A 111,589-nucleotide genomic window follows, 5' to 3' on the forward strand; every position below is an offset into this window, starting at 1 on the left:
TGTGCTTTGGAGGTTGGCCTTTGGTTGGTGTCAGGGGACTTGGCTGTCAGTGTTCCAAGTGGCTCACTGTGCCTGGGTTGTGTGTGCAAACTGTGTAGTTTACGTTGAATGTCTGATTTCCTTCTGAGAATCTGGAATTTTGGTACGTGCTAGGCAGAGGGTGTCTACGTGATTGGTTGCCAGTAAAAGCCTTGGGCACTGAGTCTCTACTGGGCCCCCTTGGACAAAAACATCACACACTTGTTGCTGCGTTTTTGTTTCTGGGGGAAAAGTGAGCTCTGTGATCCTCAAGGGAAGGAGTGACCATAAGGAAACCTGTGCATGGTTCCTCCAGTCTCTGCCTGTGACTTTTCCCCTTATGATCCCCCATTGCTGTAACTAAGCTTAGCCATGAGTACAACTCTCCACTGAGTCCTATAAGTCCTAGTGAATTTCCAAAGGTGGGGTGGTCTTGGGGACTCCCGACTCACAGGTAAAAAGAAACACAATTGATGTCGTATATTGATTTTGTATCCAGCAACCTTGCTAAATTCTTTCATTAATTCTGATATTTTATCAGGAGCTTCTTTTGGATCTTCTAGGCACATAATCACATCTGTGACTAATGACGGTTTTGTTTCATTCTTTTTCATTCTTATATCTTTTATTTCTTTGTCTTGCTTTACTACACTGCCTATGTCCTCAGAACAGTGCTGAATGCAGTGGGAGGGGGCACCCCTGTCTGGTTCCTGACTTCAAAGGAAAAGCTTTCAATATTTCACCATTAAATTTGAATTTGCTCTAGATTTTTTAAATTGTGGTAAAATATGCATAACATCCGTTTTACCCTTTTAGCCACTTTTAAGGGTACAATTCAGTGGTATTAAGTACATTCACATTGTTATTCAACCATCACCACCATGCATCTCCAGAACTTTTTCATTATCCCAGACAGAAACTTTGTGCCCGTTAACCAGTAACTCTCCATTCTCCCCTCCCCCGGCTCCTAGCAACCACCATTCTACTTTCTGTCTCTATGAATTTGACTACTGCCGATACCTCATGTAAATGGAATCATACAACATTTGTCTTTTTTGTGTCTGGCTTCTTTCACTTAGGAAAATGTTTTCAAGGTTCATCCATGTTGTAGCATGTGTCAGAATTTCCTTTCCACGTTTTGTTTTTCCATTTATCAGTTGATGGATTCGGGAGTTAGCTCCACCTTTTGGCTTTTATGGATAATGCTGTGATAAACATTCATGTACAACTTCTGGTGTGAAGATATGTTTTTATTTCTGTTGGGTAGATACCTAGGCATAGAATTGCCGGGTCACATGGTAACATCTTGAGGAACTACTAGGGGTTTTCCACAGAGCCCGCACCATTTTACATCCCATCAGCAATGCACAAGGCTTCCAATTTCTCAACATCCTCAACAGGGCTTGGCGCTGTCTGCCTTTTTGGTTACAGCTATCCTAGCGGATGTGAAGTGGCATCTCATTGTGGTTTTTTGTTTTTTGTTTTTTTATTGTGGTCATAAGAGTTTATAACATCGTGAAATTTCAGTTGCACATTCTTATTTGTCAGTCACTATGTAAACGTGCCCCTTCACCCCTTTTGCCCACCCTCCAACCCCTTTCCCCTCTGGTAACCGCTAAGCTGTTTTTTTCATCCACATGTTTGTTTATCTTCCACATATGAGTGGAGTCATACAGAGATTGTCTTTCTCTATCTGGCTTGTTTCACTTAGCATAATACCCTCAAGGTCCATCCATGTTGCTGCAAATGGGGTGATTTTGTCTTTTTTTATGGCTGAGTAGTATCCATTGTGTATATGTACACCATATATTCTTTATCCAGTCATCAGTCAGTGGGCACTTGTTCGCTTCCACATCTTGGCTATTGTGAATAATGCTGCAGTGAACATAGGGGTGCATAAATCTCTTAGAATTGTTGATTTCAAGTTCTTTGGATAAATATTTAGCAGTGGGATAGTGTTACCAAACCAGGTTCATTTTTGCCCACCTCCCAGAAAGCCAAACACCAAGATGACAAGATTGCAGCAGAGAGAGAGTTTAATCACAAGGCAGCCACGTGAGGAAGCGAGAGCATGAGCCTCAAATTTGCTTCCCTGAAAACAGGGACTCAGGGATATTTATGGGATGGGGACAAGGTGGTCTGAAATGAGGAGAGAGGTGATTGGAGGTGAGGTAATTGATGATTTGCGCAAGCGTAGTCAGACTTCATGCCTCCTCATAGGACCCAAGTTCACAAAATGGCGGCATTAGCGTGATCTGAGGGTGGAGTTTTTAGCCTCTCGACATCAAAAGATCACCTATCGGACATCTGTGTGGGCCCAGTTGATGAGTTGGTGGTCTCAACCAGCCTGAAGTGGACAAGGAGTTCTAATTCCTGAAAAACAGCTCACACACCCATTACCACGGTGACCCAGGCTCTGGGGAGATGTTATCTGTAGGAGCCTAATGGGAGTCAGATAGGGCGTTGCCTAAACAGCACTGTTAACAATGAGTGTGTTATACAGCTGAAAGCTGTAATCAGTAATTGCAAAAAGGAAAAAAACCTTTGTTCCTAGCTAGTTAATCACCAATGGCTAACTCTCTGCTGGTTTCAACAGCTAGGTCATAAGGTATTTTTATTTTTAATTTTTTTGATAAATCTCCATACTGTTTTCCATAGTGGCTGCACCAGTTTACACTCCTACCGGCAGTGTATGAGGGTTCCCTTCTCTCCACTTCCTCTCCAACACTTGTTATTTTTTGTCTTGTTAATTATAGCCATTCTGACTGGTGTAAGGTGATATCTCATTGTAGTTTTGATTTGCATTTCCCTAATGACTAATGACATTGAGCATCTTTTCATGTGTTTATTGGCCATTTGTCTTTGGAGAAATGCCTGTTCAGATCCTTTGTCCTTTTTTTTTTTTTTTTTTTTTTGGCTGAGGAAGACTAGCCTTGAGCTAACATGTGTGTCAAACTTCCTATTTTATAAGTGGGTCACTGCCATACCAAGGCTGATGAGTGGTGTACTTCTGCACCTGGGATCCAAACCCATGAATCTGGGCCGCTGAAGCACAGTGTGCCAAATTTAGCCACTAGGCCACAGGGCCAGCCCCCTTTGTCTGTTTTCTAATTGGGTTGTTTGTCTTTTTTATTATTGAGTTCTAAGTATTCTTTATATATTCTGGATTACAAACCATTTATCAGATATGTGATTTGTGAGGATTTTCTCCCATTCCATGGTCAACAGCCCTCTTTTGAGGGCGCTCTCTCTCCTTCAGGATCAGACTACTTTAGTTGTAGTTATTCATTTAATGATTCATTAAATCTTTATCAAGTGCCAGTGATGTGCTAGGCACTGCCCTTGATGTTGGAGACTCAGCCCCGAACAAAACAAGGGTCCCTGCCCTCCAAGAGCGTAATCATGTTCCAGCTGGGAAACGGACAAAGAACAAGTGAACAAAGATGTATAGATAATGTCAGGCAGAGTAGGTGCCACACAATGCCAGCTTCATAAGCATGTGACCTGTGTAGTCACTCAGGGTTCCCCCTTGGTTTGATGCTCTGCTGTCTCCATCTTGAAATTCTTAATAATTTTTGAACAGGGAGCTCTGCATTCTCTTTTTGCTCTGGGACCCACAAATTGGTATGTAGCTGGTCCTGGGGCTATGAAGCCACAGAGCAGAGTAAGGAGATGGCTCAGGGCGGTGGGCTCTTCCTGCCGGGGCATCAGGGAAGGTCGCCCTAAGGAGGTGACATTTGAGCAAAGACCTGAACCAGGTGAGAGAGGGCACCCTGCAGATACTTGTGGGCAGAGCTTTCCTGGCAGAGAGAACGACAGGAAAGAACTTGAGTGGGCAGTTCAGCTTCCAGCAAGGAGGCCAACAGGACCGTAACAGAGTGAGTGATGGGAGAATAGTCAGCAAATGAGGTCAGGGGAATAATGGGGGGCCATTGTAAGGATGTCGGATTTTAATCTAGGTGTATATCAATTAACAAGAGCGGCTTAAGTTAACCATAAACATTTATCATCTCCCACAGATCCTGCGGGTCAGGAATTCAGGAGCGGCTTAGCTGGGCAGTCCTGGCTTGGGGTTGCTCTTGACTTGCAGTCAAGATGCAGATCGATCGGGGCATAGTCCTCTGAAGGCTTAGCGGAGACAGGATTGGTTCCAGGGTGGCTCAGTCATGTGACTGTCAAACTGTTGGCAGGAAGCTTCAGTTCCTCTCTGACTGCTTGCAGGAGGCCTCAGTTCCTTGCCACGTGGACTTCTCCATATGGTGGCTTTAATGACTTCATGACATGGTGCTGAATTCCCCCAGAGGAATGATCCCCAAGAGAGCAACGTGGAAGCCACAATGTCTTTGATAACCCAGCCTTGGACATGCCCTCATTTTTGCAATATCCTTTTGATTACACAGCTCAGCCCTCTTCAGTGTGGAAGAAGCTACCTAAGAGTGTGAATCTGGGGCCTGTCCCGTGGCCAAGTGGTTAGGTTCACGTGCTCTGCTTAGGCAGCCTGAGGTTTGCCAGTTCAGATCCTGGGCACGGACCTACACACTGCTCATCAAGCCATGCTGTGGCAGCATCCCACATAGAAAAATTACATAGAATGACTTACAACTAGGATATACAACTATGTACTGGGGCTTTGGGGAGAGAAAAAAAAAGAGGATGACTGGCAACAGACGTTAGCTCAGGGCCAATCTTCCTCACCCTCTCTCCCCCTACAAAAGAGTGTGAATCCCAAAAGGGGAGGTGGTCACTGTGGGTCATCTTGGAGGCTGGCTACTAAGGTGTGAATCCACCTCAGAATTTTGAGCATGATGATGATGATGATAAAGACGATATAGATGATAGATAGAGATATATATGTGTGCATATGCATAGGTATATAGAGAGACATAAAGGTATACGTATATAAATTACCACATAATATGTAACACATATCTTATTACATTATTATATACATTTTGTTATCACACAAGTAATCCATGAAAACAGAGAGACAACTTCCCCATAAGCATGTTTCTTCAAGCTTTATTGAGGTATGATTGACAAACAAAAATTGTATGTATTTAAGGTGTACAATGTGATGGTTTGAATATGTATACGTTGTGAAATGATTACCACAATCAAGCTAATTAACACATCCATCACCCCACATAGTAACCCTTTGTGTGTGTGTGTGTGTGTGTGTGTTTTGTGAGAACGCTTATGATCTACCATCTTAGCAAATTTCTTTCTTTTTTTTTTTTTTTGGAGGAAGGTTAGCCCTGAGCTAACTGCTGCCAATCCTCCTCTTTTTGCTGAGGAAGACTGGCCCTAAGCTAACACCATGCCCATCTTCCTCTACTTTTTTTTATATGTGGGACGCCTACCACAGCATGGCGTGCCATGCTGTGCCACGTTCACACCTGGGTCCGGACCGGCGAATGCCAGGCCACCGAAGCAGAACGTGCGAACTTAACTGCTGTGCCACCAGGCCGGCCCTTATTTCTAATTTTCTGAGGAAACTTCATGCTATTTTCCATAGTGGCTGCACAAATTTACATTCCCACCAACAGTGTACAGGGGTTCCCTTTTCTCCACATCCTCCCCTCATAATTTAATTTACATATACATGTAAATAGATAACCCTTTCCTCTCGAAATATGATCGTCCTGCACTTACTGTTTTATAGTAAGCTTTTCCGCTGAATCGGAAGCCATGCACCAGCCCAGAGTTACCAAGCCCACGATGTCCCTCCAGAGTGTGAAGGTGTGGTCTGAGGAAGCGCCTGCAAAGCCATCTTCTAAGGCATGCTTCTCAAACGTTCCGGAGCATTCCAGTCACCAGTCTAGGTGACGCTGGAGATTCCGCATTCCTATCAAGTGTCCATGCGATCCTGCTTGATGTCACTGGTCCACGGGCCACACTTTGGGTAGCAACGTCCTAAAATGACTGATTATTAAATACTCATCCAGGCTCTTTGGAGGCTAAGCTTTGGAATCTACATTTTCACTCCATTCCCGAGGTGATTCTTTATTTTTTTCTTTTTTTTTGTTAGTGGTAAAATACACATAATGTCAAATTGACCATTTTAACCATTTTAAAGTGTGCAATTCAATGACATGATGTACGTGCACGACGGTTTGCAGCCATCACTACTCTCTAGTTTCAGAACTTCATCCAAAAAAGGAAACCTCACATCCATTATCAGTCACCCCCCCATCCCTCCACCCCCCTGAGGCCCCTGGCAATCACCAAATCTGCTTTCTGTCTCTACAGATTTACCTATTCTGGACATTTCACAGAAATGGAATCATTCCATATGTGCCTTTTTTATGTCTGGCTCCTTTCACCGAGCATAATGTTTTCAAGGTTCATCCATGTTGCAGCATGTATCAATGCCTCATTCCTTTTCTGAGGTGTCTCTCATGCCATCTGAACATTGAGAACCAGCCAGATCCCATCTGGACAATGTCGTCCAGCAGTTGAGAGCACAAGCTCTGGAGTCTGACAACCAGTTACATCCCCTCTGTAAGCCTCGCTTTGCTCATCTGTAAAATGGGGGTAATAACAGCCCCTGCCTCACAGGGCTGTTTGCAAAGTGACTGGTGTGTGCTCAGAGCTCAGTATCTGTTAGGGATTGCGGTTATTCTGTCTGATGGATATGCTGTAATTGATCCAACCAATCTCCTATTGTTGGACAGTAAAGCTTTTCCTATTTTTCTGTTTTTTAAACAATGCGGAGACAAACATCTCTCTATATAAATATTTTAACACTTGTCCAGTTATTTCCTCAGAATAAAACCCTGGAACTGGAATTGGTGGGTCAAAAGTGTTTTTGTATTATGTAATATGAAAAAGAATAGATAATGAATATAGTGAACTCATGGTTTCCACCTCCGGGCTTAAAAAAAAATTACAAATAACATTGTTCTATGTAGCTTTCCTGGTTGCATCCCTTCCACCCCGTCTCCAGGGGTCACCACGGGGTTCCCCCTCCCTTTGTGATGCCCATGCACGTTTGTATATGTTTATAATATCTATCCACACACGACCCTTGTTTTATGTGTTTTAAAACTTCCTGCATTCATCTGCAAATAGCAACATGATGCTTTGGGGTTGTCTAGGTTGATATGTGGAGCGCTGGTTCATCTTCTTTCACTGATGCATGGTATTTCCCTGTATGAATATGCCACAATCCACTTATCCATTCATCATGTAATGGATATTTAAGCTGTTTCCAGTTTTTCACCGTTACAAACTCTACTGTTGCACATTTTTGTGCTTATCCTTTTGTTCACACTTGTGAGAGTTTCTCTAGGGTGTACACCCACAAGTAGAAGGGCTGTACTTTTAAGGTTCAGACATACTGATAGGACTTTTCAGAGAGCTAAGCTTTTTATGGAGTCCTTTTTACTTGCTGACTTCCCTTCTCTGAGTGAGGCTTTTTCTCTCCTTTGGAGCTGTGGCCATTCTTATTAGGGAATGGGGGGGGGGGGGCCGGGGCTGGGTTCCGAGGGTGTCTCAGAGCTGGAGGTAGCCCCAGTCGGGGAAGGAACAGTATGAACAGATGGTGGGAGGCTGGAAGTATGGATGGAGGACACCCAGGAGGGTGTTAAGCAGGACCCCTCAGAGACAGACAAGCGTGGTTCTTGTTTTTTAAATGCAGTCTGAGGCCCAGAGACGGCAAGCCACTTCCTCAATGTCATAGAGCGAGGCAGAAACCGTCAGCTTCATACATTCATTCATTCATTTAGAACATATTAACGATGCACCTACTCCGGGCCACACATTGTTCCAAGCGCACAGGATATATAGTCAGCAGAACAAAGACCGCCTGCTCCAAGTGCAGGGCTTATTATTCTGGGCGTAATGATGATGAATTGCTAATTATGTTTGCCTGTAGGATTAGGGGGATGATCCTAATTGGGGGTGCCCCATGGGAGCGCCCCATAAGTCAGGGCTTTCTCCAAAGCCCCCACTTCTCAGTCTCCCTCTTTCCAACCCGTTCGCCCACAGTGTTTTTGTAGGTACTCCCAAAATTAAACGAGGTACTCAGTGGAAGAGAAGGTCTAGGTGGGAGGGAGAGAGCCCTTTGTATCAGGGGAGGGTTGTTAATAAAGTTTGTCGCCTTGGCAACTCCAGGCCTTGCAGGGCAGGGGGCGACGAAGGTGCACGCGCAAGCACCCCCTCCCGTCCGTTCCTGCTTTCTCCCTCGGGCACCTGAAGATTTCACCAGAAAGAGAGTAGAGAGGTTGCGACTCTATGGTGACCGGCGTACACCTTAGCCAATGGAAGAATGAGCCATTCCAAGGCCAGCCAATCACATACGGGCTCTGGAGCCGGTGGAGCCCGCCCTCTTTCCCCTTGGACCTGAATAACCTGAACCAAACTCGAGGTTCGCCCGGAGCGACAGCGCTTTTGGCCAATGAGGGCGTTGACTTCGGACCGTGGGCGGGGCTACGTCTCCATGGCAGCGGAGGAATGACAGCGGTGGGAGCCATTGGCAGCAGTTGGCGGCACATGACGGCAGCGCGGGCGTGGCGGGGTTTTGTGGGGGCACAGACGGGGGGTGGACGGGGAGGGGCAGAATGGAGCTCGGCCAATAGGAGTGGCGCGAGCGCCAGAGCAACTGAGGAGTGGCGGCGGCCTTGGCCAATGGGAGGCCGGGGTGGCAGTGGCGGGGCTGGCCCGGCAGGGCAGACGGGAGGGGCGGCGACGGTGTCTGACGAGAGCCGGAGGAGGCAGTGGGAGGTGGTGGCGGCGGCGGCGCGGGCGCCTGAGGAGGAGGTGGAGGAGGAGGAGAAGCGGGTGAGGGGCGGCGCGGGGCCCGAACTCTGAGCCCCCTCTCGGCCCCCGCCCCGCGCCGCGTTGGCTCCCGGTCGCCCCCAGCCCCTACTGCCCCCCGCCCGGCCCCTCCTCGTGTCCAGGCACCCACGTCTCCCTGCCCTTCGCGAGCCTCAGGCTCTCTCGGCGCCCTGCCCCTTCCCTGCGCTTCTTCACCCGGGCCCCTCCCCGCTCCCCGGCCTTGCTCAGCTCGCCCTCTGACTCTCCACTGCCCTCCCTGGACCTCACAGCCCGCCCAGGCCCCTGTCCGTTCCCCCCACTTCCCTCCGGACCGCAGGCCCTTCCCCTGCACCCTCAATGCCCACCCAAGCCCCTGTCTGCTTCCCCTACTGCTCCCCAGACCCGTCCCCTGCACCCTTACTGCCCACCCAGGCCCCTGCTTCTCCCAGTCCCCTCCCGGGACCCTCACTGCCCCCCCAGGCCCCTGTCTGCTTCCCCCACTGCCTACCCTGGACCCAATCCCCTCCCGGGACCCTCACTGCCCACCCAGGCCCCTGTCTGCTGCCCCCACTGCCCTCCCTGGACCCTCACTGCCACCCAGTCCCTCCCTGGACCCCAGGCTCTCTCCTCGGGCCTTCCTCCCTGGGCTCCTCCCTGGATCCCCTGGACTTTTGCCCTCTCTGCTTTTCCAAGCCCTGTTTTGGATCCCTAGGCCCCCCTCTACCTTCTCAGGACCCTCTGTGGACCCCAGGTCTCCATGCAGCCTGCCTGGGCTCCCTCTCGGATCCCCAAGCCTTCCCGCAGCCCTCTGTGTCTCCCCCGCCAGCTCCCCGGCCCTTCTCCCTGCCCCAGGTCCCTCTGTGCGGTCTCTGTGTTGTGTTTTTACCCCTATGCCCCTCTGCAGCTTCCGCTCTGTCCCAGTGCCCTCCCGCAGTGCCCCCTCTTTATTTGTCCCCAGCCTTCCTGTCTTTTCTAGACCCCCTTTCTCAGCGGCTTCAGCTGCTGACCTGTCTTCAGCTCCCCCTTCCTTGCCGTCCCCCATCGACTCTCCCTGAGGCACCGCAGGCCCTAGGCTCTCAGCGTTAGGGATCCTGTTCTGTTGCGTTTTGCCAATCCCCTCCTCTCTCCTCTTTTCATGGATCTGTCCTGCCTCTCCATTCCGTTCGTTTTCTCTCCCCCGTCGCCCGCTTTGTCCTCAAGCCCCCTGTCGCCCGCCCGGAGTCCTTGGAGAGGGAGCAGGTGCTGGAAACCCTCCTCCGCTCTCCCTCCCCTCCCCCCGCCTCCAGGCTGCCTGGGGCTTCACCCAGAGCCTCCGGGACTCCCGACGGCTGCTGCGGGGGAGGTGGAGGCCGAGGCCCGGGAGACTGTGGGTGGGCGGAGGAACAGTCAGTCCCGGCGCGGCGGGAAGCCTTCGCTTTTCCCTAGACGAGGCCCAGAGGTGGGGCTGGGTCCCCCTGCCTCCCACCTCCTGCAGGGCTGAGCCTTTAGGGTTATCCCAGACTGCCGGTTAATCAGCCTTCCCGGGGCCAGTGGGGATGCGTGTGTGCGTGTGTGTGCGTGTACGCGTGTGCGTGCATGTGTGTAGTGTAGGGGTGTGAGGGGGTCCTGTGGGTGGGCGGTTTGAGGAGAGGGACATACTAGTGATGGTGACTGGATTTCTTTGCCCCCCCCACCCCCCCCCGTCAGAAGTACTTGTTTCGTTTCACCTTCACTGAGAGTCCATGAAGTCAGTGTTGCTGTTCTCCCCGATGTATAGATGAGGAGACGGAAGGGCACGCCAAAGTCCCGCTTGTCTTATAAGTGGCCCAGAGCAAGCACCTGCCCAGGGTTCCGCCCCTGCTTTGCACCCGCCACTCTGGGCCAGAGGCAGCATGGTCCGTGGGGCAGCATGGGGCCCGACAGAGTGACAGCCAGAGAACTGTGTGAGAACGACGACCTGGCCACCAGCCTCGTCCTGGACCCCTACCTCGGCTTCCGCACCCATAAGATGAATGTCAGGTGAGGCGGCCTGTGAGGAGGGCCGGGGATCCCTTTTCTCCCACCGCCGCCCCTTAGCCCCATGCTCCCCTCAGCTCCGAGTGGGGTGGGGGAGGGGCCCGGGAGCACCCAGAGGGAATAGGCCAAGGCCCTGGGACCCAGGCGTGCCCTCTCCCCCAGCCCCGTGCCCCCCCTGCGGCGACAGCACCACCTGCGCTCAGCGCTGGAGGCCTTCCTGAGGCAGCGGGACCTGGAGGCTGCGTACCGGGCCCTGACGCTGGGAGGCTGGATGGCCCACTACTTCCAGAGCCGGGGCCCACGGCAGGAGGCTGCCCTCAAGACCCACGTGAGGGCACCCTTCCTTCCCCGCCCTCGCCCGCGTGTTCTCCCGTTGCCTCGGCCTGTCCCGGGTCCTCTGCCCTGTCGGGGAGACTCTGGAGCCCTGGGCTCCGTGCCCCTCAGCGCAGCCCCCTGGGACTCCCTGACTTCCTAGCTGTTGGGACCATCCGAGGCGAGGCTCAGAGAATCCTGGGAGAGGAGAGTTGGGGGGCCCTCTGAGATGGAGTCCAACCTCTTCATTTGACAGATGAGGAGGCTGAGGCCCCAGAGGGGAAGTGAGTTCCCTGAAACCACACAGCGAGTCAGTGGCAGAGCAGGACTAGAACCCAGGAGAGAAAGGGCGGAGGACGACCCCACCCCACCTCCTCACCCCACCCACCCCTCACCTCCCCCAGATCTATCGCTACCTCCGCGCCTTCCTGCCTGAAAGCGGCTTTACCATCCTGCCCTGTACCCGCTATTCCATGGAGAAAAATGGAGCCAAGATCGTGTCTACCCGAGCTTGGTAAGAGGGCGGAACTCGCAGCCCAGGGCCCCATGCCTGGTGTGAGGCCCCCCTCGCCAGGGGCTGCTGGGAGAGGAGACCCCCATCTCTTCTGGAGGAGATGGGCGGGGTCACTGAGGGGACAGGGGAGAAACCTCTGGTGTCGTCCAGGCTGTGAAGATGCCAATGTTCAAGAGGTTTCCTGCAGAGAGGAAGGAGTCCAGGCCTGTCCCCAAAGACCCCCCTCGCCCACTGCAGCCCTGCTAGGGGATGAGGCCCCCATGTGACCATAGGGTTCCCAGGGCTGCCGGGAAGGACTGACCCTGTGCCCCTGACCCTGCAGTCTTGTCTTCATCCCGACCTGACCCCTGCGGTGAGCAGGCGCTGCTGGGTACGGGACAGGACAGTGAATGAGATGGACCTGCCAGCCCCTCAGTGTAGCGGGAAGGCAGGTGGTAGCCAGGTGAACACACAGGCGCTGACGACAGTGGCTCAGCACTTGAGGAGCTGGCTAGGGGATTTTGAGTGTTCTCGGGAGCCAGGCCTCAGTTAGGATCTGAAGGATGAGCTGGAGGGTCTGGTGAGGCGAGGGGGCAAGGACGGGGCTGCAGGAGGCCTGGGCAGGGGGGAGTTGGGGCTGGAGGAGCTGAGGGCTTGCTTCCGTGCGCTGGAGCAGGGAAGCCCACTGGCCAGGTGTAGAGGCACTGGTGGGTGGACTTGAGAGAGACTTCGGAGGTGGACTGCGGTGGCGGGTGCTGGCCCACAGAAGGCCCAGGTACCTTTGGGACCAGAGGCCCCATCCCCAGCTCAGGTGGTTGGAAAGGTGCTGCTTACAGACCCTCGGCCTGGCCCCTTGGCAGGAAGAAGAATGAGAAGCTGGAGCTGCTGGTGGGCTGCATCGCGGAGCTGCGGGAGGCCGACGAGGGGCTGCTGAGGGCCGGCGAGAACGACTTCAGCATCATGTACTCGACCCGCAAGCGCAGCGCCCAGCTGTGGCTCGGCCCTGCCGCCTTCATCAACCACGGTGGGGGCTGCGGCAGGATGGGGCTGTGGGAGGGGAGCCCCGCCCTCTCCCCCCACTCACCCAGTCTCTTCTCTTTCCTGCCCTGGCCGGCTCCAGACTGCAAACCCAACTGCAAGGTGAGACCTGGGGCCCCCCTGGGGTGGGCACATGGGAGATGAGGTGGCCTGGGGGAGGGGCCTTCTGGTCAGTGAATGGCCTGAAACTGTCCCGCGGCTCCACACCTGACAAAGCACTTTCTCACCCTGGCTGCCCCTTCGCTGAAGAGGGTGTTTTGGGTGTTTTTGCCTGCAGCCGTAGGGGGCGGGGTGGGGGGGGTTGTGGAGGAAGGGGCTTTGGCTTGAGTCACACTGGAACCCAGGTGGCCACCTGGTGGCGGTGTTCTTGCATCTCTGAACTTGAGCTGGGGGCTCGGCCAGTTCAAGTGGGGAGTGGTGATGGGGAGACAGAAAGGGTCCCTGGCCTCACAGCTGGGATAGCAGGAGGCAGAGGAGCTGAGTGACAGGAGCCTGCCTATTAATGCCACCTGGGGTCGGCCAGAGAGAGCCCTGGAGGGCGGGGACCAGATAGGAGGCTCTGGGGGCCGGGGCTTCCAGGCAGAGGGAGCGAGGTGGAGGAGGAGCCGGCAGGTGCACCGCTGGTTCTGTGTGGTGGAGCATGGAGCGCGTGAGAGCTGAGGGCCGGACGGGAGGTAGCCCCGGGAAGGCCTTGGGTGCTCTCTGTGGGAGCCCTGAGGCGTGACAAGGGGGTCCAGAGCTCAGACCCTGGAGTCAGTGCTGGGTTTGGGTCCACACCCCCAGCCCTGGTTTCTCGTCTCAGGAGGTGGTGAGAACTTGCCTCCTGTGCGGTTGTGAAGATGAGGTACGCAGTGCCACCGGCGTTTCTGTGACTCTGCAGAGCCCTTACGTGGGTTTCGGGGGGATCAGGTGCGGCCATGGTCTGGCCCGGCACGCAGACACTGGGTGGGTCAGAAGCCAGGCAGGGCTCCGGGAGAGGCTGTGACCGGGCGGGTGCCAGCCGTCTCAGGGCACCGGAGCCAGTCGTCTGGCGGTGCAGCACTGGGAGGCCGCGTAGGCCTGACGCCAGAACCAGGGGTGGAAGGAGGAGTAGGATTTTCCTAGGTGTTGTAGGAAAACAGGGGCATGGGAGGACATTCCAGACAGGGCACGTGGCGCTGGAGGGGCTGGAGGGCCAGGAGGCGGGACAGGCACCGGGACTCCCGCCTCCTGTGACTCCGCCTCGGGTGCCGTGAGGGAGCTCGCGTCTGCCCCACAGAAGGTCCCGCCAGGTGAATGACAGGGACTGGGGTTTTAGATGGCCCTGTTAGCTGGGGCGCAGGAGGCTGGCAGGAAGGGGCAGGACAGGAGGCAGGGCGGCCGCAAAGAGGCTGGTGTGAAACCTGGCGGCTAATGAGTGAGAGGTGAAGATGCGCTGGCTCCCAAAAGGGTCTTGGGGACGGAGAGGACAAAGATGCAAGATGCTGCGTACTAGAGAGGTGCTGGCCAGTTGGCCTGGGGTCTGGGGGCCAGGCAGTGAGGGCCACTCCCAAGGGTCTCTCAGGCTAGAGTGGGCAGCCAGCTGGGTGGGGTTCACACCCCTCCCAGACAGATGCGGCAGCAGGAGCAGGCAGGTGTGAGGGGCCCGTGGGGCCGTGATCCTGGGCTGGGACTGCTGAGTGGACAGGCGCCTCCAAGCAGGGGAGGTGGCCCAAGGGTAGAGGGAGTGAGGGGTGGGCTAATTAGGGTGTGTCAGAGGGGGTGGAACTTGGCTGCAAAAGCCAGAGCTAGAGTGCAGGAGGGAGCGGTCGCTGCGCCCTGCCAGGGTCGGGTTAGGTCATCGTCCTGCGGGGAGGGGTGGGAGCCAGCCAGTGGGCAGGTGTCAGGGGGTGCGTGCTGTGCAGACAGCAGGAGGCTGCCTCCAAATGGCGCTTCCTGGGGATGCCCAGCTAGGTGGGGTGGAGCCATGCAGCCCCCAGGATAGGGCGCTAAGCTGCCAAGACTCCAGTTTGTGCCCGCAGATGGGAATGCAGCCTGCGTGAAGGTGCTCCGGGACATCGAGCCAGGGGACGAGGTGACCTGCTTCTACGGTGACGGCTTCTTTGGTGAAAAGAATGAGCACTGTGAATGCTACACCTGCGAGAGGTGTGGGGTGGGAGAGGGAGGAGGGGTCTGGGGTCCCGGAACCGGAAATGCCTCCTTTGCCCAATTCCTTCGTTCCTCCTGTCTCCCTCCCACCCCCAGGAAAGGCGAAGGAGCTTTCCGACTGCGGCCCCGGGAGCCTGTGCCTCCGCGACCCCTGGACAAGTACGAGCTCCGGGAGACCAAGCGGCGGCTGCAGCAAGGCCTGGACAGCAGTGGCCGGCAGGGCCTGCTGGGCCCACGCGCCTGCGCCCACCTGTCTCTGCTGCGCCGGGACCCCTTCTGCGGTGAGCACAGGGCGGGGACCCCATCCTGTCAGCTGCTCCCCCATCCCCATCTCCTTCTCTGTGCTCCCACCCTCGAGCCCCCTCACGGGGCCTCCTTCTTGACCACCGCTCTCTTCATCGGTCCCCCACTAAAGAGGGCAGGGAAGGCCTGAGGACGAGCTGTCCCCCTTTCCAGAGGCCCTGCTGACGCCATCCCCTTGCTCCTCCACAGCCGCCTGTCAGCCCCTGCGCCCCCAGCCCTGCGGCTCCCGCCTGGACGCCGTGCCCCTCTGGCTCCAGTGGCTGCCTCAGCCACAGCTCCGAGTGCGCCCCCGGAGGCGCCGACGCCCCCAGCCCCGGCGGGCCCTGGCACCCCCTGTTCTCCGCGCTGCCCGTGTCTCCCTGCACCGGTGGGGAGGCTGCGGCCCCCGCTGTTGCCTCCGGGCGGAAGCCCTGGTGGCCCTGGGCCAAGGCCCCCGTGCCCGTTGGGCCCCCCAGCAGGACTGGCACTGGGCCCGGCGCTACGGGCTGCCTTATGTGGCGCGCGTGGACCTGAGCCGCATGGCCCCGGCCCCACCTGCCACTACTGTCCCCGCCCCTGTCAGGACCCCAGGCCCCAGCCCCGGCTCCGGCCCCATCCCCAAGCAAGCCCTTGCCTTCGCTCCCTTCTCCCCACCCAAGCGCCTGCGGCTGGTGGTCAGCCACGGCTCCATCAACCTGGATGTCAATGGTGACAGGCCATGATGGGCTGGACAGGGACGTCTGGGCTGGGAGAGGTGGGGGTTCCTCTTAGTCCCCCTGGCCCCGAGCTCCTGGGGACTCACCTCCAGAAGGAGTTGTTGGACCTCTAGGAGAGAGCTGACTCGTGACCCCAGCACAGCTCTGAACTGGGGGCAGGGTTGGTTTGGACACTTGCAGGGATCTGACCCCTGACCCTTGGTGACTGCTGACCCCTGAGCCGCCCCCACCTGGCAGGGAGCCCTGGCCATTGCTGCCCTCCCACCCCAGCCCCAGCCTCAGGACTGAAGGAGCCGTTCCCTTCCCCACCCACCTTCTCCTGCCCAGGGAGCAAAGCCATAAGGGGTGGGGGCCATCCCATGGCATCTCCCCAGAAGCCCCGGCCTTGGAGGAGGTGGACCTGGTGGGTGGCATTCCCTAGAGACTGCCCCACGAGGGGAGTGAATTTGCTGTCAGCTCTGCAACTGTCTGAGGTGGGGGCGCGGTGGGGGGTGTCCGGGGGCATGTCCTCCTGACACCCCTGTGGGTCTCAGGGAGGCCGGGTGCGACCTCATCTTTCTCATGGTGCTATCCCTGGTGCTACTGGGGTGTGGGGGCCCCTCCCCTTCCCACACCAGAGCTGGGTATGTTGGGGGATTGGAAGCACTTGAACTTTTTATTTTATTTTATTAAAACCTTGTTATAAGCAGCACCCTTGGGAGCTTTTCAGTTTGATTTATGTTTTGAGGGGATGTCAGTCAGGAGGCTGAGCCCCTCAACCTTGCTGGGGAGACCAGACCCAGGGGAGGCGGCCCAGGCTTTGGGCCCTAAGAGCTTTGGGAAGGTAAAGGGGCAACAGACAGGATGGCAGAGTGCAGAGGCAAGAGTCATGTCACCGAGCTTTCCAACCTGTCCTGTCGTGTGGCGGGGGATTCTCCCTGGTTTTCACATGACAGGTCCAGCAAGCAGAGTGACTTGCCCAAGGTCACACAGGGCTCCATGGCCCTTCTCTGAAGTCAGACGTCCCTCCTACAGCTCAGCCAGGAGGGGAGAGGTAGGCAGGACGGCTCCTGGAAGGCATGGGGGCTGCCCAAGCTGTGGCGGGTACCATTGGCTTTCTGGCACCAGTCTGGCAAGTCATCCTCATCTGTGTCGTGTCAGTTGGCCTGGTTCTGTGAGACCAGGATGATGAATCTTCTCTAATTTCTTCAGATCCAGTTCAGTGTCTTGATTTTGCCATCGCCTCTTAATTCTCACCTCAACCCACAAGCCCCCATTGTGCTAACCGCTAACAGTGAGTGCTTCCTGGTACCAGGTGCCTCGCCAAGCGTCTCGTGGACATTTTTTCTCATTCATGGAGGCCTCCAGGCCATTTCATGCTGTCAGGCCACAAACTTCTGAGGCTCCAGTGAGGGCTGCAGGCCCCAGTTTATCTCCTCCGTGTTGGCTGGCCTTGGAAAAGGTTACCCGGGGGCTTGGCGAGGCCCTGTGCAGGAGGGACCTGGGGCCCTGAGGAGAGGCAGTGAACAGGCAGGGAGCGGCAACAGGAGACCCAGTGGGCTCAGGGGATGGCCCAGGAACAGGTACTTCCACAGCCAGCCTGGGGATGGGCATGGGGACCGTTCAGAGCAGGTAAGGTTTTTTACTTTAGAATTTGTTTTGTTCACATTCAGCCTGTTTCGTTCCTTTCTGCAATGAGAAAATGTGTCTGTCTGCCCTGCAAATCCTACTGAACCCCGTTGGTCTCCTCTAATGTTAAAAATAAGGAGGGCAGGGGGCTGACCCCGTGGCCGAGTGGTTAAGTTCGTGTACTCCGCTTTGGTGGCCCAGGGTTTCACTGGTTCGGATCCTGGGCACGGACATGGCACCGCTCATCAGGCCACGCTGAGGAGGCATCCCACATGCCTCAACTAGAAGGACCCACAACTAAAATACACAACTATGTACTGGGGGGCTTTGGGGACAAGAAGAAAAGAAAAAGAAGATTGGCAACAGATGTTAGCTTAGGTGCTAATCTTTAAAAATAAGAAAAAACAAAAAAATAAGAAAAAGAAAATAAGAAAAAAAACCCCTGTCAGTGGGCTGTGAGAGGAGAATGAAGTGATGGTGACATGCGTGCACTAAAGAACTCGTCCCTCTAAATGAGCTGAGAGTCAGTTGCTGTCACCAGGGCTTCTAGACAAAGATGACAGCAGAGCGAGGATGCTTAGCCTGGATAGACCTGGGAGGTCCAAGAGTCTCCTGAAAGCCTGTTTTCAGTGGAGTAACTGCGCGTTCACATGACGTTCTGCAGGGAGAGGGTTTAGGGTCTTCGTCCAACTCTCAAAAGTGTCTGGAACTCAAAACACAAAGACTAGAACCCGGTGGGTATGGTCTCCTGCCCCCGGCCCCGCTCCCGTCCCGAGCCAGCCGGTTCTGCACTGTGGGAAGAGGAGCAGCCTCCCCGGCCTCCGCCCACCAGATTGTGGGCACCCCCTCGATTGTGACAAAAATGTCTCTGGGCATTGCCACATATCCCCCTGGGGGCCACAGCCAGCCCCCGGTTGAGACCACTGGGCCAGAGTGACAGGATGACAGGGAGGGAAGGCCTCCAGGACAATAATTACAGCAGGCACCAACTGCATGTGCATCCTGGCATTAATCTGCGTGACAATGCTACAAGGATTCCCCCGTTAGCAACAGCCCCTGAGGAGGTAGGTGTGGCTGCCCCAGGTCACCTGGCTGGTGCAGGGGTAGGGCCTACTCCTGGCTAGATGGAGCCCTAAGACGATAGGGAAGTACAAGGAGAAGGTGTTGGGTCCAGTGAGCTGGCAGGACCTGGGGCCAGCAGGTGGGGCTTGGCATCATGAGCTCACCTTGGTGGCTCAAGGAGAGGGGTGTGTCTGAGGGTCAGCAGGGCCTGAGAACCCCATACATGTGGGGCCAGAGCAAGGAAACAGGGAAGGTGGCTGGGAGGCGAAGGAAGGAGGGAGCTGAAAGAAAGAGGAAATCACTATAGCCCACGGGTCGGGGCCTGAGCCTCGGGAGCCCCTGCTCCCGCACCTTCCCCACAGCCGTCTCTGTTCCTCTGTGGTGGCTAGGCCAGCAGCAGAGCCAGGGCTGCCCTCCAGAACCTGGACCCCATTTCTCCCCTTGGGGCACTCTCTGACCCCTTTACACTGTGCACAGAGTCAACCAGGTGCTTCCAGGAGTTCCGGGTCCCTGTTGACAGGGTCGGTCATCCTGGGGCTGCTGATCCAGGAGGGCAGCTGGCCGTTGGTCACTCCCACTGTCCAGTGCGGTATTAGGCACCAGAATTGGGCCCTTACACTGATTCTGAATTTCTCAAATTGTTTATAGAGACCGAGACCCCACACACCCTGAGAACAGCCAGCCTGGATACTGTTCAGCTTGTAATTCCCAGCATCCTTGTCCCCACAGCCCAGTGAAGTGTAGGTATTATCACTGTGTTTTAGATGAAAGGACCACGGTGCAGAGGGCTGAGGGAGTTTGGGGCCGCAAGGTTGGTGAACTGCAGGGCCAGGACTCGAACCCGTTCTCAGAGCTCAGCTAGGCTCTGAGATCTTCAGGATGGGAAAGAGGCAGATGCCAGAGAGAGGAGGCTGGAGCTGCACCCACTGGGAACCAAGGGACAGCGAGCTGGTCTGCTGTGGCTTCCATGGGATGGTGAGGGGGAGGGGAGGAGAGGGAGAGCAGTGCCTCCAGGGTTCAGGGAGCAAAGGGCGAAGGGCAGTGGAGCAGTTTTGTGATTCTGACTGGGAAGCACCTGGAAGCACCTGAGCCTGTCTGTAGACGGGGAGGAAGGAGCTGGTTCTGAGGGAGGGCTGCAGAGGAAGGGGAAGAGGCTAAGAGACGCATTGAGGTGGAGGGGCTGGGGCTGGAGGAGCGCAAGGAGGGGAGGAAGGAGGGAGAGCAGGGATGCAGGTTGGGGGGAGGGGTGAGAACAAGTGGAGTAGCCTTAGTTTCCTGACCTGGGAGGCTGCTGCGGGATAGTGAGGCTGGCAGTGAGAATTTCAGGACACTGGCACGCCAAGCTGGCCAAGAAGCCAGACTTTGGGGCCAGGGAGTTTGCAGTGGTGTTGGTCCAGCCTGCTGGAGGTGAGGCAGGTCTGGCCCAGCCCCTGGCTCAGGCATCCCTAGGGCAGTTGTGGCCGCAAGGGAGGCCAGGAGTGTAAGAATGTTCTGGAAGTGGTCAAGGGATGTTGGCAGGAAGGATCGCGGCCCAAGAGGGAAAGAAGGTAGAAGACTGAGAGGCACTGCTGGCCAACAGGGCGAGGTGCACGCCAGGCACTGGCGCCCTGGTGAGGTCAAGGGGCTGGCTGCAGCAGCACAGGTATCGGGCCCTGTGCTCGGACGCTACCTGGCTGACCTCACCAAGTGCTGAGATAGCCGTCAGCCCCCTTCTGTGACTCAGAGAGCTGCCTTGCCCACATGCCACCACAACTTTCCTTCCTTCCTGCAGCAGAAGCACCTGTGCACAGACCAGGCTCCAGAGAGGCCCGTGAACCACCTTCCAGGTCTGTCTGGGTGAAAAAACACCCCGCGCCCTCACTCACCCCCCTGCCTCTCAGGTTGTGGTCTGAGAGAGGGAGCCGGGGAGCACGGTTTCGGGGTGCAGCCATCCCGGGAGATGGCACATCTGGGGTGTGCCCCTGGTGGGGTGATGACGGCAGCATGGAGGGGCTGGGTGGAGCAAGAGGGAGCTGGTCCTCCCCTGAGCTCACCCAGCAGCTCCCGTCATCCAGCCTCTCCTGATAACAGGACTCTGCGCCATGTCAATTTATAGCTGAGGAAACTGAGGTGCACGCAGGTCAAGGGCTTGTCCAGGGTCACCCAGCAAGTTGTCATGATTAGTAATAGCCACCTTTGAACCCCGGTGTTGAATGGGGCCACATGAGACCATTTCCGGCAGAGTTTGGGGATCTAGGCTGCCCCAGGAGACCGACAGCTTCAGGCAGAAACAGTGGAATGCACTCCTCCTCAGGCCAAGGTCTCATGCCCATCTGGGGCAGGACCAGGCTAGCCCCCTGGGGCTCTGCACTCTGTCAAGGTCACTCCTCTGCCTGGGGGGCCAGGAGATGTGGACGTGGCTGGAGAGGTGACTTTTCGAAGGGCGTGTGGAATCAGAAGGACTCTCAGCATTGTGGCCTCAGAGCCTGGCTGAGGGCAGGCCCAGCGCCCGGATAGAGGCAGGAGCAAAGAATAATTCCAGTGGGAGCTCTGAGCATCCTGGAGGAGCTCACAGTCAGGAAGGGGTTGGCCGGAGAAACTGAAGTGACGTGTCTGGGGAGGGGCTGGCCCCGTTTCATTAGAGAATGGAGGAGAAGGCTGCTTGTGGCTGTGGACAGAGTGCCTGTCGAAAGCACAGAGGCACAGAGGCGAGGAGAGCAGAAGACCCTATTGGGAGGGGGTCACAGGATGGAGACTGACGTACTGGGAGGAGAATGGAGTCAGGGGCAGGGGAGTGACAGAGAGTGGTGGAGAGCCAGGAAAGGGGACAGAGAGATGGGGTCAGCACCGGGTGTTATGATAAAGACCCCTCAGGACTTGGGATGGACTGGGTAGGAAGCCCAGGAGGAGGCTGAGGAGGTGGTCCAGGAGGGGAAGAGGATCCAAAGGGAGGAGGGAGGACTTAGGTGATAAGTAGGTGTGGCGTTGACAGCAGGAGCATCTTAGAGCCATGCTGGTGGGCAAGTGTTGGGACCTGGAGAGCCAAAAGGGACCCTGGGCTGGTGGCTGCTGCCTGCTGGAGGGGCTGGGGAGGGGCAGGAAGGGCGGGGCTTGCTCCGACCCTAGAGATCTGTCCTCCCTCCATCCCAGCCCTGATGGAGTACAGTCCTCCCCCACCCCTCCGTGTCCCCACGCCTCACTGGCAAGACATTAAGAAGAAACAACAGCAACAACAGATTTATTTGAGGCTTAGGGACTGGGTGGTGGGTAGCCGGGGCCGGGTCTCCGGAAGACGAGAGGATGGGGGGAGAGGGGTGTCCCTGGGGCTGAGCCCTCGGAAGAGCCGCGTTCAGCCCGTCAAATTTTGCCTGCGAAGGTCCCCGCCTTGATCTGCTCGGTCCAGCGCTGCACCTGGGGAGGGGGCGGGAGGAAGGGAGGAGGGGTCGGCTCGGCTCAGCTGCGCCCTCCACCCTCGCCCGGCCCGGCCAGCCCGCGCCCCCTCCTGCCCACTCACCCAGCTCATGGGGCACAGCGAGTGGAACACACGGAAGTAATACTCGCAGGGCTGCGTGCTCTTCCCGCGGCGGTTCATATTCTTGACGCAGCGGTGGTAATCTGCGGGGTGGGTGGGCGGGGTCGCGCCGCAAGCCCCGCCCCTCCAAATAAGGCCCCGCCCCTCCACTGTCGGTCCCGCCCCTCCCTACAAGGCCCCACGACTCGGCCCCGCCTACTCCTTAGAAAGCCACGCCCCTCCTTATAGCCCCGCCCCTCTCGACCGTGGCCCGCTCCGCCTCCCGGCCCAACGGTCTCCGCCCCCACGGCGGATCCAGGACCCTCTCCCTCCTCAGGTGGGGCGCGCCCCTTCCGACCTCCGCTCGTCTCCCCGCTGCTCCCCTTAACCGGGCCCTCCAGGCCTCACCCAGGAAGTTCTGGTAGCAGTTGCGGGTCTGGTTCTGGTTGGGGAAGCGCGGGTCGAAGGGCGGCGTTGACCATCTCCCCTTGGGGGGCTTCTGGGAATCAATATCCCACATCCACGGAAGCGGCAACTCCTGCGGGGACGAAGGGGGCTCCGTGGGCCGAGGGGGCGCCCCTCGCTCTGACCCGCACCCAGTTCTTGACCCCCACCCCAAACCCGGCCTCGTTCCCAGCCGTCCTGCCCGCACCAGGCTGGCGTCAGCGCGGCACCGGGTCGGCAGTGGGGGCGCCTCGCCCCTCGCTTCTGGGTCTGGGGGGGTCGCAGCTCACAAAGATCGCGACCCCCGTCCGGATTGGCTGGGGCCTCCGGAACCCCAGCCAATGGGAGCGCGGCGCTGCAGGGCACGCTCTGGGTCGCGGGGCGGGGTCGGTGTGGACCACCCCCACCCTCCTGCCTTCCCCCTCCTGCTCGACGCCCCTCCTCGGGGTTCGGTGCACACACGTACCCAGACGCGACTTTTGGCGAGTCTCAGACTCAGGCTTTTAATCTCTGCGAAGCTGGGCGACCCCCCGCCCCCCCAATATATAAATGTATAGCTAGCTCTAGTCTCTACCAGAGAGGGAGCATCCCCCCCTCCCGGCTTTCTCAGGTCCTGCTTCTTACGGCGGAGGCGCACAGCACCTGGCCTGTGGGGCAGAGGAAAGAGCGAGAGTGGCGTCCGGGCTGCTGGACTCCAGTGCCACGTCTCAGGCGGGCCTGCGGGGTCTCAGGGGCTACCTGCCACGCTGGGCTCCTCTGACGTTTTGGCGACCGAGGTTGAGTCCCCCGCATCCCGCTGTTCAAGGCGCTGAAAACTGCGTGCTGGAGAGAGAAAGCCAGAGAGGGCTTTGGGGTCCGGCAGGGAGAGAGTCGTGAGCGCTCAGGAACACAAACGTGCTGAATGAAGGAGCCGGCAAACCTGGCCTGGAATCCGGGGCCCCGCCTGCCTCCTCCAGTCCCCCTGGTGCCCCTCCTAGGTTTCTCTCCCTCCTGCCTCCTTATTGTCAAGCCTGGTTCTGGAGGCTTCACACCAACAACATCCAAGCGAACTCATATCTTTCCTCTTAAGCTCCTCTCTTGTGCCCACTTCCTACACCTGTTACCTCTGCATGTCCCTCCTCCCCTTCCAGCAAACTACATGGAAAGAGCTGGTTCACTCCTCTCCCATTCTCCTCTTTACATAGATGTGTGTGTATGTAGTGGGAAAATACACATCACACAAAATTTCCCCTTGCAACCATTCAAAGCATACAATTCAGCGGCATTAAGTACATTCATAACGTTGTGCAGCCACCACCTCTATCTAGTTCTAGTTTTCATCATCCCCGAAGGAAACTCCATACCCATTAAGCAGTCGCTCCCCACTCCCCCATGCCCCCCAACCCCTGGCAAGCACCAGTCTGCTTCCTGTCTCTTCAAATTTGCCTATTCTGGACATTTCATACAAACGGAATCATACTCCATGTGTCCTTCTGTGTCTGGCTCCTTTCACTGAGCATCAGGTTGTCAAGGATTACAGCACAGGGACTCCCTGCCTTCTGTGCTCCTTTCAGCCTGCCCGCCTCAGGTCTTTGTCCCCAGCGCATCACGCCCGTGCTGAGACATGCAGAGGTCCAGTCTCAGTCCTGTCTTCCTTCAGGTGACTGCAGCATTTGACATGGCTGCTCCTTCGCTTGGCTGCCTTCTTCACTTGGCATTCAGGATGCCCCCGTCTCTCGCTGTTCTGCCCTCTCTCTCTCTACCTATGGTTCCTCTTTTTCTAAACACCGTGGACTCTTGTCTCTGTCTACACTGGTTCGCTGGTGACCTCCTCCAGTCTCACAGCTTGTGGTAACTGTCCACATGCCGATGATTCCCCAGATCACTACAGACTCACGTAGCTGGCTGCCTGCCCTGCATCTTCACCAGACATCTCAGAATCAAGACGTCCAAACAGAATTCCTCATCTTCCTGCCGACACCTACCCCACTCACAGCCCCCCTGACTGCTCCCGATGGCTGCTGCATCTTCCCAGGGCCTAGGACCCCAAACCTCACATCACCCTTGATGCCACACCGACATGCCCAATCCATGAGCTGATCTGTTAGTTCAGTCATCACAGTATCTCCAGAACCCCACTGCTTCTCAACACCTCCGTCAGTGCCCTCTTGTCCAAGCCACCATATCCCACCATGCCTGGCTGTTTCAATGGCCTCCTCCTCATCTCCCGGACTCCGTTCTCCCCTGCCCCCGCTACCTTCTCTATGCTTCAGCCAGAGACAGCCCTTTCCAACATATGTCAGTTCCAGCCGTTCTGCTCAGGACCCTCCAGCTCACTCAGCATCAAAGCCAAAGTCCTGAAAATGACCTGCAAGGTCCCACGTGCTGGCCACCACCCCTGTGACTCCTCTTACTGCATTTCCCACTCCAGGGTCCCCAGGAGGTCACTCTTGATCCAGCACATCATGCACACTCCTACCTCAGGGCCTTTGAGGTGGCTGTTCCCTCTGCAGGGGACACATTTACCCCAGATGTCCACGTGGCTTCCTCCTTCTCTTTCAGGTCTTTACATAAATGACACCAGCTCACTGAGGCCCTCCTGGACCACCGAATCCAATATTGGAGGCTTCCTACTCCCAATCCGAATCCCCCTACCCTGCTGTTTTCCCACAGAACCGTCACCTTCTAACTAACATACGATACAAATAACTTGGCTTTTATTTGTTGGTGTTCCCAATGGTCTGCCCTGCTGATATTTTCTGTGGGATCATTCTTCACCATGGGGGACCGTCTTGAGCACTGTGGGATGTTGACCCGAATCCCTGGATTATGTTCCCCAGATGCCAGGAGCATGTACCCCCCAAATTGCTCCATGCTATCTCCCTAGTGCCTAGAACGATGCCCAGCACATAGTCGACACTCACAATATAATGACTGCATGAACAAAAGTGAAAAAAGATGGAATGATCCTCCCTACCTCGCAGATAAGAGAGTTGACTGTACACATTAGCTGTCACCCCAAATACCTGGGCGAAGGATTGAAGGCTTCCTGTTCCTCCTTTATCTTCTCCACCTTAGTGGCCGTGTCCCTCATATTCTCAAGTTCCAAGAGCGTGGGCAACAGAATCTCTGAGAACAACGCAGTCTTGGCCACTGGGCACTGGTACGGCATCCTTGTGGGCTCTTGAGATACTCCCTTGGGCTGTTGGGACACCCTGGCTTCCATCTTTGAGATGGGGCTCAGTGAGATGGGCGACTGGGGTATGTCCTCCCACCTTGATGAGGGTAGAGGGATGGGAGCCTGGGAGACAGGGTCCAACTTCCGGCTGAAAGAGGCATGCTTGGAGCGTGGGGGCACTTTGGAGGGCCCCCTTGGGTCCTGAGGCAGGTCCTGTGCCTGCGCCTCTGCCTGCACCTCCGTCCACGGCCTCGCGCTCTGCTTTGTCCCTGGAGGCGCGCTCCTCTTTGCCCCTGGAGGTGTGCTCCCCTTTGCCCAAGGACGTGTGTTCTCCTCCACCCACAGACGCGTGCTCCTTTTTGCCCAGGGGCCCAACTGGGGTGGCTCCTTGACTGCCACCGGTGTCCCCTCTGGCAAAGACACCTGGCTGTTGCTGAGGGCCGCTGTGTCCATCGTTGACATGGCAGACACCTGGGGGGTCGGCAGCCAGGAGGGCAGACCAACAGTAGCAGCCGGTGTCAAGGGAGCCTCCTTGGAGCTGGCCATGATCATCATCTTGGCAAGGGCGAGCCCCTCCACTGGGAAAGGCCTGCTGTGCTCCTCTGGGGCTCCCTCGATGGCCACCTCCTTGGTCTTGACCCACTTCTTCTGTTGCCCCACCTCCTTAGATTTGAGGCCTGGCATGTCCAGGAATATCTCCTCCTTCTTCCTGTGGACCTTGTCTTCCAACTTGCCCTTGCCTTTCAAGCCATCCAGGGTGATCTCCTGGGCTTTGCTGATCAGGACCTCCTCCGACTTCTTCTTGGTGGTGGTGAAGGGCAGTTCCATGGATATCTTCTGGGTCTTCAACTCTACCACGTTTGTCTCCTGGGTGCCCACCAACACCACTGGTTCCGGCTTCCCTTCATGCTTGCCTTTTGCAAGCACATCCCTTCCATCACTTCCCATGGGCATCATACCCAAATTGGCAGGGTCCAAAGGCATCTGGTATTGGGTAGGTGGGGTCCGAGCCTTCTGCGATGGAGTAGGTTGGAACAGAGATTTCCTATTTGGGACAGCGTGGGGCACAGCCTTCGGGGGAACAGAAAGTGCAGGTGGGGCCTTCCGAGATGGAGCAGGGATGACTGGGGCCTTCTGGGGAATAGCTGATAAAGGAGGGGCCTTCCAAGATGGAGCGGGTATGGCTGGTGCCTTCTGGGGAGCAGCAGGTGCAGCTGGAGCCTTCTGGGGAGCAGCAGGTACAGCTGGTGCCTTGTGAGGAGCAGCAGGTGCAGCTGGGGCCTTCTGGGGAGCAGCAGGTGCAGCTGGGGCCTTCTGGGGAGCAGCAGGTGCAGGTGGGGCCTTCTGGGGAGCAGCAGGTGCAGCTGGGGCCTTCTGGGGAGCAGCAGGTGCAGGTGGGGCCTTCTGGGGAGCAGCAGGTGCAGCTGGGGCCTTCTGGGGAGCAGCAGGTACAACTGGAGCCTTCTGGGGAGCAGCAGGTACAACTGGAGCCTTCTGGGGAGCAGCAGGTGCAGCTGGGCCCTTCTGGGGAGCAGCAGGTGCAGCTGGGCCCTTCTGGGGAGCAGCAGGTAAAGCTGGGGCCTTGCGGGGTGGGCCAGGTAGAGTTGAGATCTTTTGGAGTGGAGCATGTACTGCCGAAACCTTCTGGGACTGGTCAAGGATGAACGGAGCCTTCCAAGATGTGGCAGGGACCGATGGTGTCTTCTGGGAGGACGGAGGCCACAGCCTCTGCATGGTGCCTGGAGGCCTGGCCTTTTCATTGTGCCTGGGGAAGGAAGAGTAGGGAGCAGAGAGGTAGAAGGCAGGAGGGTAGACGGCTGGGCAAAGGGAGGAAGAGGACAAGGTGCTGGATTCAGGGTCCATCAGGGCATCGATGCCCTGCTTCCACAGGACATCCAAGTGGTCATAGGAACCCAGCAGGGAAATATCAGGGCTATCCGCTGAGATACAGTGCGAAGGGGTCTCAACTAAACCTCCCAGGACCATGGCCGCATCAGAAGCAGGCGAGCAGCCCTGTAGGTGGACAGAGGGGAAGGGAAGGAAGGTCAGGGCCAGGAGAGACTCCCAGACTGGACCCAGGATCCAGCCCCGCCTCCCTCAGACCCAGGGGTCCAGGCCTCCAGCGCCTCCTCCCTCATCCAAGAGTTGGGCCCCCCGGTATATAGCTGCCTTGGAAGAGGACTGCGTGTGGTTGACGGAGTCGGAAATGATGCTGAAGATGGTCCGGATGGTGATGCTGGGCTTCTCTGGGTGGGGAGAAAGCAGTCTTCCCTCAGGGGAAGGGCCAGAGCTTGGGGGTCCGTACAAGGAGGCAGAGAGAGGGGTGTGCTTACCAGAAACTTGAATTTCTGTGTGAGCTCTGTCACCACAGATAGCTGGTTGGGACCTGTAGGTGCAGTATGGTGGGATTTCAGCAGCATCAGCACCAGAGTCCCCATCTTTCTCCCGCCCTCCACTGCTGACAAGGCCCTGAGCCTACCTTTTTTCTGTGGATTTCTTTCTAGTGTCAGCATGCTCTAGCTGTGACCAGATGAGAGGCACGGAGTCACCCACAGCCTGAGACTTGAATTTGCGCTTGAGGGCCTGGCAGAGGGACAAGGGAAAGAGGGCCATCAGGAGGCACAACCCCCCTGCCCCTCCACCCCCACCCAGCTCAGCAGGCTGCTGGCTGCTCACCTTGGCCTTCTTCTGTCTCTGAGACGTCAGCGTCTTGTAAGGAAAGGCAGGCTCGACAATCGTGACTGGAAAGAGAGGGGAGACCTGAGTCAGGGGCCCCGATGGAGAGGTGGAGAAGAGACTTGTGGAGGGCTCAGCCAGGGGCAGGGGGTCGGGGAGCGTTGGTGGCTTAAGTGCCAGAAGCGCTGAGGAGAACCTGAGGTGCACAGAAGGATCTGATGGATGCCAGGGCCTGCTCACCTAAACGTTTGCTGTAGGGCTCGTCCTGTGGACAGGAGAGGAAGTCAGGAGGGGTGACCTCTTCCTGGTTTCTGCATCTCCATGATCTACCTAGCCTGGGAGTCCAGGCCCCCAACCCCTCCTCCCTCAGACCCCAGGGGTCCAGACCCCCAGCCCCTCCTCCCCCAGACCCAGGAGTCCAGGCCCCCAGCCCCTCCTCCTTTCAGACTCAGGGGTCCAGGCCCCCAGCCCCTCCTCCCTCAGACCCAGGGGTCCAGGCCCCCAGCCCAACTCCTGGGGACCCTGGACTTCAGGCTCTTGGTCCTGGCTCCCTCTGGAATCTAGAACCATAGCCACACCCTGGCTGTGGGGTCAGGGCCCCACCTGGAGGCGCCAGGTGGAGGCGGGAGGTGCAGCATGGGCCAGGTCCGTGGGGGGCACGTGCAGGGGCCTAGGGGCCCAGGTGGTGGCAGGCCCCCGGAGCAGGTGGATGAGGCGAATCCAGCGGTCAAACAGGAATCCCACCTCCTTGTCAGGGGCGTTCAGCTCCAGGTAGTAGTAGCGGCCTGTGACCAGGCGCAGCTTCAGGCGCCAGGCGGACAGGTCGTGGATGTAGATGTGCACCAGGTCCAGCGGGATCATCCTGGCGGGGGTGGGAGATGGAGCTGGTAGAGCAGGAGACGGGGGCGGGGCAGCTGGGGATGGGAGGATGTTGGCACCTGGTGAGGACGAGGTTGGAGCACTCTCTGCCCTCGGGGGGCTGAGCGATCAGCAGGAGGTCTGGCAACAGCAGGCCTGGCAGGGAGGCGGCCACACCCATGGTCAGGAGGTTGGCTCTGTGGTGCACGTACGCGGGGGCCCCTCGACTGGTCACCTGGGGGTCCAGGGAGAGAGGCTGGGACCACGCCTTTCTCCAAGACTCCTCCGGCACCCCCAGCCTGAGCCTCCCCCGCAAGTCCCCCAGCTGCCTTGTGTCCACCTGGGCTCCAATTCCCTAGCCCCGCAGCTCTGCCTCCTCCCCCCCACCCAGCCCGCCCCTCTCTGCCCCCAGGGCACAGGGAGCTGGGGACCTGGACAAAGTTACTCTCGAACATGGGCAGCGGGCGGAGGGGCATGTACTCGCCCTTCTGGAGGGTCTTCTGCAGCTCGCCCAGAGTGGGCACCCACTTTGCAGGACCCTGGAATGGCTCCATGCGCCTGATGTTCCAAAGCCGGTTCATGGCGGCTGCAGAAATGGGGGATCACCGGGGGATGTGGAGTCAGGGACCCAGCCTCCCGGGGGCCCCCCAGCCCACCGGCCTTGGCCCCTTGGGCTTCACAGGTGGCAGGAGCTCAACAATTCCTGAGGGTGGAGCTTCCCCGGGGCTTGGTCATGGCCCTGCTGGAGTGGTCAGCCCTGGCCTGGGGGAGGAGCCATCCGTGGAGGGGCTTTGTGACCTCATCGGACACAGGTGGGACTCATCCTGGGAACTCCCTGGGGCTGTGGGCTCCCTTCTCCTCCAGGCATGTGGCCTGGAGTCTTGAGAGCTGGGGTGGGTGAATCAGAACCCCCAACTCCAGACCCAAACTGGTGACAACAGGGGACCCCGGGAGGGTCTCTCTGGAATGTTGTAAATGGATGATGAACCAAAAGGACTCTCTACAGGGGAGGACCCAGTAAAGCCCCAACTCACCACTGACCCTTCTCTAGACCCTGGGTAAGACCCATACCCCTATGGAGCCCCAGTTTCCCCGTGTATAATGAGCTTGTGTCCCTGGCAACTTTCGCTCTACATTGAGTTATAAAGAAAGAGACGCGCTTTGGAATGAGCCAAACCTTTGGCAGAATCCCAGTTCTGTTTCTCCCTAGATGTGGGACCTTGAACAACAGGCACCCCCCCAGCCTCAGTTTCCCTCACCTGTAAAGTGAGGCGTATCAGAGGATCCAGAGGGCAATGTAAGGAAAACTCCACACTTAGGGCACAGCCCAGAGGAGGTGCTCAATGAACGGTCATTCTTGTCCCCTTCTGAGGGCTGCTTTTGGGAGGGGGGGCAGGCAGCTGGTATTCTGTCATTCTAAAAATAGTGTTTATTGTTTTTTTAATATGTGTCATGTAAAATACAGGGTCTCTGTAGAAATTCTGGAAAATACAGACAAACACCAATAATAAAATCACCCACAATCCCACCTCCTGTCTTCCACCCTGAGGTGGCCATTGTCAACATTTTGGTGTATTTCCTTCTAGAAGGTTTTAAAAATCCACATAGAGAGAGACAGACAGACAGAGACAGAGAAACACAAAATGGGGATCTCGCGGTGGTTTGTAGCGCTGGTATTCCAGCACACGGAGGCGCTGTAATTTATTTAACCATCCCCCACCGTTGGACATCTAGCTGGTTTCCGATCTGCTGTTGTGAACACTGCCATAATGAACAATCTTGAGCTTGCAGCTTTGTCCTGTATGACGACTGTCGGTCACAGGGTGACCTTCTGGAACCTTCCATTCAGTATTTATTGAATGCCTATGAGGTGCTGGGCAGCAGGTGAGGCTGAGACCCTGCCCCTCAGAGCCCACGGTCGCTGGGAGAACTGCCGTGCCCACTCAGGGCCTCTATGTCCCCCTGCCCTAGGAACCCCAGCCTCCAGTCCCCAGCCCTCAGAGAAATCACCTCGAAGTGGATATGTATGACAAATTTAATTCCTTCTTCTCCGTCTCACAAGGGTTTCTCACATTTTTGTACCAAAACCCAGGCCTCCTTTTCCCCTCCCTCCCCACCCCAACACGAAAAGTAATTGTTTAATAAATAATATATGCTCCTGCCCAGGCCAAGAGGGGTGGGCGCCAGGGAGACACGGTGGCCAGACTTCTTAGAGACCCAAGAACCCAGGACCTCAGTTCCCTCATCCTTGGGGACCCCTGAATCCACCTGCTTCCCACCCACCCTCTTAAATAAATAAGTATAAATAAGGCACAGATGCCCCCCCTCCCTGCCCAGGTCTCCTGAACCATCTCTAACTAGGGGGAGGTAATGGGGGGGATCCTCTGGCTGCCATGCCCCCAGTCCTGAAATAAATAAATAAATAAGATCTGGCGTCAAAGGATGCTGGTGGCTCTGGGTGGCAGGTCACAGCCGAGTCTTCAGCAGCAGCAAGCCCCTCACTGCCCAGTCGAGCGTCAGGTGCAGTCCCCCGAGAATGGCGTGGGCTGCCCGGATGCCTCCCCAGGCTGAGGATGGGGGCGCCAGAGGGGGAGCCGGTGGCTCTGGGGGTGCCTGGGGCAGGGCCAGGCGGGACATCTGTCAGGAGAGGACAGAGGGTTGGTTAGCAACAGGCCAGGGGTGCAGTGGGGGTCCAGAGAAGGGGTGTCTGGACCAGCCTCTACTGAACTAAGGGGTCCGGGCTGCATATTTCCAGAGTGTCAATGGCCTGTGTGGTGGGGTGTCTGGGTAGGGAGTTCTTCAGGATGCTGGGTTCAGAAAATTGAGGCTGGAGCCAAAAGGTGGGTTTTTGAGGCAAGACTTCCAGTGCCAAGTTCAGGGGCTTTGGGAGAGGTCCTCAGAGCCAGGGCTGGGGTCCTGACGCCAGGTGAGGGTGCCGGCTGGGGAGTCTCCACCATGTCAGACCTGGAATCTCGGAGCTGGGGTTTTAGGGACAGAGTTCAGGGTCTGGGATCTATGCACTCAATTCTGGGGTCAGGCCCAGGATCTTAGATGTGGGGTCTCCGGGATCAAGCTCAAGGACTCATGGTTGAGGGCTGGGGTCTCAAGTCTGGGGTATCAGAGCTGGGAGGTGGAATTTGAGGTCCAAGGTCTCTGGCGTCAGGCCCCGGAACTGCGGTCTGAAGTCAAGTCTCAGGGTCTTGGGTTGAGGGTTTTGGAAGTCAGGGTCTTGGGGTCTTAAGGGCTCACCGCTGGGGTCTGAGGTCTTGGGGACTCAGGGCTCAGGGTCTGGGGTCTTCTCATTTGAGATCTCAGGGTCAGGTTCTTGTGGCCTGGGGTGTGCAGAGCCAAGGTCTGCCTTTGGGTCAGAGTCTGGCATCTTAGTCTGGAGCCGAGAGGTGTTAGGATCTCAGGGCCAGGGCTGGGGGTTCGGAGACTGGAGGATCAGTGTTTCTTAGGGCATGGGATCCGGAATCCCCATGTCTTGGGGCCAGGATCTCCAAGTCTGGGGGTGAGGGTTTGGACTCTCAAGTCTTAGGGCTTCAGAGTGGGAATCTCTCAGGGTCATGAGATCATGGGGTCTCAGAGCCGGCCCAGGGTCTGGGGTCCTGGGGTCTCAGGTTTCAAGTCTGGGGTGTCAGGTTTTGGAGCCGGGGCATCGTACCAGGAGCTGCAGCCGGCGTAGCAGGCGGTCCAGCCGGGCCTGCAGGGCCCCCAGCTCTGGCTCCAGGGTCCGCAGGGAAGGGCCGCCTGCCCGGCGCAGCCACTGCAGGTGCCGCAAGTAGGAGAACAGGTCTGCGCGCAGCCGTGTCAGCACGCCCGGGAGCTGGGGACACGGCATGGGGGCGTCAGGGAGTGCCTGGCACACGCCCGCTCTGGCTCCCAGTCCCCCGCGCCCCCTCCACTGCCCAGCTCCTTCCTTCGCCCCATCCCTCTCCCCCTCCCTTACCTGCAGGGCTCCCAGTGCCCCCGCACTCATGGCCAAGGTTGGGAGGGAGTCCAGGTTGTGGTCTCCGTCGGCTGGGAATTTGTCCCTCTGTGGGGAAAGAAGCTGTAAGGGGCTGCCCAGCTCCAGGGGTCCCTCCATCCTCACGAGGGGCCCAAACTCCTCCCTCCCCCATCTCTGCCACGGTGGTAGCCCAGAAGCCCTCCTGGTGGCTTAACTGCAGATCCCCCCCACACACAAGCTGTCACTCTCCATCCTGGACCCAGCCCATCCCCTCCAGCCTCTCCTACCAGCTGTGCGGCCAGCTGCCGAGTGTCCCCCAGGAGGGAGCGCGTCAGGAGGACGGCGCTGTCCAGCTCAGCCCGAGGGGCTGGGGAGGCCCTCGGGGGGCCAGGAGGTGGCCCTGGGGCGGCAGTCCTATCTGGCCACAGGCTCAGCACGACCAGGAACAGGCAGCAAACACCTGGGGGCGGGAGAAGGCAGAGGGCTCAGGCCCGGCTAGTGGGTCTGAGGGAGGAGGGGCCTGGGGGTCCTGAGTCCCAGGGTGGAGCGCCCAGGGCAGGTCGCAGAGCCGGGCGGGATTCCCTCTCCCTCTCCGGCTCCGGCTGCCCCGCCCGTCGGAGCAGACGCGGCCCGGGGCGGGTAGACGGGCCGGGCGTCTCCCGTCCGCCCCCGGACGCCGGAATCTGGGCCCCGGGGCGGGGCATGAGGGGGAGGCACAGGCCAGAACCTGCCCCCTCCCGGGCCCCGGGAGCCCCAGCCGGACTGAGAGGAGGAGAAGGAGAGCCGGACCGTGACCCGGAGGCCCCGAGCCCTCCCTGGGGAACCCCTACGGAGTGCACCGCCCAGGGCCGGGCTGCATTGCCGGGGATCCGCCGGAGCACACCTGGGCGGAGGGAGGCTGGGACGCGGGCGCCGCCGGGGGCGCGGCTGGGAGAGCGGGAGCAGGCGGCGGCACTCCACCCTGGGGCTCCGGCCGGCTCCCTCCTCGCAGCCCATCCCCCGCTGCCCCGCCCACCCCGCCCACCAGCCAATCAGCGCCCCCCGGGCCGCCTCGCTCCAGCATCACACCCCCAGCCCGCCCCCTGGGCCCCTCCCCGGCCGCTGTCTGTCCGTCCGTCCGTCCGCATCTGTCTGGCTCTCCGGTGTCTGTCTGCACCCCTGTCTCTCTTTCGCTCCTCCCCCTGGCTGGGGTCAGTGTTCCAGGCTTGCTCTCACCTCTTTGGGCTCTCTGCCTCAGTTTCCCCCCCGGAGCCTTTCTGTCGGGTCCCTGGGTGCCTGCGTCTCTCGGTCCCCGCTGACTCCCTGAGGGTTCCAGGCCCTTTGGGGTCACCTCCCCGCATTTGTCTCTCTGTCTCTGTGAGTCTCCCGTTCTCTCATCCTCGCGCTGCCCTGTGGTGTCTCCGCCTTTCTGATTCGTCCTTTCTTCCCTCTCTCTGCCGTGTCTTCTCTGGGCCTCCTGCCGTCTCTCGCTCTTCTTTCCTCCGCATCGGGCTCCCCAGCGCGCTCTCTCTCTCCTCTCTCTCTCTCTGTCCCATTCCGCTGTGTCTGTCGGCTCCTACCCTCCCCGCCGACGGTCCCTCCCTCCTCCCTCCCCGTTCCCCGCCACGAGGAACTTGAACCAACTTACTGTTCATGTCCCCACAGGGCAGGGGTTCCCCAGGGCAGGGGGCAGGGAGCTGGGGACCTTTAACCCTTCCCTGTCCGCTGCCAGGGGAGCCCCGGGGGTCAGCTGGGCCTCGGCCTGGGGAGGGGAGGCATGTGCGTGTGAGCAGCGAGGGCCGCGGCAGTGAGGGAGTGTGTACGCCTGGGGGGTTATATAGGGGGCCGAGGCGGGCGGGCGGGGGGCAGGCGGCAGGGGAGGGCGGCCTGACACATCCTGACTCACCCTCCCTGCCTGCCTTTTCCATTCAGACGGGGCCGGCTGCCGCGCACGGCTCCCGCCGCCTTGCTCGGAGGAGGGCACAGAAGGAAAAGTTGGAAAACTTGAAAAGGGAAAGGGGGGGTGGTCGGAGAGGCAGGAGAGGCAAGGGTGAGGTCATTGGCGTCCCCTCCCTCCACCTCCTCGGCGGCCGCTGGGCAGACACACATGGCTCAAGAGATGGGGCCCGGCTAGGCTGAGGGTGGGGGTCCGGCTGGACCAGGCGAGGCAGAGTGGTGGGGAGGGAGGGGGAGAGGGACATGGCGAGAGGTGGCTCCAGGGGGAGAGTCTCCAAGGGACAGAGAGAGAGACGGAAAGAGAGATGGAGAGACTGAGACCCAGGCAAGGAGACAGAGACACTTGGACAGATGGGCACACTGGGGCAGAGATGGAAAGTCTGAGATGCAGAGATGGCCAGAGATACACCGAGAGATGGAGACAGCCAAGGAGATACATTGCAGGAGTGGAAAGGACAAGGAGACAGACAGGAGAGGTTCCGGGAGTCAGAGATCAGAGAGCAAGATGAAGACAGCAGGAGAGAGATTTGGAGAGACCCAGAGAGACCCCAAGAGGAAAAGGGACAAAGACACGCAGTCTTAGAGGAGTGGCAGGAAGGTGACAGAAGAAATGCACAGAGAGAACAGAGACACCAAGGCAGGGCGACAAAGATGGAGACGCCCCAAGAGACAGAGACGAGGAGACAGATACTCAGAGATGGAAATGCTGAGATGTCGGGGAGTCAGCAATGGGTACAAAGGGAGGGAGAGCCTTTCTCCAGGAGACAGGTAGAGCTGTGAAGGTGAGAGAGAACCAGAGACAGAGACAAGAGACCAGGAGAGAGAGGTGTCAAGACACCCAGCAGAAGTGGGCACTCAGGCACATGGCTTCACCCTTCTGTGCCTCAGTTTCCTCGTCGGAGGAGTGGGGACAATCGAGTACCCACCCCACCCCCCAAATGCCTTGGTGAGGATAAAGTGTAAAGCACACAGTCAGCTCCCAATAAATATGAGCCATTGCTATTCTTGCTGTTGATTTTTATTAACAAGCCCAGAAAGAGAAAACGTGGTAGCCACTGGGAGAGGTGGAGATGGTGAGCGGGTGAGATGGAGAGTGAGGGTGGTGGGAACAGGAGAGAGTGGCTCAGCCACAGAGCTGGACATGGGGACCAGGCAGGGAGGACACTGTGCACAGAGATGGAGCCACCAGAGGCTGGCAGCAGGAGAGGGAGATGCAGATTCAGGGGGCCAGAGATGTCCACACAGGCACGCAGACGGTGAGCGCCAGGTATATGGGACAGAGATGGCCCTGGGATGCACTGCAGAGCCAGGGAGGGACCGATATGAGCCCAATTCCCAGGAGCTCCCTCCAAGATACAGGTGGCAGAAAGAGACAGATGGGAGTACGAAGACAAAACGTGACAAGGACTTCCAAAAATCTCCCTGAAGACCCCTCCTGGCCCCCCAGACTGTGCTGAGCTGGCAGAGGGCTCTGGGGATAAATGGTGAATGGAGTTGTTCCCCTCCCATCCCCCACCAACCCACCACTGGGGGGCGACTGCTCAGGTCCCCAGGGAGGTGAGGTCACAGCCCCCCCATGGTGGGACATGACCTCATCGCCTCAGGTAAGAGCTTTCTCTCTTTCTTGGTCTGTCATGGCCACCCCTTCCAGGGCCCCCCAGGGGCCTCCACAGCCCCTGCTCCCGCTGGGACCCAGGCCTCTGACCACTGGGTCTCCGCCCCTCAGGGGGCCTGTTTCCGGCTGAGTCAGTGTGGGGGGCCTGAGGCTGCGTCAGTGAGGGGAGAACTGACGTAGCCCCCCCCCAGACCGGCGGGGCCAGCCAAGGTGACTCAGGCCACCAGCCTGGGGGATGGACTGGCCCGAGGGGATAGGGACTGGGCCTGGGGCCAGCCTCAGAGCAACAATAGGGATCCCGTAATGGCAGCCCCTTCCACCTATGGGTGTCGGGGGGGGGCAGCTCCAGCCCCTCCTCCCTCAGACCCAGGGGTCCAGACCCCAGCCCCTCCTCCCTCAAACCTAAGAATCCAGACTCCCAGCCCTTCCTTCCTCAGACCTAGGTGTTAGGGGCTCAGTCTCTAAACCCTAGTTTCCAGAAAGATGGAGAAAAATGTGTTGCCATTCTGCAATTTAGGGAGTACTCTGTGTGGGGAAGGTCAGGAGTCTGGAAACAGGTCAGTGGGCCCTAGCTGGTGCCAGCCCCCTCAGCCCTCTCCCTGGGGCTGTGGGGTCATCTTCCCCCAGTGTGGCTGGAGGAGGCTGAGGGAAACAGGGTGGGTGCAGGACAGGAAGGTGGGGGATTGCTCAGGACTCCTGGGTCTTCCCTGGGTGAGGACACTTGGGCTACTTCTGTGGAAAGGAGGGCAGGAAGGAGAGAGAGCGACATGGGTAAAGAGACTGAGAGAAACAAGGTAGGGAATTACAAACAATGATAGAAGGTGAAAGCAACAAACAGAAATGGAGACAGGAGCAGGGACCCAGAGTGAGAAAAAACCAGAGATGCAAACAACAGAAAAGGGATCTACAGAGACACAAAGAGACAAGCTCAGAGGCTCAGAGATGAAGACTGGGGGAGATGGGGTGCTGGAGGCTCTGAATGGTGGTCAGAGACGGCCGGCAGCGGGGAGATGCCACTGGGATACCAGGGGGAGCCCGGGGGGTCCTTGCTCATGTGCTGGCCCCTGGGTGAGGTGGGGCTGGCTGGGTGTGAGGTCAGCAGGTCCAAGGCTGTGTGTGTCCGTCTGTCTGTCCCTGGGGGGTCCTGTCTGGCCTCTGAGGGGTGACGGGGCAGGCGGGCCGCAGAGGCAGCCCAAACCTGTCATTAGCGGTGAGGGCCGTGACGGCTGCCCCCCCAGTCCCAAGCCGCGGTCCAGGGCCCAGTGGCCCCGCCCCCCCACCCCCTCCTTGATCCCTGAGGAATCCCGGGAATTGGGAAGTGGGTCCAGATGATGTTGACACAGGAAACGGTCAGCAGCTGCCCAGCCTCAGCCCCACAACCCCTCTGACCCCCACCCCCGGCCCCCTGCCGAGCCCCCTCTGACCTATGTCATCTCTGACGGAGGCAGCCCAGGGCCCACTCAGCTCCCACCAGGATGTTTACAGGAGATGGGCAAGACGGGAGTCAGCCTCACGGGGCTTACCGAGAAATGGGGTCTGGACTCCTGGACAGTTGCCCCCAGGCCTGGTCCCCTGCTGCTGCTCGGGAGTCCAGGCCCCTAGCCTCTCCTCCCTCCGACCCCGGGGTCCAGACCCCAGACCCCTCCTCCCTCAGACCCAGGGGTCTAGGTCCCCAGTCCCCCCTCCCTCAGACCTAGGGGTCCAGGCCCCCAGCCCCTCCTCCCTCAGACCCAGGAGTCCAGGCCCCCAGCCCCTCCTCCCTCAGACCCAGGAGTCCAGGTCCCAGCCCCTCCTCCCTCAGACCCAGGAGTCCAGGCCCCCAGCCCCTCCTCCCTCAGACCCAGGGGCTCCGGAGCCCCAGCCTCCATTTCCCTCAGACTCAGGAGTCTGGACGCAAAGCCGCACTGCCCCAGGAGGGTTGAGCCTCCTCCTCACTGTGCTGCTAGGCATCGCAGTCCCAACCCAGCCCCCCAGTCGGCCTCCTCTCCCACTCTTGGGGGACCAAACCAGAAGCTTGAGGACCTCCAGTTGGACCCCTTTCCCCAGTTGTGGGTGTTGAAACTGAGGCCTAGGTAGGAGAGGGGCCTCCGTGCCCATGAGTCACCCTCTCCACGCCAGGCAGCTCCCCACCCCGAGGCCTTCGGATCCCTGAGGCCTGGTACTGCCAAGCTGCTCAGGTTACACACGCCCCCTGGTGAGGCCTGGGGTGCATCGGGACCAGGGGACTCTCCAGCAGGTGCTCTGGCCTGGAGCCCGACCTCCATTTTCTTGTTGCCCTGCTAGGTCCCCTGGTTGCTGGGGGGCCTCCCTAACAATGGGACTCAGTGAGGCCTTCTGAGCCTCAGGCCCATTGGCCCCTGGTTGCTAGGGGGAAGACCCCGTGACAACCAGGTCTTAGGAGCCTTTGGGCCACCTGGCGCTGCCTCGTAGGCATCAAGTTACTAAACAGGGATTCCCTGACAAGGTCTCTGGGATCCCCACCTCTCAGGGTCCCCCGGTTGGTATGAAGGAGATGTCATAGTCCCCTGCCAGCTTTCCTCCCAGGTTGCTAAGGTGGCTCTCTTAATGCCCAGACCCCCACCTCCACCCCAGGCCCCTTCCACCTGGTTGCTAAGGAAGCAACTCCCTAGCACCCAGGCCAGTGTGACCCCTTCTTCCTTCTTCCCCATTGCTAAGGGGGCTCCCTAGCAACAGAACTTAGAATCCTGGGGGCTGGGGGGCGGGCGGGGCCAAGCCAGTTGCTGGGGTGATGGCCTTCAAGGTCTCTCCCCACAGAGGCCCTGAGGGTCTGGGGAGGCAACATGGTGGGTTCTGGGATCCCAGCTTTGAGCCTCTTCCTGCTGATGCAGGGCTCAGTAGGTGAGGTGGCCGACATAAGGGGCAGAGAGCTGAGAGGGGGGCCTCCTCAGCCTCCATACAGCACCTCCGACACCATCTCTTTTCTTTCACAGATGGAAATGGAATCCAGGGATTTTTCTATCCATGGAGTGAGCAGTGGATGAAATCTTGGGTCCCACAGGGGCAGGGAGCCCAGCCTAGACTCTTGGGTCTAAAAGGAGGAGGGGCTGGGGGTCTGGACTCTTGGGTCTGAGGGAAAAGGGGCTGGAGGTCTGGACCCCTGGGTCTGAGGGAGGAGGGGCTGGGGGCCTAGACCCCTGGGTCTGAGGGAGGAGGGGCTGGGGGCCTGGACTCCTGGGTCTGTACAGAGTAAGCACTAGGCAGGCAGCCCCAGAGCCTGGCCTTGGGACCCCTGTGTTCTGATGCCTGCAGAGCCAGGCTCTGTGACGAAGCCACCACTTCTGATCTGTCCCCAGGCTGTGAGGGAGACGTGTGGGACCGGGAGAGCTGTGGGGGTCAGGCGGCCATCGAGAATCCCAATCTCTGTCTGCGTCTGCGATGCTGCTACCGCGACGGGGTCTGCTACCACCAGCGGCCAGATGGTGAGTGCCCGGAAGCTGGGGTCCCTGGGGCTGGGGCTGGTGGCTGGCACTCCTGGGTCTCATACCTCCCTCCTTGGTTCAGAAACTATGCGGAGGAGACACATGTGGGCGCTGGGCTGGACGTGCGGAGGCCTCCTCTTCCTGATCTGCAGCATCTGCCTGTTCTGGCAAGTGGGGTCGGGGCTCGGGTGGGCTCCCAGGCCCTGAGAGGAGCAGGCGGATGGATGGGCAGGTCTGAGCGTGTCCCCTCCCCACCAGGTGGGCCAGGCGCCGGGATATGCTGCACCTTCCAGGGTTCTTGCAGGGCAAATGCAAACTGTCGAGGACTGTCTCCCTGTTATCCAAGGACCGGGGGACTCTGAGCGAGAAAAAGACGGCGTCCATCGGCAGCATGCAGCCCTCCCTGCCGACGGAGGGGGGCTTGGAAGCCTCGGGGGCCACCGAAGGGGAAGGGACGGAAGGGGGCGAAGAAACAGAAGGGGCGGATGAGGAAGATTAGGGGTGCCCCCGGGGGGACCCCTCAATACAGATATAGCATATAGATGTGTGATTTCTTTTCTGAGGGCCATGGGAACAAGGTGGGTATGAGGACCCCGGGCAGGGAGTATGTGTGTGAGTGTGGGTGTGTGTGTTTGGGGAGGGAGCCCGGGCTGAGTCGGGGGAGCTGGGCTGTGATCATGGAGGGTGTGAGCTGAGGGGGGGCCTAGAGTGAGAGGAGTCTAGGGTAAGCTTCGAGGATCTGAGCTGAGGAGTCCTGGGCTGAGCGCGGGTCTTGGCCTGTGACCATGGTGAGTGTGGACTGAGGCAGGTAGGGGTAAATAGGGGGTGGCCTGGGCTAAGGGGTCTGAGAGGGCAGCCGGGCTAGGGGTACCTTACTGGGCTGAGGGGGGACATGCCACAGCCACGGGAATGTGCCCCTCAGCTCCTCTTCTGCAGAAGCACCCGTGGCTCACAGCCTCTGCTGCCTGCCCTTGGGATCCCAGCCCCCTCTGCCAGCGTTTGCCGCACTTCCCACCAATGTCTGAGCGGGGCTGGGGTCCTTGCGGAATGTGGGACTCCCCCAGCGGACGACTTTAGCTCAGACTCCCCAGCGGCCGGGCAGAAATTTTCTTGGAAGTGTGTTACAGTTCAAGACGTGTCCTGCACAACCCTCCTTCCTCCCCTCTCTCCTTTCTCAGGTGTCAGACCCATACCACCCTACCCTCCATAAGATCTCTCCCAATAAATATCTTGCAAGTCTAATTTGTCCCTACGCCTGCTTCTTGGAGGGCCTCAAACCAACAGAGGAGCCTGGGCCAAGGGAGGTCTGGACTGAGGGGGTGGGTCTGGGCTCCAGATCCTTGACCCCCACCTCCCGTCCCCCTCTGTGAGGGGCCAACATAAAGCTGGACTCCTATGTCCCCAAGGGCATGAGCAGCCGCTTTGTGGGTGTGGCCTAGGCAACTCAGGCCCCTAGCCCTGGAAAGCAGCAAGCAACCTCTCACCCCCAGCCCCAGTGCCATCCCCCTCCCAAAGAGACATGCTGCGTGAGGGGCAGAGCCATTTATCCAGGGCAGGAGAGAGGGAGGGCAGGTAGGCATCCTGGCGGCCAGGTGATGCTGAGGGCAGCTGCACATCTCAGTCCGGTCCTGACAGGTGGGGCCACAGGTTCCTCTGCAGGAGGGATGGCGGAGTTAGTGGCTGCTCTGACCCCTCCCTGTATCCCTGTGTCCTGGGCCCATCACCCAGCGGCCTGGGATGCGGAGGGAGGGAGCCCTTTCCTGCTTCGGCCCCCTCCCCCCGCCCCGCAACATTGACGTACACACAGGCCCACTTGCTCCTTCGTCTCTCCATGCCACCTTTAGCTCATTGGAATCCAGAGTACAAGGTCGGGGTGAGAGACAGGGAAAGGCAGAGAGATATGTAGAGAGAGAAATACAAAGGCACAGAGACCAAAAGAGACATGGGAGACAGGGACAGAGAGAGAGACCACAGGCGGAGACGCAGACAAAGAGAGGGGAGAAGTAAGAAAGGATGAGGGTGGCTCTGTCTGGCTACTCAACTGATTCTGGTCCCAAAGCGGGAGAGGAGTGACCGGAGCCAGGGCCTATGGGTCCCTCTGTGAGGATCCCACTTCTCTATCCTTCATGTGCTGGCGGCACCTCACCCTGCCCACTGAGGAGGTGTCCTGGGTTTAGACAGGGTCATTTTCCTTCTAGGAGGGGCCCACACTCAAGTCAGCTTGGCCAGTGTCTGGCAGGTGGTTCCAGCAGTGGAGGTCCACCCACCTGTGTTAGACTTTTGGGTAAGGTAAAGGATTTTCAGGGGTAATTTTGATCACAGTGGCTATTTCTGCATTATCCGCCAAATTTTGTGTTAGCTCATGCTCCACCTATGCATACCTCATATGCATATGCTCATCATTTCTTAAACTGGTTTCCTCATCCAACCCATAGAACATAGCAGGTGACTGCAAGGACTATTTTCTCAATTCTCACAAAGAAAGGTATACAACTAGTATTGTTCTGGATGCATAAGAGGAAAGTTAATTCATCCCATATAGGGAATGTCTTACGACATTAGGGTTTACGTCTTTTATGGAACTCCCATTTGAGAAACTGATTCAGTCACCTATCCATTCAGTGTTCCACCTATCCATCCACTCATCAATCAAGCCATCCATCCATCCCCTCATCTATCTACCCACCCATCTGCCCAAATCATCCATCCACCCACATATCCATCAACCAACTCATCCATCCATCACTCACCCATCCATCCATCAGTCGAACCACATCCAGCAATTCATCCATTCATTCCTCTATCCACCCACCCATTCACTCAGTCCATCCACCTCTCCCTTCACCAGTCCATCCAATCATTCATCAACAATTCATCCATCCCCCCACCCATCCATCAACCAATCCATCCTTCTGTCCACCCATCCAGCCACCCACCACCTACACGATCATCAACCCGATTTGCTGAGTTCACTCTTTGCCAGGCAATGTTAAGAACAAAGACACCAGAGACCCAGGCCTGACCCTCAAGGGGCTCCCTGTTGGGCAGGAGAGACAGTACCAGCACACACAGACACAACACAAGGTAATACAATAATAGCGGAGGTAACTTGGACAATGTGAAAACCCAGAGAAAGACAGTTAAATTGAATTGGATCTTAAAGGACGTATGGGAAGTTTTCTGTGTGGAGTACAGATGGCAGGGGCACTGCTGGTGGAGGGAAGGGCATGCACAACTGGTGTGAGAGACCCTGGCCGTCTGTGGACTGAGGGACGTTATCACGACTGCAGAGAAGGCAGGAAATGTGGGGCTGGACCGTGGGGGGCTCACGCAGTAAGTAGCTTGGGTTTAACCAGAGGGCAACAGAGAGCCACAGAAGGTCTCTGGCAGAGGAGTGCAAGCTGGAGAGTGCATGTTTAGAAAGGGGACAAAAGGTAAAGGAGACAGAAAGGGGAGGGAATGAGCCGCCCAGCCTTCCCTGCGTCTGGCTCCCTGTGGCCATCACTCCTCCTTCCCCCTCTCTTTAGACTACTTGTCAGGAGACTCCCAGCTGTGTGCTGTCAGGCAAGAGGTGGCACTTTTCTGGGTCTCAGTGTCCTTCACTAGAATGCGGATGGAAAGAGTAGTGACCTCAGGGACGCAGTGACACTGAAAGGATTAAATGGGACCTGGTGCTCCTGAGGCTGAAAGGCAGGGAGGGATCCCCACGTGCTACGAGGAGCCAATGGTGACTCCACCTTCATCTTCGGGGGCAGGGTCTCACTGGTCTCTCCCAAGTCTGCAGTCATGCCTGCTGTCTCAGAGTCCCCATCCTCTGGCACTCTGCTACTCTCTGCTTCTCTCTCCTTTCCAATCCTGACCTCGTCCTGTGTCTCTCTCTCCCCATTGTCTATTTCTGTCTCTCTCTCTCCATCTTTCCGTTGTCTCCATTCATTTCCTCCTCTCCTCGATGTCTCTCCATCTCGCCCACTTTCCCTCCCTCTCTCTCCCGTCTCTCCGTCTCTCCCTCGATCCCTCCACCTCTCCCCGCCTCCCGCCCCGCTTCCCCGCCCCCTCACCTCGGCCTCAGTCGCTGCCCGCGCCCGCCGCCCCGGGCCCGGCCTCGAGCGTGGCGAGTTGCAGGCGCACGCGGCGGGAGCCGGCGGCGGGCGGCGGGGGCGCGCGGGCGGTGCGGCGTGCTCCCCGGGAGCCGAGCGCGGCGCGCGGGCCGGCAGCGGCGGCGGCGGCGGGCGCCGACCAGCGGCGGGAGAGCTTGCGCGCGAGGCGGGCGATCGCCGAGGGCCGCAGGCCGTAGTCGCGCTCGAGCTCCTGGCGCGAGATCTCGATGTTGCCGGTGTACCAGAGGATCCAGCCGAGCAGGCTCAGGAAGACGAGCAGCGCGCCCGAGTAGATGAGCAGGTCGCCGAAGTCGCGGCCGCGCACCTGCAGCTGCGCGAACACGCCGGTCAGCAGCGCCGCCATGCCCGCCACGTCCAGCGCCACGGCCAGCAGCAGCGCCATCCGGCAGCGGCCCAGGCCGGACGAGGGCACGGGCGCGCCGGCCGGCGGGGACGGTGCGCTGGGCGGGGGCCCCTGCGCGGCGCACACCGCCGGCACGGCCGCCATGGCCCTGCTGCGCCGCGCTGGCTCCCACCGAGAGCGTCCTGGGGTGCGGCCCGACCGGGGCGGGGTCAGGGGACGGCGCCAGGTGTGCCCGGCGCCCGCCCGGTCACCTGAGCTGGGCGCGGACGGGGCGCCCTGGCCCGGGTGCTGCGCAGGGCTCGGCCCTCGGAGCCCTCTGCTGGGGGCAGCCGGGCTCACAGACAGCGGTGGCCTAGGGCCCCTGCGCCCCAGGGAGCGCGGAGCGGCACACGGCCCCGATTCGGGACGCTGCGGGGGCACCGGACAAACCGCGCCTCTCGCGTTTGCTCCGTGGTTTCCGCCGGGGCCTCTGGACTGTCAGGACCCGACACGGCGAAGCCCACGGGCGCAGACGGGGACCAGACAAGGCCCCTGCCCTCGGGGAGGTTCCAGACCTAAGTGCAAGCCCAGGGGCACTCGTGGAGACGGCAGAGGCGCGGCCATTCCTTTTGTTCTCTGGGGTCTCCTGAGGTCCCCCCAGCCCCAGGCCCGGTGCCGGTGAGGCCGAGCCCACAGACCTCCCTCGGGCAAGGCTCCTGCCCCTTAACGTGACCCCGACAACAGGAAATAAACTTCCGGGAGGTTTAATGGGCGTGACGCAGGGCGGACTGCAGGGGAACAATGGGAGCTGGACCAACAGGTGTGGAACCCCTAAAGGAACCAAGAGCTTCCCCAGGCAAATCTCCTTTCCTCTAAACATCAACTCGCCCGACAGGAAACCCACGCTGGCAGTCTGCGAGAAGGTTCCGAGAAACTTTTCTCCAGACTCCGAAGAGTTTAGGAGTTTATTTTAAGAGGACCCTGGGGAGAGAGAAGTAAGAGAGGGCCGCCGGGATTAGCCGAAGGGTTCCGAACGTGGCCGAGCGCTTACGGACAGACCCGAACCGGGCGTGAGCCAATAGGGGAAGGCAGACACTGAGCTGAAGGGCGTTTCCGGAGAGTGCCGAAGATGTCCGAGCGGGCCTCGGTGCCTTCGTCGGGAATAGCCGAGGGTTTACGAAGAAGACCGGAAGCATCCGAAGACACCGGAGTTAGGCTTAACTAGTTCACGCACTCACAGGTTCATTCATAAAACAAATGTTTATTGAGCGCCTAGTCTGTGCACAGTGCTAAGCTCTGGGTAAACAATACTAGGGAGAGGCCGCTAAGGAAGGGGACTTGGGGCCTGTCGAGAGGGACCCACTCAGAAACCCAGCCATGGGATTCTGAAAATACACGAAGGGTCCTCAGAACTTTGGTGCTCCGCGTCCGAGAACATGCCCTCGGGTCTCTCGCAGGAGAGTTCCGAAGATCCCCGAGCGGTGTGCGACGGGCTAGCGGAAATAGCCGAAGGTCTCCGAGCCTCCTCGGAGGAGGGCGGGAGGAGGCGGGGACAGGCCCTGGCACGCGCGAGCCCAGAGAGGAAGCGGAAATGCGTATCGGTATTAAAGACATCGCCCCGCCTCCCGTCGGTCTCTTTCCGTCTCCGGCCGCCGCGCTGAGAGGAGGTGAGCTGGTGCCGTGCGTCCGCCCGCGTGGTCGAGTTGCGCCGGCCGCCCGGCTTCTCTCCTTGCGCCCCTCGCGCCCTTGGCTGCCCTTCGTCCCCGCCGCCCGAGGTCGCTGTGGTTCCTCACGCTCTGCTCCGCTTTCATCCCCCCAGTTAGTCTCGGCGCCCGAGTTCAGCCCCTCCGCCTTAGGTCGCTCAGCCTGGCCTGGCAAATTCCTAGGTGCTGTCTGCCTTTGGGGGTGCCCCCTTCCATCAGGTCCCCATTGCACCCCTACCTCTGTTTTCCGGATGGGACCCCGTGGCCCGGCGTCGGCCCGCTCCTCCCTTTGACACCTCCCCGCGCCCCTTTCTCCGCAGTTGCCGCCATGTCCGCGCATCTGCAATGGATGGTCGTGCGGAACTGCTCCAGCTTCCTGATCAAGAGGAACAAGCAGACGTACAGCACCGTAAGTGGGCCCCGGACGGCCGGGGCGGAGGGAGGCAGCTTCACTATCGCCGGGTCCCCTCCCTCACGGCCCTCTCTGCGTCCTCCTTCCCAGGAGCCCAATAACCTGAAGGCCCGCAACTCCTTCCGCTACAACGGGCTGATTCACCGCAAGACTGTGGGTGTGGAGCCCGCGGCCGACGGCAAAGGGGTCGTGGTGGTGATGAAGCGGAGATCCGGTGAGCGTTTGTTCTGGCTCGCTTAGCCTGTTTTCTTGTCTGTGGATGAGCACAGTGGAGAAATTTTAGCACCTCGACTGTACTGGGTGGTTGTAAGGATTAAATTTCGGGTTTGCACGGTCAAATCGTGCTTGCAGGTGAAATCTTTGAAGCAGTTCAGGTGGAGAGTGTCTCCATTTCTCTGCAGGTGGGAAAATTGAGGCAAACAGGTGAGCATCCTTTGAAGGAAGTGATAGGCTGGGTCAGAAACAGCAGTTTGACTCCGTGTTCTGCTTGTGTGGACTCAGGAGGGCCTGAGGACCCCCCGCCCCCGCCCGCAATGGGCTGCACTCTCAGCCTCTTAGGGGAGGCCCAGGAGATGCAGGGGTCTCTGGACGGTTACTGACAGGTGAGCTGGGGCTGTCGCACTTCCACCAGTTTTATTTTGTGCTGGGGTTTTGTTTTTTTTGAAAAATTTTATTTTTTCCTTTTTCTCCCCAAAGCCCCTCGGTACATAGTTGTGCATTCTTAGTTGTGGGTCTCTCTAGTTGTGGCTTGATGAGCGGCACCATGTCCGCGCCCAGGACTCGAACCGATGAAACACTGGGCCGCCTGCAGCAGAGCGAGCGCTCGAACTTAACCACTTGGCCACAGGGCTGGCCCCGGGTTCCCACACTTCTGAGAACCCTGTTCTGGTGTGTTGGGTACTGAAAACTTGACTTTCCTCTCTCTGTCGGCTGGCCGTTCCTGTGCTGTCAGGAACCAGGCTGACGTGAGGAGGTCAGCAAGTCAGGTGAGAGTGACATTAAACCACCCTTATGGTGAGGAGTCCTTGGCTTCTTGGGGGGAACTCTTTCCGCCAGGAGTGCAGGCCTCCAGCCGGGACTCCATCAGTTCCGTCCGACTTCAGATCCTGACTGAGGTCAGCAGTTTTGTGGCTTAGGAAAGGGTTGTTAGCTTTTAATCCGGGGCAGTGAGTCTAGACTCCACCTGTGCACAGGTGAGGAGCAGGTGCTTGCCCCGGCGCTCCCTCATTCCTGGCCCTCTTGTGGCTGCTTGTCCTCCAGCATCGGGCCAGGCCTTAGAGTTCAGCATTTCAGACTCTTCTACCAGAGGGGGTAGCTTGGGCCTGGGAGGGTGGGTCAGCGAGGAGGCTGGAGCTGCAGTCTGAGAAGCATCCGCTACCCAGCCAGCCCGCTGCCAAGTGTTGGCCTGCCCTGCTCTCTCCTCTCCCTGGAGTCAGCTCCCATCCATGTAAAGTGAGGTGAAGATGATGAATGCTGTGTCTGAGGGACACAGCGAGGAGGAGACACCTGTACAGTGCTCGTGGCAGGGCTTGGCATGTGGTGGTCACCGACTGTCCCGTAAATGGATGCGTGGGGAGATGGGGCTGGCTGTGGGGCTACCCTGCCTGCCCAGGCTCCCAGCCGAGGCCCTCAGGTTCTGGGGTGGGATTGTGTCCTCATGCTGGGAGGTGCACTGAAGACCCAGACCATCTGACCCCTACGGCCACTCTTCCCTGCCAGGCCAGAGAAAGCCAGCCACGTCCTATGTTCGGACCACCATCAACAAGAACGCCCGGGCCACCCTCAGCAGCATCCGGCACATGATCCGCAGGAACAAGTACCGCCCCGATCTGCGCATGGTGAGTGGGGGCCGCGGCAGGCCCGCGCGGGCGCAGGTGGCTGTACTTAGGAGCTGGTGGGAGTGGGGGAGTCCGGCCAGTGCTATGAGGGAGGGCCCTCTGCCGACTGGCGGAGCTGGACCGGTGCTCAGGTGGGAGAAGGGACATTTCCCACCTGGGAGGCAGGCTGGGGGCGCACAGCTGATGAGGTGGGTAAATGGTCCCCACCTGGCTCCACAGGCCGCCATCCGCAGAGCCAGCGCCATCCTGCGCAGCCAGAAGCCTGTGATGGTGAAGAGGAAGCGGACCCGCCCCACCAAGAGTTCCTGAACATTGCCACCCTCAAAGCAATAAAGACATCAGTCGCCTTTGTTCAGCCGTTTCACCTGAGCTTCCGTTCTGTGTGGGCCCCAGGTTTCTGGCTGTGTGTGACCTAGGCCGTGTCACCAGAACCCTGGAGTGTTAGCTTATCCCCAGGTGGCTCATCACCCACTGGGACCACGCAGCTTGCAGTGTCTTGGGACTGGAGGGACCAGGGCCAGGTGGGGGAGCTCAGCCCCACTCTTGTGTGCGGCCTGGTCCGGTGTTTCTCTTGCTTCTCAGAGAGGGCCCGGGTTCAGTGTCCGTTCTTACAGTCACTTCACAAGTGACTGTTGAGTATGACAAATTATAAAGTGCAGGTTATGGGCCGGCCCCATGGCCGAGTGGTTAAGTTCGTGTGCTCTGTTTCGGCAGTCCAAGGTTCCCCGGTTCGTATCCTGGGTGCGGGCATGGCACTGCTCATCAGGCGACGCTGAGGCGCCATCTCCCATACCACGACTAGAAGGACTCACAACTAAAAATAACAACTACGTACTGGGGGGCTTTGGGGAGAAAAATGAAAAATAAAATCTTTAAAAAAAAAAGTGCAGGTTAAACAAGTTAAGTTTGGAATTGTCAGAATCCCACGCTTTGCTAACACATGACAAAGCTTTAAGAAAGATAAGTAATGGTTTTTTCCCCCTTCTTCTCCCCAAAGCCCCCCAGTACATAGTTGTTTACTCTAGTTGTGAGTGTCTCTGGTTGTGGCATGTGGGATGCCAGCTCAGCATGGCCTGATGAGCGGTGCCATGTCTGTGCCCTGGATCTGAACTGGTTGAAACCCTGGGCCGCCTAAGCGGAGTGCACGAACTTAACCCCTCGTATAGCTGGCCCCAAGTGATGATTCTTGATCCCTTAACCTTTAGAGTAAATCTCCTAAGGGCTGGGGCCCTAGACCAAGGAAGGGCCGGCTCGCTGGCTTGTGGGCCGAATTGGCCTCCCTCCTGTTTCCATGATGTTATCTGTTCTGTGCCTCTGTTACAGCCTTGTTTGCAGTGTGGCCCGCAAAGATGAAAGTATTTACTCTCTGTGGCTCTCGTAGGACAGCCTGACTCCTGATGGGCGCTCTGAGGGAGCGAGCTGGCCCTCCTTGCTGTGGGTCCTGGGACAGCAGCTCAGGGCCGCTGCAGGGACCGCACAGGATTGAAGTGAAGTGTGTTCTAGGACTTGGGGAGGGCTGCACAGAGCCCTCGGGGCCCCATCGTGCCATGGCCATTGGTTCTGACCGAGAGCGCCCATCTCCCTGTCTGAAATCGGAGGCAGATAGGTGATGGTCAGGGCACCGATGCAGCTCGTGAATCCTCACAGCGCTGTGGGGCACTGCCCATCCTCGAGGACAGAGGCCACTCAGCAGGGAGGGCTGGCCCCAGGCTTCCTCCATCAGCTGGCATCCTTAAGCAGCCTATTAGCTAAGAACGTGGGCAGCCAGCTGTCTGCCTCCTGCTGTGCTGCGTGTGGACAGCCCATCCTGCAGCCTCGCCCCTCACTTGCCGCCCGGGCCAGGCTCACTGCCTGCATGCTCTTCGGAGCCTAACTGCTCCTCTAGTCCCCGCCCGGCTCTTCTGTGCCCACTCTGCCTCTGCCGCCCTCTCCTCATCCCCTGAGGCTGCCTCCTGTTCTGGACACAGCTCTGCGGCCTCAAAGAGGCCCCCCACTCTGGACAACTGGGTCTGAAGCAGGTTCTCCAGTTACCCCGCTCTCTTGGTCTATGACCCATTGTCTCCTTGCCTGATGGTGTTTATCAGACAGATGATGGCTCATAGCTCAAAGGCAGAGGTGCTGCACACTGGCTGCCCAGGTCCTACAACCAGCTTGGCCACTAGCTCTGTTGCCTCAGGCAAGTAGCTAGATCTCTAACACAGACACCCGACAGAGCAGGTGTCATCCCCAGCTTACAGACGTAGAAACAGGCTTGGATGGAGGAAATGTCACCCGTGTTGCTGCTCCTGGCACCTACGTACACCTGCTTCCTGTGTACCTACTGTGTAGCAGCCACTGTGCCGGGGGCCAAGCATCCAGCATGGGGCTTCTGGGTCCCTGCTGTCCTGGGCATCTGGTCCAGAGACGGAGCTGTGCTCCCTGCCCCCACTCCACAGCTCTGTGGCCAAGGGGGCAAAGGGCCCCCCTTCCTGAGGCCCCCGCTGGGGTCAGGGGCAGATGTCCTGCCTCGAGGAGCAGACTCCACAGGCCCGGACACAGCTCCTGACCTCCGTCCCCTGCCCCCACCGCCCCTCCAGCCTTCCCCAGGCCATGGGGAACCTGACCACTTCTGGCCAAACACTGCCTCGCCTGGATTGTTAGAATAGCCTCCACCCTTGCCTTACTTGGGTCCGTTCCTACCCAGGTGGAGAGGCGTCCTGTTGGAACTAAGTCAGGTGGCTTAACACGGCTCCAGAGCCTCCCACGTTTTCATCCCACTCGAGTGAAAGGCAGGCCCCTGGCCCGGGCCCACAAGGCCCACCTTCATCTCACGGCCCCTCCCCTTGCAAGGGGTCTGCATGCCACGGCGGGGTGGGGCCGAGCGGTGGGAGGGAGGGAATTGGTCTCAGCCCTGAGTCTACGCTGGAGCCCCTGGTGCTGTGTGAATGTGGACAAGCCATCTCTGGGCCTCAGCTTCCCATCTCTTCCCTCCTGGGAAGGGGGAGGGCCTGCGGGAGATGTGATTTCCAGGAGGCCCTCTAGGCAAACTTTCTCACAAGTGATGTGTTGGCATGGGAATTAGAAAGCAGAGAGAAACAGGAAAAATAAAAATGAGATTGAAAAAACCCCATAAGTACCCAGACACCACATAATAAAAATGCTGAAAGCTGAAGGCAAAAGGGAAATCTGGGGAACCACAAGAGAAAGCCAACTCGGGTGCGGGGGAGCCCTGATAAGACTGACAGCGGACTGCAGCAGGGGCAGTGGGATGACCGGCGCTGAGAGCCGCTGCCACCCACCTCCCACAGTGGTGCCATCGATGTGCCGTCTGGACTGGGGGTTCAGAGCAGCTGGGGGCCAGGCTGCCTTGGTTCAAATTCCAGGTCTGCTGGTTCCTGGCCGTGGGCACTTGGGCCAGTCACCTAGTCTCTCCATGCCTCAGTTTACCGGTACGTGAACCGAGGTCCTTTCAAGTGCCTGGTCCTTCAGGGCTCCACAAAACGGAGATTGTGGTTTGCTCTGCTGCTGTGTCTCCAGTGCTAGCCCAGGGAATGTCTGCAGAATGAGTGAGTATAGGGCACGCTCCTGACAGCTACCATGCACAAGGTCACTCAGAGCACTGGGGCCTCCGGGCTTCTCACAGCAGTGGAGACTCAGGGCTGAGACATGCTCTGATCATGGGAGGGGCTGGCCTTGATTATATTCCCACCTGCACAGATACATGAGATACATTGGGGTTCCAGCGCTTCCTGGCTGTGCAACGTTGGGCGCATTCTTCAATCTCTCTGTGCCTTGTTCCCTCTTCTGTGACACATGCATATCAATAGACCTTACTTCCTAAGGCTGTGGAGAAGATTAAATGCACAAAAAGCTTAGGATGCGGTCTGCCAAGACAAGCCCACAAATTTTCCTTGCATGAATGAAGGGATGTTTATTATTATAAGTTGTTTTGACCAGATGGACTCAAATCATCACAAATGTGTTCCCATGTCTGTAACTATTTGCCCACAAAACAATGCTCATGTTTCAGAGCACTTTGAAGCCATGTGCCAAATCCATGCGCTCTGATGCCCCGTGGTTCCCAGTTTCCGGGGCAGCCCGGCCTTCCATATGTCGTCGTGAACATCACTGCAGCCTCTGCTGCGTTTGTGATCCGGGCGGTTTCTGCCCCGTCCAGGCATTTTAAAAATTTCCCTTTATTCCTTTTGTAGTCAGTTGCTGGAATAAAATCAGCTATTCTTATCAAGTTTTTCATTATGTAAATAACATGTGCACGTGTTTCGGAGACATGCAAATAGAAGGAGTCGCCGGGGCCAAGGAGGGTAAGATCCCAGCCCGCGATCCAACCCTCAACCGCTTGTGTAGACACTGTTCGCGAATATCCCTGTCCAGGGCCTGCCGAGTTCACCCTCCCGGTGCCTCCCCGACCCTGGCTGGGCCTGGGCTCTCTTACTGCAAACCCAGCATATTTGTTTTAGTGTCTGTGTTTAGTATTTATGGAAGAGATGCAAAAGTAGGGGATCCTGTAACTGGCTTCACAATTTTTCTGTAAATCTAAAACTGTTCTAGAAAAAGTTAAGTGTAGGGTCAGCCCAGTGGCATAGCCGTTAAGTTTGTGTGCCCCACTTCAGCACCCTGGGGTTTGCCCGTTTGGATCCTGGGCGCGGGCCTAGCACTGCTCGTCAAGCCTTGCTGAGGCGGCATCCCACACAGAAGAAGTAGAAGGACCTACAACTAGAATATACAACTAGGTACTGGGGCTTTGGGGAGAAGAAGAAGAAAACAAAAAGGAAGATTGGCAACAGATGTTATGCTCAAGGCCAATCTTCCTCACCAAAGAATAGCATACTTAAAAAAAAATATTAGGGGCTGGCCCCGTGGCTGAGTGGTTAAGTTCGCGCGCTCCGCTGCGGCGGCCCAGGGTTCGGATCCTGGGCGCGGACATAGCACTGCTCCTCAGGCCACGTTGAGGCGGCGTCCCACATCCCACAACTAGAAGGACATGCAACTAAGATATACAACTGTGTACAGGGGGGTTTGGGGAGATAAAAGCAGAAAAAAAAGGATTGGCAACAGTTGTTAGCCCAGGTGCCAATCTTTAAAAAAAAAAATGTTAAAAAAAAGTATTAAAAACATACTAAGATATTGTTCACCTCTTAGATTGAGAAAATTCCAAATGTTGGATATAGATCACAGTACTGGCGAGCGTGGAGGAACAAGCACACCATCCATTGCTGACAGTGTAAATTGGGACAAACCCCATGGGGAACAATTTGGCAATACGGGGACAAAATTACAAATGAACGTACCCTTGGGCACAGTAATGTCACTTGTAAGATTTATGCCTTGGATATACTCCCTTGTGTGCCAGTGATCCACATACAAAGGTCATTCCCTCGGGCACTGTCGGTGAGTCTGTCCAGGACGTGTGAAACACACAATGGCACGTCTATACGATGGCGTGCGAGGCCGCTAAGAGCAGGAAAGATTGTCAGTGCTCACTCGACTGACTTCCAAGACTTGCTGTCACGTGACAAAGGCAAGATGCGATGTGCTGTGTAGTGGACACTGCTAGTGCGTGAAAATAAAAGGGGGTGGGCTTCAAAGAGTCTGTTTAAACTTGCTCATATTTGCAGAGAATTTCCTCAGAAAAATACACGAGAACCTAGTGACACTGGTTGTCCCTGATTAAGGGAACTGGGTGTTGGGGAGACAGGAATGAGAGGGAGCTGTTTCTTTGCAGAAATTTTGTCTTTAAAATTAAAAAAAAAATAGTTTTTGCTTTTTGCATGCATGGGGAACATTCACAAATTATTCCGAGCTGTGCTTCCTTAAGACCATATTTGCAGGTTCTAATGTGACCTCTCAGAGGCAGTCAATGCACATGCAAGCCGATACATATGCATCCTACTTAAAACAAAATTAACAAAAATGGTAGCACATCATGTACACCATGTGCTTGTTGCTGTTTTTCACTTAATGTATTTTGGAGATTGGTCCGTATCCGTACATAATGAGTATATAGTAGACATGCAGAAAAGTGCCTAAGACATATTTATACAGTTAAAAGCATAATTATAAAGCAAGCAGCACCCATGTAACTAACACCAAGTAAAGAAACTGAGGACCACCAGGCCCGCAAAGCCCTCCTGGGCCCCGTGCTGGCCGGAGGTAACCAGCATCCCGAGCTTTATGGAGACATTCTTCACTTGTATAGTTTTACCAAGGGAGGTCTGGATGTTTAGCAGGACGGCTTATTTCTGGCCCTTCTGGGATGGTGGACGAAGGCATTCAATCTGTCGGTATCTTGTGATTCCTTTGGCTGATGTGACATTTGTGATTCTCCCACACTGCCGGAAGGAGGGAAGGTTGGTGGTTTTTGTGTCATATAGTATTGTTTCCTGAATATACAAGCATGTTGATACTGTTTGCAATTAGGACAAAGGCTGCTTCAAGCCTGTGGCCCGTGCGCGAGGGCGCGGAGTAAGCAGGAGTGCGTGCCCTCGCCTTCCGAGAAGTGCCACGCGCCCCACCTCTCTCCCACCAGGAGCGCAGGAGCGGCCGCAGCCTACAACCCAGTGGACGCTGGGTCTTGTCAGACTTCATGACTGTTGCCAGGTTCATGGCAGCGTGGCGGCATCAACTTTGGCGTACGGCATTGTCCCAGTTACTGATGAGGACGAGTCTCTTCATGTGTTCGCTAGTCACTGGGATTTCCTTTTCTATGAAGTGTTTGTGCAAGTGCTTCTGCCAACTTCTCTTTTGTGCTGTCTTTTCCTTACCGATTTGTAGGAGCTCTTTACCTATTGTTTGGATTAGTTCTTTTGGGTTCTATGTCTTGCAAATGTCTTCTGTCCCACTGACTCGTCTTTCACTTTAGATAAACAGTAGTTCTTGATTAAAAATTTTTTTAAAATCAACTTCATTGAGATATACTTTACACAAAGTAAAAGGCACCTATTTTAAGTACATAGTTTTATAAGTTTTAACAAATTTATGCACTGGCGCGACCACCACCATAATCAAGATCTGGAATATTGTCACCCCAAAATGTTCCCCATATCCCTGAACCCATACAGCCTATGATCTGCTTTGGGCCGCTAGTGATTAATTTAGCCTGTTCTAGAATTTCATGTAAGTGGAATCCAATATTTTGTTCACTTCTGTAAATGGCCTCACTCCTCATATGATACTTCTGAGCTGCATCCGCGTTGTTTGTCTGTCGACATTCTCCTGAGTCGTGTTCCACTGGACGAACTCACCAGTGTCTTTACCCATTCATCTGTAGGTGAACATTTGGGTTGTTTTGTTTTTGCCTATTACAAAGGAAGCAACTATGAAAATTCATGTATAAATCTTTGTGTAGACACATTCTTTTTTTTCATTTTGTTTGTGATCATTTTTGACAGTGTCTTTGGGACCCAGCAGAGCCTGGCAGAGGGCAACAAAAGCCTGTTGTTATTGGATGAGAAACTGAGTCACAGATGGCTGGCTGGCCTTCTCTGGCCTCTTCCCTTCCCCTTCCCCCCACTGAGCCCCGACACCAGCAGCTTTGCGGCCCTTACCCCGGACCCTCCACAGCAGTCCAAGGTGTACAATGACCGCCAGTCTGCTGTCCTGCAGATGAGAAGCAGGCCAGGGAGGAGGGGCCCTGCCCTCCGGCAGCCGCGGTGTGTGCGGGGAGCTAACCTGCCCCAGGTTCTCCGCGCCCCCCCGGGGGGCAGAACCTCTTACTACTTGGGGTTAATCAGGAGCGACGGGGCAGCCTCATCTAGTCAGCTGAGCCCCCAAAAGGACTAGGTCCTTAAGCTGGACATTTGAGGCTTCAGACAGGAAGAAAGGGGCCACAGGGCAAGAACCCAGCGGCTTCCAGCTGAGAACACCCCCCAGGCCCTACAAGCCCAAGAACCCAAAGCCTCCAACCATGAGCCCGAGGACCCCAGGGAGGAACCTGGCCCAGCGGGTACCTCAACTTCCACTGTGAAGCCTGAGCAGTGACCAGCTGGTCGCGCCCACACTGCCCGCCAACAGAAGCTGTGGGATGGGTGTCGTTTTAGGCCTGGGGTTTGTGATGGTACCCAGAAATACACACGGGAGATGCTTTGTTGCCCAGAGAAAAAACCAATCTTGAGGCCACAGCTGGATTGGGTGCCATGAGGGCGCAGAAGTTCACCTGTCCAGGACAGACAGACAAGGCAAGAGCCAGGCTCCTCACACTTGTCACCTGGCATTCGGGGCAGGAAGGGACACTGCCAAGCCAACGCCTGCTTGTTTCGGGAGAACGAGGGTGGCAGCCATCAGAGCAGGCCCTAGGCCCACCCGCTTCCTACCCCCACTGGAAATGTGACTCCAGACACTACCCCACCGCCACGGCTCAGACAGAGGTGGCCCCAGACCTCCGACAGCGGGCCTGGTGAGCTGGGGCAGACCCAGTGCTGCGGTCGACACACGGACCAGGGCGCAGATGGTGGTGCCAACTGCCGGGAGCCAGCACGGCCGAGGAGGGTCCTGGGGCATCTGCAAGGCACAGCAGCTGCTTTTCCAACTTTATTTAGAAAAACAAATCCAGGTCCCAGTGCCCCACGCCCTCTCCCACCCCAGCCATAATTTAAATAACTTAGAGACAGAGTTGGGGGTCAGGTGGGGAAGGAGAAAAGCCCGCTACAGCCGCCGCAGTGCCCGCTTCTTGTCCGTCTTTCTCTTGGCTGCCAGCTTCTTATCACGCTCGCCCGCGTGCTTCTTGGCCATGGGACCCTCAGCCCCTCCCGGGCCTCCGGGGGCCACAGGGTCAGTGGAGGAGGCCGCAGCCGCACCGGCCACGGCCCGGCCGGCCTCAGGCCTCCGGCCGCTGGGCCCGCCGGCACCGCCGTGGATCTCGGTGAGCAGGCGGGCGCGGGCGGCGTACTCCTCGTAGTTCTCCAGGAGCAGGCGGCCCGCCTCCTCGTTGAGGGCAGACTCGGGGTTAGGGTGGATCAGCAGGCACTTGATGGTCTGTGGGGAGAGGGCCCAGGGTCAGGGGCCAGGCCACCCACGGGCCCCCAACCCTCCCACGGCCAGCGTTGTGGCCTCTGCTCCCAACACCGTGTCCCCACATGGGACATGGTCCAGATCACAGCTGCATCCTTCATCTGTGCTCAGTGTCACCCACGCAGGCCCACTGCACCAGTGGTGAGACTGGGACTGGGGAGAGAGGGATGTGCCCAAGGCCACTCAAGAAGTGAGGGGACTGTAGGAACTCACATCTGGGCCTGGTTTAAATAGGAATCCAAGTGCAGAGCCACAGACTGGCTGGGCGGACCACACCCAAGAGAAAGGCTCCAAGACATAAGGGGGACTGGTGCCTGAGGGACATCCAGAGGGCGGTCCAGGAAGGGGGCGAGTCCTCCATGTCCCTTCATGGGCCAGATTTAACTGAGGGGTAAACTGAGGCTGAGAAGGCATAAACTCCACATCCCAGAGGTGAGACCAGCAGCCCTGGTGGATCCTGACATGGGTCTGCCCCTAAGCCATGATGTCTGCCCCACCTCCGCTGTCACTCTAAAAGAGAACCCAGAACATGCCTGGCCTTGAGCAGGTGACATGCCCTCTCTCGCCTGTAAACTGGGGCTGTGGTGACACACGCAAAGCACCTGCCCAGCAGACATCACTGATGATGACCAGGGACCTGATGGCTCCTCAATTCTGACCACTGCACCCCACCACGGGAGGCCTGGCTGCCCTTCCCGCAGCTCCCTCATTGCTGAGCCGGACACACACCCTGCACTGCGGGCTCTGGGGATCATGGGGGCCACTTGGAGTTACTCTGTGAGCTCATCCCTCGTGTCCCCTGACACCACTGTCACCACAGGGAGAGGAGGGAAAGGTTTGGGGTTTCCTTGGAGCTCAGCCCTCCCCTGTGCCCTGCAGGAAACCCCAGTTCTCCATCCTGCCTACCATCTGCCCCAGGGGCTTGTTAGAAATTCAGTTAAAAAAAAAAGCCAAGCTTTTTTTTTTTTTTTTTTAACTTGTGAGAAGAGTGGGGAGGAAGCAGGCGACCTAAATGCTTCAAGTGGCTGGTGGGCACCCTGGGGCACGGGTACAGTCCACGATGTCTCCACCTGGGCTTCAGTGACACCAGGCCCCTCACTCTGTGGGTGCCGTCCCTGCGCTGCAGGGTGTGGAGCAGCACCCCTGGTCTCCACCCACCAGAGGACGTAGCACTCCCAGCTGTGATAATTAAAAATGTCTGGGCGGGGGCGGGGGCAAAATCACACGTGGTTGAGAAACACTGGTCTATGAAAATACTCTGGAATGACAGTGATGACGGGTGCGGAAGTAAGCTCCGTGACTACCGAAAAACAAGGACCTGTGAAAAACCAAGGACCTGTTCATTTTAGAGCAGTGAATTTTGATCCCATGAATTCTATCTTAAAAGCTCCTAACCAGATGTTTGACTTGTAACTGTCAGAAAACTGACCTGCTAGATGAACCCATCCCTCGTCCCAAGGCACAGGTGCCTGGGCCCAGCACTGCCAATCCTTCCAGGATTTCCCAGAAAAACTGGAAACCTGGATTTTTACACGGTGGCCCCCAATCACTTCACAGTTCATTTTAAGAAAGAAACAACACACGGGGGCTCCCTGGGATGTCCAGGAGGGAGGCAGACCCGGTCCAGCCCAGAACTCACCAGCAGCACGTGCCGGATGCCCAGCTCAGCTGCCCAGTCCCTCTTGAGCACGTTGACACAGATCTCACCGTTGGCGCCCACGTTGGGGTGGAAGATCTTGGTCAAGAAGTAGCCCTTAGGTGGGGAGGCAGGAAAGTCCTTCCCCAGCAGGAGTTTCATGCGGAAGAGGCCTCCAGCGTATGGGGTCCCCTCTGGAATGCAGAGAGGGGAAATTGGGTCAAGAGGCTCAGCACTCCTAGGTACCCCACAAAACCCCAAAGCCTGGTCTCCATGGTGTGGCTGTGAGGCAAGTGCCCTGCTGCCTCCTCCACCAGACTGGGGGGTTCTTGAGAGCAGGACAGGGCTGGGTTCCCAGGGGGCTGCAGGAACCCCCCCCAACCCCCTGGAGCTAACCCCCTGACTTGTGTCGCTACCAAGCCCTGGATGCCTCTTCTCTCCCACAGGAAGGCCCCAGTTGCGTACCCCTCCCAAGACGCAGAGACACGCACACCTACTTGTCTTCTTGGAAAAACAACTACTTGCAAGCCTCGTGGGTGACTGATGGGACTGTTCTGTCTCCCCGCCACAGTAAACAGGGCTCTCATTCACCCATTTGCTCAGTCAAGGAACCCTGGAGCCATTCCAAACCCATGGCTGGTCCTCTGGCCCCAGTCCCCCCACATCCCACCCATCAGCAGCCTGGGCAGCCGACCTCCAGGTCCCCTCCTGGATCTGACCCCAGCTCCATGTCCAGCTGGACTGGATGCCAGCAGTGGTCGGTGGCTTCCTGCCCAGCCTCCTGTTTCTACCCTCCCTTTGTCCCCATGGAAGTCCAAGGGAACTCTGCAGTGACCCATCACACCTGCTTTAAACCTACCAATGGCTCCCTGTCCAAACTCCTTACAGAGGCCCATCAGTCCCAGAAAATCTATTTCCTAAAAGCTTCCCCAGCCTTCTTCTTTCTTTCTGTTCCTACAAAGCACCCATTACACCTGCCTTTTGGGACTTTCAATGCCCCAACCCATCGGGGCATGTCACCATCTCAGGAAGTTTTCCCTGACCACCCCCCCACCCCGTCCCCACTCGGGACTAGGTTCTTCATTAAACGCTCTTGTAACAACCTGAACGAGTAGCAGAAACATAGTGCATATGGAATACGCTAAATCACCGCGTGATTCAACAGTCTCAGTGTAAGCATTCAGTCACTACTGTCATCGCCCTGAACGCTGCTCTGCCTTGTTCTCTGCTATGTTCCTGACACTGACAGCAAGACAGGGTCTGAGACAGTGTGGCCCATCCTCCAGGTCTTTGCTGATGCTATTCCCACCGCCTGGCACCCTCTTCCCACTCCCACGGAATTCCTACCTGAGGGAACGTAGATGACAGCCTCACCCCAAACCCAGGGAAGGTCCCCATTGTATGCCCTCTGGGCAACCAGGATTTCCTCACATTTACAGGAAAATTATACACAATTAATTGTCATCTGTAGTGTCCTGCCCTGCAGCCTGCAAGCACCATGAGGCTAAGAGGTGTGCTGTCCCGTCTACCACTGCGTCCCCAGCGCCTGGCAGTCCAGCTTATAATGAGAGCTTCCTATTCTTGATCTAAGGATGACGAGGAATCTAGAAGGCGTGCCTCTCCCTCTTTGGTTCTCACACTCACCAGGGCCCTCGATGGTGACCTGCAAGTCTGTGAGGTCCTCCTCGTTGGGAAAAACCTTGATGCCATCTGGCGGGTCGGCGGTCAGCGTTGTCACCTCCTTGTACACCAGGCGGATGATGTGGGGGGGCAGGTTCTCCACGTTGGAGTTCTGGTCACCGGAGAGAAGAGAGTGAGTGGCCAGCAGAGCCCGGATCCAGGATATTGTGGCCGCCCTGGTCTTGACTCTGCAGTCCCAGGCTGTCAATCATGCCTGGGTTCCCAGACCCCTCACCCAGGAGGCTTTAGGCAGCGGTGCCAGGCTGATCTCCCACCAGAAATGGGGGCAGATCTCCGAGCGGACTTGCGGATGGCTCCACCTTCCCCAGAAGCCCCCAAAGCCCGCTCGTAGCCCCACATGGGCCACCGATGGTTCCGGGTCGGCAGAGGCCAGGCCTGGTCCCCTTCCCCATCTAACCTTGGCAAAACCATCCTGGAAACCCCAACTCTGGTCTGGGGATGGCGGCGGAGCATCCTTACTCTCGTAACACCCACGGGCGGGCCACAAAGCCCGCAACTCTCCTCAGGGCTCAACCGGGCCTTCCCCTCCCGCCCCGCCTCCACGAAGGCCCTTGGGCCCATCCCCGGCCCAGGACCCCCGTACAGGCCCTCCAAGCCGCTAGGCCGCCGGCGCGAAGCTCCTGAGACCCCGCCTCCTCCTCCAGGGGGGCCCCCGACAGCCCCTCCCGGGCCTGGCTGCCGCGCTCACCATGACTGCGGCCGGCCGGGGGCGGGTCCCCCCGGCCCCCTTCCTGCGTTCTCCGGGCCGCCGGCCGGGGCGGGGGGCCCAACTACTGACGCTGCGGCCCTAGCGAGGCACCGGCGGCCCCGCTCCGCTCCCGGCTGCTTCCGAAGCCCGCAGCGCACGGCGCCCAAAGCTCCCACCGCCCCGGGTGCCCGGCCGCACTGAGCCGGCGGCGCGCGCACCCCCGCCCTTTTATGGCCACCCGCAGGCCCCGCCCCGCTGCGGCCTCGGAGCGCCGCGCCTCGACCCGTGACGTCAGCGCGCACGATCCTCGGCGTTCAGCGCGTTTACACCTTTCCCGCAAGCAGAGGGCAGAAGCGGGAGAAGTTGGGGAGGGGGGCACAAGGCGGGTCGGCCAATAGGGGCGCGCAGGGGTCGAGGAGGGGGCCCTGGAGAACGGAAGGGCTGAGACGGGGAAGCAGAGAGGAAAGGGATGCAAGAGGCGACGCGACCGTTGATTGGGCTGTTTGAATGAGACGCCACCACTGCCCAGTACGCGCGCGCGCCCTGACGCCCAGGAAATCGCGCACGCGACTAACGGTCGGCTTGGGAGCCTGGGCGGGGCGAGAGGAGGCGGGACTTGGGGGGTTTAAACGGATGATGGAAGGCACTCCGGCCAATAGGGACGCGCAATCGTGGACCGGCGTCACGAGGCTCGCACGGGCCAATCCTTGACGGAGAAGGGATTGCCAAGGGGGTGGGAGCAGTGGAGAACGACCAATGGGGGCTCGGCCTAGCGCGGGCCAAGCCGATCGCAGCCAACGAAATTCCTTGGTTTTTGTATATGCAAATGAGGCGTACACCGCCTCTCGTGCCCTCTCCTCAGCGGGTGGTGGGGTTGGGCGCTGGGGATCGATCTAAATTTTTCTACGAGGCGCCATTTTGTGCTGAGAATGACCTGTGACCTGTGTCCTGGGTTGCTGAGGTTCAAACACCAGTCAGCACGGCCTCGAAGGCTTGGACCTCTGTCCCCGGCCAGACGTCAGTCACGACGCCGGGCCTCAGTTTCCTCCTGTGGGAAATGGGCGCGGGGATCCCTCATGATGACCGAGAAGGAAGAAGGAAGAGTCCCCAGGCCCTCTTCGCGGCCGGGCCCGGCCCGTGATTGACCCGCGGCCCCCAGCCGGACAGGCCCTCACTGGCACTCAGTTTCCCTGTGTGGGAAATGGACACACCGCGGCCTCAGGCCTCAGTTAGTGAAGTGGTCCCGCCTCTGCCTCCTCCCGGGGCGGCCCTGTGCTGGTACCCAGCGAGGAGGAGGAGCGGAAGCGGAAGTGGCCTCCCGGGCTCGTGTGCGGCCGTCTCAGGCCCTCGGCTCAGCTAGGCGCAGCCCGGCTTGGCCACAGCGTCCTGCAAAGGCGCGTGGCTGACAGCTTCCCCTCATTGGGCCTCGGCTTCCGGGACAGGAGGCGGGGACGTGTGAGACCCCGCCGCTGCAGTCGTATAATAGAGAGCTCGCGTGGGGTCCGCCCTCACGCCGCACCCGGAACCTCAGCCTGCTGCGAGCGGACGCTTCCGGCCGGTGGAACAGACAGGGACCCTGAAGGACGGGCGTCCAGTGACTTGCCCAGGGCCCCCCACCCCGGCTGGGACCAGACAGAGGTGGTAGTCAAGCTCTGTCTCAAAAACCCGCCCAACAGCCACGACGATGGTGAGAATAACGGTGGTTATTTATTCCGTGCCTGCCGGGTGCCAGGCGCGGTTCCGGCTCCTTGCGGGCTTGATCTCCGTCCTTGCGGCGTTCCTGGCAGGTGCATGTTGTTAGGATTCCCCTCCGGACACCTGCGTTCATTCAATGACTTTTTTGCTTTTTGAGCACCTACGATGTGGCAGGCAGGATGCTATGGGGACATGGCAGAGTAGAAGGGACAAAATTCCTGCTCTCATGGAGCTTACAGACCCCGGGGAGCCAAACAGTAAGGAAGTAAGTATATTGCATCATGTCGGCAGGCGATGAAGATTTTGAAAAATAAGAAATCAGGGCCAGGGGGACGCGAAGGGAGCAATGGTGGCTGCTTTTGGATCTTGGCTGAGCAGAGAAGGCCTCTGAGGAAGGCTCCTGTGGGCTGTGGAGGGTCTGTGGGAAAAGCATCCTGAGATAAGGGTACGGCAGGTGCAAGGGCCCAGTGAGGGGATTGTGCCCGGTGTGTGTGGGACACCATCAGGAAGCCAGCGGGTCTGGGTCAGAGTGAGGGTGCCGAGGTCAGAGAGGTAAGGGGGCATGGCGGTTATGTCACACACCTGGGCAGTGGTGAGCAGCGTGTTCTTTTCTCCTTTGCGGGCCACTGATCTCTGTCCCAGCCTGCTCCGGTCTACCCCAGGGCAACCTGGACGAAATGTGCAGACGAAGGAGGTTGCTGGGTTCTGGTCAGACTTGGTTTACAAAAACAGGCAGTGGCCAGAGTTGGCCCCCAGGGAGGCTGTATGCTGACCCCTGGGATCCTGCCGTGCCCCAGCCCTGCTAGGAACCTTTCAGGAGCCCTCCTGCCCGCTCCATTTTGAATAAACCCCACATTCCGACGAGGTCCATAAACACACTCTCCCTGAGGACCACCCCCGCCACCTTCTATCTGTCTCCTATAAGCCAAGCTCTGTCTCACCTGGGGACATGTGGACGGGAGTCTGCTGTGCCTGGAGAGCTTTCCATGCCTCTTCTGTCCTCCTCATGGCCTGGGCTCACCTCTCAGAGCGGCTTCCCTCACCTCCACTCCTTCGGTTGTTCGCGTCACCCTCTTTGATCTTCGTGGTCCATCAGAAGTTGTCCACCTCCCCTGACAGATCAGCCCCAGGAGAGCGGGGATTCTGTCCTCAGCCCCAGCAGGGTGCCTGACAGATTCAGGGTCTTCATTCATTCAACAAGTATTTATTGACCACCTACTATGTGCCAGGCACCATTCTGGCACTTGGCATACATCAGAGAACAGAGATCTTTTCCATTGTGGGGCTTACTGTGATGGGGAAAGGCACACATCAAAACAAAATATAGGAGGCTGGCCTGGTGGTGCAATGGTTAAGTTCACATGCTCCACTTTGGTGGCCCTTGGTCCGCCAGTTTGGATCCCAGGTGTGGACCTATGTACCGCTTGTCAAGCCATGCTGTGGCAGGCATCCCGCATATGAAGTAGAAGAAGATGGGCACGGATGTTAGCTCAGGGCCAGTCTTCCTCAGCAAAAAGAGAAGGATTGGCAGCAGATGTCAGCTCAGGGCTTCCTCAGAAAAAAAAAGTGAAAAAAAATAAACAAAATACATGGTATGTTAGAAGGGAGGGGGTGCAGCAGGAAAGAGAAAAGCAGAGCAGGGCGGGGGCTCGGGTTGCCAGGTTGCATGGATGCTGTGGTGAATTTTAAGCCTGGTGGCCAGTGTAGGCCTCTCCAAGTGGGTGGTGTTTGAACCCAAGTTTGAAGGAAGGGAGGAAACGAGCTATGTGCTTATCAGAGGAAGAGCATTCCAGGCAGTGGGAAGAGCTGGAGCAGAGGCCTAGCACATTCGAGGACCTGCAGGGAGGCCAGTGTGGCTGGAAGAGAAGGAGCGAGGGGGAGGGGAACGGGGAAATGAGGTCGGAGAGGTGTGTGTGGTCTAGGGTTGGGGACCAGGGTATCATGCAGGGCCTTCAAGGTGCAGCTCAAGATCAACATCAATAAGATGCACAACATCATTAGCCATCAGGAAAATGCAAGTGCAAACCATAATGAGATCCCGCTTCACACTACCCGGATGGCTATAGTCAAAGATAATAACAAGTGTTTGGGAGGATGTGGAGAAATCAGAACCCTCACATTCAGCTGGTAGGAAGGAAAAATGGGGCAGCTGCTTCGGAAAACAGTCTGGCAATTCCCTAAATGGTTAAACATAGAGTTACCATATGACCCAGCAATTCCACTCCCAAGTATGTAACCCAGAGAAATGAAAACATGTGCACATAGTCATACACAAATGTTCATGACAGCATTATTCACAACAGCCCAAGTGTTCATCAGCTGATGAGTGGATAAACCAAGTGTCATGTACCCGCACAGTGGGGCATTATATGGCCGTAGAAAGGAGTGGAGTACTGCTGCATGCTACAGAATGGATGAACCTCAAAACCTTATGCTGAGGGAAAGAGGCCAGTCACAAAGGACCACATATTATATGATTCCATTTATATGAAATGTCCAGAATAGGCAAATCTATACAGATAGAAAGCAGACTAGTAATTGCGTAGGGCTCGGGGTGGGGGATGGAGTAGGGGACAGGGAGGTGATAAATGGGTACAGATTTTCTTTTGGGGATGATGAAAATATTCTAAAATTGATTGTGATGGTACACAACTCTATGTATATACTAAAAACTATTGAATGGTACTTTTAAGTTGGTGAATTGTATAATGGGACGTGAGTTACATCTCAATAAAACCGTTATGGGAGGAACTGAATGAAGGCCAGAGATGTGGGAAGAGAGAGAGAGGGAGAAGAATGTTCCAAACCGAGCTGGAGGGTGGGCGGTGGGCAGTGGGGGCGGGGAGTGGGGCGCCAGGCTCTGCAGGCCCGAAGGCCGAGCGGAAGAGCTCCACAGAGCGCAAGGGAGCCAGTGAGGACTTGTGATCAGGAGGTGTGAGTGGATTTGGTACTCACATTGAGCCTGTAGCTCGGGGCTGCTGGGTAGAGATTGGATTGGAGGCCCACGGTGGAAGCAGAAAATCCAGCAGTGAGGTGGCTGTGGCTTGGGCTAGGCTGTGGCCATGGCCGCTGCAGAGAAGGGGACGGATCTGAGAACTCCTCAGGACGTGGCCTAGCAACGGGCCTAGGAGTCAGTTTAGGAGACTGGAATCGGCACGGCGGGGGGGGCGGGGGGGGGGCGGGGGGGGGGCGGGGGGGGGACAGGGTTGGGGGGCTTCCTTTGCTAAATACTGATGACCCAGAAACTTTCTTCGATACAGTGAAACCCACATCGTCCCTTCAGCTTGAATTCCAGCTTCCGAAATTAATCGCCATTTCTCCTGTTCACCTGTATTAAATTACCAAAGAAACACGCTTGGAGGGAAATTCACGCAGTTACAGACGTGCCAGAAGTAAAAGCGGGGGGTGTGGCTCTAGCCCTCCCTCTGTGCTGTGTTTGCACACCCTCAGGTAGCCACCCCCAGAGAGGTACTCATCACATCCCCGCACAGTCTGCTGTGGCTGTGTGTGTGGATCGGCTGCTGTGCAGCGTTCCTCCATAGGAGCACCCAGAGTTGCTGGCATTCTCCGACAGAAGGGCCTTGACGGCGGGTCCAGCCTCTGGCTAGAAGCCACAGTGAGCATCCTCGAGCATTATTCTTTGGGCACAGCTGTGAGCTGTTCTGATGGAGAAATTCCTTCTTTTAATGACAGTAGACCTGACACCTCGGATGCGCCCCAAGATTGAACAGAATAACGCCCACTGCTGGTGGAGAAATTCCTGGAAGTGGGATGGCGGGATCAAAGGGTACGTGTGTTTGCAATCCTGCCAAGTGGCCCTTGGCAGCTTCCACTTATTTGGATTCCCACCATCAGGATCTCACCCGTTCATTCAACAAGTGTTTATTTAGCACCAGCCATTTGCCAGGCACTGTTCTAGGTGCATTGATGACCGACACGAAGCAAAGCGCTGCCTTCCTGGGGCTTCCATTCTGGGGGGGAGACGGGTTTAAACCACATACACTACAACCAGCGTGGCCGACTATCCTGGTTTGCCTGGATGCAGGACTTTCAGTGCTAATACTGGGACAGCCCCGGGCTAATAGGTAAGAGAAGTTGGTAGTGTCCAGACATTACTTAACTATAATGAGAGCAGTTAAGGTTCCAGAATGCCGGGGGTGGGGGGTGGGGTGTAATTTTAGGTGAGTGGTCAAGGTAGACTGTCCTCGAGAAGGTGACATTTGAATCAAGAGAGCAAGTTTTGTGGAAATCCGGAGGAGAAGACCATTGCAGGCAGAGGCAGCCACGGACGTCGATGTCCTGATGCAGGAATAAGCCTAAGTATTAGCCATCTTTAAAACTTGCGCCAGTCCTGGGCAGACAAAGGGGCCTGTCTTCATTTTCGTTTCCTTTCTTCCCAGTGAGGCTGAGCTTCTCTTTGTGGGTAAACGCCTCCATCTTAATTTGAGTCCACCGTCTGTGGTCACTAGCAGGTCCTCTGTCCCTCAGCGGCCTTACTGTTTCTAAGCACGGCCTCTGCCTGTGCTGTGGTAAGTGAAGGACGAGAACTACCTGCCTTTGTGCCTGGAAACAGAAGTCAGAGCTTCCCCGGTGGGAGGGCCCTCACGGATCAGTAAATATGCCCCGAATGGGTCAGATGCTCCCTCTAGCGACGGACACACTAGTAACGAAATCCGTCGCCCAGCTCTTCCCCTGCTCCACAAACCCCAGAAAGCAGGGCAGACTTCATGTTGTATAAAAACACACTTTAGTGCTCTAGGGGCTTCTTTTAATGACAGTAGACCTGACACCTCGGATGCGCCCCAAGATTGAACAGAATAACGCCCACTGCTGGTGAGAGTGAGAGCACGTGGACGTTCTCACCTACGTGGACTTGGCAAGGCTTTCGGGATTGCAACTTGGCATTGTGTAACGAAAGTCTTCAAAACACACTTGCCTTCTGACCCAGACATTCACCTCCTGGGGACTCATGCTGGGAAAAGTAAGTGAATGCACCACGCGGTGTGCAAAAGGGTGTTCCTCAAAGTCTTGTTCATAGTAGCGTATTGTTCATGTGTAATGGGAGAAACCCATGTGTGTATTGGTGGGGACTGGAATAAAAACGGCGCTGCCTCCGTGCATCTGTAGAGGATAGAATACTCTACCGCCATCGAAAATTATGGTGAATTTGTCGTCGTTGGAATTGTTGGTGTCTCAAAGAATCCGATGAAGGTACTGGATCCTCTTCCCTCCCCAAAGCATGTGCAAATGCTAACTAATAAATGCCAGAGGAATGGTGAAGTTAGAAAATGATTGTTGGGCAAGCACCGTAATAATCACTGATTCAGGCAAGAGACTCACCCATGGAGCCTGGAAGCAGAAGGAGAAAGTTTGAGGAGGAACAAGTGTCAGCGCCTCTCCTGGTGAGACACTTCCTGTTTACACAGGGGGCCACAGCACCTTCCCGGTGCCCCGGCCAAGGGGTCAGAGCGAATCTCCCCCAGCCTGGTGGTGTCAGTGGTCAAGAGGGCGTACCTCCTGATGCTGACCCGCCCGTCGCTTCTGTGCTTCTGCCAAACACACATAGCCCAGATCTAATCACGAGCACATGTGAACCCCAGGTGCAGGGACACGCTGCAAAATAGCCTGCCGGACTCCAAAGTCATCAGCGAAAAAGACTGAGGAACCACTCAAGTTGAAAGAGCCTCGACAGACACGATCGCCATGTCCAACACTTACTCCCAGGGTGGCAGTATTTCCCTGCAGCTACCGCAGTGTGAAATTGCAGGGTAGAGGGACAGGAAAACTGCTCTCAAGGACAGAATTGGGACAGCTGGTAAACTTGAACATGAACTCGATCAGTGTTAAGTTCTTGATTTTGCTAATTATACTGTGGCTGTGTAAGAGCACATCCTTGTTTTTCAGAAATGTCCCTCAGGGGTAAGTGTATGCAACTTACTCTTTAAAAAATATATGTGTTTATGTGGAAAGAAAGCCATAAAGTAATGTGATGAAATGTTAACACCTGGTGAATTGCAAAAGGTATCCTGGAGTTCTTTGACTTATTCTTGTAACTGTTTTGCAAGTTTGAAGTTATTTCAAAATATAAAGTAAAAAAGCAGTGGGAAAAAAACCACGTGCACACAATATCTGGCGTAGATTTCAGAAGTTTGCAAGCTGTCCTGTCAAACGTGGGTTAAGAAAGGCTGTGCAGAGGCTGTATTTCTGGACAGGTTGAGTTGCAAATTGAGCAAGTGTTAAGTTACAAAGGCAGAAATGCTCTGTCAAATCTCATCCTCGACTTGCCCAACCGAAGCCGGGTGGATGTGGCTCAGATTGCTCTCTTCTTGGTGGAACATACATGAAGTCGTTGCCCGGCATGGATGGGCCATGTTGAATGAAACAGATGTACATGTAAGCCCTGGCGTTACAGCCCAGAAAGGAAAGCTCACCGCCCTGCGTGGGAGAGAACGCGGCTCTGTCTCCTGCCCCACCCGTGCTCCTGGGCACATGCTCAGTGAGGGCAGTGGCAGCCACAGGCTGTACTGTTTACATTTAAATTTAAGCTTTATTATAAAAATGGGTAACACACAGGGCTGGCTGGATGGCATAATGCTTAAATTCACGCGCTTCCCTTCAGTGGCCCAGGGTTCACATGTTTGCATCCCAGGCACAGACCTAGCACAGCTCCTCAAGCCACGCTGTGCCGGCATCCCACATAAAATAGAGGAAGACTGGCACTGATGTTAGCTCAGTGACAATCTTCCTCACACACACACGAAAAAGGGTAATACACTTACCCTCAAATTCAGAAATGCACAAGAATATGCAGTGGCTAGCCCGAAGCCCCAGTTGTTACAGCAACAAGGGTTTATTTTTTCCTCACGCTGTATGTCCATCGAGGCTTGGCTGAGACCCTTGTTTGGCATCATCCTCATTCCGGGCCCCAGCTGATTTGTGTGGGACCCAGTCCGGAAGGAGCAGCCCTTACCTGAAATATTGCCAGTGACCAGAACAGGGGAACAGGGAGAGCATGGGGCTCCTCACGCTGGCTCTCAGAAGCTTCTCCCTGGGGGGACTTCTGCTCAGACTTCAGACACATCACACGGACACATCTAACATCTAGGGGACAGGGAAATACAGCCCTACTGTGTGCCCAGGAGGAGCATCTCTGATGGCTCAGAGAACCCATGCTTAGAGGCGCTGCACCCCGCCCCTCCCCACCCAACACCAGTTATCTAAGGACAAAAACTCCAATGCAAAGAGGCGATTCCTAAGAATGTGCAGACCACCCTCAGATGCACCGGGTGGGGCATTTACAGATGAGCATAACACCAATACTTGAATGCACCGCCCACCTCCTCCTGCCCCATTCCTCCACAGCCCAACAATGAGCCTGAGCAGGTGACAGCTGACCAATGGTGAACGCTGGCCTGCGCTGAAGGGGAGGAGGCTTTCTCGACACAGATGGCGCTCTTTCCTCCCGTGAGCACTGCCTTCTAAGGAGCGTGTGATGGTTAGATTTCAGGTGAACACTTAGCCAGTCTACGGTGCCCAGTTGTTGGGTCAAACATCAGTCCAGGTGTTGTGGTGAAAGTATTTTGTGGATGTGATTAACATCTCCAATCAGTTGACTTTAAGTAAGGAAGATTATTCTAGATGATGTGGTGGGCCTCATCCAAACAGTTGAAGGCCTTAAGAGCAAAAACTGAGGTTTCCTGGAAAAGAAGGAATTCTGTTGCCAGAGTGCAGCATAGAAAGCCTGCCTGAGTTTCTGGCCTGCCTTAGAGACTTTGGATTTGCCAGCCCCGACTATCGCATGAGCCAGTTCCTTAAAATGAATGCACATGTGTGTACACACACACACACACACACACACACACACACACACACACACACACACACGACTCCCTGTTGGTTCTGTTTCTCTGGAGAACCCTGGCTGATATGGAGTAAAGTCTAGTATTTGGGAAGCAAACATTTCAATGCACCAGAGAGGAAGGGGTTTTCTTTCCGATAACATCAGTGCTGAAATGCACCGCGCACACAGCCCGCACCCAGAGGGATGTGCAAGTGAGCCCTCGGATGCGAGGTGAAAGTCCGCAACTGGCCAACAAACACTTAGAGGCCCCAAGGGGAGGGCTGTCCTAAAGTTCAGAAAACCAAGCCTCAGAGGCCCCTCCCAGACCGGGCAACTCTAGTCGTCACTATGGAAAATATTTTAAAGCACTGGGTGGGAGGAGAGAGGTGGGAAAATGCTTCCTAGTTATCATAAAAATTCACACTTCAAGGGGCTGTACGCTGTCACACCCATCACTATGAGTTGAATTATGTTCCTCCAAAAAGCTGTTGGAGTCCTAACCTCTAGGACTGTGAATGTGGAAATAGGGTCTTTGCAGATGATGGAGTTAAGGCGAAATCACTGGGCCTGGGCTCTAAGCCAGCATGACTGCTGTCCTTATAAAACAGGGGAATTTGGACACAGAGACAGATGCGTCCAGAGGGAAGATGACGTGTCGAGGAGTGCCACCCATTGCCAGCAAAGCACTCGGAGGCAGGAGAGAGGCACAGAACAGATTCCCCCACACCATCTCAGAAGGAACCCACCCTGCGACATCTTGCTCTTGGACTTGCGGCCCCGGAGCTGGGAGACGGTACATGTCTGTTGCTTAAGCCGCCCAGTTTGGGGTACTTTGTTAGGGCAGCTCAGCCACTAAGACAGCCCCACACTTCAGCGATACTCACCCAAAGATTTCAAACACAAGGAAGTGCAGACAGATAGAATCTTCAGACAAAAGCTTAAATGCTCAGAGGGAAGAGGCTCTCTTAGGAGGAAACCAAGGCCTTAAAGGCGCCTTCCACGCACCTGCCGTGCCTGACTCCTCTCTGGGGACAGAAGCAGGGAGGCAGCCCCGACCGCCCCCCTAGGCCACGCGGGTGGCTCCCCAGTGACCTGTAAATGCGGAGGTGGAAGCCCATCCCGTCTGACAGCAAACTTTGAGACTGGGGCTCAGGAAAACATCTGTTTATTCCAAAAAATACCAAGTTGCTGCTGTGCCGGCTTTCTCACCAGGGAACTGCGGGAGGGTCCGGCGTGGGGGGATAAGGAAGCTGTGGAGGCCCCCGGTCCAGAACTGTTAATGTTCTCTCTGCACTGCCCCTCCTTGCCCCCCAGCCAGAAGGGGAGATGTGTGTGCTCCCACAAGAGCCTGTGTGTGCGTTTCTGGGGGCGGAGGGAAGACTCAGATGGCAAAGTCCCAGCTCTGGAAGCATCGAGGGGGATCTGGTGGGACAGGCCTGCTTCCTCACCCCCTCAAGACCTCTCCCCACTATGGCTTATTTGAGATAAGAGGTCAAGGCCCCAGGGTCAGGCAGCCTGTGCCATGGGGGGTAAGGGGCAAGACACCTGGAATCCAGGCTGGGAGAGAGCAAGTTGAGGGGGGCATATAAAAGCTGAAAGGCCCCGATCCCCCCAATTCTGGGGGCTGGAGAAAGCTGAGTGCTCTGGGGGGGTGGTGAGCAGAGGGGAGGGCATCTGGGAGGGGGTGGGCACTCAAGCTGGCTCCTTTCTGGGGAAGTCACAGTCTGCCCGAGGGGTGCTGGGCATGGGGAGGCCCTAGAAGGGATTGGGGAACCCATAGGAGCAGCTGTAAGCGTGGAGTTGAAAAACTGGCCCTGGGGCCCAGGTAAATTGGGGGTAGCCCCCAAGTTCCCTTGCTGTGGTGCAAGCCAAGGGCCAGTTATTTGCTCCAGGCTCCTGACAAGAAAGGATGAGCTGAGGTGCCAGTATTTGAGGGGAGACAGAAGAGGGAGAGGGACGGCCCAGAGGAGGGAGAGGAGGCCCCCCACCTCGCCCTGGGGGCTTGGGAGGGGGCATGTAGCCCTTTAAGAGTGGGAGAATGGCCGCCCCCCGCAACATGGCTATGTACAAAGAGAACTGGGGGCAAATTGTGCATTGGGTGTTGGGGAATCCCCGAGACCCCTGGAGCCTCCCCAGTATGTGAGGGGGAGATGAAGGAGAGAATGCTGCTTCTCTGCCATCTTGGGATGATGCAGAGCACCCCCATCCTGCCCTCAGAGGTGGCGCTGGCAGTGGCCGCGGCTCTCCAGGTGTGCCTGCCCCAGGACCAGGCCAGCAGAGGACATGATTCATGACCCCAGCGAGGTCGTCAGATGTTGGCCCAGCCCACAAGGGTCTCTGAAGAGAGTTTGGCCCAAGCCAATGGAGTGCTGCTCTGCGTGGGGGTCCAGGTAACAGGGATTCGGCAAGAGGCAGTGACTTCACCTAAGGGCTGGAAAGCCCCCTTCTGGTGATGATAAGAGGCCTCTGTGTTGACCCTGTCACCGATCAGATGCTTGGGGGAAGGGCAGTGAGTTATCAGGAGGGGCCTGGATGCTCTCACCAGAGGGGTGATGGGGGGCTGGCCAAGGCCAAGTCTGTGATGGGGTCGATGCAGGCATCAGCCTAAGTCAGGAGTGAGGCAGTGACATTATCAAGAAGGGCCAGAGTAGGGATGATGTCATCAGAGGGAGCCCCACCCTACTCCATTTTTGAGGCAATGGGGAAATGGTGTGTATTGTGCTGGTTCCCCTTAAGGGAACAACTGTAGGTGCCACGTAACCCCAGAAGACAACTGAAATACAGCTGTTATAGTACTTGGCTCCCAAGAGGATGGATTCTGGAAGATGATGATACATGGTTGAAGTGGATCCTGGTAAATGTTGATACCATTGGGTGTCCTGGGTCCTGGGAGATGATGATGCCATGGTTGAAATGGATCCTGGGAGATGATGAATTTATAGGGTGTCATGGGTCCTGAGACACCATTGATTCTCATGGATGCTGGGAGGTGGTGACACCATGGCTATGGTGGATCCTGGGGCATGAAGACATCATGGTTGAAGTGGATCCTGGGAAGCGATGACACCATTGGCTGTCATGGATTCTGGGAGGTGATGACACCATGGTTAATGTGGATCCTGGGAGGTAGTGACATCATGGTTGAAGTGGATCCTGGAAGGTGGTGACATCACTGCTATGGTGGATCCTGGGACATGAAGACATTATGGTTAAAGTGGATCTTTAGAGGTGGTGACATTATGGTTGAAGTGGATTGTGGGAGGTGATGACACCATTGGCTCTCATGGATCTCTGATGATACCATTGTTGAAGTGGATCCTGCAAGGTGATGACATCACAATTATGGGGGACTATGGGAAATGGTGGCATCATCAGTCCTAGTGGATCCTGGTAGAGGATGTTATCATGAGCCGTAGTGGATTCTGGAAGGTAATGACATCATTGGTCATGGCGGATTCTAGGAGATAATGACATCATCAGCTATGGTGATTCTGGGAGATAATATAATGGTTTGGCAGATCCTGGGAGATGATAATACCATAGTCATGGAGAATCATAGAAGATGGTGACACCATTGGCTATGGGGAACCTTGGGAGAAGGTGACACTATGGTCATGGTAAGCCCTGGAAGAGGATGATACCATAGTTGTGGTGAATCCTGGGAGATGAAGACCCCATAGATCATAGGGAATGCTGGGAAATGATGTCGTCATCAGGCATGGTTAGCATTTGACCAGGGTGCAATGCCATCATGAGTGGTGGAAGTCTTGTGGTGCTGATGATGTCATCAGCAAGATCAATAGCAAGCATACCCCAACCTCCCCCACCCTGCTAAGGAGGCCAGGACTTTGTTGACAGAGGCGATGATATCTCTAGTTATGGTAGAGAGAAGTGACACTAGCTTTTGGGCCACCTACGAGTCCCAGTCCTCCAGGAGCCTGGTGGGCCAGAGTGGCCTCCTTGGGAGCAGAAGCCAGTCTGGGTGCTCTCCTCCAGAAGTCACACAGGAGGTGACATCACTACGCAGAGGTGGGACCCCGGGCCCAACTTCTCTTTAGAGAGGGGGTCTGGGGGAGATCCTACAGGGAATGTCCGTGGGGTCAGGGGAAAGAGCAACCAAGCTAAGTTGTGGGGGAACAAGGCAGAAACTCTGGTGACAACATCACAAGGGATGGCCTCCAGAGCAGGCAGTGTCTCTGGTGATGACATCACAGCATTGGTGCAGAGCCTCAGACGGGGGTGGGTGCCCAGTGCCAACAAGCTACAGACAGACCATCATCTCTGGCAGAGACCCCTCCAGATGGGGCAGTCTCCCCAGCGATGACATCCCTCAGTCAGGGCACTTTCTCTGGTCACCCCCAGGATGGTCATGGACTCTGAGCCTGTCCTGCCTTCTTGTGACATGGCGGTAGCCATGGAGCTGTCTCATGGTGTCATCTCAGAGCAGGCAGAGTCTGTTGGTGACACTGAAGAAGGGGCCTCATCCTGGAGATGTTCCAGAGCAGGCTGTCATCTCTGGTGATGATATCGTGGGAAGAGGCACAGTCCCTCTGATGATGTCATAGGGCAAGGCACCTTCTCGGGCAATGGCATCACAGGAATGGGGCGGAGTCCCTGTGACGGTGTTGTGGAAAGGAGGCCTTATATCTAGTGGGGATACAATTGGCGAGGCATTTCCCCTGTGATGCGTCCCAGGAAGATGGCTTTGTCTGTAGCAACCACATCATAGACAGAGGCATCTTCTCTGGAAGAAAATATTTTCCTGGTGATGATAATATCAAAAGAAGCCTTTTGTCAAAAGGTGCCAGAGATGACATCATGAGAGTGAGCCTTGTCTCTGTGGTGACATCACAGGAAGGAATCTTTGTCTCTAGGGACGATGTCACAGGACAAGGCATTGCCTCTGCTATGACATCGCAGGAAGGAAGTCTTTGTGATGACATCGTAGAACATGGACATGGCCTCTAGTGTTGACTTCAGGCACGGGCCTATTCCTCTGTGATGAGCCTCATGGGAAGCAGGTTTGTCCCTGTGATGACATCACAGAACACAGACATTTTCGCTAGTGATGACGTCACAGGCAGGCCTCTTCCTCTGTGATGACGTCATGGGAAGGATGCCTTGCCTCAATCAGTGACCGAGGAGGAGGGATCGTATCTGCGGTGAAATCCCACCAGGAGGCTTTGTCTCCGGTGACGATTTCATCCAAAGCGGTGTCCTCAGAGGCAGCCCCCCGGCCGCTGGCCGACGTGGGTCCCAGCCCCTGGGGCGTGGTGGGGGATCCAGGCTGGGACCGGGGCCCGCGAGGCCGCGGCGCCCCAGCCCCCGGCCCGGCCTCAGACAGTCACCTCGTTCTTGCTGGCGGTGCGCAGGTGCTGGGGCAGGTGGTGGCCGGGGATGAACTGCAGCTGCTCCAGCGTGCCCTGGCGCTGGAAGGGCGGCCTGCGGGCCAGCGTGCCCCCGCCCCCGCCGGCGTCCGCCAGCCAGGCGGGCTGCGGCGAGCCGTGCAGGCCGAGGTGGTGGTGCGCGTGCAGGCCGGGCGGCGGGGGCAGCCCGTGCAGCGGCGTGGTGGGGCCCCCGGGCCCCAGCAGCAGGTTGGAGTGCGAGGCGGCCAGGCCGGCGCGGGACGCGGGGTCGGGGGGCAGCGCGGGGCTGCGCGGGGGCGACAGCAGGTGCTCGTGGCTCTGGCGCAGGGCCTCGGGCGACGACAGGAGCAGGTGCTCCTGCGACACGAGGCGCGCGCGCGGCAGCGTGAACTCGTAGCGCGCGCGGCCGCCGTCGCCCAGCAGGTGCTCCTGGGACATGACGCGCCGCGGGTGCGGCGGGGGCGCCAGGCCCAGCTCCTCCGGGCCGCCCCAGGCGTCCATGCGGTAGCCGCCCCCCGTGCCGGGGCGCCGCAGCGCGTGCAGGGGCAGCGTCCCGCGGGGCACCTCCGCCAGGTGCCGGCGCTTCAGGTAGGCCTCGTCCAGATCCTTCTCGGCTGGGGGAGAAGGGAGAAGGCCGCCGAGGTGGGTCCCCAGCCAGCCCAGAACCTCCCCCCTCCCCTGGCTCCGGTACCTCCCACCCCGCGCTGGACCCGGCCACCAGGAGGAGCCCAGGCATCACCCAGCACATCCTGGTCGTTAGCCTGGGCGCGGGCACAAGTTCAATCAGAACAGTCAAGCTAGCAGGGGGCAAAAGGCAGACTCCCAGGCCGCCCGCGCCGCTGGCCCGATGGATGAGGGGGCGTCCTCTTTTTGGGGAGTAGACTCCAACTCCTGCTTTTTGGGAACCACTCTTCCCTCCCTTTCATCCTGTAGCTAGTGTTTTTCAGACTTGGAGATGTGACCCATTCGTGAGTTGTGAAGTCAATTTTGTGGGCAGTGACCAGGATTTTGAAAAATGAAATAGAAAATTATGAGAAGGTGTGGACATAACAAGGGAATAAGGGTGAGTACCGTTCATAAAACTATTATTTCAGTTATATGTGTGTTATTGAAATATTAATGGATGAAGTGACATAATCCCTCGGATGTGTTTTAAAATAATTCACGAAAAGATAGGATGGAGGGAAGAGAGATTAACAAAATGTTGCTTATTGTTAAAAGTGGGTGATGGCTGGGGCCGGCCCCGGGGCCGAGTGGTTAAGTTCATGCACTCTGCTTCAGTGGCCAAGAGTTTCGCGGGTTCAGATCCTGGGCGCGGACATGGCACAGCTCATCAGGCCATGCTGAGGCAGCGTCCCACATGCCACAACTAGAAGGACCCACAACTAAAAATACACAACTATGTACCGGGGTCTTTGGGGAGAAAAAGGAAAAATAAAATTAAAAAAAAAAAGCATAAAAAAAACCACCAAAAACTGGGTGGTGGGAACAACATGCAGGTTCATTTTATAATTCCCTCTACTCTTGAGTGTGTTTTAAAATGTGCATAATGGCAAGTTTCAAAGCTGTCCTGTAATTAAAAAATAGCCATATATACGTGTGTCTCATGGGTCATAATGTAAAAATCATTTGGCTCTCAGTTTGAAATGTTTGAAGGCTGTTCCCCTCCCAGGGATGGGCCACTGACCCAGAAATGTCCAATCAGAGTCACACGGATTTGTTCAGGGACAAGCATGTGACCAAGTTTGCACCAGTGGGATCCAGGCCTGGGATTCTTGCTGGAATCATTGGGAGAGACTCTTTTCTGCTGGTAGAATGACAGCCTGAAAATTCTCAGGGCAATCTTTGCCACCAGGAGGGGAAATTCTGTCAGAAAATGAAGTCAGCCCACTTTGTAACTGAGCTGAGAAATGTAGAATCCTGGAGACAGCTTTGGACGCCTGGATCCAGCCACACCTGAAGCTCATGACTCAGACTTTCCATTATCAAGCCAACATAATTACCTTTTTTTCTTTTTTCTTTTTGTTTAAGTTGTATTTCTATAAATTGCAGATACAAGTCGTGATGAATACAATAGATCTTGGGAGGGGGGACCATGAATTTGCATTTTTAAAAAGCATCCCAGGTAATTCTGATACAAAATTACCTCAGGTAATTCTGGAACAAATTTGGAGAAAACCCTGAGAGAGGATCTAAACCTATTTAGTGGCTGTTGGGCCACTGTCCACGGTCCTGAATCCAGGCCCTGGCCCTGACTGTGCCCCATCGCCTCCCAGCTCCCCTTCCCGGGACTTACCCAGCCTCTTGAGGGAGGAGTATCGGTTGAGTTCAGATTTCACAGCGGCCTCGTAGGACGGGGGCAGATGCGAGAGGTTGTGGAAGGACCGAGAGTAGGACAGCGTGGAGTAGTGCAAGGAGGGGCTGGGTGGCGGAGCCGCCCGCCAGTCTGGGGCAGAGGGGCAGGGCTGGGGTCAGTCCAGCCCCTCCCCCCTCCGACCCGACAGTTCGGCCCCCAGCCCCTAAGGGAGTTACAAAGCTGAGATTCCAGCCCCTCAAAGCTCCAGCAGCCCAGGCTCCCCCTGCTTACCGCCCCGCCCCCCAGGAGACAGGCTGTTTGCTGGGGAAGGAGGACACGTCACAGGAGGAGGGGCAGCTGCCACTTGCACAGCACCCGCTTCGTGCCGGCCCCTGGCTGGGGGCTGCGCTCCATGCCTCTAACCCGGGTGGGAGAGAGACGACCACTTCCAGTGTTCAAATGAGGAAACAGCCTCGCTTGGTTACCTGGCAACTGTGAGGCAGGCTCACAGGGCCTCACACCTGCGCTACCTGGGCCCCCGCCCGGCTCGGGCACAGTCAGGGAGGGGGGGACGGAGCCCTGTCCTCCCCCAGCCCGGCCCTGGTCCGTACCCAGCGTGGCCGCATGGTGCTTGGGGCTGTTGACGTTGAGGTGCAGGTAGTTGTGGTGCAAGTTATCTGTGGGGACCGAGAAGGGAGGTGGCGTCACTGCCATCACCTGCTCCTGGCTGGTGCTGCTGTCCTGGTCTGGTGGAAGGATCCCATTCACATCCACTCGGTCCCCAGCTCTGGTCCCTTCTGCCTCCTGAATCTCTGCCCTGACCTGCCTCTTCCCCCTGGATCATCAAACCAGTCTTCCGGCCAGCCAGCCAGCCTGGCTCCAAGATCAGCCTCACCACAGTACTCCTGATGCCCACACCTGCCTTGTCCCTCTGCTGCTTGAAACTCTTCCCATGTCTGGCTGTCACCCACAGGACACAGTCTAAACCAGGAATAGCATTTGAGGCCTGCATAACCTGGACCCAGCTGACGTCTGCGGCCTTCTCTCTCCTCTCTCACTTCAAGCCACACTTCTCTCTGCTGCTGGAAGGAGTCCAACTCAGTTCTACCACAGGGCCTTTGCACATGCTGCTATGTGTTCTCTCTACCTTGAATCCCCTTGCTCCCCTTCTTTGCTTGAAGAACTCCTACTCATTGCTCAACATCCAGCTCAAATGTCTCTTCCTTGTTACTGTTATTCAAACCCATCTCCTCCCCTCCATTCCTGACCTCAGCTCAGGCCTTGGCCTTTACTGCCTGGATCATCATCCCAGCCTCCTCCTGAGGCTTCTTCCTCTCATCTCTCTCCCGTATGGTTCCAGAGAAATAGTTCTTCCATCCACTTTTGGCTTTGCTGCTACCCTGCTCTAACCTCCTCCGTGACTCCCCATGGCCCTCAGGACAAAGGTAGAACTCCTCAGCTCAGCCTGGCACTCAAGGCCCTTCCCAAGGCGTCTGCCGACCCTGTCCCCAGCCTCAGCTCTGGCCACCTCACAAGTTCTGCTGCAGCCACTCAGAGCTCCCCAGGTGCAAGAAACTCCCCTCACCCTGCAGGCCACCACTCAAACATCACTTCCTGAGGGAAGCCCTCCTCCCCTCACGCCGGAAGAGACCCTTCACCCTCTACAGCTCCCTGGCCTTCTCCACTGATGCACTCATCGTAAGACAGAGGATAAGAACAATAGCTCCCATCCATAGAGCACTTGCTCTGTGCCAGAAATTGCTCTAAGGACTTTACTCATTAGTCCGTTTGATCTTCACAACCCCTGTGAGGTGAGTACTGTCAGGCTGCCCATTTCACGGATGAGGAATCCAAGGCCAAGAGAGCTGAAGTCGCTTGCCCCAGGTCACAGTGGCAGAGCCAGGATTCGAACCCAGGGCGTCTGGCTCCTGACAAATTCTGATTCAATAGTTAAGTGCGTCCTTGCGTGTCGTTGGTTGTTGGCTGGTCTGACAGGAGTGTCTCGAGTGCGGGGGCTGAGAACGTCTAAGTCTAAACCACCGAGGCGTCCATGGTGCCCCCCAGGGGGCAGGGAGCGGCTCCGGCTCATTGGAGCCCCTCGGTTGAGGGAGGCAGAGGCATGGGGCTGGGGCTGGGGGCGGGGCCATCGGGAGGGCGGGGCTACAGGGCGAGGGGCGTGGTCAGGGGCAGAGGTGGCAGCTGCTGCTCCTGCGTGTCACTCACCGAGGTTGGAGGGCTTCACGGCGTTGTAGAGGTTCTTGGGCGTCCTCGGGGGCATGCTGTCGGGAACCCCGACCCCCGCGGTTAGAGAGCTGCTTCGTGCGCGGTCTGGGCGGGTCCCAGGTCCCGCCTGATGCCTCAGAATGTCCACCAGGGCCCTAGAGGTGGCAGATGGACGGTCAGCGGCCTGGAACCTGGGGTGGGACCGGGGGGAAGGGAGGGTTTCTTTCACTCCCTGTGTCACCATTGGCGGAACGTCAGCGCGGCTCCGCCTCCCGCCTCTGGCCACGCCCCTTGCTAGTGTCATCTTGAGCACAGCTCGCCCCAAAGTCCCTCGGACCACACTTCCTGCTTGAAGCGCCCCGTTCCCAATTCATTTGGACCCTACCCCTTCTGCGGCCCCTCCCACCCTGAACCCGGGCCTCACTCCTGTTCCTTTTGCAGCCTTCCCCATTCGCCCAGTTATGCAGACCCAAACCTTAGACTCACCCTTGACTGCTCTTTTTCTTTCCTTCATGCCCCTGAGCAATGCTGCAGATGTGACCTCCCAGATATATCCCCATCTCTCCCCTGGGTCATTGCAACAGTCTCCTACGGGGTCTCCCTGCTTCCGCCCTCGTCCTCTGCAGTCTAATCCTATCCGCACAGCCCCAGGAAGCAGACACGTCGTGCCTGAGCTCAGGACCCTCCGGTGGCTCCCCCACCACGCTTAGAATGAGCCTCCTCCTCGCCCGCTGCACTCCAGCTGCAAGGGCCCCTTCGCTGTCCTGCAAACACTCCACCTCAGGGCCTTAGCACTTACTATTCCCTCTGCCTGGAACGCCCTTCCCACAGATATCTGCTTGGCTCGCTCCTTTCCTTCAAGCCTCTGCTCAGAGGGGCCTTTCCTGACCACTTCGTGTACAACAACCTTCTCCTCCCCCCGCCCCAGCTCGTTATGCCACTTTCTTTTCTTCACAGCAGTTACCAATATCTAAAAGTATATTGCATATGTATTTGCTGCTTACTGCCTGCATCACTAACATTTAGTTATAATGGTAGCCAACATTTATTGAGGGCTTACCATGTGCCAGGACTTGACATGAATCAATTCAGTTCATCTTCATTACAGTACGAACGCGTGGGGAACAATTATTAGCCCCATTGTACAGACGAGGAAACTGAGGCACATAGAGGTTAAGCAACTTGCTCAGGGTCACACAGCCCGTAGGCAGCAGACCTGGGATTAGAAGCCAGGTTTATCCACCTGGGCAGGGATCTTGTTTTGTTCACTGCTGTATCTCCAGCTCCTGGCCCACAGAAAGTGCTCAAGAAATATTTGTTGAATGAATGAAGGCCTGAGTCTCCTCCGTCACTCAACAGCCAGGCCAGTTCTGGCTCCTCGATTCTTAGGCCCTGCCCATCTCCCTAGGCACGTGTTCCCGCCCTGTGGGCGGCTGCCTCCTGGGTCTCAGGCCACGCCCCCATTCCTGTAGCCCCGCCCCAGATGGCCCGTTGCCCCTTGCCCCAGCGCCGCCCCAGGCTTCGTACCCTTGGGCCCCAGCGCGGACACACCTGGGGACGTTGATCTCCCGGTGCGCCCTGGGCGCACGGGACGCCTTGCTGAAGGCCACTTTGGCGCCGACGCCCACGGCCAGGGCGAAGCTGATGACCCCGCACACCACGTAGGCCGTGCTGCCCCCGGGCCCCTCGCCCCCACGCACCCCGGCACCTCCCGCCCGGCCCCCTTCCAGCCACCCGGCCTGGCCGGGCCCGGGCCCGCCGCCCGCACCCCCGGCGCCCCCGGCGCCCCCAGCCAGGGGCGGCGGCGTGGTGGCCCAGCGTGGCGTGTCGTAGTTGGAGCAGGAGGCCTGCGCCAGGCGCATGTGGCGGTGCTCGCAGCAGAAGCGGTAGTGGCAGGTGCCGCAGCAGAAGCGGTAGGAGCCGGTGCTGCAGTTGAAGGTGGCGTCGTACTGGCCCATGACATCGTAGTAGCCGTGGCAGAGCTCGGCGGGAGGGGGCGCCCTCGCCGCCGCGCCCGCCCCGCTCGCGGTGCCGGTCTTGCTGCTATTGGCGCCCGGGCCCGCTGCGCCCCCGCCGCCCGTCAGCGCCCCGGTCAGGCGCCGCAGGTGCGCCAGCAGGGCGGGCAGTGGGCCCGGGGGCTCGGCGCTCGTGGCGTTGGACGGGCGCGCCCCGGCCTGGCCGGCGGTCGAGGCCAGGAGCAGAAGGGTCCCGAGGAGCAGGAGGGCCGGCATGGGGCGTGCAGGAGGTCGGTCGAGGCCGCCAGGCTGCGGGGAGAACCGAGGCTGGAGCAAAGGGCAGAAGAGGGATGGCCAGAGGTGGAGAAATGTGGAGATGGGTGGGCGGAGAGGATGAGGAAGGCGGGCCGAGGGAAGGCAGAAGGATGGAGAGAAACACGCACCAGGAGACAGAAAGGACGGATGGAGCAGAGATGCATGCGCTCAGAGTTGGCGGCCCCACGGGGAGATGGACGGTGATAGCGGAGCAACGCCCAGACGCGGCCGGAGGAGAACAGAAATGATGATGGGCAGACGGAGAAAGGAGCAAAGCGAGTGATGAATGGGGGAGACGAGACCGGGAAGGTCGACGGAGACATTAGAGGGGTGCGCAGAAAGGAGAGAGAGAGATGGACAAAAACCAGAGGAAAGATGTGATGGAGGCAGAAGAACCCGTGCGCGCGGGCGAGGAGAGAGTAAGAGGTGAGGCGCAGGCGACCGAGCACAGGATGGGGATGGAGAGGTGGGCGGGGCGCGGAGGGGCGGGGCCGCGCGGAGAGGAGGTTGGAGGGGGGGTCATGAGGGACCGGGGAGGTAATGAAGGGAGACAGACGCGGGGTGGGCGAGATGGGAGGAGTCCAGAGATGGGGAAGGAGAAAGAGGCGTGGGGAGGGGAGGGAAGGGAGAGAGAGACAGGAGTTGAGAATTTGAGTTCGTAGGCCCGGCAGGTGGGAAGAGATAGTGCAGGGCTTCTCAGCGCTTACAGGGAGCGGCCACCGTCTGGGTACCCCTGAGGTTGGGGACCCACCGTACTTTGTTGTGGGGACCCGTCCTGTGCGTTGGGGGATGTTTAGCAGCACCTGCTAGATGCCAGGAGCATTCGCATTCACCCTCGTCCTGACAACAGAGGATGCCTCCAGGCACTGCCAAATGTCCCCCTGGGCGACACAGCTGCCCCCCAGTGAGCACCGCTGGCTTAGACCCATAGGGCCCTCAGTCCCCCCAAGTGGTTATTTCTCCTTTATTTAGGTCTGATCATCAAGGGATCTCAAGCCTCAGTCTCCCACCCTCTCTCTCTCTGTCTCCCACTCTCTCTGTGTCTCCCTCTCTCTCTCTGCCTCTCTCTGTCTCTCTGTCTCTCTCTGTGTGTCTCTCTGTTTCTCTGTCTCTGTCTTTGTCTCTGTCTCTGTCTCTCTGTCTCTCTCTCACACACACACACACACACACCACACTCTTCCAGTTTAGGAGAAACACAGGAGGAGTGCCTCACCTCCAGTTCCACCACGTGCCAGCTGCCTGGTACTGGACAGGCTCTTACCTAAGTCCCCCTGTGCCTCAGTTTCCCCATCTGTAAAATGTGCATAAGGATGGCGCTCACTAGGTGATCGGAAGGACGAGCGGAGTTCGTGTGTGTGAGGAGCTTAGAACAGTGCCTGGCCTCGTGCAGCTGCGATATATGCATGGAAGGGTTTGCCGTGCTGTTATTTCAGGAGGGCGACCCGGGATGAGGAGGGCGATGGAGAAGACAGCAGGAGTCAGGGGCCAGGTGAGGCGGGGCTTCCTGGCTGTTTCCACGGCAACCGTGGTCACTGAGCTCTGAGATTGAGGCAGTGAGTGAACACACAGGGGTCCCTGCCTTCATGGGTTTACCTTCCAGTGAGGGGAGAGAGCCAGTCCACGGACACGAATCAGCGTGATGCATGTTGGAAACATTGTGAAGAAATATGAAGAAGTTATGAAGGAAGCCATGAAGAAATGAAAGCAGTGAGGGGATGGGAGGGAGGGTGGGTGGGTGGAACTCCTTTAATAAATATCATTAGGCATTATTTTTTATCATTGTTCCTTCCCATTCAGGGTGTGTGTCTCTGCGGACCACACCATTATCAATGAAATGGCTGGGGGTGGGGATGGGGAGAGGGTTATGGGGGCTGAGGCTCCCCAACCCTCACTCAGCTTGTGCCCCCTTCTCCGTGGGGCCTCAACTTTCCTGTTTAGCTCCCCTGGGCCCCTCCCCTGAACTCCCAGCTAGAAGGCCCCACTCGATCGCCTACTCGACGCCTGTCCTTGGTGTTTAATGGACACCCGAGAAGTGGCTTGGCCCACGCTGTGGAGAGCGCTTTGGCAGTCCTTCAAAAGTTAAACATAGAGTTGTCACATGACCCAGCAATTCCACTCCTAGGGATCTGCCCCAAAGAACTGAGAACACGTTCACACAAAACCCGACACACGAATGTTCAGGGCAGCACTACTCATGACACCCCCAGGCGAGACCACCAAGATGTCCCTCAGCGGCTGGATGGATAAACACAGTGTGGCCTGTCTACACGGTGGAATATTATTCAGCCATGAAAAGCAGTGAAGTGCTGATACATGGATGAACCTCGAAAACATGATGCTCAGTGAGAGAAGCCAGACACACAGGCCACACAGGGTATGATTCCATTTGTACGAAATGTCCACAATTGTCAAATCCACAGAGACAGGAAGCCAACTGCTTGTTGCCTGGAGCCGGGGTGGGGGGAGGAAGGGGGGGTGACTGCTTTTGGGATGATAAAAATGTTCTGGAACTAGATAGCGCTCATGGCTGCACAATGTTATGAATATACTAAATGCCATTGAACTGTACACAAAGTTTATGTGTATTTTACCACAATTTTAAAAAACAAACGAAAAACCACCAACATAGGTCAGATGACTTCACCCATTCCCCTGTCCAAACCGCCCACTGGGTTCCTGTCACACCTAGAATAAAATCCAGACTCTTCTCTCATCCTTCCCTTTTCCCCCACGCCTTCCCAGGTCCTATGCCCAAGAGGTCCCCACCTTCCTGCTGTCCCCTCCGCCCGGGACCCGCTTCGTGCCGATGTTGTCTGGCTCGTCCCCTGGCTTCCGCCAGGTGCCCCTCACACCGCATCTCAGCGAGCCTTCCCTGGCCCGTCTGAAACAGCACCCCCAGACTTTCGATCTCTCACAGCAACTTGCTCCGCGCCGCACTGTTTGTGTACTGACTTGTCTGTCTCCTCCACTAGACTACCAAGCCCGTGAAGCCTGATGTTTTTGTCAGTCTTGTTCCCCGTTGTAGCCACAGCACACATAGTAGGTGCTCAATAAATATTGCCGTCTCTCTCTGTCTCTGCCTCACACATGCATTTCAGATAAGGACATCAAGGTTCCAGGAGGTGCCGTCATTTGCCTGAGCCCCATAGTGCCCAAGCAGTGGAGCTGTGCTTTGAACTCAAGTCTCTGTGTACCACCACTCACAGAACATGGATGCCTTTATCCCGTGCAGAGAAACATGGGTTGACATGCACACAGACACACCCTTCCAACACTGACACTTGCACGTGGCAGTGTGGATTCTTTCATTCATTGAGGGCTGCCATGTATTGTTGGGCAGGTTGTGCACTGCATGAGGAGGTCTGGCTAGAATCCAGCTGGGTTTTCCTCCCTAAGGCTTGCCAGTGGGGCTGCATCCATCTGCAGGAAGGGGCACCCCTTTCAGACCCACACAAGGGTGCCATCTGCCTGCTAAACCATAGACTCTGGGGAGCTGTGTTGGTCCAGGGGGTGCCTTTGTTGCGTCTGCACTAAGGCTCCCATATGGACTAGCAGTGTGCCTGCTCAGTCCCCATTCTGTGCCAAGTCTCTGCTGGACTCCCTCTGCTAACAGAGTCCCATCGTCTCCTCCAACTGCACACCCATGCACACACACAGGGCGACACAACTCCAGGCCATTGACGACTGGGGGATGGGAACAGTGTCATCATCTCCTGAAGCCCAGCGACACACCCAGACACCACACACATGCACACACAGCAGCCTCCTAACCCTGCTCACACGTTCCGCTGCCAGGCAGCACCTGTAGGTGGGGCGGGGACACACATCTGCAGACACAGTGGCCCAGCCAGACCAAAGGTCCAGGGGGACCAGCTCCTCCCTTACCTCACACAAACGTATGCACAGACACAAGAGACCTTATGTCCACAGTGTGCCAGACACAACACGCAAGGATGCCCAGTGTCATCCTGCTGGCACACCTGTGGCCTCTTCCCAAACACACACACACGTGGGCACAGCCATGCATTTCTGTGCGTGGCTGAGCCCACAGCCCACGAGACCCGGACACCACCTCAGACATCGTGACACATTGGGACCAACACAATTCAGGAACACAGCCAGGGGGCCTGCCCAAGCCAGCGACACATGGACACGCAACCACACACATCACAGCCCACACTCATGCAACCTCGTGGATGCACACGCACGTGTGCAAACACACCCTCACCCAGCAGTGGAGAGTCTGGAAGCAGGCATGTGACCCCCCCGACAGCCCCACCCCCACCCTGCCCCTTCTCTCACACACGCAGGCACTGTCCTCCTCTCCTCCCTCCCTGCACCTCCCATGCCCAGCAGCTTAGAGCCAGAGTCCGGCTGTGCCCTCCACCCCAGCCCAGGGCCTGAGAGACACAGATGTGGGGACAGAGATCAGGGGAGCTGGCTAGAGGAGGGGTCCCAGAGTAGGCCCCATGGGGCTCCTGGGCTTCTGGAGAACACCCCCCTCCCCACCTGCTCCCTGCATAACACTGCGGCCCATGCCCACCCCCAAACCCCCTCCATCCCTGACAGCGGGGTGGGGGCCAGGGCTGGGTGGGCCGGGTGGGGCCAGGTGCGTTGCCTCCTGAGAGGCCCAGCAGTGGAGAATGAGATGGAGCAGGACCTGACGAGAGGGAGAGGGAGAGAGCCTTGAGGGGGCAGAGGCCTGGGGCGGTGGGGGGGGGACAACACAGGGACCCAGAGAGAGGACAGAGACCCAGAGAGACAGGGGGACGGAGACCCAGAGAGAGGGGGACAGGGACCCAGAGAGAGGGGGACAGAGACCCAGAGAGAGGGGGACAGGGACCCAGAGAGAGGGGGACAGGGACCCAGAGAGAGGGGACAGGGACCCAGAGAGAGGGGACAGGGACCAAGAGAGAGGGGGACAGGGACCCAGAGAGAGGGGACAGGGACCCAGAGAGAGGGGACAGGGACCCAGAGAGAGAGAGGGGGACAGAGAGCCAGAGAGAGGGGGACAGAGACTCAGAGAGAGGGGGACAGGGACCCAGAGAGAGGGGGACAGGGACCCAGAGAGAGGGGACAGGGACCCAGAGAGAGAGAGGGGCACAGAGAGCCAGAGAGAGGGGGACAGAGACCCAGAGAGAGGGGACAGAGACTCAGAGAGAGGGGGACAGAGACCCAGAGAGAGGGGGACAGAGACCCAGAGAGAGGGGACAGGGACCCAGAGAGGGGGGGACAGAAACCCAGAAAGAGAGGGGAACAGAGACCCAGAGAGAGAGGGACAGGGACCCAGAGAGAGAGAGGGGGACAGAGACCCAGAAAGAGAGGGGGACAGAGACCCAGAGAGAGGGGACAGGGACCCAGAGAGAGGGGGACAGGGACCCAGAGAGAGAGAGGGGGACAGAGACTCAGAGAGAGGGGGACAGAGACCCAGAGAGAGGGGGACAGGGACCCAGAGAGAGAGAGGGGGACAGAGACCCAGAAAGAGAGGTGGACAGAGACCCAGAGAGAGGGGGACAGGGACCCAGAGAGAGGGGACAGGGACCCAGAGAAAGGGAGACAGGGACCCAGAGAGAGAGGGGGGGACAGAGAGCCAGAGAGAGGGGACAGGGACCCCGAGAGAGAGGGGGACAGGGACTCAGAGAGAGAGGGGGACAGGGGCCCAGAGAAAGGGGGACAGGGACCCAGAGAGAGGGGGACAGGGACCCAGAGAGAGGGGGACAGAGAGAGGGGGACAGAGACTCAGAGAGAGGGGGACAGGGACCCATAGAGAGGGGACAGGGACCCAGAGAGAGGGGGATAAGGAGCCAGAGAGAGGGGGGGGACAAAGACCCAGAGAGAGGGGGACAGGGACCCCGAGAGAGAGGGGGACAGGGACTCAGAGAGAGGGGGATAAGGAGCCAGAGAGAGGGGGACAGGGACCCAGAGAGAGGGGTGACAGACACCCAGAGAGAGAGGTGGACTGGGACCCAGAGGGAGACCTGGACAGGGACCCGGTGGGACAGGGACCCAGAGTGGGGGACAGAGACTCAGAGAGAGAGGGAGACAGGGACTCAAAGAGAGGGGGACAGGGACTCAAAGAGAGGGGGACAGGGACCCAGAGAGAGTCGGGGACAGGGACCCTGTGGGACAGGGACCCAGAGGGAGACAGAGACTCAGAGAAAGAAGGGGACAGAGACCCAGAGAAAGAAGGGGACAGGGACCCAGAGAGAGGGAGACAGAGATCCAGAGAGAGGCGGGGGGGGGGCCTGGAACCCAGAGAGAGAGGGCGACAGGGACGCAGAGAAAGAGTCAGAAGCCCTTTCCCGGTGTTGGGCACTGGGGGCGGCGCGCGTGGTGGCGGAGAGGGGCGGAGGCTGCTTGGTGGGTAAGGCGGGAGAGGCTGGGGGCGGGCGGGGGCGGGGGTTCCGAGTGCGAAGGGAGGGGCTTCTAGGAAGATGTGGGCGAGGGTCGGATGGGGTGGGGATGCTGGAAGCAGGCCAGAGGCGGCAGGCGCTGGGTTCCCGAGGAGGCGGGCCGCAGGTGGGACAGGGGAGGGCGGAGGGGAGGGGTCCGGATGCGGGGCGGCAGGTGGGCGATCCTCGAGGCGGGACCGCGGGAGAGTTGCAGACCCTGCCGACGCGCTCCCGCGGCCGGCCCGGCCCAGCCCCTGCGCCCCGCCCAGGCGCTCCCGTCTCGCGTGTCTCTCCGTCTCTGGGTGTCTCTGTGTCTCCCGGTCCAGGTCTCCAGCCGGGACCCGGCCTCCACCGCCCCTCCCCGGGCCCGCCGGCGGGTCTCTGGTCTCGGACGGGATCCGCCGCCGGTTACGGTCTCTCGTAGCCTGTGTTTCTCTCTACGTGTCTCATCGCGTCTCTGCGTCTCTGTCCCAGGGTCTCCATCTCTCGCTGGCCCCTTGTCGGAGCCTCAATTTTCTGCGCTAGCATTGATTTCCCTCCTTCCCTTTGCCCGGTCTCGGTCTCAGTCTCCACATCCCGTCTCTGTGCGACCCCCGCCCCGTCTCCTCACCCCCATTTCTCTACCTCTCTGACTCCATGTCTCCATCTGTGTCTCTCTCCAGGTTGGCTGTCTACAGATCTCTTCTCTGAGTGTCTCTGTGTCTCCCCCACCCCCGGACCCTCACCTCCCTCTCAGGGCCCCCTACTCTCACTCAGGCCGGGTGGAGGGGCGGGTGGGGGGGCGCTGCGGCGGGAGCTGTGTGTTCCCAGCGCAAAATAGACTCCTGTTGCCATGGCGACTCGAGCGCGGCCTCCGAGACGCGAAGCTTCAGGCTGGGGGGGTGAGGAGGGGGGACACCTGGATCCGGAAGGCGGGGGCCGGGGGCGCAGACGCCGGGTCCCAGGGGCTCCTGGAGCAAGGGGGAGGCCGGGACTCCCAGGTCCCTGGGGAGAGGGGTGCTGGGCACTCCGACGCCTGGGGCTCGGGGACCGGGCCTTCTGGGAGGGGTCTGGGATCCAGGGTTGGGGGGCTCTGATTCCCCAGTGGGGGGCGGGCTGGCTGAGAGCTCTGACGCCTGGGTCCCTGGGGGACTCAGAGGTTGCCTTTTTAGGTCCCCAAGGTTTAAACCAAAGGTTGGGGGGTGCAAGGAGTGCGAATCTCAAGGGGTTCAGGGGTCCTAACTGGGGGGTCCGTAGAGTCCCGACTCCCAGATTTCCAAGTGGGCTGCAGAATTCTGGGAGCCCCCCATGTGGAACCCCGGGCTTCTGCGTCTTAGAGGAGCAGGGACCACTTAGATGAAGCTATCTTTCCATGCATTCATCCATGCATCCGCATGCCTGTCTCTTCCTTCCTCCCCGTCCCCAGCACCCCCGTGCCTCAGTTTCCCCCTCTGCACCGGGGTGCGGTCACGCTCACCTCACTTTCCGGATGCGGGACCCTTGGGGAGTCGGGGGTGGCGGCGGCGTGGGGGGCCGGCCGGGGGAGGCAGAGCGAGCGCGTGTCTGCGAGCCAGCCGGGCTGGGCGTGCGCGCGCGCTGGTGGGGGGGCGGCCGGCAGCGTGTAGGGCGACCCGGGCCGACAGTTCCTTTCCGAGCAGATGCGCGCCGGCTTCCGTGCAGATGTGACAGTGGCCAGCCCTCGCCTTTGCCTCTCGCCGGCTTGGAGCTAAGAAGAGGCAGCTCCCCCTCCCCACCTGCTGGGGACCCCTCCTCCCCCCGCCTGCAGCCCCCAGTCGCCCCCAGGATACCCCCCAAAGCCAAGAATGGTTCGGTCCACAGCCACATCAATTGTTTATTCCGCGAGTCCGGGTCCCACACAGTCTGTGACTCCCCCTCCCTTTCCCGCCCCTTGAAGTGGCCCGGGGCCGAGCCCCGCCTCCAGCTCGGCTCGGCCAACTCCCTCCCAGCTTCCAGGGGACTCATTTGCATTTCCGGGAGCTGTCACCCAATGGCAAGGCAGCACCCGCCTCCCCTCCCGAGGGGGCGGTACTCCCGGTGGATTGCACCACTCTTGGGATCCAAGGATGGGGGGAAAGCGCTTCCCCCATCCCAGTGACAAGAGGGTGGTCTCCCCTCCAGGCAGGGTCAGGAGTTCACTGGAAGAGGGGGTTCTGGCCTTGGAAGAGGCCCAGCAACCCAGTGTCCGGGACCGGCTCCTTGAGGATCTTCTGGATCTGTAGGGAAAGAGGGGAAGTCAGGGAAGAGTGAGGGTCCCCATCACTTGGAGGACAGATCCAAGGGACACTTCTCTATTTTCATGTCCCTTGCCCTCTAGGCAGCAACTGGTCAGACCAACCATTCCCGCGTCTCAAAAGTTTTCCTGGGGCCTCTCTTTCACCATAGCTGCCTGGGTTAGCACCTGATCGCCTGCCATCTTGGTCAACTTTGCTGGCTTGGACCACTAAGGGTGGGCTCTGTCCTGGGGCTTCTTCTTGAGTAATCTCACCTCTCCCATCCATCAACTCCCAAATCCAGCCCGCCTTGCCGCTCAACTCCAGACTTATTTATCCAGCTGCCTCTCAGATGTCAGTTGTCACTTGACCTCTCAAACTCATCATCCTCCCCCAATCAGCAGACAGCATGAGCACAGCTGCTTGAGCTGAAAACTTGGAGCCTCTCTCGAGCTGCCTTCTCCTACATTGTAACCATCAGCTTACCTCCAGAAAGTGAAAAATAAAAATAAGCAAAGCCTGCATCCCCACTGCCTCCACTCTGGTCTTCCTCCTTCCTGCCACCTGCCCACAGCCATTGGCCACCGAGCACCACACTGCAGAGCTGACCATGGCCAGCTCCCCTGCGCAAAACCCCGTGGCTGCCCATCCATCGCTAAAATCTGAAATCTTCTAAAATCCCAAATCTTCGGGAAGAGTCACGCTGGCTCCTCCCTGCCTCCCCTCCTCCCACACTGCCCCTGCGCTCACCATGCCCCACTAGGGGCCCTTGAATAAGGCAGGCACAGTGCCATCTCCAGGCCCTTGCCCTAGCCGTTCCCTCTGCCAGGAACACTTGGATGCCTGGCTGCTCCTTCCCCTTCAAATCTCTGCTTCAAGGCCACCCCCAGGAGGGGCCTCCCTGCTTCTGGCCCCCACCTTATTTCTCACACGCTCCCCACATCCCCTCCCCAGCTCCAGGCCACAAAGTGTAATTGAATAGATTGGCTTTTGCTCTTGCCCCGGGACCTGCCACGGTGGCTGGCACACAGCAGGCGCTCAATGAAAGCTCAACCGAACTGAACTAAGAGGAGGGAAAGGTGCAGACTTCGGAGGGCTGGGAATGTCAAGTTTGGTCATGTCCCGCTATCCTGAGGGCCAAGGGTATGAAGCAGCAGTGGCTACCTGGTCAGACCTGGGCACTAGGAAGGTCACTTGGGTGGTAGGTATGGAGAGTGGTGGAGGGCAGGGAGGGGAGGGGATGGGTGGAGCAGGTCAAGGGGCGCCCATCTACGGAGTCTCTACTGGACTGTTCTTCCCCGTGCCTGCCTGGCTTGCTCCCATCCTCACCTCCCTCTGAAGTCACTTTCTCCCAGGAGGCCTCTGGACCACCGTGTGCAACCCCTCCATTACACCCCGACACCCCTGATTCCCTCCCCCACCTTCTCTCTCTCCACAGTTCTCATGGCCACCTGACAGCTTCTCCTTTCACTGATTTATGGTGTTGATGGGGCCTCCCCCACTAAACTTAGTCCCCTTGGAGGTGGCAGGCTGCTGCGTTCCAGGATGTATTCCACGAATATGTGGTGGGTACTGAAGAGATATCTGCCATTTATATGGGAGGCGGAGAGGGTTGGGGGGCCAGTACCTCTTTGAAACGGGGGTGGGCGGCATCACCCATAAGCTGCAGAATGAGCCCTTCACTGGTGGAGAGGAAGGCCCCGCTCTGCCGCATCCGGGCCAGTGCCACCAGCCGGTCCACCTGGCTGCAGGGGGAGAGAGGGGTCGGTGCCGCGGCTTGGACACCCAGATACTGGCAAACTTGGCAGCGATCTTGTCCCCTGGTTCTTCCTGGGCACCCCGCCCATACCCCACATGCACCCATCCCTTGGCAGGACCCTCCTACCTGCGGGAGGAGCAGGCGTCCACCACCACGTGGACCTGCAGCCCCCGGTCCAGGAGGTCCAGGGCTGTGTTCTGGGGGCAGAGAGAGGTCAGGGTCAACCCCAGACAAGAACAGAGGTCCCTGGTGAGGGACTGGGGAGCCAGGATGTGGATGAGGGAGGCTCAGATCAGGGCAGGACCCCCCCAGTAGGGGGGTGCCTCAGGTAAGGAGAGGGGTCCTGAGAGAGGATGAAGGTTCCAGGTCAGAAGGGGGATCATGGGTAGGAAGGGGGTCTTGCTGGGAGGTTAGAGGGTTCTGGGTCAGGAAAGGATATCCTTTTTAGGATGAGGGGGGTCCCAGGTGAGAACGGGGGTGCCCAAGGGTCAGCCAGGGTCTCACCAAGATGCAGGCCTGTGCCTCAATGCCACAGAGGAGCACAGAACGCAGCTGGGGCCGTGCGTCCAGCTCCTGCCGCACCACAGGCACCATGCTGAGGCAGGTTTTGGGCAGCGCCCGCAGGCCCTCAGCCCCCAGCTCAGGCACTGTGGGGCCCAGGCCTTGTGGGTACTGCTCCGTCAGCACGGCTGGTATCTCCAGCATCCGGGCCACCTGTACTGGGGAAGGGGAACAAGGGCCTGAGCCCAAGGGAAGGGTCTGGGGGCTCAGGCTCCTGGTCTTGGGGAGGAGGGGCTGGGGGCCAGGATGCCTGGGTCTGAGGGAGGAGGGGCTAGGGACCTGGACTCCCACCTCTGAGGGAGGAGGGGCCCATACCTTGAGCATGCGGGCGGCCATAGAGACAATCTGGGGGAAGTACATGACATGGCGGAACTTCTCCTGCATGTCACACAGGAATAGGATGGATGATCCAGGGAGGACTCGGCCCAGGCTGGGCTTCATAGCTGCCATGTCCTGGGGGTGGGCAGAGGGGCCAAGGTCAGGCGGGGAGGGGACCCCTCTGCATGTCCAGGGTCCATGTACTTAGCAGACCCTTTCAGCCTGCAAGGTGCTTTGCAAACTTCTGTCCTCCCACCTGCAGGCCTTCGCATCTGCTGTTCCCTGGGCCTGGAGGTACTTCTTTCTCAGTGTGTCCTATTTGGCCAGGAGGTCACTTCCCCAGGAAGCCTTCTCTGACCTTGTCTGCCCCTGTGCTCCCAGCCCCACTCTCCTGGAGCCCTGGGAAGGCTTCTCCTTCTTGGAGCCGACTGGTTGTCAACAATACCGGCTGCCCCCGCCCCCCACCCGCCCCCAATCGCTCCAACTGTGATCCTCACTCAGCCCAGGAGGAAACCAAGGCTGAGCAGGGAAGTGACTGCCCAACGGCCCACTGCTGGTAACAGAGGGAGCGGGGCAGGAGCTGCCTTCTCCGGGCAGCACCACCCCCGTCCTGGGCCTGGCCTGGGTGGGGGGCAGTGCTCTGGAGTTTCGAGCCTCTGAAATCAGTTTACTCACGTGTCAAGTGCACCGGCTGAAGGGCCCTCCAGGTCTTAGATGGAAAGGCTGGGGCCCCGTGCAGTGGAGTGTTATCCAGCTGTAGGAAGGAGTGAAGCGCTGGTACATGCTGCTTCATGGAGGAAACTCAGAAGCAGCGTGCTCAGTGAGAGAGGCCAGTCACTAAAGGCCACTCATTGTATAACTGCATTTATATGAAATGTCCACAATGATCAAACCCACAGAGACAGGAAGCGGACTGGCGGTCGCCAGTGACTCAGGGCATGGGGTGGGACTGCCTAATGGGTACAGAGCTTCCATTTGGGGAGATGAAAACGTTCTTGAACTAGAAAGTAGTGGTGGTTGCACGACATTATGAATGTAGTTAAATGCCACTTAATTCTATAATTTTAGATTTTTTTCCCCTTTTTTTCCCCAAAGCCCCCCAGTACATAGTTGTATATTTTTAGTTGTGGGTCCTTCTAGTTGTGGCATGTGGGATGCCACCTCAGCATGGCTTGATGAGCAGTGCCATGTCCATGCCCAGGACCCGAACCGGCAAAACCCGGTGCCGCATAAGCGGAGCGAGTGAGCTTAACCACTCGGCCGCGGGCCGGCCCCTAATTCTATACTTTAAGTGGTTACAATGGTAAATTTTATGTTACGTATATTTTGCCACAATTTTGAAAAAAGAAAAAGAACAGGCAGGCCTGGTGGAGCCCTTACAGGGGAGGACACCCTGGCCCGGGGCCAGGACTTGCCCAAGGTCCCCAGCGAGGAGAGGTGCACCCGCCTCCAGGTCAGAGTGGCCCCGTCTCCCAGCATCTGGGGCCCTGGGCTCTGGGGTTTCCAGTCTCAGCAGGTCTTCACCCGTGTCCCCAGAGGGGCTTGTGTCCCTGGGTCCCTGAGTTGCTGCACTACTGGGGGTCCCAGCTGGGCTCTTGTCTGTAGCTCCTTCTCCCTCTGCGTGTTCACTCACTTATCTGTTAATTTATTTGGGACACAGGACACCCTGGGGACCCACCCTGTGGAGGGCTAACAGTCAGGGCAAGTTTTACATCTGGGTGGGGAGCACACACAGGTGTTTATGACTTTTCTTTCAGCCGAACACATCTACCATAGAAAATGTTTCCTATGCGCGACGTATCTGAAATTTAAAAGCTAGAGGATGGTTGGAAATGGTGAATTTTCTCTCAGTGAAAAAAATGGCACGGAAATTCCCTCAAGAACAAAACCACACTGAATTAATTAATCACATAATTACAACTGTGATCAGTGGCGGACTTCTAGGGAACCTGATCTATCTTGGCAGAGTCGGCAAAGTTCTCCAGGAGGAAGCGGAGAGAGGAGTCTTTCAGGAAACCCAGAGCTGACGTCCCGCCCACCCAGACCGAGCCGCCCAATCGGCGCCCGCCTCCCCGCCCCCGCCCCGCCCCGCGGGGAAGGCCCGGCCAATCGGCTCCTCCCCTGCCTCAGCCCCGCCCCCGTGGCTGCCGTCTGTCCTCAGGATTGAGATGTAACCCCGCCCACCAGGCGCTGGGGACACTCCGGCCGCCGCTGGCCATGTGCCACCTCCTGGCTTCTGCCCGGGGGGCCGCTCCACGTGGAGAGCCCTTCTCGCTCCCACTCACCGTGTTAACTCTTCAGGACACGGGAGGGAGGGTCAGGTGCGGCCCGGAACGTCCGCAGCCCCTGGGGCTGGCAGGAGACCCCTGGAGAGCCCCGGGGGAGACTATGTGGCCACATTTCTCCATATTATAGACCCGCGAACCTTCTGACCCAGAACACTCGCTGCTAAGGATTTATCCTAGAGACATCCGTGTGAAACGACACAAGCTTATTCACTGCGCGCCTCTACGGCAGAGAAAGGAGTAGAAACACGTCTAAACGCCCAAGGCGAGAGTACCGGTTACAGAGGTCGTGGTATATCCATACTACGGAATTCCTTGCAGCCAGGAAAATTACAAGGATGCTCTTTAAGTAACAATATGGAAAGGTGTCCAAGATATGGTAACAGTGGAAAAAAAAAAAAAAAGCAGAACAGTGTGTATGGCAGTGCTCCCACTCGTGCCAGAAAAAAGAAAGAAAAGCTGTGTGTACGGCTTGTGTCCACATGTGCCGTCTCCAGCAGGCAGATAAGAACAGATAGTTCAGACGGCAGAACTGGTCACGAGGACAGAGCCTGAAGGAGATTTGACTCTCGCGTACGCTTCTCCTTCTGAACTGTGGACAGTGTGTAACAGGTTGTCCAGCCAGGGATAAATACATCACAATAAAATAGTTACCTAAAAGGAGAACCCCGCAAAACCAATCTGTGGCATTGAAGTTATGATAATGGTTATCCTTGGGGGTACAAGAGGAATTCGGGGTGTGGGAGATGTTCGACCTCTGGATTTGGATGCTGTTTCCACCAGAGCATTGGCTTCGTGAAAATTTATTTGAGTTGTGTATTTGTTTGTTTGTTTTTTGAGGAAGATTAGCCCTGAGCTAACATCTACTGCCAATCCTCCTCTTTTTGCTGAGGAAGACTGGCTCTGAGCTAACATCCATCTTCCCCTACTTCATATGCCGGACGCCTACCACAGCATGGCGTGCCAAGCGGTGCCACGTCCGCACCCGGGATCCAAACCGGCGAACTGGACCGCTGAAGCGGAACGTGCGCACTTAACCGCTGCGCCACCGGCCGGCCCCCAAGCTGTGTATTTGCCATTTGTAGGTTTACCTGCATATGTCATATACTTCCATAAAAAGTTTTCAAAAGCTAAAACAAACCAAGGAGCCCTCCCTGGCCACTGTGGGGCTGGACTGGAGCGGAGGCCAAGGAGAAAGCTGGGGCTGGGGTCCGGGGGGCAAGGGTGAGGCCTGGGCTCCTATTCAGGCAGAGGGCACAGAGAGGAGGGGGGAGAGATTCAGGGGGCAGGTGGGACTGGCTGTGGGGGGCGAAGGAAAACCCCCAGGTTTCCGTCTGGTGAGTGGCAGGTCCCAGGGACTAATTGGGGCCCTGGGGAGGGGAATCATTTTTGGGAGAAGACGAAAAAATTTGGTGCTGGGGGGCGGGGGGAGTGTGTGTGTGTGAACGTGGGGAGGGAATCTGGGCTCAAGACAGATTTGGGGGCGTCGTGGGGAGTGATGAGAAGGTCCAAGGCGGAGCTCGGGGGTCGGAGCGAACCCGAGGCTGGAGGAGGAGCGGCCTGAAGTGGGCGTCAACTTGGGGGGCGGGTGGGGCTGCTTAGATCCCCCATGTGAGCTCGCGGGCTCGGGGGACCCAGCCCTGCAGCCCGGACTCCCTGGCTGTGTAACCCTGGACAAGTTTCACACTGTCTGGGCCTCAGTTTCCTCCTCGGAGAAGTGGGGGTCAGACCCACCCACCCCGCAGGGATGAAGCAGAACTTGGCCAGGGGTGCAGAGGCGGCGGGCGCGACCCGCGGCGGGTTCGAGTCCCTTGCCAGCCAGCTCCGCAGAGCCCGGGCCGGAGTCCTCCCCCTGGCCGTGTGACCTCGGCCGGGACGTCCTGGCAGAGCCTCGGGCAGTAAGGTTGGTCCCCGGCAGCGCGGGCGGGAGGCCTTATCCAGAAGGCGCCGGGTTCGAGCCCGGCCCGCCCCTCGGCAGGTGGGGCCTGGGAGATACTCACCTCTCGGAGTCCGGACTTGCACCTCTCAGGTCCTACAACCGAGTACTCGGGTCGGGTCGCTGTTTTCCCGGGTTGCGACACTTGGCCAGCTCCCGCGACCCCTGGACCGTCCACGTCCTGCCCACCCAGACGGAGCCGCCCAATCGGCGCTCGCCCCAGCTCCGCCCTCCTCCCTACCCCGTTCCCGGCCAATCGCAAGAGGCGCTGCTTCGCCCTCCTTGGAGGGGGCGCCTGTCAGTCTTGAGGACGTGATTGGCCCGCCGGGTGGGGGAGGGGGGCGGGAAGGCAACGCGTTCGACCAATGGGAAGCCGCGGAGAGCGTGAGTGGCGGGCCCGGGGCCGAGCGGTGATGCGGCTGCAGAGAACGCGGGGTCCAGCGGGGAAGGTGGGTTGCGGCCCGCAGCATCGTACCCGCCAGACCACTGAGGCCGAGAGGGTAAGGGAGGGAGGGCCGTGCCCAGGGCGAGGGCAGGCGTGGGGTTCGAACCCTGTCTCCTCTGTCTAGAGACAGAAACTTACAAAGAGACCCAAGCACCTTCCGGGAACCTCAGTCCCTTTCCACCCAGCTCAGTCTGTGCTCTGTGCAGCCTCAGTTTCCCCATCTGTACAGCACCTGCCTCGTAGGGTGGGGCTTGTACTGTTTAGACTCTGTGCTTAGAAAGGGGGTTGAGAGAAAGACAGAGAGAATTTCCCATCAGTCTTGGAATAAAATCCAAACGACTCCCAATTCATGGTCTGCCTTTGTTAACTGGGGCCTCACCTCTTACCATTCTCCCCCTGTCCACTCCAGCCACGCTGGCTCTCTTGCTGTTCCGCCAAGGCCCCACCTCAGGGCCTTTGCACGTGCTGTTGCCTCTGCCTGCACCCCAGACCTTCCCACCATTCAGGGCCTTTCCTGATCACCAGATGTCAAATAGCCACTCCATCAGGTCGCTGTTCTATTTTCTGTACAGCACTAATTCCAATCGGAAATCAGAAATTTATCTTGCATTTTAAAATTGTATAATGTGTCCGTGTCCTCATTTATTATCAGTTCTCCGCCCCCCACGCCCCCCAAACGTGAGCTCCACGAGGGCAGAGATTGTTTTATTTGCTGCTGAGTCCTCAGCACCTAGACCTGGGCCTGGCACACAACAGGTGCTCAGTAAGTCCTTGGGAGTAAATGAGACAAGACCAGACATCAGGCAGAGGTGAGCGAGGGTGAGGGGAAGCAGGAGCGACAGACGCCGAGGAGATGGGGCTTTGAAGGAAGAAGGGAGAAGGTGGGGGGTGGAGAGAGTGAGGGGGTCCCCAGAGGAGGCAGAGGTGGCGCGCTGGACCCTGCAGAAGCCCCCTGAGGCCGTGGTCAGAGGTGGGAGTCTGGGCTTGGTCTCTTTCCCCAGGGGCTGCCAGGAGGGAGTGGACGGAGAGGGGTCTCCCCGGGGGTGGCTGAAGAGCTGTCACGGGGGCCTCTGGTTTGTCCAGGGCCTAGGCTGGGTTGAGATTGGGCATCATGGGGAGCAGATTCCCCAGCCCTCAGGGACCTCCTGAGAATCCCAGGCACAAGGCATCTCCCACTGGCCCACCCAACTCCCCTCGGGAGCCAAGAACTCGTCCCCTCCCCGAAGGGTATGTGGGGTCAGAGGCAAGGAATCAGAGAAATGTGGGGCCTGCCTCAGGTCTGGCTGCCCCACAGCAGAATGGGACAGGTCAGATGGCACTGAGGGACACTCTGGGGTGAGTGCAATGTCATCGAAGAGGTCCAGGGTGGAGGCATCCAGGACAGCAAGGCTCAGGCTGGGGCCGGCAAGGGGCACCTCAGTGGGTGCCACAGCGCAGGCCACCCCCAGGAAGGGGGATGGAGGAGGTGGGGGCGGTCTTTGGGGCAGCCGTCGCTGGGGAGGTGCCTCCTGGGACAGGATAGTTAGGGCCAGGCGCTGGGTGGCAGCCTCGATCTTGGCAAACTGCCTGCAGAGAGATGGGCATTAGCTGGATGACCATGGAGGAGTCCCCTCCTGTCTGCCATCCAGGAGTGGTTTGTCCCTTCTCTCTCTCCCTATGTTTCTTTTCTTTGCTAACCTCCCTGACCCCAGGTCCGTTTTCTTGAGTCTGACAGTCAATCTTTCTGATCCCATTCGTAGGGGAAGCTCTGAACAGCTGTGGGGGTTGTGCACTGCACAAGGCAGCACATCTAATCCAGCACTAAGAACTTTTTTGAAGTGTAGATTTATTAGGACCATATTCTAATATAGAAACATAAAAACTGTCTCCAGGAAAGGGTGCCTTCAAAGAAAAATCTCACATAAAGACGCACTGAGGGCTGGCGGTGCGTGTGTAACATTGACTCTCTGTGGCATTGACTGCCTGAACAGCTCTTGAATCTGCCCAGCTCTCAGCGTCTCCCACCTGGATGACTGCAGTAGCCACTGCACTGGTCTCTCCCAGGATTCCCACCCCCTCAGCAACGAGATGGACGGATCTCACAAGCTGTCAGGGGCTGAACAGTGTCCCCCTAAAATTCGTATGTTGAAGTCCTGACCCCCAGGCCCTCAGAATGTGTCTGTATTTGGAGGTAGACTCTTTAGGTTAAAATAGCATCTCGAATCCGCTGAATGGAGATCAGGACACACGCCGAGGGACCACCATCTACATGCCCAGGAGGGAGGCCTCCGAAGGAACCAGCCCTGCCCACACCTCGCCCTCGGACTTTGGCCTCCAGAGTCGTGGGAAAGTCGGTTTCTGTTGTCCCAGCCGCCGGCCTGCGGTGTTTGACGATGGCAGTTCCAGCGAGTCCACGCACACGCGGGATGCTGAGACTCGCCATCAGTAGCTGCCTGACTCCATTTAAACAAAGTCCCCAAACAGGCTGACTGATGGGCAGTGAGGGAAATGAGCACGGCGGCTCATGGGGAGGAGGGAGGCACTGTGAGCACCGGCTCCCGGATCCGAGTGCGGGTTACCTTAGTGGGCTCCCTTTGGGAGAATCCATCCAAGTCTACACGGACGACGTGGGCCTCATTTTGTACGTGTGTTAAACTTCCATAAAAAGGTTTACTTAACGGTGGATCTTATTTATTTATTTTTTTGAGGAAGATTAGCCCTGAGCTAACATCTGCTGCCAATCCTTCTCTGTTTGCTGAGGAAGACTGGCCCTGAGCTAACGTCCGCGCCCATCTTCCTCTATTTTATATGTGGGACGCCTACCACAGCCTGGCATGCCAAGTGGTGCCATGTCTGTACCCAGGATCCAAACTAGTGAACCCCAGGCGGCCAAAGCAGAACATGTGCACTTAACCACTGGGCCACGGGGCGGTCCCAACAGTGTATCTAATATCATGTGATTCTGCTCATAGGAAATGTCCAGAATAGGCAAATCCCTGGAGACAGCGATTGGCGGTTGCCAGGTGCTAGAGGGAGGGGAGATGGGGAATGACTATAATGGACACAGGGTCTCCTTTTCGGGTGATGAGAATGTTCTGGAACAAGATAGAGGTGACGGTTGCAAAACATTATGAATGCATGAAATGCCCCTGAATCGTACACTTTAAGATGGTCAAAATGGTGAATTTTATGTTACGTGTATTTTGCCACAAGGAAAGACTATATATCTGGCTCTTAAATAAAGTAGGGAGAGCTGCGACTCTGACAGCGTCCTGGATGCCAAGGAGGATAGCCATGCTCTGAGCGCCCGGGGAGACTTTCAGACGCGGGAGGTGAGGTTAAATGGAGGGAGAGAGAGAGAGAGATTGAGACACAGGCAGAGACAGAGGGACTGACTTAAGATTTGTAACAATCGCATGCAAATTATAGTTCCCGACTTGAACAAACTAAATATAATGACATTAGGGCCTGAGAGTCATGACATTTGCAATTTAAACTATTTTTAAGATATAGATGGGGGCCAGCCCAGTAGTTAAGTTCACGTGTTCTGCTTCGGTGGCTCAGGGTTCACCTGTTTGGATCCTGGGCACAGACCTAGCACCACTTGTCAAGCCATGCTGCGGTGGCGTCCCACGTAGAAGAATTAGAAGGATCTACAACTAGGATATACAACTATGTGCTGGGGCTTTGAGGAGAAAAAAAAAGAGGAAGATTGGCAACTTGTGTTAGCTCAGGGCCAATCTTCCTCACCAAAAAAAAAAAGGGGTGGGGGAGAGCTACTGTTTAAAAAAAAAAGATATAGATGAAGGAAATATGCTAAGATGTTATGGAGAGTAAAATTGAAACGATGGCTCATGAGTGATCCTTAGGCCAGCACACAACAGGACACCTGCAGGGCTGGTTAAAACACAGGTTCCTGGGCCCCAGAGCTTCTGGTTCTGCAGCTCCGGGGTGGGGTCAGAGAATTTGTGTTTCTAATGCATTCCCAGGTGACACGGAGGTGCAGGTGCTGCTGGTCTGGGGACCACCTCCTGAGAACTACTGCATCAGACAGCTGTCTTGACTTTGCTATAGGTCAAAACTTCATATGGCCGGGTGGGAGAGGGCTCCTGAGGGAGCAGGGCCTGAGGGGACCTGAGGGAGGAGCAGGATGTGGGCGGGAAGATGCTGAGGACAGCTTGCCTCTGACCTGGATTTCCTCAGGCTGAGCCTGGGTGCCCGGAGGAATGTGCTCCAGAGCTTCCTGGCTCCCTCGAGGGCTTCCTCGAGGCCACTTGTAGGCAGCCCGGGTCCCTGGGGAGCATGTGGCAGAGCTGGCATAGGGGGTGGGGTGTCCGGGATGCTACAGCAGAGAAGCTGGCCCCGGGGACCATGGAGGCGTCAGTCATGGAGGACAGACGGGGAACCTGGGAGGTGAGAGGGCCAGATAGGGGGTGGGGAGGGAACCCCGATGGGGGCTGAGATGGGGAGGGGTCGTGGAGCAGATGACAAGGGGTCAGAAGGCCAGCTCTGGAACACAGGGCTGGGCCCTGTTTGGGAAGCTGTTTTCCCCCTCAATGGTGGGTGTGTGGGATGGCGGAGGTAAGCCTTTTGGAAATGACCAGGGCTGGGCGTCCTGGTGGAAGGGGGCATGTGGTGTGGGGGCAGGGGGCAGGCTGGACCAGGCTCCCATTCACTCAGATTTGGTTCCAAGACCTCCTGGGGCAAGGTCCCGGGCTGGCTGGGAGGAGCAACCTACTTCCAGAAAAGCAGATCCTTGGGCAGGTCACTCTACCTCTCCGTGCCTCAGTTTCCTCATCTGAAAATTAAGGTGTAATAGCACCTACCTTCTAGGATTACTGTGGGGGATTACAGAGTTCATACTCATTGTAAGTTGAGTTAATACTAAAGTGCTTGGAACAGTGCCTGGCACATATTAAGTGTCAGACAAGTGTTAGCTACCATGATTGCCATATTATCATCATCATCACCATCACCACTATCATCATCGTCACCATCATAATCACTGTCATCACCATCATCACCACCACCACTATCATCATCATCACAGTCATCATCACCATCATCACCACCACCATCATAACCATCACCACTATCATCATCACCACCATTGCCATCACCATCATCATCATCATCACCATCACCATCATCATCACCATCACCACTGTCATCATCATCACCATCATCACCACCTTGCCATCACCATCATCATCGTCATCATCACATCACCATCATCCTCAAGACCCTGAGATGCTGTAACCAGGCAGGCTTGCCAAGTGTCCAGATCATGGGCTCTGGACTCAGAGTGCCTGGGGTTGTATCCACTCTCTAGCTGGGTAGCCTTGGGCAAGTCCTCGAACCTCTCTGAGTCTCCTTGTTTGTAATATAAGGACAGAGACAGAACCTACTGGGCATGTTTGTTGGGAGCATTCGGTGACATACTGTATATCAAGGCCTTTGTATGGTGCATCTGACACATGGCAAGTGGTCAAAAACTGGTTACTGTCACAGGGTGAGGGGAGAGCACAGGGCTAGGTGAGATGCAGCTGGGTGAGGTGTGAGAGGGAGGACAGGCTTGAACAGAGATTTAAGGGAGTAGAGGTCCCCATGTGCATTCCTAGAGACAGGGAAGAGCATTGCCTGGCCAAAGGAACAGCATGTGCAAAGGCCCAGAGGCTGAATGATGAAATGCTGGATGGGGAGCTGAGGCTGACAAACGGGGCAGGAGATGGGGTGGAGCCTTTGTCTTGAGGGCCTGGTAAGCCACGGGAAGCACTTGAGCAGGAGAGGGGCCGAGTGTGCTGCGTGGGTTAGAAAGGCCTGCCTGGAACAGCAGCCAGTGCTGGCGCTGCCTTCAAAAAGGCTGAGTTGGACCCCATCTCCACACCCTCAGCCCCCACTCTGGTCTGAGCCACCATTATCCCTCGCCTGGACCACTGCAGTAGCATCCTCCTTGGTCTCTCACTTCCACCCTTGCCCCCTACTCAGTCTGTTCTCCACTCAGCAGCCAGAAGGATCCTTTCAGATCCCACCACGTCACAGCTCAGAGCCCAGCTCCCTCCAGAAGCCCACAAGGTCTCCACAATCAGTCCCCTGATTCCTTTGAAACTAATTCTCTCCCCTTTCACTCTGCTCCAGTCACACCGGCCTCCTTACTGGTCCTGGAACACTCCAGGGATGTTCCTGCCTCAGGGCCTTTGCACCTGCTGTCTCCTGCCCAGAATGCTCTTCCTTCAGCCAGCCCCAGGGCTACTTCCCTCTCCTCCCCAGGTATCTGCTTACATGTCACCTTATCAGTGAAGCCATTCCTGACACCTTACCTAAAATGTCACCCCTCCCCCAGCACATCCTCCATAGCACGTATTGCCTTCTCATGTACGATATAACTTTTTTAAATTGAGGTAAAATTCACATGACATAAAATGAACCATTGTAAAGTGTGCAATTCAGTGGCATTTGGTGCATTCACGATGTTGTGCAACCACCCCCTCTAATTCCTTCCAGAATTTTCCATCACCCCAAAAGGAAGCCCCTTACCTATTAACAAGCACTCCCCAACCCCCCTGGCTCCAGCCCCTGGCACCCCCTAATCCGCCTCTGGCTCTATAGACTTGCCTACTGTGAACATTTCACGTAAATAGAATCATACAACACGTGGCCTTTTGCTTCTGGCTTCTCTCACTGAGCATCATGTTTTCATGGTGCATCCACGTTGCAGCGTCAGACCGTGTCATCTACTCCTGTATCTTGGCCGGCCCTCGGCAGCTGCCTCCTCCAACGGAACACAGGCTCCGTGAAGGCAGAGAATTCTGTCCGCTTTGCACCGATGGGTCTGTGGGGCCTGGGCACACAGTCAGTGCTCAATAAATGAATGTCGAGTGTTGATTGCGTCCAGCCCTGGGGTCCACCTCTCTCTGTCCTCTCTGGGCCTGGTCTCCCCAAAACCGAGGGCTCGACTCCCCCCGCCCCCTCTGCCCAACCTCCATCCATCCCCCCTCACCTGCAGATCTGGTTGTGCAGGAACCTCCTGTGGTTGGGCCTCCTTTTGGGGGGCCGGGTCCGCCGGGGGTGCAGGGCGCGCAGCATGTGGGCGGCCGCCCCCCTCATGAAGGCGCACAGCTCCTGGGGGCCGGGCTCAGAGATGCCGGGGGCTGCGGGGGCCCCGGGGTGCATGGCTGGGGTGATCTGGGGTAACTCCCCACAATATTCTTGCTGATCACCGAGCAGCCCCCGAAATCTGTGAGGAGAGAGGGGCAGCCAGGGCTGGGGGCTCAGGGCTGGGGAGGGGGACGGGAAGATGGGAGGGGCAGGTGGACTCTGGAGAGCCGGCACTGCCGCGTGGGGGAGACCGGCCCCAGGAATTAGAACAAAACCTCCCTCCTGGGCCCGCCCCGCTCCCTACCTCCCAGGAGCTGGACCCCAAGGTTTGAGGGGCCTGGAGGTGGGGGGCTGATATAGGGAGGAAAGAGGGCAGGGAGGGGAGGGGGCTCTCTGTGCGCCCCCTGGGGCCCAATTAGCACATAGTTGGACCTGGGATATGGGGCAGGGAGGCGTAGGTGGGGGGCAGAGGCAAGCGATGGCCAATTAAGGGGACAAAGGCCTCATTAGGGAGGCGAGGCCAGGAGCCGAGTCAACCGCCTGCGATTAGTGTTGAGGACCCTTAATTGGAGGCGAGGAGGGGGCGGTGGGGGCTTGGGTGCAGGCTGGGAGGGAGGGGAGATGGCACAAACTGTAGGGCAGACACCCTGCGTGTGTCTACCCACCTCCAGACACCCCTGCCTGTGCCTCCTTCTGCTCCAGGCACCGCATCCTGTGGAAACTGAGGCTCAGACAGGGTCTTGCCTGTGCCCAGGGTCTCCAGCCAGCAGGACCGATTGGCTTCTGGGCCAATTTCCCCCCCCAAACCCTGCGTTTCGCGCTCTGGGAGGAGGTGAGGGGGACGCCTGTGGGCTGGGTGGCTTGGGTGGGTGACCTGAGGGGCTGTTTCAGGTGCAGCCTGGCTGTGACGGGAGGGGGAGAAAACATGAGCAGGATCTCCCCCAAGACATTTTACTGAGGGGCCTGGGGTCCTGATGTTTGGGGGAGGCAGGGTGGAGGCGTTGGCTCCCGGGGCTGGCAGTGGGGTCCTCTTGTCTCCGGGCTGGCCTTGACCTGAGCGGGAGGACGCCAGTCTTGGCTGGCGTCTGGTGTGGGAGGGGAACATCTCAGTGCTGGCTCTGGTCTCCACCCTTGGGTCTGCGTTGGGGCGTTGGGAGTGTCCGATGGCTGCAGTAACACAACGTCACAAACCTGGTGGCTTAAAACCACGCACGTTTATTCTCCTGCAGCTCTGGGGGTCGGCAGTGCAAGATGGGTCTGTTGATGCAAATAATCCAGAACCAATCTAGAAATCTGAATTGGGGTGAGTTTATTATGAGCCACATCTGTGGACTAGCTGGGGCCTTCCTTCCCCAGGGCGCTAAAGAAGTGGGGTGTGCAGAGTGGTTATATACCATCTTGGAGTAAACAGCATACATCACACGTGACAGGAATGTCCCTTTCACAAGTCACGAGATTGCCTGGCCGGCACAGCAGAGCGAGTGACACAGCAGGCAGCAGTTCTGTTGTCTCCAGCTGCGTGGTCACAGGTGAGCACTGCAATCAGTTCTCAGTCCAGGGAGACAGGCTTATCCTTAAGGAAATGCCAGTGTGGGGGAAGTCGCGCCATTTGTCCTTGCCTTTAGGACACGGCAAATGCTTAAGGCAGATACACAATGCACACTCAACGGCCAGGTCAGGCCCTTTTGGAAAAACAAGGCCAGGCCGAATTAGCTTTACACCAAACGGCTTCCTCATCTACTCCACTGTCTCCTACTGCTCGCCGATTGTTCACCAGGTCCTACGGGCTGAAATCAAGGTGCTCCTCCTGGAGGCGCGAGGGGAGGATCCGTTCCCGTGCCTTTTCCAGCTTCTAGAGGCGCCGGCGTCCCTTGCTCACGGCCCCTCCCTCTGTCTGCAGAGTGCCTTGCTCCAGCTCTGCTTCTGTCACCACACCTGCTTTCCTGAATTGGAACCTCCTGCCTCCCTCATTTTTTTTTTTTTTTGAGGAAGATTAGCCCTGAGCTAACACCTGCCGCCAATCCTCCTCTTTTTGCTGAGGAAGGCTGGCCCTGAGCTAATATCCATGCTCGTCTTCCTCTATTTTATATGTGGGATGCCTGCCACAGAATGGCTTGCCAAGCGGTGCCATGTCTGCACCCGGGATCCGAACTGGTGAACCCTGAGCCGCTGAAGCAGAACATGCGAACTTAATTGCTGAGCCACCAGGCCGGCCCATGCCTCCCTCTTATAAAGCTTATATTTAGGGCCCTCAGATAACTGGGATCGTCTCTGCCTCTCAAGATTCTTAATCATATCTGCAAAGCCCCTTTGGCCCTGTAAGGTGCATTGTCACAGGCTCTGTGGATTAGGACGTCTGCGTCCCTGGGGGCCATTATTCAGCCGGCCACAGGAGGGGACGAGGCCCCTGTAATGGCTCCTTCCAGGCTCCCCTCAGGTCCATGCTCCTGGGCCAGTGTTTGCAGCTGCCAAGGCTGGGCCGGGGCTGCCCCAGCATCTGGACAGAGACAGACACAGACGGAACAGTGGGGACGTCTCCTGGCCGCCGTGCCCAGGCCCAAGCCTGACATGCTGCAACTCACTGAGCTGCCCTCTCCCCTGGGCCCCAACAGGCAGGGACTACTGTCCCTATTTCCTGAAGGAGAAACTGAGGTCAGGGCACCCACTCACCCGAAGTCACGGTGGCAGAGCTAGGGTTGAACCCACGTGGGGAGAAATAGGAGGGACACTAAGAACTTTCTAAAAGCTCTCATAGTCACTCAATATTAAAGTCTATTATTTCTAAAAGTATCTTTATTATAAAGATTTTTTTTCCCCAAATGATATCCTGATAAAATTAGCAGCAAAAAATTATAAAAGGCTATGGCAGGGGGCCAGCCTGGTGGCATAGTGGTTAAGTTCACGCACTCCATCAGTTGTTCAGGGTTTGCGGGTTTGGATCCCAGGTGCGGACCCACACACTGCTCATCAAGCCATGCTGTGGTGGCGTCCCATATGTAAAATAGAGGAAGATTGGCACAGATGTTAGCTCAGCGACAATCTTCCCCACCAAAAAAAAAAAAAAAAAAAGGCTATGGCAGAAGACTCACTTGCTGGAAGAAGAGAGTGTGTACAGGATTCCTTCTGAAATGACAGCTTCCAGGCGTGAATTTGCTTTAACCACATGATGAAGTGTAAAGTTATGGAATACCAAAAAAAAAAAAAAAAAAATCCCAGTGCTACCACTTGGGAGATCGTGTGTGTCCTGATGGAAGCCTCAGTTCCCTTGAGGGTAAACTTGGGACAAGAAGGCAGCACAGCGAGGGTGAGGGACACAGGCTCCATGACTCGTCCAAGCTCACACGGCAAGTAAGTGGCAAACCCAGGACTGGAACTGGAGTCAGCCTCCACCCCGAGCCCATGCCTCTGCTTGCCAGGCCAGCGCACGGGCCAGCAGCCCCACAGGCAGGGCCAGCACAGTGGTGGCAGCCCAGAGGATGGGGCAGAGGCCACCAGGCGGCATGGCGGCAGCAGGCGCTGAGTGTGGCGGCCTGTGTGGTGAAGGTGTCTGGTGCCAGAGCAGGCAGAGCTCCAGGCGCCCGTGAGCATGTGTGGGCAGCAGTAGGTCGACCAGATGCCCAGTGCTGCCTGCTCGTACTTGCTGACCGCCGCCCCTCCCACACCCAATACCACAGTGTGCTGTGCTACAGCATGTCAGGGCCTCGTGTGTCTCTTGATCTCACTTTCTCAACCTCTGTCTTGGCCAGGGCAGGTTGCGTGTGTGTGCGTGTGTGCGCGTGCAGGTGTTAGGGAATGGCCCAGCGGGTTTTCTTCCTGTTGCTTTCAGGTCCAGAGAGGACGGTCAGGGTCCCTTGGCAAGGGGCCGGGAAGAGTGGACCCCCAGGTGTCTGGAGGATTGGAGGTCAGGGCCCAGGCCCCAAGGCCAGGCAGGGTCCGCCACTGCAAGGCTGGGGCATGACCTCTGCTAGCTCAGCCCCAGGAGCTGTCTTGCATCTGTGCCCCCAGGAGCCAACGGCAACATCTGCAGGCCAGGCCTGGAACCACAGAGGGCGACCGACCCTGCTCTGACCTGGGACACTCCACCAGGGGGCGCCAACACCCCAGGCTGGTGCCGGGAGGCCCTGCTGTAGCTGCACACGGTGTGTGACCCGGACTTTTGGGCCCTTTTCCTCCTGTCTGGGTCACTGATAAGAAGCACCCACAGCTGGGGGCTGGCTTCATCTGATGTTTGCTGAGGTAGTAGAAGATATTCACCAGGCTCCTTTCCCCATCCCAGCCCTTGCAACTGGGGAGGGGCATTTAGTCATTCAACAAACATTTATTGAGCACTCTTGTGTGCAGAGACTGAGAGTGCAGTGGTGAGCAAGACAAGCTCAGTCTGTCCCTGTAGAAGTCTTGGAGGGAGACACCTGTAAACAGGAAAATACCAGCTTCAGATGTGCTGTGCAGGCGTTGAGAACAGGCGGTAAGTTGGAGGCTGGATGGTGGAAGGGTGCTCCTTCAGATGGAGAAGTCCTCTCTGAGAAGAATATAGTTGCCCTGCAACCTGAGTAGGAGAGGTGGCAGCCAGGAGCTTCCCAGGCAGAGGACACAGTGAGTACAAAGGCCCTGAGGCAGGAGCAAGCTTGAATGGAGTGAGAGAGGGAGCGATGGGAGGAGGTGAAGTCAGAGAATTGGATGGGGCCAGACCCACAGGGCTTTGTAAGCCAGGTAGGAGTTGGGTTATGAGGACAAGAGTGATGGCGAGCCATGGAATGTTTGGGACAGAGGTAGTGCCCAGACCTCAGGTCTCTGCTTCAACCTCCTTTGCAGGCCTTGCTGCACCTGGGATGTAGAGACTCTGCCCCTAAATTTCCCTCCGATCTGGAAAGGGGGGAAACTGAGGCATCAGGTCCAGGCTGGGAGCCCAGATGAGGCTTGTCCCTCCCTGCCTCCACCCTCCTCATCTGCTCCTCTCTCTCACTCAGTCCCAGAGGGACTTGGTTTCCCTTAAAATCTATTGTAAAAATTTACAGATGGAAGTTTCCCGGTGTCCCCAATTCAGAACACAGAGCAGTCATGTTTGTTTCACATCTTTTCTTCAGAGAGAAGGAATGTGATGGGCTAAATTGTGTGTCCCCCCCATCATATGTCGAAGTCCTAACCCCTTGTACCTCAGAATGCGACGCTGTACTTGGAGACGGGGTGATTAAGGAGGTGATTAAGTTAAAGTCAGGTCATTAGAGTTGGCCCTCATCCCGTCTGACTGGGGGCGTATCACAAGAGGGATGAGGACACAGACGCGCACAGAGGGAGGGTGGGCGAGGACACGGGGAGAAGGTGCTGCTCCAAGCCAAGGAGACAGACAGACAGACGTGTGGAGAGACAGAGAGAGATCATATGTATTATATTATTATTCTATCACATATTGTATAACGAGATCTATTACTAAATATGATTATATATGATATATAAGATAGATATTATTGTGTTATATTATATATGTTTATATTATATAAAGAGATCTATTATAAGACATTA

General features: G+C 57.4%; 11 protein-coding genes and 2 long non-coding RNA genes across 33 annotated transcripts; 5 read left to right on the plus strand and 8 right to left on the minus strand.

The window, feature by feature from the left end:
• The first annotated feature begins 8,572 nt into the window (after window positions 1-8,572).
• KMT5C (lysine methyltransferase 5C) lies at window positions 8,573-16,429 on the plus strand. 10 transcript variants are annotated; one of them, XM_070633441.1, is made up of 10 exons: window positions 8,577-8,799; window positions 10,462-10,773; window positions 10,933-11,098; window positions 11,487-11,596; window positions 12,436-12,599; window positions 12,696-12,715; window positions 13,416-13,457; window positions 14,601-14,737; window positions 14,837-15,021; window positions 15,233-16,429. In XM_070633441.1, the coding sequence occupies exons 2-10, from the start codon at window positions 10,532-10,534 to the stop codon at window positions 15,742-15,744; spliced, it is 1,578 nt and encodes a 525-aa protein (XP_070489542.1). In that variant the 5' UTR covers window positions 8,577-8,799; window positions 10,462-10,531; the 3' UTR covers window positions 15,745-16,429. The 10 variants fall into 10 exon arrangements, with proteins under 10 accessions (XP_070489537.1, XP_070489542.1, XP_070489543.1 ...); XM_070633434.1 differs by having other exon boundaries at window positions 8,628-8,799; window positions 10,532-10,773; XM_070633435.1 differs by having other exon boundaries at window positions 8,674-8,778; window positions 10,532-10,773.
• A 5,168-nt stretch (window positions 16,430-21,597) lies between these two features.
• On the minus strand, window positions 21,598-22,690 carry COX6B2 (cytochrome c oxidase subunit 6B2). Its single transcript, XM_070633455.1, has 4 exons — window positions 22,551-22,690; window positions 22,307-22,436; window positions 21,902-22,002; window positions 21,598-21,798 (listed from the first exon to the last, which is right to left on the minus strand). Exons 2-4 carry the CDS (start codon window positions 22,416-22,418, stop codon window positions 21,745-21,747), a joined length of 267 nt encoding a protein of 88 aa, XP_070489556.1. The 5' UTR covers window positions 22,419-22,436; window positions 22,551-22,690; the 3' UTR covers window positions 21,598-21,744.
• A 180-nt stretch (window positions 22,691-22,870) lies between these two features.
• GARIN5B (golgi associated RAB2 interactor family member 5B) lies at window positions 22,871-29,828 on the minus strand. The gene is made up of 11 exons (XM_070633446.1): window positions 29,465-29,828; window positions 29,114-29,268; window positions 28,779-29,037; window positions 28,416-28,440; window positions 28,176-28,240; window positions 27,979-28,082; window positions 27,833-27,885; window positions 27,669-27,745; window positions 25,348-27,512; window positions 23,081-23,164; window positions 22,871-22,989 (listed from the first exon to the last, which is right to left on the minus strand). Exons 1-10 carry the CDS (start codon window positions 29,612-29,614, stop codon window positions 23,143-23,145), a joined length of 3,075 nt encoding a protein of 1,024 aa, XP_070489547.1. The 5' UTR covers window positions 29,615-29,828; the 3' UTR covers window positions 22,871-22,989; window positions 23,081-23,142.
• Window positions 29,829-30,447: 619 nt separating this feature from the next.
• On the minus strand, window positions 30,448-34,782 carry IL11 (interleukin 11). Its single transcript, XM_070633447.1, has 5 exons — window positions 34,610-34,782; window positions 33,270-33,442; window positions 32,983-33,069; window positions 32,698-32,859; window positions 30,448-31,670 (listed from the first exon to the last, which is right to left on the minus strand). Exons 1-5 carry the CDS (start codon window positions 34,614-34,616, stop codon window positions 31,500-31,502), a joined length of 600 nt encoding a protein of 199 aa, XP_070489548.1. The 5' UTR covers window positions 34,617-34,782; the 3' UTR covers window positions 30,448-31,499.
• A 4,449-nt stretch (window positions 34,783-39,231) lies between these two features.
• On the plus strand, window positions 39,232-40,513 carry TMEM190 (transmembrane protein 190). 2 transcript variants are annotated; one of them, XM_008538031.2, is made up of 5 exons: window positions 39,232-39,391; window positions 39,484-39,519; window positions 39,847-39,972; window positions 40,055-40,139; window positions 40,231-40,513. In XM_008538031.2, exons 1-5 carry the CDS (start codon window positions 39,334-39,336, stop codon window positions 40,469-40,471), a joined length of 546 nt encoding a protein of 181 aa, XP_008536253.1. In that variant the 5' UTR covers window positions 39,232-39,333; the 3' UTR covers window positions 40,472-40,513. The 2 variants fall into 2 exon arrangements, with proteins under 2 accessions (XP_008536253.1, XP_070489555.1); XM_070633454.1 differs by having other exon boundaries at window positions 39,270-39,391; window positions 40,055-40,136; window positions 40,228-40,513.
• Window positions 40,514-41,064: 551 nt separating this feature from the next.
• On the minus strand, window positions 41,065-44,729 carry TMEM238 (transmembrane protein 238). 2 transcript variants are annotated; one of them, XM_070633448.1, is made up of 3 exons: window positions 44,213-44,729; window positions 44,031-44,048; window positions 41,065-41,625 (listed from the first exon to the last, which is right to left on the minus strand). In XM_070633448.1, exons 1-3 carry the CDS (start codon window positions 44,575-44,577, stop codon window positions 41,211-41,213), a joined length of 798 nt encoding a protein of 265 aa, XP_070489549.1. In that variant the 5' UTR covers window positions 44,578-44,729; the 3' UTR covers window positions 41,065-41,210. The 2 variants fall into 2 exon arrangements, with proteins under 2 accessions (XP_070489549.1, XP_070489550.1); XM_070633449.1 differs by having other exon boundaries at window positions 41,500-41,625; window positions 44,031-44,723.
• A 27-nt stretch (window positions 44,730-44,756) lies between these two features.
• RPL28 (ribosomal protein L28) lies at window positions 44,757-48,720 on the plus strand. 3 transcript variants are annotated; one of them, XM_008538030.2, is made up of 5 exons: window positions 44,757-46,079; window positions 46,436-46,524; window positions 46,618-46,741; window positions 48,247-48,365; window positions 48,585-48,720. In XM_008538030.2, the coding sequence occupies exons 1-5, from the start codon at window positions 46,004-46,006 to the stop codon at window positions 48,672-48,674; spliced, it is 498 nt and encodes a 165-aa protein (XP_008536252.1). In that variant the 5' UTR covers window positions 44,757-46,003; the 3' UTR covers window positions 48,675-48,720. The 3 variants fall into 3 exon arrangements, with proteins under 3 accessions (XP_008536252.1, XP_070489551.1, XP_070489552.1); XM_070633450.1 differs by having other exon boundaries at window positions 46,050-46,298; XM_070633451.1 differs by having other exon boundaries at window positions 46,051-46,187.
• Window positions 48,721-56,878: 8,158 nt separating this feature from the next.
• UBE2S (ubiquitin conjugating enzyme E2 S) lies at window positions 56,879-61,656 on the minus strand. Its single transcript, XM_070633453.1, has 4 exons — window positions 61,397-61,656; window positions 60,652-60,799; window positions 59,011-59,201; window positions 56,879-57,335 (listed from the first exon to the last, which is right to left on the minus strand). Exons 1-4 carry the CDS (start codon window positions 61,397-61,399, stop codon window positions 57,006-57,008), a joined length of 672 nt encoding a protein of 223 aa, XP_070489554.1. The 5' UTR covers window positions 61,400-61,656; the 3' UTR covers window positions 56,879-57,005.
• Window positions 61,657-61,712: 56 nt separating this feature from the next.
• LOC103562874 (uncharacterized) lies at window positions 61,713-69,217 on the plus strand. Its single transcript, XR_547758.2, has 2 exons — window positions 61,713-63,356; window positions 66,352-69,217. It is a non-coding gene; the product is annotated as an uncharacterized lncRNA (long non-coding RNA).
• A 2,863-nt stretch (window positions 69,218-72,080) lies between these two features.
• SHISA7 (shisa family member 7) lies at window positions 72,081-91,205 on the minus strand. Of its 8 annotated transcripts, none has more exons than XM_070633457.1 (6): window positions 90,935-91,205; window positions 82,368-83,080; window positions 80,817-81,007; window positions 79,205-79,270; window positions 78,594-78,743; window positions 72,081-76,911 (listed from the first exon to the last, which is right to left on the minus strand). In XM_070633457.1, exons 2-6 carry the CDS (start codon window positions 83,045-83,047, stop codon window positions 76,268-76,270), a joined length of 1,731 nt encoding a protein of 576 aa, XP_070489558.1. In that variant the 5' UTR covers window positions 83,048-83,080; window positions 90,935-91,205; the 3' UTR covers window positions 72,081-76,267. The 8 variants fall into 8 exon arrangements, with proteins under 8 accessions (XP_070489558.1, XP_070489563.1, XP_070489557.1 ...); XM_070633462.1 differs by having other exon boundaries at window positions 80,817-80,971; window positions 82,368-83,098; XM_070633456.1 differs by having other exon boundaries at window positions 82,368-83,098.
• Window positions 91,206-91,291: 86 nt separating this feature from the next.
• ISOC2 (isochorismatase domain containing 2) lies at window positions 91,292-98,811 on the minus strand. Its single transcript, XM_070633465.1, has 7 exons — window positions 98,612-98,811; window positions 95,002-95,080; window positions 94,324-94,461; window positions 93,952-94,161; window positions 93,574-93,644; window positions 93,316-93,433; window positions 91,292-91,691 (listed from the first exon to the last, which is right to left on the minus strand). The coding sequence occupies exons 3-7, from the start codon at window positions 94,456-94,458 to the stop codon at window positions 91,611-91,613; spliced, it is 615 nt and encodes a 204-aa protein (XP_070489566.1). The 5' UTR covers window positions 94,459-94,461; window positions 95,002-95,080; window positions 98,612-98,811; the 3' UTR covers window positions 91,292-91,610.
• A 113-nt stretch (window positions 98,812-98,924) lies between these two features.
• Window positions 98,925-101,649, plus strand: LOC139085531 (uncharacterized). Its single transcript, XR_011543893.1, has 2 exons — window positions 98,925-99,047; window positions 100,732-101,649. It is a non-coding gene; the product is annotated as an uncharacterized lncRNA (long non-coding RNA).
• On the minus strand, window positions 100,102-106,144 carry C9H19orf85 (chromosome 9 C19orf85 homolog). The gene is made up of 2 exons (XM_070633466.1): window positions 105,972-106,144; window positions 100,102-100,558 (listed from the first exon to the last, which is right to left on the minus strand). Exons 1-2 carry the CDS (start codon window positions 106,142-106,144, stop codon window positions 100,102-100,104), a joined length of 630 nt encoding a protein of 209 aa, XP_070489567.1.
• Window positions 106,145-111,589: the final 5,445 nt, after the last annotated feature.

The sequence above is a fragment of the Equus przewalskii genome, chromosome 9 (genome assembly GCF_037783145.1).
Source record: "Equus przewalskii isolate Varuska chromosome 9, EquPr2, whole genome shotgun sequence".
In the NCBI taxonomy this organism is placed as follows: domain Eukaryota; kingdom Metazoa; phylum Chordata; class Mammalia; order Perissodactyla; family Equidae; genus Equus; species Equus przewalskii.

Excerpts from the sequence above, each read along its gene's own strand:
- ISOC2 (XM_070633465.1), bottom strand. The coding sequence starts at position 94,458 with ATGGCAGCTATGAAGCCCAGCCTGGGCCGAGTCCTCCCTGGATCATCC. Across the intron at positions 94,162-94,323 it reads TGGCCGCCCGCATGCTCAAG|GTGGCCCGGATGCTGGAGAT; the intron begins GTATGGGCCCCT and ends TCCCCAGTACAG. Across the intron at positions 93,645-93,951 it reads AGGCACAGGCCTGCATCTTG|AACACAGCCCTGGACCTCCT; the intron begins GTGAGACCCTGG and ends CTCTGCCCCCAG.
- UBE2S (XM_070633453.1), bottom strand. Across the intron at positions 59,202-60,651 it reads GGTCACCATCGAGGGCCCTG|AGGGGACCCCATACGCTGGA; the intron begins GTGAGTGTGAGA and ends TCTGCATTCCAG. Across the intron at positions 57,336-59,010 it reads GCATCCGGCACGTGCTGCTG|ACCATCAAGTGCCTGCTGAT; the intron begins GTGAGTTCTGGG and ends CTCTCCCCACAG.
- RPL28 (XM_008538030.2), top strand. The coding sequence starts at position 46,004 with ATGCGTATCGGTATTAAAGACATCGCCCCGCCTCCCGTCGGTCTCTTT. Across the intron at positions 46,080-46,435 it reads GGCCGCCGCGCTGAGAGGAG|TTGCCGCCATGTCCGCGCAT; the intron begins GTGAGCTGGTGC and ends CTTTCTCCGCAG. Across the intron at positions 46,525-46,617 it reads ACAAGCAGACGTACAGCACC|GAGCCCAATAACCTGAAGGC; the intron begins GTAAGTGGGCCC and ends CCTCCTTCCCAG.
- GARIN5B (XM_070633446.1), bottom strand. The coding sequence starts at position 29,614 with ATGAACCGGCTTTGGAACATCAGGCGCATGGAGCCATTCCAGGGTCCT. Across the intron at positions 28,241-28,415 it reads GCCCTACAGCAAACGTTTAG|TCACGATTGTCGAGCCTGCC; the intron begins GTGAGCAGGCCC and ends CTCTCTTTCCAG. Across the intron at positions 27,746-27,832 it reads CACAGAAATTCAAGTTTCTG|AGAAGCCCAGCATCACCATC; the intron begins GTAAGCACACCC and ends CTCCCCACCCAG.
- KMT5C (XM_070633443.1), top strand. The coding sequence starts at position 9,911 with ATGGATCTGTCCTGCCTCTCCATTCCGTTCGTTTTCTCTCCCCCGTCG. Across the intron at positions 11,597-12,435 it reads ATCGTGTCTACCCGAGCTTG|GAAGAAGAATGAGAAGCTGG; the intron begins GTAAGAGGGCGG and ends GCCCCTTGGCAG. Across the intron at positions 14,738-14,836 it reads GAATGCTACACCTGCGAGAG|GAAAGGCGAAGGAGCTTTCC; the intron begins GTGTGGGGTGGG and ends TCCCACCCCCAG.
- COX6B2 (XM_070633455.1), bottom strand. The coding sequence starts at position 22,418 with ATGTGGGATATTGATTCCCAGAAGCCCCCCAAGGGGAGATGGTCAACG. Across the intron at positions 22,003-22,306 it reads CTGCTACCAGAACTTCCTGG|ATTACCACCGCTGCGTCAAG; the intron begins GTGAGGCCTGGA and ends CCCACCCCGCAG. Across the intron at positions 21,799-21,901 it reads CGCTGTGCCCCATGAGCTGG|GTGCAGCGCTGGACCGAGCA; the intron begins GTGAGTGGGCAG and ends CCCCCTCCCCAG.
- TMEM238 (XM_070633448.1), bottom strand. The coding sequence starts at position 44,577 with ATGGCGGCCGTGCCGGCGGTGTGCGCCGCGCAGGGGCCCCCGCCCAGC.
- TMEM190 (XM_008538031.2), top strand. The coding sequence starts at position 39,334 with ATGGTGGGTTCTGGGATCCCAGCTTTGAGCCTCTTCCTGCTGATGCAG. Across the intron at positions 39,520-39,846 it reads GGGATTTTTCTATCCATGGA|GCTGTGAGGGAGACGTGTGG; the intron begins GTGAGCAGTGGA and ends ATCTGTCCCCAG. Across the intron at positions 40,140-40,230 it reads TGCAGCATCTGCCTGTTCTG|GTGGGCCAGGCGCCGGGATA; the intron begins GCAAGTGGGGTC and ends CCTCCCCACCAG.
- IL11 (XM_070633447.1), bottom strand. Across the intron at positions 32,860-32,982 it reads GGGCACTGGGAGCCCTGCAG|CTCCCGGGCGTGCTGACACG; the intron begins GTAAGGGAGGGG and ends CCGTGTCCCCAG. Across the intron at positions 31,671-32,697 it reads TACGCCGGCTGCAGCTCCTG|ATGTCCCGCCTGGCCCTGCC; the intron begins GTACGATGCCCC and ends CTCTCCTGACAG.
- SHISA7 (XM_070633457.1), bottom strand. The coding sequence starts at position 83,047 with ATGCCGGCCCTCCTGCTCCTCGGGACCCTTCTGCTCCTGGCCTCGACC. Across the intron at positions 81,008-82,367 it reads CGGGAGATCAACGTCCCCAG|GTTCCAGGCCGCTGACCGTC; the intron begins GTGTGTCCGCGC and ends GTCCCACCCCAG. Across the intron at positions 76,912-78,593 it reads CTCCTCCCTCAAGAGGCTGG|CCGAGAAGGATCTGGACGAG; the intron begins GTAAGTCCCGGG and ends CTTCTCCCCCAG.
- C9H19orf85 (XM_070633466.1), bottom strand. The coding sequence starts at position 106,144 with ATGCACCCCGGGGCCCCCGCAGCCCCCGGCATCTCTGAGCCCGGCCCC. Across the intron at positions 100,559-105,971 it reads CTGCACAACCAGATCTGCAG|GCAGTTTGCCAAGATCGAGG; the intron begins GTGAGGGGGGAT and ends ATCTCTCTGCAG.